General features: G+C 39.9%; 2 protein-coding genes and 1 pseudogene across 2 annotated transcripts; 1 reads left to right on the top strand and 2 right to left on the bottom strand.

Moving 5' to 3' along the window:
• Positions 1-6,178: 6,178 nt before the first annotated feature.
• On the bottom strand, positions 6,179-59,055 carry LOC127482645 (vomeronasal type-2 receptor 116-like). Its single transcript, XM_070067590.1, has 8 exons — positions 58,897-59,055; positions 17,343-17,506; positions 13,948-14,233; positions 12,775-13,581; positions 11,856-12,083; positions 11,387-11,510; positions 8,859-8,861; positions 6,179-7,113 (listed from the first exon to the last, which is right to left on the bottom strand). The coding sequence occupies exons 1-8, from the start codon at positions 59,053-59,055 to the stop codon at positions 6,179-6,181; spliced, it is 2,706 nt and encodes a 901-aa protein (XP_069923691.1).
• Positions 59,056-59,172: 117 nt separating this feature from the next.
• Positions 59,173-59,473, top strand: LOC138847762 (phosphatidylinositol N-acetylglucosaminyltransferase subunit Y-like; annotated as a pseudogene).
• Positions 59,474-81,322: 21,849 nt separating this feature from the next.
• LOC100339134 (vomeronasal type-2 receptor 116) lies at positions 81,323-91,554 on the bottom strand. The gene is made up of 6 exons (XM_070067500.1): positions 90,820-91,554; positions 89,078-89,363; positions 87,908-88,714; positions 86,994-87,221; positions 86,524-86,647; positions 81,323-82,904 (listed from the first exon to the last, which is right to left on the bottom strand). The coding sequence occupies exons 1-6, from the start codon at positions 91,017-91,019 to the stop codon at positions 81,970-81,972; spliced, it is 2,580 nt and encodes an 859-aa protein (XP_069923601.1). The 5' UTR covers positions 91,020-91,554; the 3' UTR covers positions 81,323-81,969.
• Positions 91,555-108,320: the final 16,766 nt, after the last annotated feature.

Below are 108,320 nucleotides of genomic sequence, written 5' to 3'. Positions count from 1 at the left end.
ATAGTTTAATAAAAGTGGAGATACGGCAGGTTCAAGGAAGAGTAGGGGAGGAAACAGTACAAGAAACTCTTCCGGAACGCGTGATTCGCAGTGGACCTGCGTGGAGAGCGTGGGAGCCCACAGTTCGGGACACCAGCGGCAGACTCAACACACCAGTGCTGGAACGCGCAGTGAGCCGAACCTCAATAGCCCGAGACACCGGCAGGCAAGCGGAGAGAGGAGACTAGAGGGAACGACCCCCGGGGGGAGAAGTTCACCAGGCTAACTGGAAGAGAGAGAGAGAGGAAAAAAAAAAAGTTGACTGGTACGGACACGGGTTTCTCTCTCTCCGCTCACCTCTCAAGGGCGAGCAAGACAAAGAGCAGGCACCATCTTGGACATACGTCATAAGCAGAGCAACCTCAGGTCTGCATCGGCCCTCAGTCTAGCAGAAAAACCTAACTCTGGGCGGGGCGAATTAACAGGAGATTAGGACCTAGTAAATTTCTGGTGCTACTGAACTGAGACTGTGACAAAAGAGACGGTGGGGGAGAGAACTCACGGAATTCACGTGAGTACTCTCCAGAGACGCTACAATTCTGTAACTTTGGCAACCCAGTGGGAGACTGAAGGAGAATCTGAGCCCACTCTGAGGGCAGAACAGATTCCCTGTGTGGTCCTTGGGAATGAGCTTCCAATCTCTGGCTCCTGTGGGTATATCATTTGCCTGCTAACTACCTCCAACTTCGTTCAGCTGTGCGGAATTACTTCCCTTTTGGATCAAAAAAAGAAAGAAAGAGAGAGAGAGAGATCTACCACCCCTAACCTGGGAGTGTCACCTTCGGCACACCAAACAGAGCTCTCAGGACACACCCATCTCAAGCCTCTAAGGCTCCATCAAAAACAGACAGTCCACTTAATATAGATTCATAGTATAACAAGAAAAAGCACCACAGTGAAGAAACCAAATATCTCCAATATGCCAAATAACAAACGCAAAAACAGAGGTAATAAAAACAAGGAAGTCACCATGACGCCCCCAAATGAAAAAGACACCCCAATTCAAGATTATGAAGATGATGACATAGAAGAAATGCAAGAAGCAGATCTCAAAAAAATTGATAAGAACATTAAGAAGTTCTCAAAAACAAATTCTTGAACTACAGAAATCCTTAATGGACAAGATAGAAAATCTCTCTCGTGAAAATGAAATATTAAGGAGGAATCAAAATGAAATGAAACAACTAGTACAACAGGAAACTGTGATAGTGATGAGAAATCATAATGAAGTGAAGAATTCAATAGATCAAATGAAAAACACAATAGAGAGCCTTACAAACAGAATGGGTGAAGCAGAAGAGAGAATATCAGACTTAGAAGACAGAGCACAGGAAAGGATACAGTCAGACCAAAGAAAAGAAGAGGAAATTAGAAATCTAAAAAATATTGTCGGGAATCTACAGGATACTATTAAAAAACCCAACATTCGGGTTCTAGGAGTTCCTGAAGGCATGGAGAGGGAGAAAGGATTAGAAGGCCTTTTCAGTGAGATATTAGCAGAAAATTTCCCAGGTTTGGAGAAGGACAGAGAAATCCTAGTACAGGAAGCTCACAGAACCCCTAATAAACACGACCCAAAGAGATCCTCACCACGACACGTTGTAATTAAACTCTCCACAGTGAAACATAAAGAAAAGATCCTAAAATGTGCAAGAGAGAAACGTCAGATTACTCTCAGAGGATCTCCAATCAGACTCACAGCTGACTTCTCATCAGAAACCCTACAAGCTAGGAGGGAATGGCGAGATATAGCCCAGGTACTAAGAGAGAAAAACTGCCAGCCCAGAATATTATATCCTGCTGAGCTCTCATTTGTGAATGCAGGTGAAATAAAGACTTTTAATAGCAAACAGAAATTGAAAGAATTTGTCACCACTCGTCCAGCCCTGCAAAAGATGCTTAAAGATGTGTTACACACAGAAACACAGAAACACGGTCATCAATAGGAAAGAAGGTAAAGGAAGGAAACCTCACAACAAAAGATCACAGGGAATTCAAAGCATATATTAGAACTTATCTTTGGCAAATGTCAGGGCAAAGTTACCACTTATCATTAGTCACATTGAACATTAATGGCCTGAACTGTCCAGTTAAAAGACACAGATTGGCTGATTGGGTTAAGGAACAAAACCCATCTATTTGCTGCTTACAAGAAACACATCTTTCCAACAAAGATGCATACAGACTGAAAGTGAAAGGCTGGAAAAAGATATACCTGACAACAGAAATGAAAAAAGAGCGGGCCTAGCCATCTTAATATCGGACAACATAAACTTTATCACAAAATCTGTTAAGAGAGAAAAAGAGGGGCACTATATAATGACTAAGGGATCAATTCAACAGGAAGATATAACGATTATCAATGTACATGCACCTAATTACAAGGCACCAGTTTATTTAACAGATTTGTTAAGGAAATTAAAGGGAGACTTAGACCTCAATACAATAGTACTGGGGGACTTCAATACTCCACTCTCAGAAATAGATAGATCAACAGGACAGAAGACCAACAAGGAGACAGTAGATTTAAATGACACTATAGTCCAAATGGATCTAACAGGTATCTACAGAACTTTTCATCCTACACAGAAAGCATTAACTGAAATGTGATCCCTGTTAAACATAAGAGTGGGAATAAGAGAGGGAAGAGATGTATAATTTGGGACATGCTCAAGCTGACTTGCCCCAATTGGTAGAGGTAGAAACATACCAGGGGATTCCAATTCAATCCCATCAAGGTGGCATGTACCAATGCCATCTCACTATCCCAAGTGATCAATTTCAGTTCACAATTGATCATAATGAAAGGACTAAGAGTCAAAGGGAACACATAAACAAGTCTAGTACCTGATACACTAACCGATAGAATAAAGGGGAGAGTGATCCAACATGGGAAGTGAGATACTCAGAGGACTAATAGAATGGCGGATGTCCTAAACAGCACTCTGGACTCAGAATCAGCCCTAAAGGCACTCGGATCTGGCTGAAAAGCCCATGAGAGTATTTCAGGCATGGAAAGCCAAGACACTCTGGCAAAAAGATCTCTGTGAGTGAGATCCCAGTGGAAAGAACAGGTCATCAAAGAAGGAGGTACCTTTCTCTGAAGGGAGTAGAGAACCTCCACTTTGACTATGACCTTGTCTAAATAAGATAAGAGTCGGAGAACTCAGAGGGCTTCCATAGCCTTGGAAACTCATGACTGGTACATAGGGAGATTACTGATGCCATAAACAGGAGTGTCAATTTGTAAAGTCAACAACAGGAGTCACGGTGCACTTACTCCTCATGTAGGATCTCTGTCCTTAATGTGCTGTACATTGAGGCTTAATGCTATAACGAGTACTCAAACAGTATATTTCACTTTGTGTTTCTATGGGGTGCAAACGGTTGAAATCTTTACTTAATGTATACTAAACTGATCTTCTGTAAAAAAAAAAAAAAAAGAAATTATCAATTCCCAACTTGACTCTCACTGGGATTAAACATGACAATAGGTTTGATCTGATTTCATCATCATTTAAAAAAAATCATCTACTATTTTTCACTTTATGTTTCTGTGTGGGAGCAAACTGTTGAAATCCTTACTTAATGTATACTAAGCTGATCTGTATATTAAGATAATCAAAAGTGAATCTTGATGTGAATGGAAGGGGAGAGGGAGTGGGAAAGGGAAGGGTTGTGGGTGGGAGGGACGGTATGGGGGGGAAGCCATTGTAATCCATAAGTCGTACTTTGGAAATTTATATTCATGAAATAAAAGATAAAAAAAATAAAAAATAAAAAAAGAAATCCTTACTTAATGTATACTAAGCTGATCTTCTGTATATTAAGATAATCGAAAATGAATCTTGATGTGAATGGAAGGGGAGAGGGAGTGGGAAAGGGGAGGGTTGTGGGTGGGAGGGACGGTATGGGGGGGAAGCCATTGTAATCCATAAGTCGTACTTTGGAAATTTATATTCATGAAATAAAAGTAAAAAAAAAAGAAACATACCAGGGGACTCCAATTCAATCCCATCAAGGTGGCATGTACCAATGCCACCTCACTATTCCCAGTGATCAATTTCAGTTCACAATTGATTATAATGAAAGGAACAAGAGTCAAAGGGAGCACATAAACAAGTCTACTACCTGCTAATACTAACTGATAGAATAAATAAAGGGGAGAGTGATCCAACATGGGAAGCGAGATACTCAGCAGACTCACAGAATGGCAGATGTCCTAAACAGCACTCTGGCCTCAGAATCAGCCCTAAAGGCATTCCGATCTGGCTGAAAAGCCCATGAGAGTATTTCAGGCATGGAAAGCCAAGACACTCTGGCAAAAAAAAAAAGCCTAAATGAAAGATCTCTGTGAGTGAGATCCCAATGGAAAGAACAGGTCTTCAAAGAAGGAGGTACCTTTCTCTGAAGGGAGGAGAGAACCTCCACTTTGACCATGACCTTGTCTAAACAAGATAAGAGTCGGAGTACTCAAGGGGCTTCCATAGCCTTGGAAAATCATGACTGGTGTATAGGGAGATTACTGATGCCATAAACCAGAGTGTCAATTTGTAAAGTCAACAACAGGAGTCACTGTGCAGTTACTCCTCATGTAGGATCTCTGTCCTTAGTATGCTGTACATTGAGACATAATGCTATAATGAGTACTCAAACAGTATATTTCACTTTGTGTTTCTATGTGGGTGCAAACTGTTGAAAACTTTACTTAATGTATACTAAACTGATCCTCTGTAAAAAAAAAAAAAAAAAAAAAAAAAAAAAAGAAATTATCGATTCCCAACTTGACTCTCACTGGGATTAAACATGACAATATGTCTGATCTGATTTCATCATCAGTTAAAAAATCATCTATTATTTTTCACTTTATGTTTCTGTGTGGGAGCAAACTGTTGAAATCTTTACTTAATGTATGATAAACTGCTCTTCTGTTTATAAAGAGAATCGAAAATGAATCCTCATGTGAATGGAAGGGGAGAGGGAGTGGGAAAGGGGAAGGTTGTGGGTGGGAGGGGCATTATGGGGGGGAAGCCATTGTAATCCATAAGCCGTACTTTGGAAATTTATATTCATTAAATAAAAGTTAAAAAAAAAACCTGAAAAAAATTATTGAACATGTCTAATATTTGCACTGAAATACTCCAGCAATATTATAAAGCCAACCTTAATATTAAATGAATAATGAATGAATAAATATACTAATGAATGAATAAAAACAGCAAGCAGGGGCAGATGCTGTGGCACAGCAGGTTAGCACCCTGGCCTGAAGCTCCGCCATTTCATATGGGGGCCGGTTTGAGACCCAGTGCTCCATTTCTCATCCAGCTCTCTGCTAGGCCAGGCAAAGCAGCAGAAAATGGACCAAGTCTCTAAGACCCTGCACCAGGAACCCCTGGCTCCTGGCTTCACATCAGTGCAGCTCTGTGGAATGTGGCCAATAGGGAAGTGAATGAACAGATGGAAGACCTCTCTCCCTCTGCCTCTCCTCTCTCTGTGTAAACTCTTTCAAATAGATGAATAAATCTTAGAAAACAGCAAATGTGTAACTCAATTTATTAAAATATGAATATTACAATGTCCACCAGGTGACAATGAAAACACAGAAATGAAAAGCAATGAAAAGTTTCAAGGAGAGCCTTTATCTGAGATCAGTTTGTGTTTGTGAACATGAAACACAGGCTAAGAAATTTATACACAGTATTATTTTTGAAGAGAGGAGGATTGGGACAAGTGTGAGTGTGTACTGGATATAACTACCACTTGTAACTATGACATCCCATGTGGGTGCCAGTTCATATCCTGGCTGTTCCACTTGCAATCCAGCTCCCTGTTAATGATCCAGAAAAAGCAGTAGAAGATGGCCTAAGATGCTGACACTCAAATGGACAACTGAAATGATCTTGCTTTGACATGAACCAGCACTGGGCCACAGCAGATATCTTCAGAGTCTATCACCACATGGAAGGTTTCTCTGATTATCCCTTCCTTTTCTGTAATTGGTGCTTCAGAACAAATACATTTTAAGAGAAGCATAAACTGTTTATTAGAAGGTTACATTCTGCAAGTTATTTTATAACATCACAATGCTAAATCGGTTTTATAAACCTTAGTCTCTAACAACTGAAAAACTGTGAGAGCATTAAGAGCTACACTTCAAAACATCTGTTTCCTTGGAAACTATTCTATCCCGGAATCCTTTCAAAGCATTCTTCTCAGGTCTGAAGAGAATAATGTAGCACTTGGGAACAAAGATGCAGCCCAGGAGCCCTGCACCAGAAGCCAAGATGGAGAAGACCTCCACAGCCACCATGACCTTCCCCTTGGTGCTGTGGTAGACAGGCAGGAAGGTCACCCAGACACTGCAGAACACCAGCATGCTGAACGTCAGGAACTTGGCTTCATTGAAGGTGTCAGGCAGATTCCTGGCCAGGAAAGCCACAGTGAAGCTGGCCAGGGCCAAGGAGCCCAGATAGCCCAGGACACAGTAGAAGGCAGTGACGGAGCCCTTGTTGCACACCAGGATGATGTGGCCATGCTCAGAGTGTGCATCTGTGTCAATAAAGGGAGGAGAAGTCCCAAGCCAGATGGCACAGACAGCCAGTTGGATTAGGGAGCAGATGGGAATAATGGAGTTAGATAACCCTGATATCAGCCAGTGTCTCATCCTTCTCCCTGGGGCAGTGACCTTGAAGGCCAGAACCACAGTGATACTTTTGGCCAGGACTGTGGAAATAGCCATGGTGAACACCACTCCAAACGTGGTTTGCTGGAGGACACAGGTGGTTGTGTTGGGATGACCAATGAACAGTAAGGAGCAGAGGAAGCAGAAGATGAGGGCGATGAGCAGGATGTAGCTGAGACAACGATTGTTGGCCTTGACTATGGGAGTGTCTCGGTGCTTCACAAAGACCCCAAGAACCAGAGCAGTGAGGACAGAAAAGCACACAGCTGTGCAGACCAGGGTCATTCCCAGGGGCTCTTCAAAAGACAGAAAGGTCAGTTTTTTGTAGAAGCACTTGTCTCGCTCTGTGTTGGCATACTGAAGATCTGGACACTTCACACACTGGTCCATATCTGGTGAGAAACGTAATTAACATCATCTCAAGTTCAGTTATTCCTGATTCACAAGTATCTTCTATAATACCCATCGTAGCTAGTTTAGGCAAATGGTCCTTATTTGATGTGAAAGACAGCATATAAAATGACATATAAAATTACTGGCAATTATATATGTCCATCTTCCTCATGTTAGCCAGTTAATACTTCATCTTCCTAAGTACCTTACATAATGATGAGTACATTCTCTTTTTCTCCTAACCAAGCCCTAAGGGCTACTCTCTGAACCTATTCATGGTGCTTTAAAAGCATACCTTAGCCTGTGTTATTTTAACACCACAAATTCCTTCTTCATTGTTTCTTTGGATTGGGAACTGATGATCAAGGTGCCAGAGGGTTCCATGTGTGGTGAGGGCTATTCTGCCCTTATACAGGGCATATTCTGCTGCATGCTCACTTGGAACAAGAGCAAGCAGAAGCCCTCAGTTTTTAAGTTTTTATTTAATGATTGCATTTTTCATACATTCACCTTTAGGAATATAGGGGTTCTTTTCCCTATACCCAGCCTCCCACTCCCACTCCCATCACATCTCCTTCTCCCTCTTCCTATACCATCTCCTTCTTCATTATGGTTCATTTTCAGTTTGATTTTAAATACAGAGGACCAACTCCATGTTAAGCATAGATTTCAACAGTTTGTATCCACACATACAGACCACATATAGAGCACAGTTTGGGAAAAAAATTGGCAGTTGATTCTCATAGTACAACTCATTAGGGACAGAGGTCCTACATGGGGACTAAGTACACAGTGACCTCTATTGTTACTTTAATGATTAACAATTTTATGTATGTATGACGTTAGTGATCCCACGAGGCTCTTGCCATGGTCTGCCAAGGCTATGGAAGCCTTTTGTGACCAGAGACTCCATCGGTATTTGGACAGGGCCATACGCAAAGTGGTTGCTCTCTCCTGTCTTCAGAGAAGAGTACATCCCTTTTTGATGACCTTTTCTTTCAACAGAGGTCTCACAGAGATCCTCCATGTAGTCTATTTTTTACTGCAGAGTCATGGCTTTCCATGCCTGAAATGAGCCCTTCTTTTAATGGTGTTATTTCCTCTGTACTCTCATGGCCTATTCAACCACCCAATGGTTGCAGTCTTTGTTTTGGAGAGTATTCATTTATTAATAATTTACATGAAAGTCAGAATTTCAGAAAGAGGAGAAGCACAATGGAGAGAGAGTGAGAAAGAAGGAGAGGAGGACAGGGAGAAAGAGGGAAAAAGAGGAGGGGAGCGATCTTCCACCCATTGATTCATACCCCAAAAGACATTAATAGCTGGAACTGGGTTGTTTTGAAGCCAGTAACTGGGAGCTTCTTCTGGGCTTCCTGTATTGGTGTGAGCTCCAAAACTTGGGCCATCTTCAGCTGCTTTCCCAAGCATCAGGAGAGAGCTGCATTGGAAGTGAAACAGCTGGAACTGAAACTGCTGACCAACTGGGATGCTAGCATCCCAGCCAGAGGCTTAGCCTACTATACCACAGCACCGGCCCTAGGTTCCCACTCTTAATATCATGGACTGGGAGATATACTTTGTGAATTTTGGTTGCACAGAAATCACCTAGTGATCTCACTAAAACATATCTCTTTAAGGTAGAATCTGGATTATATCATGATAGGGGAAAGCACTGATTGACAAACCACCATTAGAAGGCAAATGGTCAGGTTCTAGAGAAACAGAAGAGTTGTACACTTGATACCAGCTGGATTAGTTTCCACCCTTGAACGTTTTCATCAAGGAACACACTAGGATGCTGCCTGTAATCAAAGTCAGTCTGTAGATCAGCTTGAAACTTGCTGGCATATTTCCACTTTCCTGTCTTTTTATCCTTGAACATGAATTTTCTCTCCAGCTCTGTCTGTATCATCTTATGTTCAATATATTGCTCCATCGAAGACTGATGTCTCAACTTGCAGATTTCTTCCAATATTTAGTTAGTCATACCTTTGGATATTTCATACTTTTGAGACATTACAAGTGCCATCTTTCATAGGTTTGTTTTCCAGAATTGGTAAGGAAAAGTAACTGCTTTGTCCAATTTGGTATACCAGCACTACTTAATTCAATTACCAATTCACTGATTTCATTACACCATCCTGATATCACTTTAAATGATGCCACTTTTAAATCTTCCTTTTTAGTAAGCTTAATGTCATTCTTTTTTGACTATTTGCGTGGAGCTGAACTTCCTGTGTAATTTTCTGTAGAAGTTGCGTTCTTTCGTCAACTTTGTATCCAATCTTCAGTTGTAATTTCCATGTTTTGTAGCATTCTAAAATACTCTAGGATTGAAAGCTAATCCTTCTTTTTGTCATGTTTGAGTGGTTTTGTTCTTTGTTTACAATTCATAGATCACTTAGATTTTATTAACTATTTTTCTTCAGTTATGCTAATTATTATTACATTTTTCATGTACTATAAACTGAATTTGATTTTATGAAACTCTTTGGGCAAGATGTAGCCTATTTAAAAAATACTGTTGGATTTACATGTTTGAGATTTCAAATGTATGAATTTATTTCAACAACAGTGTCTTACAATTGCATTTTGCTGAAATATCTGGCAGTATTTATCCATCAACTTGAGATGTTCCCATAGAAGAAACAGAATTTTTTGATTTTCCTGTTCTCTATAGGAGTTGAGAAAGGAGTTCCTCTGAAAATTGTTCAACACAATTCAAGTATTGGGAATTATTTTAATAACTGTGAAGATATTTGGATTTTTCAAATATTGCTCAACATATTTCATAATATTTCTATCTGAGAATATCTGAATTTCTTCTATATTTTTCAATGTATCAGAATTAAATGATTAATAAGCTCTAATATTAGTATTTTTATATCTAAATAGACCTCTTCAGCTCTCTTTGTGTATACACACACACACACATACAGAGTAATCTTATTGTTCGCACTGTTCCATCTTGCTGAGGTTCATAAATCTTTCTTGTTTATCATCACCAACTTTAAATTCTTCCAATTTTTACTTACTTCAATTTCCTTATAATGTCCACATTTTACCTTCAAGGGCTTGTGCTGAATTTGCAGTCATTGACCTACCTTGGTATGCATAATTATTTTTTTTAAAAGACAGAGTTATAGAGGGCAGTAGAGACAGAATGAGGCCTTCCATCTGCTGGTTCACTCCCAAGATGGCTGAAGCAGCCAGAGCTGTGCTGATCTGAAGACAGGAGATTCTTCAGAGTCTCTCATGTGTGTGCAGGGACCCAAGGACATGGGCCATCTTCTACTACTATCCCAGGCCAGAGTAGAGAGCTGGATCAGAAGAGGAGCAGTTGGGACTAGAACCGGTGCCCATAAGGGATGCTGGTGCTTCAGGCCAGGGCTTAAACCCACTGTGCCACAGTGCCAGGTTCACTATGCATAGTTATTACCGTGTATGTCAGCTTGTGTTCTTTTGTTATAAATTTTATAAATGTGTGTACATATGTAAGAATAAGAAGGTTCTTGAAGATTTATATTTTAAGCAGCAATGACTTTCGTCAAAGGCTAAGATTAGCCCCATTTGTGATATTTGGTGAGTATTATCCTCAGGATGATATACTGTATGATTTCTAACATAGTTTTTCATAAAACACACAGTTTGTTTAGAGTTGCACTTTCTCACTCCAAGAATGGTGCACTTGAATTTGGTGAAAGCATTTTTACCTATATAAGCACAAGGAACTCAGACATGAGTTTTCCTACTGAATTAGCACATACACCACACTACTCCCATGGACCGTACTCTGTTGCCAGAACCTTTCATTATCAACAATAAGTTTCAAAAAATTAGAATGATACTAAATACATGGTGCAAATAACTACTCATGCAACACAAGCAAAAACTGGAAAATCTTTATGATACATGGGATAGCATAGCTCTGATTCATGGAATAAATCTTAGAAATGCCACATTGTTTTATGGGGTGAATATTCTCCAATCTTGGTTTCTATTCATTTTTACCATATGTATATCAGCCTGAACTCCAACATGGTCAGCATTCCAGAGACATTCAGTCTTTTATATGTTTTCATAAATAATACAGAGTATATTATGGAAAGTTTTATCCTTTTGTGGATTATTATTGATTATTGGGATTAATTTCTACCTGAAAGTGGGAAGAATTTTCTCAGCAGTCATATTCCACAGTTTTTTCTTTCCATGGATAGTTTGATAATTTAAGAAACAGGTGGTAACTTCTCCATGAGGCAGGGACTGACTTACCTTTCTGATTGGAAATCTCATTCCCAGGACAAGGTGTGCAATCAAAACAACAGGCAGGCTTTCCCTCCAGAGGGGTTTTTCTGAATCCAGGGCTGCAACTCACACTGCATACCGAGCGTGGAGTCTGAGAAAAATCAGATGAGTGTTGTTCATAGTTCAGACTATTACTTAAGTTCCATGTAGAGGGTTTTCAAGTCCTGCAAACCTGTTCACTTAAACTGTAAAAATCTGTTTCTGACACAATGACAACATTCAATTTGATTTTCTTAAATAGTTTCAAAAGATGTGGAGGAACAAGTGTGTGTACTGTCCATCCTCAGACACTAAAAACATAAGAAAGTATTTGGATTGGAAGTGGAGTGATTTAATGTCTCTAAGTGTCTTTTTAATAAGCCATACTGCACATACTCCCTTAGCAGTTGGGGGGGTAACAATGTGTCATGTGAATCTTATGATCAGTCCTACTTACCTCTGTAATTCCTGTGGCCCACTCTATCAAATTCTCAGAGAGAGACAACTGTTCACTCTGTGAAACATATGGGGAAAATCGTCCTACTTTAACCTTACGTCCAAAACCATATGGAAAATTCCAAAAGTTGAGAATGTCATATTCAGCTTCCAAATTCCTCTTGTGATTAAAATTCACTAGGTCACCAGCTGGATTGGTAAATTGAAGGTTCTTCAGAAATGGGTGCAACTGAAAAAATACATCATATTCTCATGAAGATTGACCAAGTTATAACACACCAAACCCAGGTTAGAGAAAGCCTCTCTTTGTCTGTAATCACAAATAAACAATAGAACCTGTTTAGGACCACCAAATGAATTGAAGTAAAAAAAAAATCCTGATGAGAACTACATCAAGGTAAGTATGATTTCACACATTTTTCTATAAAAACAAGGGGAATCAAAAATATCTAGCTGTGAGATTCAGACCACTTCCAACAGTGCATTCCAAGCTACCAACACTCTTTTCTTCAGTGTACCTAGCACAACTATCTGTAATAAAGTTACTAGAATAAAGAACTGTGCAAATTATATGAGATCCCTTATGTTCATTGTAGAAGAACTTCCTCAGTAACATTTGAACCTGAAAATAATTGCCATACCGCTGAAGTTGAAAATGGAATAACACAGTCTATGTATTTCACATGTCAAAATTAAATGGACAGAATTGGAGAATATTTTTAAGTCACAGCATTTATGCTTACCCAAATTACCTTCCCACTTTTCATTGGAGCCCTTTTGCTAATGACAAATTACAGGCAGAGGCTCATTTTTATCTTGTGTTTTGGAGAAAGGTTCCCAAGCTACTTGGATTGAACAGCTGCAGAAGCTCTTAAGGGGATCACTTCAGGAGTACATGTCAACAATGGAAACCAAGTCACCTGCCAGGGAGAAAATGCCACCTTTGCCCCCTTGTTCCCTGGCTGCATTTCCACATCTTGTAAAAGCATCTCATGTACACTGTGGGCCACAGCATACACAGCATTGTATATGTTGTAACTCCCATCACTCATGGTCATATCAAAATGATGCGGAGGCAAGGATTCCAAGGAAGCATTCAGTGGACAGTTCTGCAAAGTTTTACAGAATGCCCCAGAAACTGAGCAATTAAAAGCCAGTGACCAGAATTTGGAGAGGTAAGAGTCTTCTGGGTACTTGGAAGGGTTAGCTGTCCGAAGAAAGTTTTTGAAACCAGAGATCTCACTATGGTGGTCTGAAAAAATGAGAGTCCCATGGAATGAGTGGAACAGGAAAGGTTCCTCAGTACTGGCAAAATCCCATTGTGAAGTGGTGACCCAGACTTTCCACATCATTAACTTCCACCATGATTGAAAGCTGGTGCCTATGAGTGACTCAGTGACACAGAAAAGAATCACCACATTTGCTGATGATTTTAGGATCTGGATATGAACACTATTTTGGAATGAAGAAAGTGTCTCTTCAGTGGCTGGGATCAATTCCACAAAGTCTACACAGATGCCATTCTTCTGCAACTCTACTTTCAAATCAGACATAAACTGAATACCTTTTGGGAGGTCTGAGATGGCCAAACCCACCCAGGTCCACCCAAAGTGGAGCATCAAGGAAGCCATGCCACGGGCCAGGGAAGTGTCTTTGGGTGCCATCTGATAGAGGGAAGGAAACTGACCACTGTCACTCAGAAGAGGTTCAAAAGGCCCAAGAGTCAGCTAAGGGAAAAGGCAAGAAATCTGTGTAAGGGTATTGTCATAGTGGAAAATATTATTCCTGAAAAAATTAAGCAGATAATCGAAGTGTCAGATTTTAGAATATTTCATTTTTCTCATCTCCCACTACATGAGATCTTCCTAGTTCATGAATCATTAGACTCATAGGTTGAGAAAAACATTTCTCCTTTTCACTCACCCACACCTCTGCTTCAGAACAAATGTGGCTAATCCACAAAATCTCTGCACACATTCTCTTTAGATCACATACTGTGTCAAATGTATAAGGTCTCTTTCCCTTAAATTTTTGGATCTAAGTAAGGCACCTAAGGTGATGTACTTTATCCCACTTTTTCACTACACACTCACCTGTGGAATTTTGTAGAGTTCCAGCAGTGTCCCCATTTGGACAGCAATGCTGCTTTCTGATATTACAGCAACAGACTTGCTCTGTTTCTTACATGTATAATTAGGAACGTACTTTTCCAGTCCCACAAGCCAGATGAAGGGGTTCTCCATCACAGTTATATGACTGTGCATGACATTATAGATACCAAATCCCAAGGTCATGTTGGGTAATAGATGGGGGTTTTTGTTGATCTCCTCAATAGCAAAAACCAAGGCCAGAACATACTGGTAGTTTTTGGACTGAAACCTGCATGAAATGCACAAGGATCTTTAAGGGAAAAGCCTCCAATCCAGATTATCATCAATTCTGTGATTATTGTGAAAGATGGATTGGTCATGGCCAAAATTCATATGTTCTAATCTGTGTAGATTTGCTGAGTACAGAGTGTGAACTGTTGTATTTGCAGGACACGTCCTCACCAGAACCAAAGCTGCTACCAACTTTTACTGGTTTCCAAGCCTAAATGATTCTGAAAAATAAGATCTGCTTTCACATCATAATGTCTTGGGCATGTTATCCCATGGTTGTCCATGTAGCCAAAGAACATGATCTTATTTTTGGATGCAAACCTCATCAATTTTAATCATCTCTGGCAACAGCTACCTCTTCTAAGTGTGTGTATTTGATATCTAAAGTAAATGCTACAACAGGCTCTGGAATGTCCTCTCTAAAGTTCATGCACACCTAGGAGTACACTCCAGTTGTCAAAGAAAGCATGACAAGGAAAGTCACATCATCTTTAGCACTGCCTCTAAATGTTTCCTACATCCACAAACTACAATGATTCTTCATCTTACCACATCATTAAGTGCTTCTTGAAATAGCAGTCATACGATCATAAGGCTGCAGGTTGTAAAGGCAAAAGAGAATAACTCAATTGAAGGCCATGTGTTCAAAAAGAGGGATGATGTCACAGTACTGAGAATGGTAGATGGGAGTCTGTAATTGATCCTGAAAAATCTTTTCCCCATCATACTTACCCATCAACAAGCATCACAAGCCAAGAAAATAAAATTGAATTCAGAGCTTGAAAGAAGGGAAATAGTGAAAAGGGAGGAGCACTTTAGAGAAGGTGGAAACACTCCCTGGCTGAACATGAATCACTGGGCTATGAGGCACCTGATGCTTTACAATTAAGCCAGTCATGCATTTAGAACACTAAACATATGTTAAAGTAAATCATTATGAGTGATATCAGTATTTACTCCACACCGGCCTGCTTCACTCACATTTTCCTACAATACTGAATATAAATAGCCTTACATGTGAAGGAAATGATGCATTTCTACATTTCATTATGAGTGATATCAGTATTTACTCCAAACAGGCCTTCTTCACTCAAGTTTTCCTACAATATTGAATATAAATAGCCTTCCATGCATAGAAAATGATGCATTTCTACTTTTTAGGATCTGACATTTCACAAAAAATGCAAATGAGGAGCCCCTTGTATTTATTTCTGATGTTCTGTGTGTTGATTCCTCATGAATAGACTAGGTCACGTACACTGCTTCCTAAGGGTTACTGTGTGCTCCAGAGGAAGTGACAGTTTTTCAGTTCTTGGTCCTTGCTGTAACATAATATGGATATATGTATGCATATTATATATGTATTCTCTCTATATATCTATACATAGGTATACTATAACCATGCACACAGTAGCTATATATATAGTGTTTTATGTATATATAATTTGCATACATATTTGCTATCCAAATATGTCATTCATACTTTGTAGAATGAGGAAATTTGAAAATCATTGCTATGAATCAAATAAAATTCAGTTTTGTATTTCATATATCTGTTTCTCTCCTCATTACTATGACACTTCCATTATTCCACATCCTCTAATTTCTTTTTCCAGCTGCTGCCTTATACCAAAATGTCTATACAGCTCTTTGACACACTGGAATTTGTAAGAGTTTATCTCTTTTATGCTGTGTTCTTTATCTCTAAAAACAGTTTATCAGTAACTGTTGTATATTCTAAAGTTAGTGAATCTAACATTGGAGGGTATAGCACCTAAATCTATTGACAGTTCAGTATTTCTTGTTTTTCCAAGTATCATCAACACAGATATTTTCCCTGGGTTTGCTAAGATTTGATTATGATCTCCAGTTTGCATGGCATACATCTTGGAGGAACTTGGGCTCTATTCATAGCCTTTTTTCCTACTACTGGAAAGTCACTATTTCCTGGTCTCCATCATTAAGGGTACACTAAAATGATGTGCTGCATGCATAACCATGGGGAATACTACTAGTAGTAATAAATATATATTTCATGAATTGGACCCCATGTGCACATATTAAATTAGGTGAATTTATAAAAATCAATGTGAAGTAATATTGTTCTACCAAGCTAGTATCCATTAGATTTTTTCTGCAGAGATCTTTGGACAAATGCCTAAAATACTTCATCAGTTGCATCACCTTGGTGGCACCAACTATACTTCTCAAATCCATTGGCTTTAATGATACTGAAATGATCTATATCCTAATACCTACCTTCTACCAAAGTTCTATGCAGCTGCAACCTACTTCCTATAGCCTTACAGAAGAAACCAATGAGAAAATTGGCACTTTCATAAACAGGTTTGAAAAAAACAATTCTGCTGTCCTACAAGATACTATATTCTGCATGCATATAATTTATATATACTATATATGTATATGAAACATTTATATTTAGCTACAAATAAAGGATCTTCAAGAGGGGCAAAAAAAAAAAACCAGAATAATCCCCCTTAAGTAATCTATTTTTCCCAGAAAAGGCAGAATCAGGGAAACACTATAAATGTAGTAGATTATAACCATTGAAATTCTTATGGGTATATTCATCAGTAAAATATAATTACTATATTTGTGCAATGGTGTTGCCCTGAGATTACTTTTACATAGAAAAAACTTTTTGAATCTTTCCTCCTTTACAACTATAGAAAAAATGAAGTGTTCTCATGGCCACAAATCTAGTATGTAGCAGAAAAGAGTGTGAGCACATGTGGAAGAGCTCATGTAACTCAGTTCATTCATTTCAGTGCATGGGTTCTGTAAGAATCTGCTACTGAGGCACAATAGGCCCTGGAGCTGATGAAAGTGGACAGGGAAGGACAGGAGGATACCGACCAGACTCTGCTTCCTCCTCTGATGAGACAACATTTCCCTGAACTATCCACAGTGCCAGGCGGAAAGAAATGTCTTCTTCATGCCCCAAATCAATTACCAGTAGTTTTTAGGAGGGACAGAAGATGGACAGGGCAGGCATACAGAACATATTTGCCTATAGATTTGCAGACCGAAAAACAAGTAGCTAATATGTAAATAAATGGAAAATGATTATTGCAAGAAGAACTTACCATCTGAATCTGTGATATTTGATGAACCTCTTCATGATTATGGGAACCTCATATGTGTAAATGTGCAAAAAAGCAGCAATCTCAATATCTCCATCCTTGTAAAAACTCTGTTCCATCTGGGAATAGCAGTCAGGACCATCCTGACATGTCACAAGGAGATACAGCTGCAGAAAGAGCAACAGAAAGATCAAAGAAAACATCTGTGAAAAACCCTATGAGACAAGAGCACTGGAACATGCAGGGTCATGCAGGTGGATACATAGTGTGTGTGTGTGTGTGTGTGTGTGTGTGTGTGTGTGATTGCTTCAAACAAGCCACTTTAATACTGCTCCATCTGACTTCTTTCCACCAGCTGTCCACTCGTCCATGGGGGAATCTGATACTTTTCTGCCCTGAGGCTCTGCAGTTCAGGTCTTCTGTCCTGGTGGAAAACACAAGAAGAAAAACATGTTTGTGAATCATTCTCCTCACCACATGTGCCAGGATTTCCTCCAAGTCCATGGATACAAAGACTCAAGGGAGAAACTCCTGCTAGTTACATTTGGTCCAAGGGCTTTGTCAATAAACCATTCCATGAACTTTTGGCAATTATGTACCGGGATTGCATCAGAGGGCATGAAGGGGGGCATCAGGTGAGGCTTTCAGTGAGCTTTCAGACCAGAAATCTCCAGCATCACACACTATAATGACCCAAAGTGCAATAGGGCAGCCTCCCTCAGCCAGTATTCTGGGTAGCCACAAATCACTTTGATAGCACATGGACCCCAAACCAGTCCTGTTTACAGAGATGCCCACTAAGACATGTGGTTGTCAATCACTGTGCAACCAGTAATCAGCCTGAATTCAGATATTTCCATTCTGCATTTCTAATCACTTCATCTTTAGTTGTAAAACATAAAAAACTTCCACGTTGCTGTTAACCCTGGTAATCCCATAATGATCTGCTTTTGCACCTACAACCTTGGTTGATGCTCTCATGAGAACCTGGAACTATTTGAGTACTTATAGCTTTTTACTCTAAGCAGACAGTACCAGCTGGAAGTCACCTCTTTATTCCCACCACCACAAACACCAAGGGCAGAATGATGCCTCCAGACACCTATACTTCTTGAATGCAAGTGACTTTCAGGATGCTTATGTAGGACACCATCAGGGCAGCTAGGTAGCATTAAAACTTTGCCAAATCCACAGACTGCACAACACAACAGTGAACAAAATGGATACCATGTCCTATAGGCAATAATGAGGATCAACACTGACTAATCATTTGTGCTTGTATACTTGTGTGAGGTATTGCCAATAGAATAAATCTAATAAGGGGGGTAGAAAGGGCATATATGAGAACTCTATTTTTCCACTCAAAAGTTTTCTAAACTCAAATTACTGTATATGCGGTGCCTAATATTTTAAGTAAAACACATTCTTCATTGCTTAGCCACTGCTCAGATGCCATTAGGGAGATTTTTTTTTAACTTTTATTTAATGAATATAAATTTCCACAGTACAGCTTATGGATTACAATGGCTTCCCCCCCCCATAACTTCCCTCCCACCCGCAACCCTCCCCTTTCCTTCTCGCTCCCCCCTTCCATTCACATCAAGATTCATTTTCAATTCTCTTTATATACAGAAGATCAGTTTAGCATATATTAAGTAAAGATTTCAACAGTTTGAGATTTTGATTAGGGGTACATGCAAAGTGAGATGCAGTATACAAACAAAATACACAACAGAATTCAGTGACTTGCCTAAAATTGAAAATATAATTTCTTGATGAGTTAAACTTATTACTGGTACATTGATGAAGCTTGTTGTCTATTCAGTTAAACAAGAAAAATAAATCTAAATCAGAGAGCAAGCATCCACTGTTCTCTCTAATGTGTAGGAACTAAAAATAGAGACAACCTGAATGCACTCCACTGAAAAAAAGATTGGGAATGGAGAGGATGAACTGCATGCAATGAGGAGGCTTCAGAAAATTCATGGAAAATGTGTGTTATGAAACAGTTATGGATGAATTTTTAAAAATTAGCACCCAGATTTATTCAATATTGTTAGCTTCAGTGTTTCTTTCATATTTAACATTTTCATCTTCTATATCCTTAATGCTGCATTTGACATTTTTTATAGTTTGTGATGAATGCTTCAATTCTAGAACTTCAGACTTAATTCAGGGAAATATATATTCTAATTGCATAAACTTATATGGAATCTGAGATTATACATTTATGTCAAATTGAACTTTAGCAACAACATCATAAAAGTTGATAATATTTTTTCTATTTGAGACTTTTAATAATTTATATTGAAGTCCAATATCATGTAGGTTACTGTAAAGCAATTTCCAAAAATAAAAATATGTGGACATTTGAGCGGGTAGGTACAGAGTTCTCTGTGTGTACAGGGAACACACACATGAAATTACACTCATTCTACATCGAGAACACTGTCTCCAATGGACTATCCTGGACTATCTTCTCAGGCTCTATACCCTTCAAATCAAAAGTAAAAATCACTATAAGTACATTGTAACTTAATGTCATAGCAAGCAGTAAAGGAAACTAAGAAAATTCACAATGCAGAGGTGAGCTGGCATGTCAGCACTCACTGTATCAATTCTCAGTAACTCCAAATTAGCTATGCTGGTATGTAAAGTCTACAACACTGCATTTTTAACCATTCTGAATTATGTCCCAGACAAAAATCCCCACATCATCCATCTTCTAGCCATGCTTAATCTGATGCAGCTCCTCTGAATATAACAGAACATGACACTTTGCTAGTTTTGCCATTTCTGGTAATCTATCAGGATTCTGTTTCTACCATTATCCATCTAACCTAGGAATAATACTGCTGATTACTGAAGAGAGACCAAGATGGCTGAATGAGAAGGACATACTGTTATAATCTAGGAGGAGATATAAAAGTAAAAGTGGAAGAAATACATTCTCCTGGGATAGTTAGAGAGAAAACCACAGTGGGAATTCTATGGAAGGAAGAAGAATGCTGTGGATCAGTGTGGAAGGTGCAGACATGCAGTATGTTCAAGGACACAACAGAAAAACCCAGCAGCCAAGAGCCAGAGAAAGCAACAGTGTTGGAGAGGGAGGGGAGATCAGACTGCAGTGCCTGAGCCACTGGTTATGTAATTGGAAGGAGAGATTTCAAGAGTCAACCACTTGAGAGAAAATGGGAGAATATGGCTACATATCCTTCCAGATACATGTTTCCAACATACAAATTAAAAAACAGAACGGACAATACAAATATCATCCAAACTGCATAGAGGAATTGAACAGACATTCATGCACAAATAGATGAGCCAAAGGCCTTACCAAGGGTGCTAAACATTAGTACACTTGGAATACTATTCAAAATCACACTGAGATATCACCTCACGTCTGCTCGATTGGCTACAATAATTTTTGTTTTAAAGATTTTGTTTGGAAGATTGAGAGAGTGAATGTGAGTGATACAGTCAGAAAGAGAGAGAGAGAGTATCTTCCATCCCATGGTTCACTCTCAAATGATCACAACAGCTGGAGCTGAGCTGATCCAAAGACAGGAGCCAGGGGCTTCTTCAGGTCTTCCCAATAGCTGCAAAGGACCAAAGACTTGGGCCATCTTCCACTGCTTTCCCTGGCCACAAAAGGCACTTGGATCCTTAGGGATCCTTGGTAAATGTCTCCAACCATGATTATTATCAACTCCAAACTTAGAACTACTAGAGAATGAAGGTTTTGTGCAAATATGGGGAGGTTGAAATACTGCTCTGTAGCATGATCATAGTTGATGAGGTCTTTGGGAGGTAATAGCAATTTTTTATGGCTTACCTAGTTGCTTTCTCACAATTTTCAATATGAGACTGCAGAGAGAGTTTGTTACATCTCTCTAAAAGGTGAAGACTGTGAGAAGAGGAAAGGAAAATTATCTTTACTGGAGGCAGGAAACGTGTCCTGGACAAACACCAACCTCATGTATATTGATCCTGGTCTTACCAGCTGAGAGAAATTCTGAAAAATAAATTTCTGTTGTTAAGTCATAAAGTCATGGTATGTTATTACTAACACAAGTAAATTGGGATGAACACTAGTTACTCTCATTTGTGTCAACAGATGACTCTCCCAAGTCCTTGGATTTTGTATTTGTAGCAAATGCCAGAACAGGCTCTGGAATGTTCTGTCTAAATTACATGTTCCACAAGGAAGAGAAACAGATTTTCAAAGGAAAGCAAAATGAATTAAAAACAAATCAATCTTGCTGAATTTTGCACAGGCTCCATCATGGAACAAAAATGGTTATTTATATTAGCACATCATTAAATGACTCCTCAACTGCATCATCATGAACATGACTTTGTGCAAGGTCTTGGGAAAGAATAATTCATCTGAGGGCTATGTGGCTAGCAGAGGCAGGATATCTAAGTGTGGAGAATGGTGGAGTACAAGGCTTGGCATTTATAACTGTTAAGCCTCCTCCTTTTCAAAACTGGGCATCAGCTCCCACCCCAGATCAGGAAACTAATTCAAATTCAAAGCCTGAATGAAGGAGAATCTTAAATGCAGAACATTTAGAAGATGTCAGAATCACTGGGGGGACTTCAAGTACTGTAGATCAAAAGGTACTGCACCTAGTGAAGCTGAATGGCTTCCATCTAGTTTTCTATGGAAATCTGAAAAGTATGTTCATATAAATAATGACTATTGGTAGCAGTTCTAACTGCAAATAGGTCTTATTCTCTGAATCTTAACTCAAGACTTGCATGCAGATTGACTTGCAGGTCAAGAAACACATCGTGCATTTCTGCAGGCACTGACACAAAACTTCCCTAAGGTTAGAACACAGGTGCCCTTTGTGTTTGAAGTGTCCTGAGTATTCAGTCATGATGAACAGTCGATTTCATGTTGACAGCTTATACACCCTCGCATGTTCTGACCAGAAGAGGTATCTTTCAATTGTTGGGCACAGGATTTTATGTTTCCAACACGACAAATTGTAAACTTGCGTTTTCAAGTATCTCTTTACTATCTATGGTGCTTTCTGGGCGAGATAAGTGGAAAATTCCATTCTAAGCAAAAATATATTTTCTGATCTGTATTTAGTCTTCCTCTTCTCTTCTTTGTCATTCATCCAGTTTTCCTCTGATTGCTCTGTCCTCTTCATTTCCTCCTCCTCCTCTTCTCTAGAAAGCTGTATCTGATCTCTGCCAAACAGGCTTTTGCTGAGAGTTTTCAAGTGGATACGATATATCATTCCATCCTTTATCTCTTCGAATAGGTCATCAGTGGTAAGAAGAGATTCTGACACTGGGAAATCTAACAGTTGGGGATTTAGTGGCTCAAGCAGTTATTTTAAATTTAATATTCTTTTATTCTGCTGCCATCAACAAATGTCTATTTTTCCTTCATGTGTCTAATGAGATTGCTTTATAAGGTGCTTCTTGCATGAATTTTTACTTGTGAGTTACCTGTGTCCTTATCACAATCTTTTCCTCCACTTAAGAACCATGAGAGTTTCTCTTGGTCATGGAATAATCCCATGTTGAGTGATTTCATTTTCCTCTCATGTCTCAGAATTTATCTGGGATTCCCACATTAAGTTGCCCCAGATTCATAGTGAAATACACATAATTTTTTTCCATTTAGGGTGGCTATTAGCCTTTGTGTGTTGTTTTGTCTGCAAAAGCATTCAACTGTTTACAATCCATTTCTTTCTTCCTGGGGTTTTCTCATCTAGCAAATTTATGACTAACTAAATATTGGCAGACATCTGCAAGTTGAGATATTGGACAACAATGGGGTAATATATAGAAAAGAAGAGAATACTGACAGACCTGGAGAGAAAATTGATGTTCAAGGATAAAATGGCAAGAAAGTAGAAATATGCCAGTAGGGTTCAAGGTGAACTACAGACTGACTTTGATTACAGGCAGCATCCTAGTGTGTTCCTTGATGGAAACATGCTCAAGGGTGGCAACTAATCCAGCTGCTATCAAGTGTACAGCTCTTCTGTGTTTCTCTGGAACTTGAAAACCTGCCTTCTAATGGTGTTCTCTCAATCAGTGCTTGCACCTAGAATGACTTAATACAGATGTTATCTAAGAGAGATGTGCTTTAGTGAGATGGTTGTGTGCTTTCTGTGCACCCAAAATTCACAAAGTAAATCTCCCAGTCCATGTTACTAAGAGAAGGAATCTGGGGCTGGCACTGTGGCATAGTAGGTTAAGCCTCTGGCTGTGATGCCAGCATCCCAACTGGGCACCACTTCCAGTCCCAACTGCTTCAATTCCAGTCCAGCTCTCTGCTGATGCCTCGGAAAGCAGCATAAGATGGCCCAGGTTTCTGAGCCCACCCCCACATAGGAGACCTAGAAGAAGTTCCCAGTTTCTGGCTTCAAAGTGGCTCAGTTCCAGCTATTGTTGCCATCTGGGGTCTAAATCACCAGGTAGTAGATCTCTCCCTTTCTCTTTTTCCATCTCTTCCTTTCTCCCTCTCTATACCTGTCCTCCTGTCCTTCTCCCTCTCCCTCCCTCCTATTCTCCTCCTGTTTTGGAACTCAGTCTTTCAAGAAAATTTTAAATAAATAAATAAATAAATAAACAAACACTTATTGAAAACAGACTTGAGCCCTTGGGTGGTTGATGAGGCCATGAGAGTACAGAATGAATAGCACCATTAAAATAAGGGCTCATCACAGGCATGGAAATCCAAGACTCTGACAAAAAAAAATAGCCTACATTGAGGATCTCTATGAGTCCTTAATGGAAAGAAACAGTCATCTAAGAAAAATATTCCCTTCTCTGGAGGGCAGAGAGAGCATCCACTTTGCTTATGGCCATGTCAAAATGTTGACTTAGTCTATGTTCATAAAAGGCTTCCATAGCTTTTACAATGCATGGCAAGACCCTCAGATGATCAGTGATGTCATGCATAAAAGTGTTAATTGCTAAAGGAACAACAGAAGTCACTGTGCACTTACTCCCCATATAGGACCTCTGTCCCTAATGAGGTGTACTATGAGAACCAACTGCAAATTTTCCCCCAAACTGTATATGTTGTGTGTCTGCATTGATACAAATTGTTGAAATTTTTGCTTAATTTGGAGTTGGTCCTCTGTATATAAAATCAAACTAACAATGAACCATAATGACAAGGATTGGGAGAGGGAGAGGAAGGTGGGATGGGAGTTGGGGTGGGAGGGTGGGTTAGGGGAAAGAACCACTATGTTCCTAAAGTTCTTTCTATGAAAAAATGCATTTGTTAAATAAAAAATTAAAAATAAAAAAACAAGGGCTCTACTTGCTCTTGTTCAAAGTGAGGATGCAGCAAGAATGCACCATATATAAGGGCAGAGTAGCCCTCACCACCATGGAATCCTCTGGCACCTTGATCACCACTTCCTAATCTGAAGAAATAATGAAGAACAAATTTTTTGGTGCTAACAAGACACAAGTTAAGGTATGTTTTTAAATCACCATGAGTAGACTCAGGGAGTAGGCCTTAGGACTTTGTTAGGAGAAAAACAGCATGTACTCATCAGTATGGAAGGGACTTAGGGAGGTGAAGTAATAACTCTGGATAACATGAGGGAGATGGGCATGAATGATGGCCAATAATGTCCTAGATGTCATTTTTGTGTGCTGTCTTCAAAATCAAATAAGGACTATCTGCCTAAACTATACTAAATTGATCTTCTGTATATAAAGATAATTAAAAATGAATAAAGAAGAATATGATGGGAGAGGGAGTGGGAGATGTGATCGTTGTGGGTGGGAGGGAGATTATGGGGGAAAAGCCACTATAATCCAAAAGTTGTACTTTGGAAATTTATATTAAACAAAAGTCAAAAAAATAAAATAAAAATAAACAAGCTAGTTGTGTGTTCAAGAAGGACCTTGTAAATTAGAAATAGCTGAACTTTGGATAATGCTATTGTACATTTTTCACCAGATATGCACCAGTGTGTGAAGTGTCTGGATCATCAATATGCCAGCACAGAGCAAGATCACTGCCTGCACAAAGCTATGACCTTCCTGGCTTATGATGAACCATTAGGAATGACCCTGGACTGCACAGCTCTGTGCTTCTCTGTTCTCACCGCTGTTGTGCTTGGGGTCTTTGTGAAGCAGCAAGACACTCCCATAGTCAAGGCCAACAATCGTTGTCTCAGCTACATCCTGCTCATTGCCCTCATCTTCTGCTTCCTCTGTTCCTTAGTGTTCATTGGTCGTCCCAGTACAGCCACCTGTGTCCTCCAGCAGACCACATTTGGAATGGCATTCACTGTGGCTGTTTCCACTGTCCTGGCCAAAACTATCACTGTCCTTCTGGCTTGCAAGGTCACTGGCCCAGGGAGAAGGATGAGACACTGGCTGATATCAGGGGTACCTAACTCCATTATTCCCATCTGCTCCCTGATCCAACTGGCTGTCTGTGCCATCTGGCTTGAGACTTCTCCTCCCTTTATTGACACAGATGCACACTCTGAGCATGGCCACATCATCCTGGTGTGCAACAAGGGCTCAGTCACTGCCTTCTACTGTGTCCTGGGCTACCTGGGTTCCTTGGCCCTGCTGAGCTTCACTGTGGCTTTCCTGGCCGGGAATCTGCCTGACACGTTCAATGAAGCCAAGTTCCTGATGTTCAGCATGCTGGTGTTCTGCAGTGTCTGGGTGACCTTCCTGCCTGTCTACCACAGCACCAAGGGGAAGGTCATGGTGGCTGTGGAGGTCTTCTCTATCTTGGCCTCCAGTGTGGCGCTCATGGGCTGCATCTTTGTCCCCAAGTGCTACATTATTCTCCTAAGACCTAAGAAGAATGCTTTGAAAGGATTCAGGGATAGAATAGTTTCCAAGGGAACAGACGTTTTGAAGAGTAGCTCTTAAGGCTCTCACAGTTTTCTATGATTAGAAACCAAGGTTTATGAAACCAATCTTGCATTCTGATGTTATAAAATAACTTGTAGAGTATAATCTACTGATGAGCAATTTATACTTCTCTTCAAATGTTTTTGTTCTGAAGGACCAATTCACAGAAAAGAAAGAGAGAGTGGGAGAAACCTTCCATCTGGTGATAGACTCTAAAGGTATCTACAGTGGCCTATTGATAGTTCATGACAAAGCAAGGAGTTTAATTCAGGTGTCCATGTGAGTATCATGGATGGAAAGATGTAGGCCATCTTCCACTGATTTCTCATGATCATCAACAGGGAGCTGGATTGCAAGTGGAGCTGCCAGGACATGAACTGGCACCCACATAGGATGGCAGGGTTACAGGTGATGATTATATCCACTACACCCCCATGCTGGCCCCATTCCTCCTCTCTTCTTCAAAGTAACACTGTGTACAAATTTCTTAGCCTGGGTTTTATGTTCACAAACACAAACCTATCTCAGATAAAGGCTCTCCTTGAAAATTTCATTTCTTTATTTGCTTTGTCAGCTAGTCAACACTGTGATATTCTTATTTTAATAAAATGAGTTACATGTTTGTTTACTGTTTTCCTTCATTAGAGTCTATATTAAAGTGGGCTTTATAATATAGAATGCATATTTTCAGTGCAACCATTAGACATGTTAAATAATTTTAATTATATATCATTTCATATTGATTTAAAATGATGTGATAATCACACACCAACTTTTAATTATATGTTGGTAGAAGGATTCTGCAAACTTCTTTTCACCTGTTCATTTCTTTTTATTATTAATTTTGGCTTTAAATTTAATTTTGCCAATACCAAACATAAGAAAATGGTTATTAATCTTGAGGAGAAAATAATTCAACAAAGTAACAGTTTTAAACTAAACAAATTTCATTTAGACATTTCACTCTTTTGTGCCACAATCATCTATGTCATATTTTAAAATATTTTTGTCACTACAAATCAAATTCCTTATCCATTTATGGTTACCCTCAGTTCCTTCTCTTGCCAGTCACCCAACCACCAATCCATTTCTGTTTCCATAGATTTATGGTACTGTGGGTTTCTCATAAATTAAGTATTGAATTCTGTGGTTTAGGTGACCTTTCATTTTGCATGGCACTTTCAAGGGGAATCCACATTACTGCAGGTATCTACATTTTTCATGACAAACTGATAATTCCTTGTAGTAATTCATTGTGTTTTGTGTTTTCAATTAACCATATACTCACTTGCATGTTGTTTCCAACCTTGGCTGTGTGGAGACAAGCACTTATGTACAAAGATTTTTATGTATTTTATAATTTTTGAATGTACTATTAGGTGTGGAACATTTTGGTCATAAATGAATTTTATGTTGAATTTGCTAAGGAGGTGACAACTGTCTTCTGTACCATATGTGCTGTAAATTTCTCACTATCATGGTTTGAAGGTTCCAAATTCCCTATGGCTTCTCTATCACTTTGAAAATTTTGAAATTTATTTGAGCCATGGAGTAAATGTGAAGTGGTGGCTCCTTCTGGTGTGGAATAGTTTGTCCATGCTTATTGCTGATTAGCATTCTTTGTAATGCCCTATGGTCATATATTTATCTGTGCAGAAATGCCCCTCATCCTATCTGCATTGTTCATAAATTACTTATATTTTGTTGGTTCATTTGCATTTTAAAATACATTTTATTGTTTGCAAGTTACTCAATATGTTTATATTTCAAATTTTAGTTGAGGTGTACAAGTCTCATGAATTACATATATACAGATGTAGGAACATAGTGATGCCTCCCACATAACACTCCCTTGTGTCCACAATCTCTCGCTTCTTCCTCCCCCCTCTCTTTTCCCACTCTTAAGTTTTGCAAGGAACTATTTTCTTTTTTTTTGTTTGACAGGTAGAGTTATAGACAGTGAGAGAGAGAGAGAGAGAGAAAGATCTTCCTTCCATTGGCTCACTCCCCAAATAACTGCTATGGCTGGCACTGCATTGATCCACAGCCAGGGGCCAGGTGCTTCTTCCTGGTCTCCCATGCAGTTGCAGAGGCCCAAGCACTTGGGCCATCCTCCACTGCACTCCCGGGCCACAGCAGAGAGCTAGACTGGAAGAGGAGCAACTGGGACTAGAACCTGGCACCCATATGGGATGCCATTGCTGCAGGCAGAGGATTAACCAAGTGAGCCATGGTGCTGGCCCTGCAAGGAACTATTTTCTAGTTTACTTTATACTCATGAGATTAACCCTACCGTATGTAACATGTTCTACATATGGTGTGAAGAAACCAACACTATTCCACAAAAAATGGATACAAAGGCTATAAGTAAACATGGACTTGCAAATTACCAATTTCACTCCAATTCATTACACTTTGTTGCAAAAGACAGGATTTCTTTTTTTTTTTTTACTGCTGATTAATATTATTAGAGTATGTATAGCATGGTTTCTTTATGCAGTCATTAGTTGATATCTGGATTGACTCCATATCTTAGCCATTTTGAATTGAGCTGCAATAAACATGGGGATACAGATGACCCTTCTTCATGCTGATTTCATTTTGTTTGGGTAAATTCTAAGAAGTCAGTTTGCGGGACATATGGAAGATTTATGTTCAGTTCTCAAGGTTTCCATATTGTCTTCCACATTGACTACATCAGTTTACATTCCGACCACCTGTGGCTTAGGGTACTTTTTCCCCAAATCCTCTCCACAACAAGCTGTTAGTTGATTTCTATATGAGAGCCATTCTGACAGGTGAGGTGAAACCTGATTGTGGTTTTGGTTTCATTACCCTGAAGGCTAGTGATCTTGAACATTTTTCAAGTGCCGTTGGCCATTTCAATTTCTTTTTGAAAAATCGTGTTGAAGTCATTTCCCACTTCTTCACTGGATGTTTATTTTTTTGTTGTTGAGTTCTTTTTGGTCTTAGAGGGAACTGGATCAGATGTGGAGCAGCCAGGGCTCGGAGCCGTCAACATGTGGGATGCCAGCACTCAAGGTGGAAAGTTCACATACTACACCACATCCCTGCTCCAATTTCCATTATTCTTAAAAGGTAAGAAGAGAAGAACCAGATCATGCTGATTCTAACCACCTTTGGAGAGCCATTTCCCTAATTGAGCCATCTTAAATGTCCCCATCATCTCAAACACAGTAGTAAGTTCCTCATAGAATTACTTATTTCTCCCCAAACACTCCAACAGTGTCTTCAGCTTCTACAGTCTGAGAAGGGATTACATGGGAGATATCATAACTATATGTGGTTGTCTCAGAACATAGAAACACTTCCTGAGTCATACTCAAATGTGTGTTAATAGTCAATAGCATATGCATCTTCTAATATCCATGTCAATTGGTAACTGAGTCCTTGCATTTTAAAACAATTGTGTGTGTATGTGTGTGTGTAAAGGCAAGATCACTGGAACTGAAATTTTTATTTTTGCATGCAAAAACTAAGCCCTGACTTAATGTGCCAATGACATCTCTGATTATAATTTCTATCATTCATAGCTAGAACATATGTTTGTGTATTATCTGAATAGTATATTCTTTGCTTACTTGCCTTTCATGAGTTGTCTATTGCATGATAGGCTTGTTTACTTGATTAAAATGATACACATTGGCATGGCAGTCAATGTGAAACTGGGCTGTTCTCATTATTCAATAGTATCCTTAAGGCAAATAAATCTAAGTATTTATAAAGGAGAAAAGAAAACCAACTGCAATCCCATTGCTCAGAGGGAATTCCTATCTAAATAGTCTTTGGAACTTTTTTTCACTCACATTTTATTCCTGCAGAGCCATCTGGTGTTCCCACGGAGATCCCTTACATTATTCTTGGATGTTTCAGTTCACCAACTCTTGACTTGGAGCTCCTCTTAATGCCCAGGTCTCCCTTCCTTTCAGTCAGGGTCAATACCACCCTCAGGCACTTGAGGGTGCCCTTGGCAGAGGATGGATTTGTCCTTGCCTGCAAGACCGCAGTGAATGCACCTAAGGGGGCTGGGTGTGGTCCCAAGGACTCTTTCTTGTGGAACCTCTCAGGCCAGCTCCTCCAGAGTGAAACCTGAAGTTCACAGAGATCCACACATCAGCCATAATGAGTACTTTCACACTGAGCTGCAGCCAAAGTCAGGAGCCTCAGCACTGTGAGCACAGGTTTCTCATGAGAGGACAGAGGCAGGAACCATGTCCTGTACAGGAATATGGGTCATGAGGCATGGGGAATGAGAACAGGCCCCACCCCACTTCCTTCCTTGGTGCAGAATATGAGGATGTGGAGCTTTATGTGCATGACTCCCAGGGCCAAGCTGCAGAGGAGCAAAGTGTGTTCATGCCACTGCCCCTGTTGGCTCCTCACTGCTCTGCAGCTCCACAGGCCCTCCCAGACTCTGCCTCAAGTTGTGAGACCTGGGGAGGAGTGGGATGAGTGAGTGTGGGAGTTCCCCTGAGGTATCATGAGTAGGGAGAATCCTTCCAGTTTCTTCCCCACTGTTTTGGTGAAACCTAGTAATCCTGTAATGTAAAAAAATTCCAGTGCACCTTGTCTCCCTTGGGCTGGAAATTTACATCTTCAGTTGTAGAGTATATTGTGGAATTCATTTATTCTGGAACAGGAAGTCTTACCTCATGGAGACTCTAACATTTGAAGAGGAAGTTAATTTGTTTCCTTGTTTCTTCAACCCTCAGAATCACCTTGAGAACTTACTGAAACAGGGAGACTATTGGGACGCACTCTGTGATGTCTATATAGTAGACCTGGGGGTGGCCGTGCCTTTCAGATCCACCTGTGGTGAGTCAGAGCTTCTGCCCAATTCTGCTTCCTTGTGTTTTGGATTTCCCTTCTTCCTCTTTAAAAACATTTCCTTCTCTTTCTTCTCAAAGAAAACATGGGAGTAGCTACCATAAAACATCAGGTTCTTTCAAACAGTATAATTTGGGTTACTTTGCTGAATTTACTGGAGGAGAGAAAACCCTAGGAAGAAAGGAAGTGGATTGCAAACACTTGAACATTTTTGCATGAACCAACAACAGTCAAAGGCCAAGAGCCATCATAGTAGGAAAAGATTTGTGTGGAGCTCTCCATCAAAATGGAGCAAATTACTGTGAGAACTGCAGATAAAGCCTGAGTATGGAGAAAAACATGACATCACTCAACATGTGATCATCCCATGACCAGGAGAAACCATCACAATTCTTAAGTGCAGAAAATGATAGTGATAAGTATCCACTTACTTCACAGGTGAAAAATCATGCAAGAAGGACTGTATAAAGCAGCCTCATTAGACACATGAAAGACAAATAGACCATTGTTGATGACAGCAGAATCAAACAACATTAAATCTAAAATAACTGCTTTAGACCTTAAACCCCCACCTGTTACATTTCCCAGTGTCAGCATATCTTATTACTGACTCCCTGTTCGAAGATATAAAGGATGGAATTATATATCATTTCCACTTGCAAACTGTCAGCAGAAGCCTGTTTGGCAGAGATCATATACAGCTTTATAGAGCATAGGAAGAGGAGGAGATGAAAAGGACAGAGGAATCAGAGGAAAATGGAAGAATGACAAAGAAGAGAAGAGGAAGAATATAGATCAGAAAATACATTTTTGCTTAGAAGGAGAATTTTCAGCATACCTCACTAGAAGGTAACATAGATAATAAAAAGATACTTGAGGGTCAGTGCTGTGGAGCAGCAAGTTAAAGCCCTGGCCCTAAGTGCCAGCATCCCATATGGTCACTTGTTCAAGTCTGGGTAGCTCCTCTTCCAATCCAGCTCTTTGCTATGGCCTGGGAATGCAGTAGAAGATGGCCCAAGTCCTTAGGCTCCTGCACCCATGTGGGAGACCTGAAAGAAATTCCTGGTTCGTGGTTTCAGATCAGTGCAACTTGGGCCATTGTGGCCACCTGGAGAGTGAACCAGTGGATGGAAGACCTCTTTCTCTGTCTCTACCTCTCTGTGTAAATCTGTCTTTCAAAGTAATAAAATAAATCTTCAAAAACAGATACTTGAAAAGTCAATTTTACAATGTGATTTTCTGGAAACACATAAAATTTTGTGCCCAACAATTGAAAGATGCCTCTTCCTTTTAGAAACACAGTGAGTATGAACTAGCCATCAACTAGAAATAGACTGTTCATCACAGCACACAGAACACTTGAAATACAAGGGGCACTTGTGTTCTCTCCTTGAGGAAGTTTTGTGTCCGTGTCTGCAAGTCTATCTGCATGCAGATATGGAGGAAAGATTCAGAGAATAAGACCTATTTGGTTTTAAAACTGCTAATAATAGTAATTATTTATATTAACATACTTTTCAAATTTCCATAGAAAATTAGATGGCAATCATTCAGCTGCACTAGGTGCAGTGCCTTTTGAATTCCCCCCAGTAAGTGATTCTGATGTCTTCTAAATTTTCTGCATTCATGATTCTCCTTTTGAGGCTCTGAATTGGTGTTAGTTTCCTGATGTGGGATGGGCGCTGATGCCCAGGTTTGATAAGGAAGAGACGTAACAGTTATAAATGCCAAGCCTTGTGCTCCACCATTGTCCACACTTAGATATCCTGCCTCTGCTGACCACATAGACCTCAGCTGAGTTATTTTCAATCCAATTACCTTGTGCAAAGTCATGTTCATGTTGACATTGTTTAGGGAATCATATAATGATGTGCTAATTTAAAGAACCATTTTGGCCCATGTGCAAAAACTCACCAAGAGTGACTTGTATAATAAATACTAGTTTCCTTTGAAAATCAATTTCTCTTCATCATGGCCCATGCAATTTAGAACATTCCATAGCATGTTCTGCCATTTGCTACAAATACAAAATCCAAGGACTTGGGAGAGCCAGCTGTTGGCACAAATGAAATTAACTAGTGTTCATCCTAATAATCCCCCATGGTTTTGTAGCTTTGTAGATCACAACTCTTCTAACACAGACCTTCAGGAAACTTCCCTTTCTCCTTTTCCATTTCCTCCTCTCTAAGAACACTGAAAGTATGGCTACTCCAATCTCTGAGTACTTCCTCTTCAAATTATAACTTTGGATAAAGAAAATCTCCATTTTTCACCTCTTTATTCACCTGAGAAGGTCACCCAAATGAATGTGTATTTTCTCTCTCCCCTACTTTTTTTATTTTTATTTTTTAGTTTGACAGATAGAGTTAGACAGTGAGAGACAGAGCAAAAGGTCTCCTTCCATTGGTTTATCCCCTAAATGGCCACTACAGCCAGAGCTTCACTGATCCGAATCCATGAGCCAGGTGCTTCCTCATGGTCTCCCATGCAGGGTCAGGGGCCCAAGCATTTGGGCTTTCCTCCCCTGCACTACAGGGCAAAGCAGAGAATTGGAGTGGAAGAGGAGCAACCAGGACTAGAACTTGTCACCCATATGGGATGCTGGCACTGCAGGCAGAGGATTAACCAAGAGAGCCACAGTTCTGGCCCCTCTCTCTTCCCTTCTTACACAATCTCATCTGCTGAAATTTGTAGAGTTCCAGGAGTATCCCAATATGAGCTGAAATTCTTGTCCCTGAGAGTACTACTACAGTAGAGGTCTCACTCTCCTTCAGTGATAGTGTGCGATGTCTTTGTCTAGCCCAGAAACCAGATGAGGACACTCTCCTTTGTCCTTAGGTCACTGTGCATGACATGACAGAGATCAAATCTCAGAGTCATGTTGGGCAAAAGAGAGGGTTTCCAGCTTCTGTCCTCAATGGTAAATACCAGAGCCAGAAGATACTGGTAGTTCTTGGATGGAAACCTGTTCAAAGGGCACGAGGACCCTAAGGGGAAAGATTCCAACCATGATTATTATCAACCCCAATCCTATAGAATGAATTTTTGTGCAAATATGCAGAGGTTGAAATACTGCTCTGTAGCATGATCAAATTTGATGAGTTCTTTGGGGGGGATAATACAATTTTTTATGACTTACCTACCCACTTTCTTAGATGTTTTCAATTTGAGAATATGCAGAGTGCTTGTTAAATCTCTCCAACTGGTGAAGACAGTGAGAAAAGGAAAGGAAAAATGTCTCTTCTTGAGGCAGGAAATGTGTCTTTGACAGAGGCCAAACTCATGTACATGAACCCGATCTTCCTAGCCTCAGCAATTCAAAAAATAAATTCCTATTGTTAAGTAAAAATATCATGGTATTTTGTTACATGGAAACTCCAGGTTACTAAGGGAGATAATTAGGAACATGGAATATTCTAGTCTTCCACCACTTTAAAGCACGATTAATAACTTTTGGTGTTGAGATTGTACATTATGGTTGTCATTTTATGTTGAATGTTTTTTTTTTCTCCCCTTGTAGCTGACCTTTTGGCATTTTGAGCCTGTTCATTCAGTTTTCATTCTCTCAGATGACATTGAAAAACACACCTCTGACCCATGCATGGTCTCTTAGATGCTTCATTTCAGCCCAGCCTCTGTGGGACTGGCCATCTCTTCACCTGAAAAGTATTCAATTTCTATCAGACTTGAAAGTTAGAAATAGGCAAGAATGGCATATGTGTAGCCTTTGGGAGATTTATCCCAGTGACCAAGAAGACGTGTTATGCAACAGCCTTGCCATCATCAGCAAATGTGGTTATTCTTTGCTTAGACACCAAAGTCTAAAATCTGCATCCCCATCTCTCAGTGGGATTTTGACAACAGTGAGACACATTTCCTGTTCCACTCATTCCATTTCCTGCTCATTCCATTCCATTTACTTTATCCACTCATTTGCTAGTTTTCAAAATTTATAGACAGCTAACCCTTCCAAAAATCCAGAAGACATTTACATCACCAGATTCTGGTTGAGGTTTTTTATTGCTCAGTTTCCGAAGGCATCCTGCGAGACCTTCTAATTCTGTCCACTGAATGCCTCCTTGGAATGAAAGCTTTGGCATGAATTTGAAATGACCATGGGTGATGGGGGTTACAGGATAGACAATGCTATATATGCTGTGGCCCACAGCATTCATGAGATGCTTCCACAAGAGTCAGAAATGCAGCCATGAGCAATGGGTCAAAGGTATCATTTTCTGCCTGGCAGGTAACCATTTCCATTGCATGACATGCACCTTTGAAGTTTAAAAACTTTAACTTTTATATTTTGTCTTTTTTCTGTTATTTATTTGTTTAAGGTATACAAACTTCATGTAAAAACTATTATTGGGGCTGGTGTGGTGGTATAACAGGTAAAGCCTCTGCCTCTAGTTCAGGCATCCCATATGGGCATTGATTCCAGTCCTGGCTGCTCCATTTTCAATCATTTTGAACTTGGAGAGAAGAAGAAGATGGCCTAAGTGCTTGGTCCCCTGCACCTGCTTTGGAGATCTGGAAGAAGCTTCTGGCTCCCACTTAGATCTGCTCAGCTCTGCCCCATTGTGGCCATTTAGAGAGTGATACAGGGGATGGAAGACATTCTCTCTCTCTCTCTCTCTCTCTCTACCTCTCTCAATCTCTCATTCTATCACTTCTCATTCTATCTCCCACTCTCTCACTCTGCTTTTCAAATGAAATCTTTAAAAACAGTAATATTGTAGCCAATGGAGAAGATGTGAGGTGGTATATCAGACTGGCTTTGAATAGTATTCCAAGTTTACTGAGGATTAACACCCTCGGTGAGGCCTTTTGCTCATCTACTTGTGGAGGAATGTCTGTTCAATTCCTCTACACATTTTTGATGATATTTTTATTGTTCCTTCTGCTTTTTAAAATGTAAGTTTTAAAATGTATCTGGAAGAATATGTAGCCATATTCTCCCATTTTCTATCAGGTGTTTGACTTGAAACAATCCCTCCAGTTATGTAACCAGTGACCCATGCACTGTAGTCTGATCTTCCCTCCCTCTCTAAGCTGTTGCTTTCTCCAGATCTTGGCTGCTGGGATTGTGTGTTGTGTCCTTGATCATACTGCATGTCTGCACCTTCCACACTGATCCACAGCATTCTTCTTCCTTCCATAGAATTCCAACTGCGGTTTTCTATCAACTGAGAACTTATTTCCTCCACTTTTACTTTTACTGTCTACACCTAGCCTAGAACAGTAAGCCCTTATCTATTCAGCCATCTTGGACTCTTCCCAGTAATCAGCAGTATTAGTCCTAGGTTAGATGGATATTGCTAGAAACAGATTCTGTTACATTCAGAGGAGCTACATAAGATTCAGTATGTCAGATGGATGATGTGTGGCTTTTGGGTGGGACATAATACAAAAATGCACTTGTGTAGACTTTACATACCAGCATAGCTAATTTGGAGCTAATGAGAATTGATACAGTGAGTGCTGACATGATAGATCACCTCCGCATTGTGGGTTTTATTGGTTTCCTTTTCTGCTTACTATGACATTAATCTTACAACTTGCTTACAGTAATTTCTACTTTTGATTTGAAGTGTGTTGAGCCTGAGAAGTATTCCAGGATAGAGTCCATTGGAGACAGTGTTCTCAATGCAGACTGAGTGTAAGTTCCTGTGTGTGCTCCCTGTACACACAGAGATCTCTTTACCTACCAACTCAAGTGTTCATGTTTTTATTTTTGTAAATTGCTTTACAATAACCTAGATGTTATTGGACTTCAAAAGAAATTATAATAAGTCTCAATGAAAAATTTGAACTTTTAAGACAGTGTTGCTAAAATTCAATTTATACAGAAATGTGTATCAGATTTTTATACATTTATTCAATTGGAATATATATTTCCCTATAAAAATACTGAAGTTCTACATTTGAGGCCTTCATTTCAAGCTATAAAAAACATCAAATTCAGCATGAAGAATGTAGAAGATAAAAAGTGATAAATATGAGGGAAACACTTAAACAAAGTGATGAATATATCTGGCTGCTAAATTTTTGAAATTATTTCATAACACACATTTTCCATGAGTTTTCTGAAGCGTCCTCATTGCATGGAGTTATTTCTCTCCATTCCCAACCTTTGTTCAGTGAACCATGTATATTCAGAGTGATTCTACTTTTATTTTCTACACATTACAGAGAGCAAGAGATAATCGCTCTCTGACTTAGATTTACTGAATAGACAACAAGTTTCATCATTTTACAGGTAATAAGTCTAACTCATCAAGACATTATAATTTCATTTTTATACAAGTCACTGAATTCTGTTCTATATTTTGGGCCTTTACTGTGTCTTCATTTGCATGAGCCACTATTCAAAATCTCACTAATTGCATCAGAACAGTGACTATGCAATGGAAAATGTGTTTTGCTTAAACTCTTAGGCATCTCAATGATAGCAGTTTCAGTCTAGAAAACTTTTGAGTGGAATAATAGAGCTCTCTTATATGCTCTCTTGTCCCATCCTTATTAGATTTACTCAATTAGCAATACATCACACTGGTAAGGAAGCACAAATGATTAGCCAATCTTGATCATCATTATTGCCTACAGGACATGCTATCCATTGTGTATTGTGAGTCTGTAAATTTGGCAAAGGTTTAATGGTAAATAGGTCTCCTGATGGTGTCCATAATAATCTTGAGAGTCACTTGCATTCAAGAAGTACAGGTATCTGCAGGCTTCATCCTGCCCTTGGTGTTTCTGGTGGTGGGAATAAAAAGATGACTTCTGGTGAGTATTTTCTGCTTTAGAGTAAAAAGTGAAAAGTACTGAAATCATCCGTAGCACCTATGAGAGCATCAACCAATGTTGTAGGTGCAAAAACATATCATGGGATTACTGTGGTTAACAGCAATGTAGAAGCGTTTCATGATTTACAACTAAAATTGAAGTGATTTGACATCCTGAATGGGAACTTCTGAATTCCGGGTGATTATTGGATCCACAGTGATTGAAAAACTGCATATCCTAGTGGGTATCTCTGTAAATAGGATTGGTTTGGGGTCTGTGTGGCATGAAGACAATGGATGCCTGCCCAGAACAATGGCATGGGAGGCTGCCCTATTGCTCTGACTCTTTGAAGTGTGTGACACTGGAGTTTTCTGGTATGAAACTTTACTGAGAACCTTGCCTGATGCATCACTTTGTGCCCTCTCATGCAATCCAGGTACATAATTGCAAAAAATTCATGGCATGGTTTATTGACAAGCCCATGGACCAAATGTAACAAATAGGAATTTCTCCCTGAGTCTTTGTATCCATGAACCTGGAGGAAATTCTTCACCTGGGGTGAAGAGAATGATTCACAAACATGTTTTCCTTCTTGTGTTTTCACCAGGACAGAAGACCTGAGGTGTAGAGCTTTGGGTCAGAAAGGGTTTCAGATTCCCCCATGGATGGGTGGACAGCTGGTAGAAAGAAGTCAGACGGAACAGTATTAAAGTGCCTTGATTCAAGCAATCACACACACACACACCTACATACGTGCATGCTATATGTATGCACCTGCATGACACTGCATGTTCCACTGCAGTTGTGACCTAGGGTTTTTCACAGACTTCAAAGAGGTTTCCTTTGATTTTCCTGTTGCTCCTTATGCAGCTGAATCTCCTTGTGTTGTCATGATGATCTCAACTACTTTTTTCCAGATTGAACGGAATTATTACAAAGATGGAGATATTAGGCCGGCACCATGGCTCAATAGGCTAATCCTTTGCCTGTGGTGCCAGCAAACTAGGTTCTAGTCCCAGTCGGGGTACCGGATTCTGTTCCAGTTGCTCCTCTTCCAGTCCAGCTCTCTGCTGTGGCCCAGGAGTGCAGTGGAGGATGGCCCAAGTCCTTGCACCCTGCACCCACATGGGAGACCAGGAGAAGCATCTGGCTCCTGGATTCAGAAGAGCGTGGTGCACCAGCCACAGTGTCCTGGCCACAGAAGCCATTGGGGGTGAACCAATGGAATAAAATACTTTTCTCTCTGTCTCTCTCACTGTCCACTCTGCCGGTCCAAAATAAAATTAAAAAAAGGATGGAGATATTGAGGTCAATGTTGTGCCCACCATCAGCCAAGCAGAAAAAAACTGACTCTGGTGGGGAGAAATAACAGGAGGTTAGAACCTAGTGAATGTGTGAAGCTAATTAACTGAGACTGTGAAAAAATAAAACAACTGAGGGTGTGTGAGAGAACTCATGGAGTACCCAAGAGGTGAGTACTCTCCAGAGACGCCACAAACTCGGTTACCTTGGCACCTGGTGGGAGACTGCAGGGGAATTTGAGCTTACACTGAAGACTACACAGATCCTTTGTGTGGTCCTTGGGACAGAGCAGATGAATATTATATCCACAGGGGCTAGAGCTCAGACACTGTGCCTTCAATTCCACTCAGCTGTGTGGAAATACTTCCCTTCTGAAAAAAAGAGAGAGAAACAGATAGAGAGAGAGCGAGAGAGGATTTACCAAGCCTAAACTGGGTGTGTCACCTTTGGCACACACTTAACCCTGAAGAACTGAACAGAGCTCTCTGGCCACACCCATCACAATCCTCTAAGGATCCATCAAAAGCAGCAGATCACTTAATTTAGAGTCATAGTATAACGAGAAAAAACAGCACATCGAGGAAAATAAAAGAAGAAACCAATGAATATCTCTACAATGCCAAGCAACAAATGCAGAAACCAAGGAAACTAGAGCAAGGAAGACACTATGATGCCCTGAAATGAACAAAGCACCCAATTCAAGATTATGAAGGTGATGAGATAGAAAATGCAAGATACAGATTTCAAAAACTTTATGATAAGAACATCTAGAAGTTCTCAAAAACAAATTCTTGAACTACAGAAATCCTTACTGGACAGGAAAGAAAATCTCTCTCATGAAAGTGAAATCTTAAGGAGGAATCAAAAGGAAATGAAGAAACTAGTAGAACATGAGCTTATGATAGTGAAGGGACACAAAAATGAAATGAAGAACTCAATAGATCCAATGACAAACACCTTGGAGAGCCTTAAAAACAGAATCAGTGAAGCAAAAGAGAGAGCACATTGACAGTCCGGGAAAAGACAGTTTATTAAAGTGGAGATACTGAAGTTTCAAGGAAGAATTAGGGAAGAAACAGCAGAGGAAACTCTTTTGGAACTGCAGGTTCACGGTGGACCTACATGGAGGGCATGGCCACCCACAGCTAGGGACCCCAGCCGCAGAATCTATGCACCAATGCTGGAAAGGGAGGTGAGCCGGAACATTGGCCGAGATACCGGTGGGAAAGCTGAAGGAGGAGCTTAGAGGGAATGAGGCTTGAGGCCGCATGGGGGAAAGTTCACCAGGCTAACTAGAGGAGAGAGGGGAAAAAAAAGGGACTGGTATGGACACGAGTCTCTCCACTCAACTTTCAAGGGTGAGCAAGACAAAGAGCAGGTGCCATTTTGGACAACGTAGGGGTTGCACTCACCATTAGCCAAGCAGAAAAACCTGATTCTGGTGGTGTGAAATGACAGAGGGTTGGGACCTGGTCAATGTGTGGAGCTAATGAATTGAGACTGTGAAGGACTGAAGGTGTGGGAGAGAACTCATGGAGATCTGAGTGATCTTCGGAGAGTACACAACCTCAGTAACTTTAGCAACCCAGTGGGAGACAGCAGAGAAATTTGAGTTTACACTGAGGACTGCATAAATCCTTTGTGTGGTCCTAGGGACAGAGGAGAAGAATATTATACCCACAGGAGTCAGAGATCAGAAATTGATTGCCTTCAATTCACTCAGCTGTGCAGAATTATTTCCCTTCTGAATCAAAAAAAAAAAAAAGGAGAGAGAGATTTACCATGCCTAATCTGGGTGTGTCAGCTTTGGTGCAAGCTTAAGCCTGAAGAATCAAACAGAGCTCTCTGGCCACACCCATCAGAAGCCTCTAAGGATCCATCAAAAGCAGACAGTCCACTTAATACAGTCATAGCATAACGAGAAAAAACAGCACAGCGAGAGAAGAAACAACCAAAGAATACCTCCACAATGCCAAGCAACAAATGCAGAACCAGAGGAAACAAGAACAAGGAAGACACTATGATGCTCTGAAATGAACAAAACACCCCAATCTAAGACTATGAAGATGATGAGATAGAAGAAATGCAATATATGAATTTAAAAAACTTTATGATAAGAACATCTAGAAATTCTCAAAAACAAATTCTTGAACTACAGAAATCCTTACTGGACAGGATATAAAATCTCTCTCATGAAAGTAAAGTCTTAAGGATGAATCAAACTGATACGCAGAAACTAGTAAAACATGAAATTTTGATAGTGAAGGGACATAAAAATGAAATGAAGAACTCAATAGATCAAATGACAAACACCTTAGAGAGCCTTAAAAACAGAACCAGTGAAGCAGAAGAGAGAATATCAGACTTAGAAGACAGAGCACAGGATAGTATACACTGAAACCAAAGAAAAGAAGAGGAAATTAGAAATCTAAAACATGTTGTTTGGAATCTACAGGATACTATTAAAAAAACCAACAGTCGGGTTCTAGGAGTTCCTGAAGGCATGGAAAGGGAGAAAGGATTAGAAGGCCTTTTTAGTGAGATACTAGCAGAAAACTCTCTGGGTTGCAAGAAGGACAGAGACATCCTAGTACAGGAAGCTCATAGAACCCCTAATAAACATGACTAAAAGAGATCCTCACCATGACATGTTGTAATTAAACTCACCACAGTGAAACATTAAGAAAAGATTCTAAAATGTGCAAGAGAGAAATGCCAGATTACTTTCAGAGGATCTCCAATTAGACTCACAGCAGACTTATCATCAGAAACCCTACAGGCTAGGAGGAAATGGTGAGATATAGCCCAGGTACTAAGAGAAAAACTGCCAGCCCAGAATATTATATCCTCCAAAGCTCTCATTTTTGAATTAAGGTGAAATAAAGACTGTGCCAGCCTGCGGCACGATGAACTGGGTTTTCCTGAAACAGAGAGTGGGAATGTGGGGACAAGGACGCAAAGAATGGAGCCAAGACAAGTCCTGATCAAGGCTCCTTTATTGAATAAATCCAGTAGTATTTAAACATGACCAGTTGTTTACAAGAAGGAGCACAAAAGATTTACATATCAAAAAGGCTCTTAAGGTTACAAAGAGTTCCCAATAAGGTTCTTAATTATTGATTACAAGGGTACAATAAAACACTTAGGTGATAAATGCAGGTTATAGGTGTGACTGATTATCTGTATCATTTCTTGTGAAAGGTTTAGGTTCTTCCTGCCTCTTCCCGGAATCTCCCTAGCCCAATTGTCTGTGCCGGGGAAGTCTCCATATGTTTAAGTGTAAACAAAGGGAGTGACTACCTGTGGCTGCCCACAAAAGACCTTTCATAGCAAACAGAAATTGAAAGACTTTGTCACCACTCGTCCAGCCCTGCAAAAGATGCTTAAAGATGTGCTACACACAGAAACACGGAAACAGGGCCATCTATATGAAAGAAGGTAAAGGAAGAAAACCTCCCAGTAAAAGATCCCAGGAAGCTCAAAGCATATACTAGAAATGTGCCAGGGGATTCCAGTACAATCCCATCAAAGTTGCATGTACCAATGCCAACTTACTAGTCCAAGTGATCAATTTCAGTTCACAATTGATCACACTTATTTTCACTAAGTGTCAAAGGGATCACACAAGCAAGACTAGTGTGTGCTAATACTAACTTATATAATAAAAGAATGAGAGAACGATCCAACATGGGAAGCAGGATACACAGTAGACTCATAGAATAGCAGATGTCCTAAACAGCAGTCTGGCCTCAGGATCAGCCCTTAAGGCATTTGGATCTGCCTGAAGAGCCCATGAGAGTATTTTAGGCATGGAAAGCCAAAACACTCTGGCAAAAAAGAGGACCTAAATGAAAGATCTTTGCGAGTGAGATCCAAGTAGAAAGAACAGGGCCTTCAAAGAAGGAGGATGGCCAGCGCCGTGGCTCACTAGGCTAATCCTCCACCTTGCAGTGCCGGCACACCAGGTTCTAGTCCTGGTCGGGGCACGAGATTCTGTCCTGGTTGCCCCTTTTCCAGGCCATCTCTCTGCTGTGGCCAGTGAGTGCAGTGGAGGATGGCCCAGGTACTTGGGCTCTGCACCCCATGGGAGACCAGGATAAGTATCTGTCTCCTGCCATTGGATCCACGCGGTGCGCCATTGGAGGGTGAACCAATGGCAAAGGAAGACCTTTCTCCCTCTTTCTATCTCACTGCCCACTCTGCCTGTTAAAAAAAAAAAGAAGAAGGAGGAGGAAACCAGCCATCCAACTCCTTGGAATTTACCCAAAGGAAATTAAATAGGCAAACAAAAAAGCTCTCTGCACCTCAATGTTTTTCTTCTACTTAATACTATTGGTTGAACTCTGTAATTAACCCACAATTATTCTTAGGTGTTTAAATTTAACTGAAAAGTGATCTCTGTTAAATATATGAGTGGTAATAAGACAGGGAGGAGATTAAGAATCTTAGAGAAATGGTTAGATAATTAGAAACACACAACTGACCAAAATTGAGTCATGAAAATATAGAAATCCTAAATAGACCAATAACCAAAGCAGAAACTTAATCAGTTAAAAACACCCTCCCAGCAAAGAAAACCCCAGGACCAGATGGCTTCACTGCTGAATTCTAACAGACATTTTGTTAAAGATTTATTTATTTATTTGAAATCAGAGTTACATAGAGAGAGTAGGAGAAGTAGAAAAAGAGAAGTCTTCCATCTGCTGGTTCACTCCCCAACTGACAGAGAGGCCCGAACTGCGCTGATCTGAAGCCAAGAGCCAGGAGTTTCTTCCAGGTTCCAGTGTGAGTGCAGGGGCCCAAGGACCTGGGCCATCTTCCACTGCTTTCCCAGGCCATGGCAGAGAGCCAGACCAAAGTGGAGCATCTGAGACTCGAACCAGCACCCATATGGGATGCTAGAACCACAGGCAGATGCCTAGCCCATTATGCCAGAGCATTGGCCCCTCTACAAGACATTTAAAGGACTAACTCCAATTCTTCACAAGTTATTCAAAACAATTGAAATGGAGGGAATTATCTCAAACTCCTATGAAGCCAGCATCACCTTAATTCCTAACATGAAAAAGCTGCAACAGAGAAAGAGAACTATAGACCAATATGCCTGATGAACATAGATGCAAAAATCCTCAACAAATTCCTAGCTAATCAAATCCAACAACATGTCAGAAACATCATTCACCCAAAGTGGGCTTTATCCTTGGGATGCAGGGATGCATTCAATATTCACAAATCAATCAATGTGATATATGACAGTAACAAACTCAAGACAAACCATATAATTATCTTAATAGAAGCAGAGAAAGCATTTGATAAAACACAACACCCTTTCATGGTGAAAACCTTAAGCAAATTGGGTGTAGGAGGAACATTCCTTTGCTTAAGGTAATGTATGACAAACAGAGGGCCAGCATCCTGTTAAATGGGAGAAAGCTGGAAGCATTCCACCTAATATCTGGAACTAGACAAGGATGCCCACTCTCACCATTGCTATTTAATATAGTCCTGGAAGTTTTAGCCAGAGTCATGAGCTAAGAAAAAAAAAACACAAATTGAAAAGTAGGAAATCAAACAATCTCCATTTGCAGATGACATGATGCTATAGCTAGGGAATCCAAAAGACTCCACCAAGAGACTATTATAAAAGCCTAGAACTGGCACAAAAGCAGATGGACAGACCAATGGAACAGAACTGAAACACCAGAAATCAACCTAAACAACCATGTCTAAATACATCTGACAAAGGAGCTAAATTCAATCCGTGGAGCAAGGACAGTCTCTTTAACAAATGTTGCTGGGAAAACCAGAGTTCCACATGCAGAAGTATGAAACTAGGCACCTACCTTACACCTTACATAAAATTCCACTAAAAATGGGTCAAAGTCCTAAATCTATGACCCAATACCACTACATCATTATAGAACATGGGGGAAACACCACAAGACATTGGCACAGGCAAAGACTTCTTGTAAAGGACCCCAAAATTTTGGAAATCAAAGCCAAAATTGACAAATGGGATTACATCCAGCTGAGAAGTTTCTACACTGCATAAGAAACACTCAGCAAAGTGAAGAAACAACCAATAGAATGGGAGAAAATATTTGCAAGCTACACAACTTATAAAAGGTTAACATCCAGAATCTATTAAGAGAGCACAAGGGGCCGGCACAGTGTCACAGCGGGTTAAAGCCCTGGCCGGCATCCCATATGGCTGCTGTTTCTAGTCCAGGCTACTCCTCTTCTGTTCCAGCTCTTTCTCTACAATGGTCTGGGAGATCAGTAGAAGATGGCCCAAGTCCTTGGGCCCCTCCACCCACATGGGAGACCAGGAAGAGACTCCTGTCTCATGGCTCCTGGCTTTGGATTGGTGCAGCTCCGGCCATTGCAGCCATCTGGAGAGTGAACCAGCAGATAAAAGACCTCTCTCTGTCTCTACCTCTCTCTGTAACTCTGTCTGTTGAATAATAAAATAAATCTTTTTTGAAAAGAAGAGCACCTGATATTCAACAACTAAACAAACAATCCAGTGAATAAATGGGCAAAAGACTTAGACATTTTTCAAGATTGTAAATTAAAACAGCCAGCAGGCACTTGCAAAAATGCTCAGGATCACTAACCTCAGGGTAATGCAAATCAAAATCACAGTGAGGTTTTCCCTCACTCCAGATCATTTTTATAATGATCTATTTTTAGTATACTTAATGATCATATAGTTAACCCTACTCTAAAGGAGTTCAACAAACAGTATGAAGAGAAGGCAAGCAAAACGAAACACGGTTCCTCAATGGAAGAGACAAGGGCTATAAACAATCATTTATTCTCAAAATGTCTATTCCACTCTAGTACATTACATTTCAGATAAACTATTAGTTACATCAGATCAAGGAAAACATGATTTCTGTCTTTTGGGGACTGGCTTGTTTCTTTAAGTGTACTGGTTTTCAGTTGTGACAGTCATATTGCAAAAGACAGGCTTTTTTTCTCTTTTCTGACAGCTGAGTAATAATCCATAGTGTATATATACCATAATTTCTTTATCTAGTCAACCGTTGATGGACATCAGGGTTGAGTCCATATCTTTTTTATTGTAGATTGTGCTGTGATGAACATGGGGGGAAAGATAACTTTCATAAACCAATTTCATTTCCTTTGGATAAATTCACAGGAGTGTATGGCTAGATCATATGGCATGTCTATATTCAGATTTCTGATATATCTGCATATTGTCTTCCAATGGCTTACCAGTTTACATTCCCACCAACAAAAGATTAAAGTACCCTTCTCCCCACATCCTTACCAGCATTTGCTGTTTGTTGATTTCTGTATGAGGGGCATTCTAACGAGGATGAGGTGAAACCCTGTTGTGGTTTTCATTTGCATTTCCCTGATGGCTAGTGATCCTGAACATTTCTTCATGTGTATATTGGCCATTTGAATTTCCTCTCTTGAAAAATGTCTGTTCAGGTTCTTTGTCCATTTCTTGAGTGGTTGTTTTGTGGTTGTTTAGTTTCTTGAGCTGTTCATAGATTCTGGAAGTTAATCCTTTGTGTTTCATAGTTTGCAAATATTTTCTCCCATTCTGTCAGTTGCCTCTTCACTTTGCTGAGTGTTTCTTTTGCAGTGCAGATGCTTCTTACTTCAGTGTAAACCCAGTTGTTAAATTTGGCTTTCATTGCCTGTGCTTCTGGGGTCTTTTCCAAGAAGTCTTTCCCTATGTCAATGTCTTCTAGGGTTTCCACAATGTTCTCTAGTAATTTGATGGTATCGTGATGTAGCTAAATATCTTTGATCCACTTTGAGTTGAATTTTGTTTAAAGTGTAAGGTTGGAGTCTTGTTTCATGCTTCTGTGTGTAGAGAAATCCAGCTTTCCCAGCACCATTTGTTGAAGAGACTCTCTTGGCTCCAGGGGTTGTTTTTTGCTCCTTTGCCAAAGATAAGTTAGTTGTAGGTGTGTGGATTAATATCTGGAGTTTCTATTCTTTTCCAATTGTGGTTTCTCTGATCTGCAGTAATTAATAGAGTACCTAAAATGTAATCTATAGGAGCAAAACTGACACTTTGAGATGCACTGATTTTGAACAGCCCCTGCCTTGACACTTGAGGAACAATATTTTTTTGTTTGTCTGTTTTGTTTTGTTTTTTTTTTTTCTTCATAGTAATTGGTGAACTCTCTAGTTAGTGTAGAGTTAATTTTATGAGTATAAAAATTAACTGAAAAATTGATCTCTGTAAAAAACAATAATGAGAAAGGAAGAGGGAGGAGGAAGAAAGGAGAGAGTATGGGTTGGGGGGCAGATGGGGGAGAAGAATCATCATGTTCCTCACTTGGTGAGGAATGTGAATCTAGTTCATTCATTCTGTATACAGATATCCAGTTTACCAAATCCTATTTAATAAATAAATTTCTGGCACCTTTGTGGAAGACCACTTTGCTACAGATGCGTGAATGCCAATGGTATATTGATAGAGATTACAATGAATTTGTAAACAGCTTTGGAAGCACAAACATTTTAATATACATGGAGTATTCAAGAACTTCATGGAAAATGCACATTATTCTCTAATTTGATTTCACCATGGACATGTTGACATTCCATCACATTCAGTCTTCTAATCCATGAACATTGGAACTCTTCCTTTTTTATCCATCAGAATTTCTTACATCACTCCTTTTTTTTTTTGCAATTTTCATTGTAGAAATGATCATCTGCCTTCATTAAATCTTCTCCTAGGTGGTTTTTCCCTAGCTTTTATGAATGAGATTGTCTTATTGATTTCTTTGTGAGAAAATTATTTTTGGTATATAATGCTAATGATTTTGTCTGTTTATTTTGTACCCTGCAACCTTCTGAATTTGCTTGAGCTCTAACAAAGTTTTTTGGATAAGTCTTCAGATTTTTCTGTGTATGGAATCATATTATTTGCCAACAGAAATAATTTGATTTCTCTGTTTCCTGTCAGTATGCCTTTTGCTTCCTTCTCTTGAAAAACTGCTATGGCTAACACTAGTAGAATCAATTTTAATAAAAATAAAATGGAAATCTTTCTTTTGCTTCAGATTTAGAGAAGATGCTTTCAAGCTTCACTTCATTCAGGACAATGTTGGAATGGGTGTGTCATGGATAATCTCCAGTATATTGTGATATACATTTGTATCTAATTTATTAATTTTATCACAATGCAATAAATTTCTTTGAATACTTATTTATAAGTATAGAGATGTTCATAGGATTTCTATCCTTCATTCTGTCTATATAATATATTAAGTTTCTTGAATTACATAGATTGAAACATCTTTGCATAATTAGGATAAGTCCCACTTAAGTATGATACATAACTTTTTGATCTGTTTTTTCATTCAGCTTCCTAGTATTTTCATAAGATTTTTTTGGATGTTTGCCCATCAAGGATATTGGTCTGTAATTTTCTTTTTATGACTTTGCTATCAGGATCACAGAATGAGTCTCAAAATAATTTGAGAAAATGAGTGTGAGTTCTTCTTCACAAGGCCTCAGTGAGTTGATACACTCAGGAGACTTCTCAGCATTCTGGTAATCTTAGCCACTCAGAATGGGCTGCTGATTGCTAACCAAGGCTACTGAGGGTTCAGTGGGGCATCCTGTCTGTTTGGCAGAGATTTAGAAGGGTTGGAAGGGCAGTTGGTGGTTTTCTGTAGGCACAGATGGGTACACAATATGGCCATGCCACTTTCTGAAGACATGGCATGGTGGTTTCAGCCACTGAGGCTGGAATAGTGCTTTACAGAGCTGCTAAAGGGTCAGTGGGTAGCCTGGCAATGGGGGAGGGTTAGTGATGCTGCTCACTCCATGGGGCTGCATGTAAGTGGATGGGGTGGTCAAGCCTCTGGAGGCAACTGTTAGTTGTTTCCAAGATTGTGGCAGGCAAGGTTTCAAGATGGCACTGTGTCACAGAAACCTGGGCATGGATGGAAGGGCACAGTAAAAACTTTGAAAGGCAGAGTTTCAGAGAGAGAAGGAAAGACAGAGAGTGATCTTCCATCCACTGGATCACTCCCCAGATGGCTGCACTGAACGGGGCTAGGCCAGGCTGAAGGTAGTTGTCAAGAGCTTCTCCCAGGTCTCCCATGTGAGTGCAGAGCCCCATGGACTCGGGCATCCTCCACTGCTTTTCCAGGTGCATTAGCAGGGAGCTGGATTGGAAATAGTGAAGCTGGGACTCATACCAGTACCCATAAGTATTGTGGCACTGCAGGCCACCGCTTAACTTGCTGTGCCACAGTGGGGCCCTGATTCTGATTTCTGAGGAATCTACATATTGTATTATATAATGATTGTGCTAGTTTAACTCCCACCAGCAATGTACTAGGGTATCTTTTTCTCTACATTCTCACCAGTATTTACTATTTTTTTTTAGATAGCCATTCAAACTGGGGTGGGTGAAACTTCATTGTGGTTTTGATTTGCATTTCCCTGATGGCTAGTGATCTGAGCATCTCTTCATATGTCTGTTGGCAAGTTTTATTTTCTCTTTAAATTTTGAAAAAACATAATTTCAGTCCACTCTATAATCACAGGCTAACTGTACCAATAACCACTCGACAAATAAAAGGTAGAAAGAACACAGTTCCACAGGGCTATACATGAAAGCAGAAGGAATACACTCCAAAGTAATGATAAAATTTATGTTATAGCATGCACACAAACCAGTAGCAAAATTGTTTATCATAATTAATTATTATGTAGAATACTGAATTGTATGTGCTACTTATATGACTGGTAATGCAGTACATTTGTTTATACCACATTACCTTAAACACACAGGAATTCATTAATGCATTGTGCCTGGATATTAAAAAGGCTGCAGGATCACCAGGTAATAGGAATTTTCCAGCTGCATCATAATCTTATGGGGCCACTGTTGTAATGTGATCAAAACACTGTAATGTGGCACGTGGCTGCACATCTCTCATGGCAGAGGTTGTGTTTTCATTTTGTTGGTTGTTTGCTTTGCAGAAGCTCTTTAGTTTGATGGACTGCTATTTATCTGTTTTTTACATTTGTTGCGCTGGCTTTGAGGTCATTTCCAAAAGTCATCATTCATATTTAGTAGCTTTATAGTTTCATGTCTATGTCCAAGTTCTTAATCTTTTTAAAGATTTATTTATTTATTTGAAAGTCCGAGTTAGGGAGAGAAAGAGAGAAAGAGAGAGAGAGAGGGAGAAAATCTTACATCTTGATTCTCTTCCTAGGATGGCAGCAACAGCTGAAGCTGGGCTGATCCGAAGCCAGAAGCCTGGAGCTTCCCCCAGGTCTCTCATGCAGGTGCATGGGCCAAGGACTTGAGCTGTCTTTCACTGCGTTCCCAGACAATACCCAAGAGCTTGCTCAAAAGTGGAACAGCAGGGACTTGAATTGGTGCCCATAGGGGATGCCAGCACTGCAGGCAGCAGCTTTACTGTTTCATCACAGCACCAGCCAACTTAACCCATTTTGAGTTAGTGTTTGCATGTGGTTTGAGGTAAGGATGTGATCTCATTGGCTACATTTTGATATCCATGTTTCTCAGCACCATTTTTTAAAACAGAATATCATATCCTCATTGTACATTATTGAAATCTTTGGTGAAAATCAACTTAGCTGTAGTTGAAGTGACACTAGCAAGATGGATGCAACTGGAAACCATTATACTTTGTGAAATAAGCCAGTCCCCAAAAGACAAATTTCATATATTTTTCCCTAGTATGTGATAGTTAATATAGAATACAAAAAAACCTACAGGAATCAAATAGATATCCTATCTATTTAGACCTTATTTCTGTGAACTGTGAACTTCCTACATTTTACTTGTTAAGTATCATGGTTAGTAGTGAATTAAGCCTGTGATTGTAGAGGGGATTGAAAGCATCTCTTTGAAAAAATAAGCAAAAAAGGGAGGGAGGGAAATATGGGTATCAAATATTATCGGTCTCCGAGTGTAGTAGACACTTCACTGTCAGATTTGTGTAAAAACATGTCATGTTGTTTGCACAGCAATTGAAATTACTCAATGATGCATTTTTCAGAACATATTCCCATCATTAAAGAATGTTAAGATTATGGTTGAAAATATTACATACTGTAATCTGTTAATAACTAAACTATATAAGCAGTTCAAATAATTCAATAGTAAGAAGGCAAATAGGATTACTTAAGCGTGGCAAAGGGCCTGAATATGTATTTCTAAAAAGTAGATATATACATGACCAACAGTTACATTTAAAAAACTCAATATCACTAATCAATAGAAAAAATATAAATATTATAATGAGATTGTGCCTGGGCTATCATCAAAATCATAAGATAAAATAAATTAGTTCTGATAAGAAAATAAGGAAATGCTTGTACACTGCTAGAGGGAATGTGAATTAGTACACCTATATGAAAACAGCATGAAGATTCCTCAAGAAATTCAAAATAGAATGACCAGGGCCAGCGCCGTGGCATAGTGATTAATCCTCTGCCTGCGGCACCAACATCCCCTATAGGTGCTGGTTCTAGTCCAGGTTTCTCCACATTCAATCCAGCTCTCTGCTATGGCCTGGGAAAGCAGTAGAAGTTGGCCCAAGTGCTTGGGCCCCTGCACTCACATGGGAGACCAGGAGGAAGCTCCTGGCTTTGGACTGGCACAGCTATGGCCATTGCAGCCATCTGGGGAGTGAACCAGCAGAAGGAAGGCCTTTCTCTCTGTCTCTCCCTCTCACTGTGTGTAACTCAACTTCTCAAATAAATGAATAACCTTAAAAAATAGAATGACCATATATTCCATCAATAGATATGTACATATGGTCTATGTGTATGTACATGTGTATGTGTGTGCATGTATGTATATTGCAAGGCATATATCCAAATGATAAGACATCAGTATACCTAAGCAATTTCTGCACTTTCATTTTCACTGCTGGATGATTCACAATAGCCAAGATATGGAATGAACCTAAATGTCTACAAAGAGATGGATGTGTGAAGAAAGGGTGGTCTGGAGAGACAACAGGATATTATTCAAGCCTTTGAAAAGGAAGGAAATCTTGCCATTTTTGGCAGCATGGATGAATATGGAAGACATTACATTTGCTGAGAAAGCCAAGTACAGAAAGACAAATACTGTCTGATGTCATACCCATGCAGATTATTAAAAAGGCAAACTCACCAAAACCAAGAGTAAAATATTGCTTACCAGGGGCTGGATGGTAGGGAAATGGGGAGATGTTGGTAAAGCAATGCAAAAGTTCAGTTAAACAGAAGAAATAACTTCAAGATAACTGGTGGACAACATTATCAGTACACTTAGTTACAATGTGTGTATGAGATGAACCACATGCTGTACTCTTCGCACCACAAGGAGGAAGTCCTTGGTCTCAGACACCTTCTCAAAACAGTAAACCCCTCCCAATACCCATAAGACTTTTACTTCAGTTAATTGTGGATTCATATTTTTGGCTGCTCACTTGATGGGTTGCTATGTGGAAAAACTGGAGTCCCACCAAATGCTTCCCTAGAGATTTTTCCAGGAAACATTAACTTGCTGACCTTATCAGACTCCATCTATTTCATCTACAATGTCATGTATGCAGTGGCTCATGCTCTCCATGAAACACTTTGGGAGAGAAGTAGAAATGGGATCTCCATGAAATGTAGACTAGATTGTGCTTCTTCCCTGGCAGGTAAATCTCCTCTAGAAGCAGGATATGAATTAAGCACCTGGTAGCATCTACAGGTATTTTTATTGAGGTACAACACCATGACCCGGTTTTCATCTCAAGATAAGCAGGATCAGGCAAAATGAAAGATGGGTTCTTCCCCATCTTTCTGCACTTTTGTTTTCACTGCCAAATGATGCACAATAGCAAAGATATGGAATCAACCTAAATGTCTACAAAGAATGGATATGTGAAGGATGGTCTAGACAGACAACAGGATACTATTCAAGCCTTTGAAAAGGAAGGAAAGATGGGTTCTTCCCATATTTAAAGATATGTCTTTAAACACTATCAGTATTGGGAGAAGTTTGCCACTGAAGCACCCATTTTTAACTATTTAATTACAAACTGTATAGCAGGACATTCATCAAGTAGGACAAAATTGTGTAAAAATGTCCAAAACAATTCAGGGCAAATAATGGTAATTACAAGTTGGTCAAATCTGTATTTTCCCTTGAAATATTTTTAATGTCAGCAAATATGGACATAATGACTGTATCTTACAGCAAAATTTCCTCCATAATAATGCCTATGTTATGGCCTACATCCTGAAGACTTCTGGTAAAACAGAAATAGATTCCAAGTAATGTCCTAAAATGGCTATGGGAAATGCAGTGTTTAAAGACATGAGTATTGGGCTGGCACTCTGGCAAAGTAGGTTAATCCTCGCCTGCAGTGCCAGCATCCCATATGGATGCCAGCTCTAGTCCTGGCTGCTCCTCCTTTGATCCAGCTCTCTCCTATGGCCTGGGAAAGCAGTGGAAGATGGCCCAAGTGCTTGGGCCCTTGCACCTACATGGGAGAGCTGGAAGCAGCTCCAGGCTTCTGGCTTCAGATCAGCCCAGCTCCAGTCATTGTGGCTATTTGGGTAGTGAACCTGTGCATGGAAGATCTTTCTCTCTGTCTCTCACTCTCTCTGTCTGTAACTCTACATCTCAAATAAATTAAATCTGAAAGACATCAGTATTCACCCAAAACCAGAAAACATAATTGGAGCATGGACCACATCACACCTTTATAAATGAGACCACTGTCGATGTATATAAGCTCATACACCCTCCGTGGGTTTTGTGAATATATATAAATTTATCTGAATGTTAATTGAGTTTTCAGAATATATAAGCCATTCACAGAATATATTTATGAACTCCTGTTCTCATTCAAGGAGCACATTAACGAAATTTGTTGAATAAATCATTAACATTTAATCATAAAAAAGGCTACATGTGTTAATGCTACAAAGTATAATTCACCATCTAATTTTATTTTTTCTCACAACAATGACACTCACTACCCTATTTAATAATTGCTTAGAGTTGACATTTACCAAGTAGGTGATTTTCCCAGGATGGTTTCAATGATGTGATGATATCTTATTTAGAATGCTTTCATTATTACAGATAGCTATATTCTAAGCTAACACTTCTTAGAGAATAACAGATTGATTATTTCCCACAACTGACTGTCATGGCCCCAGAAGGTCAAGGGTGAGAAAACTCTACTTAAAATCTCTTTAGAATCAATGGTCTTGAATTTTTAAGTTTGAGCACAGATTGCTCCCTACATTATCTCCGAAAGAATCACACTGTTACCTGAAGAAAAGTCTGGGGTGGGGAGTTCTCACCCTTTTTAAATTTATTAAGGCATGCCTGATATATCAAAAATTACACACTTTTGATGAGTCTAGACATATCCATACACTCATGATATCATCACCAAAATCAAGAAATTAAGCAGGGTCTGGCACTCTGGCATATGGGGTAAAGCCATTGCCTGCAGTGCCAGCATCCCATATGGGCACCAGTTCTAGTCTTAGCTGCTTCTATTCCAACCCAGCTCTCTGATGTGGCCTGAGAAATCAGTAGAAGATGGCCCAAGTTCTTGGGCTCCTGCACCAATGTGGGAAGACATGGAGGAGGCTCCTGGCTTTGGACTGGTGCAGCTCTGGCTATTGTGGCCAAATGGGGGGGTGAACCTACCAATAGAAGACCTCTGTCTCTCTTTTTGACTCTCCTTCTCACTCTGTGTATCTCTGACTTTCAAATAAAAATATTTAAAAAAAGAAATTAAACATATGATCTATGTTAACTCTCTTTAGAAGTACACATGTAAGGTTCCAAGAAGACCCAAAGAGACCCAACTAGCCAGGATTGCAGCACAGCCCAAGCCTCAGCCACCTTCTCTACAATAACCCAGAATATTTCTGGTTAGATTCAAGTATTCCTGCAGAGTTTTCATGAGAAGAGATCTTATTTGAGGCCATGAGATGATGACCATCCAAAGTAAAGTAAGTCTCTGGCAAAAAGAAAACCTCGGAGTCAGGAGGAAAAAAATAAGATTATTACATATGAATTTTCAATCAGTTATTTGAATGTATTCCTCATTTCTGAATTATGCCTGCCTTCTAGCTCCATCCATTCATAAGGAAACTCCAATTTACAAACAGCACTGGGGACCACATCTCCTTAGATGAACAAGAAAACACATGTCAAAATATGATATCCAGAATGTTTTAAATTCCCCAGTTGGTCTTGATTTTAAGGTTAAAGTTGGAGAGAATTCCCCTAAGAGTTCGTATAAGCAAGCTTACTCATCAAAGAAGGCATGATAGAATGGCCTATTGCATTCAAAGAGGTATACTTCCACTTCAATACTGGATATCAACAGAGAGATCTGAATACACTCCTCAAATCAGATATAGTGTGAACCCTTCAATTTAGTAGTAAACCCACTTTTCACATGCTGTCTGTGTACTCTGTGGTATTTCTTATATATATATATTCTGATTAACTGCCTGTTAAAAGATCAAGTTTGATTGGGGAAACTCTGAAAGACACTGGCACAGGCAAAAAAAATATCTTGGAAAAGACCCCAGAAGCAAGGCAATCAAAGCCAAAATTGACAAACAGGATTACATACATCAAGCTGAGAAGCCTCTGCTCTGCAAAAGAAACACTTGGCAAAGTGAAAAGGCAACTGACAGAACTATAAAATTGATAAAAGATTAATATCCAGGATCTATAAAGAGCTCAAGAAACTCCACAACAACAAAGCAAACAATTCAGTTAAGAAATAAGCAAAGGATTTCAACACGCATTTTTCCAAAGAGAAAATTCAAATGGACAACAGATGCATGAAAAAATGCTCAGGATCACTAGCCATCAGGGAAATGCAAATCAAAACCACAATGAGGTTTCACCTCACCCCACTTAGAATGGCTTTCATACAGAAATCAACAAACAATAAATGCTGGCAAGGATGTGGAGGAAAATATACCATAATCTACCATTGGTGGGAATGTAAACTGCTGGTATATCCATTGTGAAAGACAGTATGGAAATACCTCAGAAAGCTGAAAACAGATATAGCACACAACCCAGTATCCCACTCCTGGGAATTTACCCAAGGGAAATGGAATCAGCCTATGAAAGAATTATCTGTGCCCTATGTTCACTGCAGCTCAATTCAGCTAAGGTAGGTTATCGATCCAGATGTCCATCAACTGATGACTGGATAAAGAAATTATGGGACATATACACTGCAGAACACTACCCAGCCATAAAAAGGATGAAGCCCTGTCTTTTGTCAACAAAATAGATACACCGGGAAACCATTATACTTAGTAAAATAAGCCCATTTCAAAAAGACAAATACCATGTTTTCCCTGATTTGTGGTTAACTAATAGAGCTCCAAAAATGTAATGTATAGGAGTGACATTGTCATTTTGAGATTTAATGTTTGTTTAGAACACTTGTCACTACTGTTGAGGAACAGTGTTGTTTTTCTTCTTACTATTTGTTGAACTCTTTTCTGAGTGTAGGGTTAATCTTATGAGTATAAAGTAAATGAAATTAGATCACTGTAAAAATTAAGAAGGAATAAGAGAGGAAGGAGGATGAAGGGTGGGGGCCTGGGCAGGAGGGAGTGTGGGAGAGGAAGTATCACTATGTTCCTAAGTCTGTATACATGAAATACATGTAATTTGTGTATCTTAAATAAGAATTTTTAAAAAAGATCCAGTTTCAATAAGCCATTGTTTTTTTTTTTTTTTTTTTTTTTTTTTTTTTTTTTTTTTTTTTTGACAGGCAGAGTGGACAGTGAGAGAGAGAGACAGAGAGAAAGGTCTTCCTTTGCCGTTGGTTCACCCTCCAATGGCCGCCGCGGCCGGCGCGCTGCGGCCGGCGCACCGCGCTGATCCGATGGCAGGAGCCAGGAGCCAGGTGCTTTTCCTGGTCTCCCATGGGGTGCAGGGCCCAAGCACCTGGGCCATCCTCCACTGCACTCCCTGGCCACAGCAGAGGGCTGGCCTGGAAGAGGGGCAACCGGGACAGAATCCGGCGCCCCGACCGGGACTAGAACCCGGTGTGCCGGCGCCGCTAGGCGGAGGATTAGCCTAGTGAGCTGCGGCGCCGGCCTAAGCCATTGTTTTTAAATCTGGTCTATTTAGTCTTGCAGCACTTGAGTGAATAAAATGAACAAAGGTAATGAATACATAGAGTTCAAAACACAGACATACAAATACCAAACATATCTCTCCATGTGTCTTGAAACTCTTAGCCATGCATGCTAAGAATCCTTCTTATGTACTGACACACTATAAACACAAGTAGATTATGAACTGACACACCACACACTTCTTTGTAGACACTACTTCCATTGTCCTGGAAGTTGTACGCACCATTCAGTCCTCAATCTTTGTTCAACTAAGCATCTCTAAGCAATGATTTATGCCATCCTAGGCATAACTTGGACTATCCTAGGTAATTCTGTAGGCCATTTATATAACAAGTGTACTTGCAGCCCTAATGTGTTAATTTATGGAATAAAGTGCTCTACATGGCCTCCGAAGCCCAGAAATGGATTAAACACAATCCACAGTTCATAAAACACATTTCATTTCAGTATTGGCCTACATATTTTGTGCAGTCACATTTGGTGGTATGAAGACTTATCACAACCTTAGGTTCTTTTACCTACTCTTAAATAAGTCTTCTACCCAAGCAAGGTTGAGGACATGGTAAAAAGATGAAGACAATTCAAAAAGTTAGCAGCAGTTTTAATGGCATAATAGAGAGGCACCTTACTCCTCTAGTCTAGAGGAAGATAGTTTTAAAAAGAGGGAGAGAGCAATCCCAGAGAACCCTTAGTTTTTTAGGATGGATTAGATGCTTATTAACATCACTTACAAAAGTGTCTTGAACTTAATGGAGCTTATGTTGAGAGAGCATATTTATATATTTTTTTTTGACAGGCAGAGTGGACAGTGAGAGAGAGAGACAGAGAGAGAAAGGTCTTCCTTTGCCGTTGGTTCACCCTCCAATGGCCGCCACTGCAGCGGGCGCACCGCGCTGATCCGATGGCAGGAGCCAGGATCCAGGTGCTTTTCCTGGTCTCCCATGGGGTGCAGGGCCCAAGCACTTGGGCCATCCTCCACTGCACTCCCTGGCCACAGCAGAGAGCTGGCCTGGAAGGGGGCAACCGGGACAGAATCCGGCGCCCCGACCGGGACTAGAACCCAGTGTGCCGGCGCCACAAGGTGGAGGATTAGCCTATTGAGCCACGGCGCCGGCTCATATTTATATTTTTTAATTTTTCTCTTATAGTTCCATTTGCCATGAACATTGTGATGTCTCCAACTCTTGTAGAATTTGCTGATTTTTCACCTTCAATTATGTCTACATTTGCTTATTTCTAGGCAAGGTGGTTTACTGAGAATATTTCCATAGTTGTTCCTTCTGATAAACTGATACATTCATCAACATAAAATAACCTTTCTGGTTTCTTACAACCATTTCTGACTTAAAGTCTGTTATATCTGAAATTAGAACAGCTGCCTCAACTGTTCCAAGAACATTCAGGATAGTTTCCAGTTGTTTTATCAGTTCTTACCAGACACATAATGTAAGACGCAACTTAACACAAGACTCTAGTGTGATTTGATACTACATAAACTCCAAAAGCAGCAGCAGGGAGGGTGCACCAAGGGGTGGTCGCCAGTGGCCAGGCCATGCTGAGTGGCAGATGGCATGCTTACCTCAGTGCTGTGGGTGTCTGGGGTGCCTGCAGGAGACAAGGTCACGGCCCCCAGTGGATCAGAGCGAAAGGGCAGGGCAGATGCCCAGCATTTTTCCACACAACCCTGCTGGAGTTTCTGATTGCCCCCTCTCCAAGAAGCCACTCGGATATGAAGCATTAATCGATGACATGAGTAATGAAATGCTGAGAAAAGCCTATCCCACTACTGACAGGATTCCTAACATCATGCCACAGGCAGCAAGGACAACCGAAAAAATAAAATAAATAAAAAAAAACAGAGCAGCAATAGATTATACTTTTTAAAAAACACACCTACATTTTCTCAATACCATATTCCTTTTGAAACAAGGTGACAGGTAATAAGTTCAAGAGAATGTTTCTGTCTCTTCTTATGCTGATAGTCCTTATTCCCCTGACTTCTCCAGCTGGACTTAGGGGGAAGAAAATGTCCCACAGGGTATCCCAGTACCACCAGCCTCTGCTTCTACAGTTTGTTCCTGCCATGTCCCATAACAGGCTATGTGTTCTTGCACCTTTAGACTTGGATGGGCATTAAACTCTTCAGGCCTAGCTAAGGCAACCAGAGTCAAGGTGGTATACAAATTCATGACATGTTGGGCATTCATCTCTGAAAGTTCTACTTGGTAGAAATACTTGAGATCACTAATTGAGAAAACCAATTATCATGTTCATCTTGATGCAATGAGAAGAACACAATGCAATTTCTCTGACACTGTGGTTAAAAAATAAAAAAAAAGTATAACCTGAATCCAATCTTCTATCTATCAAAGCAATCTGAAGAACATTTTACAAAATTCTATGAAATAATGACTTCACTTTCAAAGCAGTCATGGTCATGAAAAACAAAGGTTGAGAAACCATTCTGTTCAGTACTTAAAGAAACATGTTTTCTAGGAAAGCAAACAAAAGCAACTAAGTATACGCAATGTCTGGGAGTAAACAGAACCCATAATATTTCATGATAATTAAAATTTTAATAGCCTGAAGAAAGAACCACCCCATGGAGAGCTATGCCACTTTCAAAGAGGAAGAATTAACTTGAAAAACATGCCAATTTTCCCAAAATTGACTTCGGGAATCAGCGTAGTTTAAGTCAGCAGCCACGTACCTTCCTGGACCTCCATTCTTGACACGTGTGCAAGGGAAGGTGTCAAAGGAAGACGACAAGCAGGAGCTGGCCACTGGTCAAGGAGCAGCCATTCACACCTGGAGCTGCTGTGCTTCCCAGAGCTCCACCCTAGACCGAGAAAAGCCCCACCTGTGGAATGGGCCTCCCTCTCCAGTCTTGCCCTCTGAGCCCCAGAGCTCAACCCCAGGCCCTGACCCCCACCACACAGACGTGGTCAGCCACACCCCCGGGCCAGGTGTTGCTCACACGCAGGCTCCCGCTCAGTGCCCAGGGAGTGAAATGGGTCTGGCATCACGGCCCAGGCCTAGCATTCTCAGCTCACCACAGTATTGCCTGGAAGCCCCCCCCCCACCTCCCAGTCCTCCTCTGAAGCAGGCCAAGCCCATTCCTCTACTCAGGAACAAACCAGAAGACCTCTGCTGGGGGCTGTAGGAACTTGTAGAGACCACCTCAGGCCAGAACTCTGCCACAGAGACTGCCATCTGGGACCTCCCACACCAGACCGGAAACAGAAGCTCTGTGTGCCTACTCACTTTAGCCAGAAGCGGAAATGCAGGGCAGCCCTCCCAGGGCCGGAAATGCAACCGCCATGCATGCATTTCACCTGCCACCAGGGGTCCAGTGGGTGAGCAGCAGATGGGAGGCAGGGCCACTGCTTGCTTGTGACTGACCCTCGTGGGGCCCTTTCTTCCCCCACACCCACAACGCAGACATGTTTTGATTGTTACCAGCTGTGGGAAGCTGCGCAGGACAGCTCCTGGCTTCCACAAAGAAGAATTATCAATAGCTCCGTGGTTGGGAAAGACTGCAGAGGGGCCGGTAAGTCTCCGACATTCTGAATAAAGTGGAAATCATTCAGAAGTCAACAGAAACAAGACGTGTTTATGGGGTCTAGGGTCACCGTGAAGTGAAATGCGCACAGTGTTAAGTCACTTTTTCCTATTTTAGGGAGTAGATGACTGGACAAGAAACAGGTGAATCCAGTCACAGCCAATGAGCAGATTCCTACTACCCTTTAATAAATCCTCTTTAATAGGGCATGGTGTGAGGGACCGGCACTGGGACATAGTAGACTGAGCCTCCGCATGCAGTGCCGGCATCCCATATGGGTGCTGGTTTGAGTCCAGGCTGCTCTTCTGATCTAGCTCCCCGCTATGGCCTGGGAAAGCAGTGGAAGATGGCCCAAGTCCTTGGGCCCCAGCAACCACGTGAGAGACCTGGAAGAAGATCCTGGCTCCTGGCTTCGGATCAGGCCAGCTCTGGCCAATGTTCCTCTGGGGAGTGTAACAGTGGATGGAAGACTCTCTTTCGCAAGCACTCTCTCTCTCTCTTTCTCTGCCTCTCTGTAACTCTACCTTTCAAATAAATAAATCTTTTTTAAAAAATTTTCATGGAATAATTGAATTATACGTTTAGGGGCAGATGTTGTGATGCAACTGGTTGCACTACTGATTACAACTGCATCCCATATGGAGAGTGCCAGTTCTAGTCCCACAAGCTTCACTCCCAATGCAGCCTTCTGCTAATGTATCTGGTGAGGCAGCAAATGATGGCCCTAGTGCTTGGCCCCTGCCGCCCACATGGGAGAACTGGAGGGAGTTCCTTGCTCCCAGTTTGCCTCACCCAGTTCTGGTTGTTGCAGGCATTTGGAGAGTAAATCAGAAGGTGGGAGTTATTCTCTCTCTCTCTCTCTCTCTCTCTCTCTCTGTGTGTGTGTGTGTGTGTGTGTGTTGCTCTCAGTCTCTTTCTCCTTCAAGTAGAGGAAAATAAACCTTGCTAGAAAAGAGAAAAAAGAAAATAAACATTCTTTAAAATAAAGTAATTTTAGGCTGGCACTGCTGCTCACTTGGCTGATTCTCCACCTGCGGCACCGGCACCCCGGGTTCTAGTCCCAGTTGGGGTGCCGGATTCTGTCCCGATAGCTCCTCTTCCAGTCCAGCTCTCTGCTGTGGCCTGGGAAGGCAGTGGAGGATGGCCCAAGTGCTTGGGCCCTGCACCCACATGGGAGACCAGGAGGAAGCACCTGGCTCCTGGCTTTGGATCGCCGCAGCACGCCGGCCGTGGTGGCCATTTGGTGGATGAACCAATGGAAAGGAAGACCTTTCTCTCATCATACTCTCTCTCACTTTCTAGCTCTGCCTGTCAAAAAATATAGTAATTTTAGATTTTTTATTTAAGTAATACTCCTGGATTCCTGCCTCTGCCGACTACCACCATTTACCATCTTCTTCCAACTACCATCCTCTGTCACTGAGATCATCCCAAATATCCCAAGAGCCTCCAAACTTCCCCCTTTGCCTCTCTTCAGACTGTTCTCAGCACAGCACACCAAGGGGTTCTTTTAAAGCATGTAAATTACATTTCGTTCTATGTCAAAGCCATGTTAGGCTTGCCAGTGACACCTTCCATTTCCCAGTCTGGGATTCGCACTCCCCACTGGTCTATGGCTTCTCACACTTCTCCCCATCTCTTTACCTCTCCTTGAACAAACCAAGAGACACACACATCCAGACATCTGTTTGTACTTGAAATTCCTGTTGGGAATGCTCTTCTATCAAAAATATTTATGGAGGGCCAGTGCTGTGGTATAGTAGGTAAAGCCACGGCCTGTGACTCCAGCATCCCTTATGGGTACCAGTTCAAGTCCCAGCTGCTCTACTTCCAATCCAGCTCCCTTCTAATGGCCTGGGGAAGCAGGAGAAAATGATCCAAATGCTTGGGTCCCACCACCCACCTGGGAGACCTGGAAGAATCTCCTGGCTTCTCACTTCAGCCTGGCTCAGCCCTGGCCATTGTGGCCATTTGGGAAGTGACCCAGCAGATGGAAGATCAATATCTCTATCTCTTCCTCTCTCTGTGTAACTTTGCCTTTCAAATAAATAAATCTTTTACAAGGAAAGAAGAAACAAACAAACGTCCATGGGCTCACCTCAACCCCTTCTTCCCACTGTTAGTGTTTCTGTGATTGAGCTCCCTCCACATTCCCTGTGGTGAATGCCGTGTGCCCCTCTAATTCACATCTGGAAGTCCTAACCTCCAGGGTGCCTCTACGAGGGCACCCCAGGGCACGTGGAACATGTATGCCACCTTTTCATCCCAGTATTCCTGTGGATTTTTTGCATTTGGAGATCCTCCCTGGGTGGATGTACTTAAAGTTAAACAAGATTGTGAAGACGTGATGTATTAGGAAGAGAATCTTCATGAGGAATGGAATCAGCCAGCACCTGGTGCTTGCATTTCTGTCCTCCAGGGCTGCAAGAAAATGGATTTCTGCTGTTCAAACCACCCCATCAGTGGCAAATACCTGAGCTGACAAATACCTTCCTTATCTACTTGCTCCTTACTTTTCTCTACAGCACACATCTCCTTCTAACATGCTATCTGTCTTATTTATTTTCCATAGTCATACAGGAGTAGACCAGAATTGAAAAGAAAAAGATTGGGGCTGGTGCTATGGCACAGTGGGTTAAAGTCCTGGCCTGAAGTGCCAGCATCCCATAAGGCACTGGTCCTTGTCCCGGCTCCTCCTCTTCTGATCCAGCTTTCTGCTATGGCCTGGAAAAACAGTGGAAGATGGCCCAAGTCCTTGGGCCTCTGTATCCATGTGGGAGACCTGCAATAAGCTCCTGGCTCCTGGCTTCAGATCGGCACAGCTCTGGCTGGGCTGTTACAGCCATCTGGGGAGTGAACCAGCAGATGGAAGACCTCTCTCTGTGTCTCTACCTCTCTCTGTAACTCTTTCAAATAAATAATATCAATCTTCAAAAAGAAAATAAAAAGGTTAAAAACAAACAATAACCAGCCTCAAAAAGTACAAACAGAAAACACACTACACCCGACTCCACTAGACTAGAGAATATAGCCAAGAGCACAAAATGACGAAATTTATAACAAAGGCAGAGCAGCTAAAGCTGCCGCTGCAACACCTACATTCTGTGGCAGGATGCTGCTCCAGTTCTGGCTATTCTGGTTCTGGTCCAGCTCACTGATAATGCACCTGAGAAGGTGAAAGAGGATGGCCCAAGCACTTGAGCCCCTGCCACCCATGTGGGAGATGGAGTTCCTGGCTTCTGGCTTTAGCTTAGCTCATCTGGGGCTGTTGCAGCCACCTGGAGGAGTGAACCTGTGGATGCAAGATACCTCTCTCTGTGTGTCTATCTCTCTCTGTCTCCATCTCTCCTGTCTCTGTGCCACTCTGCCTTTCAAATAAGTAAGTAAACCCCTTTTTTAAAACCAAAGATAAAAAAAAAATCAACAAAGATGAAAGTTAGTTCTGAAAAACTTCTAGGATAGTGATTAGGGAAGAAAAACATGACCAAAAGCAAAAAATGAACATTTGAATGTAACTTCAAAGGCTAAAAAAGATGAAGAGAAATTATTTTGAACTCCAGGATCCGAACTTGGAAAAATAAAATTTCTTAGAAAAACATAATTTACTGAAACCACGAGGTGGCGCTACAACATCAGCTTCCAGATGCGTCATGTCTCTCCAGGAATTTTTTTTGTCTTCATCTGGAAGAGCTCAGGTATGCATAAGGAGCATCCTGCACCTCTGGGTCACTCTTCAGGGAGAGGAAGAATACAGGTGGAGGTGCCTTTGACTAAGACAGCAGGGACAATGTCGATGTTATTGATGAACAGGAAAGATACAAGAGATAACTCCTCACACCACAGTGCCACACATCAGGCCACTATGCTGTTTTCTATTGTTGATGCACGCAATTGATGGCTTAAAACAATGCACACACTTAATTATCTTGCCGTTTCTGAGAACTGGAAACCTGGGCACAACTTAGCTGGGTCTTGGGCTCTCAGAAGCCTGGAACCAATAAGGACTGTGGTTTCATCTTAAGTCTCAACTGCTGAAGAACCCTCCCCCAAGCTTGATCAAGTTGTCACCAGAATTCTTTTCCTTGTTGTGATAAGAATGAGGAAAATAGCCTCTCACCAGCTTTTGGCAGGGGTGGAGGTGGGAGTGGGTGGGGGTGGAGGGTGGGGTGGGGATGGGGATAGGCTGCCTCTGGCCTTGGGGACTGTTGTAGTGCCCTGGTGATTGCCTTTTCCATAGACAATCCACAGGATTGATTTGAAAGGCCACTGGGATAATCTTTCACTCCCATCTGCCAAGACCAGGTGTTATGTGAGGGTACTTCAAAAAGTTTGTTGAAAATAAAATTAGATTAGGTGAACATTTGGCTCAGCAGTTAAGATACTGCTTAGAATGGCCATATGCCATGTCAGAGTGCCTGGTTCAAACCCTGGCTCCACCATTTCCTATGCAGCTTCCTGCTAATGCACTCTAGGAGGCAGCAGGTAATGGCCCCATGTGGGAGAACATCTGGGCTCCTGGCTTCAGCTTGCTGTTGTGGCATTTGATGAGTGAACTAGCAGATGGAAGCTCTCTTTGTCTCTCTCCCCAACCCCATCACTCTTTCAAAGAAATCAGTCTTTAAAGAATGATGATGGTTATGTCAGTGACAGTGATGACATGATGATGATAATGATAATGATAATGATAATGGTGATGGTGATGACAATGATGATGAAGGTGATGCTGCTACTGACAATGATCATGATGGCAATGGTAATGGTGAAAATAATACCAATGATGGTGATGATGATAATGCTGGTGCTGGTGGCAAATTAAATTCATTGAGTACTTACCATTTGCCTGGCATAGCTTTCTTTCACTTGAAACTCTTTTAACTGAAGTATAAGGTATATATAACAAAAGTCATGAATTTCAAGTACACAGGCATGCGGATGGAAGACCTTTCCCTCCCTCTCTCTCTCTCTTTGCCTCTCCTACTCTAACTTTTTCAAGTAAATAAATGAATTTGAAAAAAAAAGTGTACCAAGTTCCTTTGGCCTTCATTTCCCATCTCTGATGTCAGCAAGGCACCAGGAGGACCCCTGCCAGGGGGTTCCATTTCCTGCTCTCAGGAAGAAGAGTGCCAACACCTGCTATTTTTAAAAGTATCTTTAACTCAAAGTAAGCCATATGCCAAAATGGCATATTATGGAGTGACCAATGTCAACCCCCTTTACAGACAGAGACCAAATGGAAGCAGCCTTAAACTCCTATGTCCTGAACCAGTTGCAGTCACTGAGATCAAGGTAGATCATTAAAATGCAGGTTCCCACACTTCTTTTGTCTTATTACAGTTTCACATTGACTATATTTTATTGTACCTACTACATGAAGGTACCTCAATAGGTTCAGGAGAAAATGGAATTTAAAATTGTTTATTTTGATGCAAAATATTTTTTTTAAATCTGCACATACATTTTTGTTCTCCATAATCCATGCCCCTTGGTTTGGACATTGTTTATCCCCCACAAGAGCTTGTGTCTTGGGACTTGGGTCCCCAGTGTGGTGCTGGGGCCTTAAAGAGGCTGTAGTCATGTCAATGGTGGCATCACTCACAGAAGAAACTGACACTCCTCTTGTGGACTGCATTGGTTCCTGCAAGAATGAGTTGCTACAGAGACCAAGACAGCCCCTTCCCCAGCTCAGTCTCTGGCTTCCTGTATGGTCTTATGATCCTTCTCACACACTCCCACCATGATGTCATCCACTAGGATGTGGTGCAGCCAAGGGGCCCTCACCAGAGGCAGAACCCACGGGGCCTCCCAGTCTTGCACTTTCAGCCTCCAAAACCATGAGCTAAATCACCCTCTTTCCTTTTCTGTCTAAACTACCCAGGTATTTTGTTATAGCAACAGAAAATGGACTAATGCAAGTGCCTTCTGAGAGGGATAGACATTCCTACTGTGAGTGCTCTCAGCTGCACTGAGACTCAAGGCCCAGGAGGCAGATCCAGGAATTCAATGGCAGGCACCCCACCCTCCAGGCTGGGGCCCCAGGGACTCCGCTAAACTACAGTGTGGCCACTTGGAAGGTGCTTTGAGGAGCCCCAAGAGGTCCCTCTGGGAAAAAAGGCCACATCCCCACCTACTCACCCTGACATTGAAGCATGCCTTGAGACTCCTTCCTCTGAGAAAACACTTCATTTCCCAAGAGGTTCCTATTAAAAGCCATGAAATCAGGAGGCACCACTCCAGCGGCCACTCCTGCCAGTTAGCAGTGGCATCCATTTCCCCAAGAACTGGCGAGCTTACAGGGATGGAGAGTGTGGGGAAAGCCATCTGGTAGAAGCATGGGGGACAGGGATTACCTCAGTGGATACTTGGAGTTTTGGCAGCTTTGAGAACCAGCATGAAAGTTGACCTGAGGCAAACAGGGCTGTTGCCCTACTTGCCAAACCTTGCTGCTCTCACTGTCTTTTTTAAAGGCTCTGCTGGTGAAGACTTACCTTTCTCCACCTGCTCTGGAGAGAGATGGAACATGGGGCCCACCCTGTGCAAAGGGGAGCTCACCAATTCATTAACACTGCTGCAATGTAAGAGAGAGCAGCTGTCAGGTTGGGTCACCAACAGCACTGATCCTTATCCACAGATGCTTTCCCAGTAGTCAATGGAACCTTGTTGCTGCTGAAATACAAGTAAGGGGGCACATTTATATTCTAGACACTGAAACAACTGCATGATTTCTGGTGTTTTGAGAAAACATCCCAAGCTACTTGGAACGACCACCTGAAGAAGCTCTTAAGGGGATCAGTCAGGACTACATGCCATGCAATGGAAACCAAGTTCTCTGCCAGGGAGAAAATGTCACTTTTGCCTCATTGTTCATTGACTGCATTTCTAACTCTTGTAGAAGTATCTTATGTACACTGTGGGCTACAGCAAACACAGCATTGTATATGTGATAAATCCCATCACTCATGGTCATGTCAAAATCATGTGAAAGCAATGATTCCAAGGAGGTATTCAGTGGACAATACAGCAAGGTTTTGCAGGATGCCCCAGAAACTAGGCATCCAAAAGCCAGTGACTAGAATCTAGAGAGGTAAATGTCTTCTGGGTATTTGGAAGGGTTAGCTGTCCAAAGAAAGTTTTTGAAACCAGAGATCTCACTCCAGTGCTGTCAAAAAATAAGAGACCCATGGATGAATGGAGCAGGAAGTTTCTCACTGGTGGTGAAATCCCATTCTGAGGTGGTGACCCAGACTTTCCGTGTCATTAAATGTTTCCATGTTTTAAAACTGATGACTATGAGGGATCAGTGTCACAGAAAAGAATCACCACATTTGCTGATGATTTTAGGATCTTGATATGAAACCTATTCTGGAGTGAAATACATGACTCCTCAGTGACTGGAATCAATTCCACAAAGTCCACAAAGATGCCATTCTTCCGCATCTCAACTTTTAAATCAAAATTAAACTGAATACCTTTTGGGCAGTCTGTTATGGCCAAAGACACCCAGATCCACCTGAAATGAAGCATCAAGGAGACCATGCCAAGGGCCAGAGAAGTGTCTTTGGGGGCCATCTGATAGAGGGAAGGAAACTGACCACTGTCACTCAGAAGAGGTTCAAAAGACCCAAGAGTCAGCTAAGGGAAAATGCGAGAAATCTCTGTAAGGTTATTGCTATATTGAACAAAATTATTCCTGAGGAAATTAAGCGAATGATGGGAGTGTCAGAAGATTTTAGAATATTTCATTTTTCTCATCTCCCACTGTATATAAACTTCCTATTTCATGAGTCATTAGACTCACACGTTCAGGAAACCATTTCTCACTTTCACTCACCCACACTACTTAAGGACAAATCTCTGCACACCTTCTCTTTAGATCACACACTGTGGCAAATGTATAAGGTCACTGTAATGTAAATTTTTGTGTCTAATTAAGGCAGCTAAAGGTGATGTGCTTTTCTCCCTTTCCCTTGCACACTCACCTGTGGAACTTCGTAGAGTTCCCGGAGTGTTCCCATGTGGATAGTAATGCTTGTTCCTGATATTACAGCTATATACTTTCTCTGTTTCTGACACGTGTTATTGGGAACGGGCTTTTCCAGTCCAGCAAGCCAGATGAGGAGAATCTCCATCACCACAACATCACTCTGCATGACATTATAGAGGTCGAATCCTAAGGTCACATTGGGTAAAAGATGGGGGTTTTTTGTGATCTCCTCAATAGTGAAAACCAAGGCCAGAACATAACTTTTTTTTGGGGACTGGAACCTGCATGAAAGGCACAAGGATCTTAAGGAAAAAGCCTCCAATCCAGATTATCCTCAATTTTACTGCAATAACTGTTACAAATGGATTGGTTGTGGCCAAAAATTCATATGATCTAATCCTTTTCTGTACATTAGCAGAGGACAGAGTGTGAAAACTGCTGTGTTCGCAGGACAGAATCCTCAAAAGAACAAAAGCTGATATGACCTTGATCCTGACCCCCCAGCCTATATAATTCTGAAAAACAAGATCTGCTTTTGCACCACATGGTTGTCCATTCAGCCAAAGAACATGATCTCATTTATGATGCACACCTCATCAATTTAAATAATCTCTGGCATTTAAATCATCTTCTAAGTTTTTATATTTGCCCTCTCGAATGTTCGTGAACACCTAGGAAGAACATTCCAGTTTTCCAAGAAAGCATGACAAGGAAAGTCACATCATCTTTAGCATGCCTCCACACATGTTTCCTCAATTCACAAACTACAATGATTCTTCTGATCACATCAGCAAATGCTTCTTGAAATAGGAGTCATATGATCATAAGGCTGCAGGTTGTAATTGGAAGAAAGAACAATTCAACTGAAGGCTATGTGATCAGAAAGAGGGATGATGTTACAGCACTGAGAATGGTAGAGTGAAAGCCTGCCATTTACTCAGAAAAATCTCTTCCTCATCAAACTTACCCATCAACCAGCATCACAAGCCAGCATAATGAAATCAGATGCAGAGTTACAAGGAGGGAAACAGTGAAAAGGGGGGGCTCTTTAGAGAAGCCTAAACAATCACTGGGTGGACTTGAAACCTTGTGCTGTGAGACCTGTGATGCTTTACAATTAAGACAGTCATCCATTTTTAGAACACTAAGCATATCTTAAAGTAAATCATTAACAGTGGTATCAGTGTATTCCAAACAGGCCTTCTTCACTCAATTTTCCCTACAGAATTGATCATAAATAGTCTTCCATGCAAAGAACATGATGCAATTCTACTTTCTGGGTTGTGGCATTTCACAAAAATGTAAATGAGGAGTCCTTTGTATTTATTTCTGATGTCCGGTGTGTTGAGTCTTGATGAATGGACTAGATCATGCACAGTTTGTTAAGGGTTATTGTGTGCTCCAGAGAAAGTGACAGTTTTTCAGGTCTTGGTTCATGCTGCAACATAATATGTATGTATATATGTATATATGTGTGTATGTATATTATATACATATTCTCTCTATATACTTATATATAGGTATTCTATAACCATGTAAACGGTTGCTTTATATTGTTTTATATATAGTTTCTATAAATATTTGTTATCCAAATATGTCATTAATACTTTCTCTGCAGAATGAGGAAATTTGAGAAAATTCTTGCTAAATGAATCAAATAATATTCAGTTTTGTGTTTCATGTATCTCTGTTCCTCTCCTCATTCTTCTACACTTCTGTCAATTCCTCATCCTCTCATTTCTTTCTCCAATTCCTGTCCAGTACGAAAATGTCTAGAAGGCTCTTTAACACACTAGGTATTTGTGAGCTTCGCCATTTCAAACTGTTTTATGCTGCCTTTATTATCTCTAAGAACAGTTTATCAGGAATTACTGTTTATTTGAGTTTTGGTGAATCCAGCATTAGACGGTATAGTGTCTAAATCTATTGATATTCAATATGGCTTGTTTTTCCAAGTATCATCAACACAGGTATTTTCTTTTGGGTTTGCTAAGATTAGATTATGATCTCCAATTTGCATGGCATACATCTTGGAGGAATCTTGCTTCTATTCATAGAATCTACTCTTGATGCTGGAAATTCACTATCTCCTTATCTGTGCCATTTAGGGTACACTTAAATGATGTGCTGCATGAATAACCATGGGGAATACTACTACTAAAATAAATAAATATTTCATAAGTTGGATGCCTTGTGCACATATCAAATTAGGCAAATTTTTAAAAATCAATGTGAGTAAAATCATAACACCAAGCCAATTTCCATTAGATATTTTCTGGAGAGATCTCTGGACAAATGCCTAAAATACTCAATCAGTTGCATCACCTTGGTGGCACCAAATATGCTTCTCAAATCCATTGGCGCTAATGATAGTGCAATAATCTATGTCCTAATATCTACCTTCTATCAAAGATCTATGCAGTGTCAACCTACTTCTGGGAGCATTATAGTAAAAACCACTTAGAAAATTAGCACCTTCATAAACAGGTGAGAAGAAAATTATGCTGTCCTACAAGATACTATAATTTGTAAGCATAAAATTTATAAATATATGTATATACATATGAAGCATTTATATTTAGCTACAAAAAGAAAGTATCCTAAAGAGGGGAAGAAGCAGAATAAACCCCCTTCTGAAATGTATTTTTACAGAATAAGATAGAATCAGGGACACATTGTGAATGTTGTAGATTTCATTGAAGTTCTTATGGTATATTCATCATTAAAATATAATTATTATTGTAGTTGTGCAAAGCTGTTGCCCTGAGATTACTTTAACCTAGTTAAAAACTTACTTTCTTGAATATCATTCTCCTTTAAAACTGTAGAAGAAATGAAATGTTGTCATAGCCCCAAATCAAGCACATAAAAGAAAAGTTTGAGAGCACATGTGGAAGAGCTCATGTAATTCAGGTTTTTTCATTTCAGTGTATGGGTTCTGTAAGAATCTGCTGCTGAGGCGCAATAGGCCCCTGAGCTGATGAACGGGGCCAGGGAAGGACAAGAAAATACCAACCAGACTCTGCTTCCTCCTATGATGAGATAACATTTCCTGAACCATTCAAGGTGCTAGGCAAGAAGAAATGTCTTCTTCATGTCCAGAGTTAATTGTCAGTTTTTACAAGAGACAGATGATGGACAAGAAGAGAAAAAGAACACATTTCTTCATTCATTTGCACACCCCCAAAAATTAGCTCTTATGTAAATTAATGGAAAATTATTTTAGCAAGAACTTACCATCTGTGTGTGAGAATATTCTGGAAATTATACATGGTTCTTGGAAAGAAGTATGTGCAAAGGGGGGAAAAGCAGCAATCTCAATACATCCATCCTTGTAAAAACTCCATTCCATCTGGAAAAATGTTGTTGCAATCATCATAACAAGAAACAAAGAGATACAGCTGCAGAAAGAGCAACAGAATAATCAAAGTGAAGATCCTCAAAATCTGTGAAAAACCCTAGGACAGGACAGCATTTCAACATGCAGTGTCATGCAGATGCATACATATAGTGTGTGTGTGTGTGTGTGAGAGAGAGAGAGAGAGAGAGAGAGAGAGAGAGAGAGAGATTGCCTGAATCAAGCTACTTTAATACTGCTCCATCTGATGTCTTTCCACCAGCTGTCCACTCATCCATGGGGGAATCTGGAACCCTTTCTGCTCTGAGGATCTGTAGCTCAGGTCTTCTGTCCTGGTGAAAAACACAAGAAACAAAGCATGTTTGTGAAGATCCTCTTCACCACAGGTGTCAGGATTTTCCCCAAGTCCATGGATGCAGACTCAAGGGAGAAACCCCTGTTAGTTACATTTGGTCCAAGGGCTTTGTCAAAAACCTTTCCATGAACTTTTTACAATTATGTACCTGGACTGCATCAGAGGACACGAACGGAGGCATCAGGTGTGGATCTCATTAAGGTTTCAGACCAGAAATCTCCAGTGTCACACACTTCAAAGACCCAGAGAGCAATGGGGCAACCTCCCGCACCCAGTGTTCTGGGCAGGCCCACATTACCTAGATGCAACACAGACCCCAAACCAATCCTGTTTAAGTTCCCATTCGGTATGTCAAATCACCACATCTTCAGTTGTAAAACATGAAACTCTTCCATGTTGCTGTTAACCGTGGTAATCTCGTGTTGATCTGTTTTTGCACCTTCAACCTTGGTTGATGCTCTCATGCGAACTAGGGACTCTTTGACTACTTACCACTTTTTACTACAAAGCAGACAATACCAGCCAGAAGTCACCTCTTTATTCCCACCACAACAAACACCAAAGGCAGAGTAATGCCTGCAGACTCTTGCATTGCTTGGATACAAGCAACTTTCAGGATGCTTATGTAGGTCACCATCAGGGCAGCTACATACCTTTAAACTCTGTTAAAACCCACAGACTGCACAACACAAGAATGAACACAATGGATAGCATGTGCTGCAGGCAATAATGATGATCAACACTGACTAATAATTTGTGCTTGCATGCCAGTGTGATGTATTGCTAATAAAATAAATCTAAAAGGATGGGGTAAAGAGGGCATATAGGAAAATGCTATTATTCCACTCTGAAGTTTTCTGAACTCAAACTGCTATCAATGAGATGCCTAATATTTTCAGCAAAACACATTTTCCATTGCCTAGCCACTGCTCTGATGCCATAAGGGAGATTTTGAATAGAGGCTCGTGCAAATTGAAAATGAGTATAGCCACAATGCACACAAAATTCACTGACTTGCATAAAAATGAGAACATAATGACTTGATGAGTTAGATTTATTACCAGTACAGTGATGAAACTTTCACCTATTCATTTAAACAAGAAAAGTCAATCTAAATCAGAGAAAATATCTCTTATTTTGTCTCATGTGTAGAAACTAAAAGTAGAGTCATTCTGAATGCACACAGTTCACTGAACAAAGGTTGAGAACAGAGAGGACGAAGTCCACGCAATGAGAAGGCTTAGAAATTGCATGGAAAATGTGTGTTATGAATATGTGTGTTTGTAATAAAATATGAAAATGTGTGTTTGCAATAAAACTGACGAATGAGAAGAGATTTCACATAGTGTTACATGCCTTACACCTTGGAATTGCACAGCAAGGAAGAAGCAGGATTGGGCAGAGGCACCATATCACTGCCAGGGGCATGTGCTCATCCTCTGACCTCCACAAAGTCCTATGGGATATAAAGGCAGAGAGTGCATGTACAAGTGGTCCTACTGTTTCAATACACCTGCCTTGCTAATTCTGATGCCGGATAAGATTTGAAAGCTCTGAGGGCTCCTGTGCAAGGTGAAACTCTTGCTGAGGGCTGCTGTTGCCTGAGGAATCTCACCTGAGTCTTTGGTGCACAAACACCTATTTGGATGAAGTCTCAATCTAGGGGCAAGTGGTGGTCTACACGAGGGCCTCCGTAAACTCCCAGAGTTGCATGATAAAGATCTCTGGAGGTGGTACTGTGGTGCAACAGCATAAGTCTGCACTTCTGGCACCGGCATCCTACATGAGTACTGATTCATGTCCAGCTGCTCCTCTTCTGATTCAGCTCCCTGCTCTATCACCTGGGGAAACAGTGCAGGATGGCCAAGTTCTTGGGCCCCTCCACTCAAGTGGGATACAGAAAAAGCCCCTGGCTTCTGGCTTCGGATCAGCCCAGCTCCAGTCTTATTGGCCATTTAGGTAGTGAACCAGTGGATGCAAGATCTCTTTCTCTCTCCCTCTGCTTTGCAAATAAGTAAATAAATATAAGCTAATAAAACATTAATGAAGAGACCCAATGGTCTCTCTAGGTGGCATTTAGCACAGTCCTGTGGAAAAATTCCAATCCATCATCAGCCATGGGTGTGCTCACAGGGTCTGAGGGTTACCTTGATCCCCTGAAGGAATCCAGACTTGTGCAGAAGAGCAAGAACAGACTCCCTAACACCCACCATTGTTGGACTGCAAAGACAACCTGAATGTTGTTCTGCAGCACCAATGTTCATCTGATTTCAATGTAAGGGGATCCATAAGACCCCAGAAGAACCAAGAAAAAACATATCTGTATACAACATTCTCTGAATAATATGATAATTATTGTTTCTGAGGAATATGGTTGTGCATGGTTTATCTATTTTTCTTTATATTTAATTTTGGATTTAATTTCCCATGTCTACATCTTGTATAATAAAAAGATAAATGATGCTTCCACATTGAAAATAAATGCCCATGCATTTATACCTAAACTATGAGCACTCCTATTTTAAACAAAAAAAGGAAACAAGCCAAGTCAGAATAGAATAGATTCTTCATATAATGAATACACATATGTGTGACTCAATTATTTCTAATAAATCCAAGTATCAATGAGACACTATTTGCACATACCAACTCAGGCCACCTGTTAAGATAACCAGTGTGAAGGGAATAATAGTGTTATAACTGTCTAGAATGCATCATTTTAATTCTTGAGGATTTCGGACATATGCCTGAAATACTGCATCACATGAATTGCTTGGTTAAACCAATTATATGGTCCATTATAGTGGATTCTCAGAATCCATTGGCTTAAACCATAATGCAGGGGCCAGTGCCATGGCTCACTTGGATAATCTTCTGCCTGTGGTGCCGGCACACCATATATGTGCCAGGTTCTATTCTTGGTTGCTCCTTTTCCAGTCCAGCTCTCTGCTGTGGCCTGGCAAGGCAGTGGAGGGTGGCCTAAGTGCTTGGGCCCCTGCACACACATGGGAGACCAGGGAAAAGCACCTGGCTCCTGGCTTCAGATCGGTTCAATGCCGACTGTAGCAGCCATTTGGGGAGTGAACCAATGGAAGGAAGACCTTTCTCTCTCTCTCTCTCTCTCTCTCTCTCTCTCTCTCTCTTACTGTCTGTAATTCTACCTGTCAAACAATAAAAAATCATAATGCAAAGAACGATGCCCTAATATCTATCTTCTATCAAAGATCTATGTACTGCCTTCTTACTAACTGGATTATTAAAGTAGAAGTCAGTTTGAAAGTCAGAAACCTTCAGAAATTGGTATGATAATAAAATTATGCTAGACCTCAAAGATATATTTAGGTCTAAATTAAATATAAAGGTAGTTACATGGAAGAAAAATATCATATTTTACTACGAATGCAAACCTAAGAGAGGAGGAGGCAGAATAACCACAAATTTCAAATATCTATATATTTTTGCAGTTGTCTAAACACAAAATTATTACTTATGAACTGAAACATTTTCTTTCTTGGCCTATCTTTTATTTTCAATGGGGATTTTTTAAAATGCATTCTTATGGTCCCCAAATCAAGTGCCAGGTAGAAAAGTTGATCAGCACATGTAGAAGAACTCAAGTAAACACAAGGATGTTCATTTCAGTGCCTGGGCCGGGAGACAGTGTTTTTTCAAACTGATCAAATTGGAGAATGGAGGACAGGAAGTATAACAAATACCCTCTCTTTTCTTCTATGAGGAGATGCAGTGTCACACCAACATTCTAAGATTAGTAAAAAGAAATGTCTTGATGAGGCCACAAGCATCTAGAGATTCACAAAAGAAGACAGTTCACTTAATCTAGAGTCATAGTATCGCAAGAAAAGCCACCAGAGCAAAAAACAAAAAAAAAAGAAGAAAAATGCAAAGAATATCTCCACAATGCCAACAAGAAACAAGGAAAACATCATGATGCTCCCAAATGAACATGACACTCCAGTACATGATTATGATATGATGAAAGAGAAGATTGCAAAATATGGAATTGAAAAATTTATGATAAGAACATTTAGAAATTATCATAAGCAAATGCATGAACTACAGAAACCCAAGCAGGACATGACAGAAAATCTCTCTTATGAAAATGAAATATTAAGGAGGAATCAAAATGAAACGAGGAATTCAGTAGAACGTGAAATTGAAATACTGAAGAGAAATCAAAATGAAATGAAGAATTCAATAGAACAAACAAACACATTTGAGAGCCTTAAAAATAAAATCAGTGAGGCAGAATAGAGAATATCTGACTTAGAAGACAGAGCACAGGAAAGTATATAGTCAAACCAAAGGAAAGAAGAGGAAATAAGAAATCTCAAAAATATTGATACATGATACTATTAAAAACCCAACATTTGGGTCCAGGGAGTTCCTGAAGGTGTGGAGAGAGAAAGGATTAGAAGGCCTTTTTAATGTGATACTAGCAGAAAATTCCCCAGGTTTGCAGAAGGAAAGAGAAATCCAAGTACAGGAAGCACATAGACATCCCAATAAACAGACCAAAAGAGAGCTTCATCATAACACGTTGTTATCAAGTTCACCACAGTGAAACATAAAGAAAAGTTTCTAAAATGGGCAAGAGAGAAACATCAGATTACTCTTAGAAGATCTCGAATTAGACTAACAGCAGACTTCTCAGCAGACCCTACAGGCTAGGAGGGAATGCCATGATATAGCCCAAGTACTAAGAGAAAAAAATGCCACTACACAGTATTATATCCTGCAAAGCTCTCATTTGTTAATGAAGGTGAAATAAAGACCTTTCATAGCAAAAAAAAAAAATTGAAAGAATTTGTCACCATTCATCCAGCCCTGCAAAAGATGCCTAAAGATTTGTTACACACAGAAACATAGATACATGGCCAGTGATACAAAAAAGGTAAAGGAAGAAAATCGATCAGTAAAAGATCACAGGAAGCTCAAAGAATTTATTAGAAATATCTTTGGAAAAAATGACAGGGCAAAGTCACTACTTATCAATAGTCACATTGAATGTAAATGGCCTCAACTCTCCAATTAAAAGACATAGACTGGCTGGCTGGATTAAAAAACAAAACCCATGAATTTTCTGCTTGCAAAAAGCACATCTTTCCAACAAAGGAGCATACAGACTAAAAGTGAAAGGTTGGAAAAAGTGTTTCTATGCCAACAGAAACCAAAAAAAGAGCTGGCATAGCCATCTTAATATCACACAAAATAAACTTTAACAAAAAATCTGTTAAGAGAGACAAAGAGGGGCAGTATATAATGCTTAAGTGTTCAATTCAACACTAATTGGAAGATGTAACTATTATAAAAGTACATGTACCTAATCACAGGACACTAGGTTATTTAACAGATATGTTTAGGAACTTAAAAAGAAGACTTACACTCCAATACAGTAGTATAGGGGGACTTCAATACTCCATTCTCAGAAATAGACAGATCGATCAGATAGAAGATCAACAAGGAAACAGCAGATTTAATAAAAACTATAGACCAACTGAATCCAACATATATCTACATAACTTTTCATCCTATACTTAAAGAATACACATTCTTCTCAGCTGTACAAGGAACCTACTCTAGGATTGACCACATACTAGGCCATAAAGCAAGTCTCAGAAAATTAAAAAGAATCGAAATCAAACCATGTATCTTTTCAGACCACAAAGGAATGAAGCTGGAAATTAGCAACTCAGGAATCCCTAGATCACATGCAAACACATGGAGACTGAACAACATGCTCTGAAATGAACAGTGAGTCATAGAAGAAGCAAAACAGAAATCAACAACTTTATGGAAGTTAATGAGGATAACAACACAACATATAAAAATTACAGGATAAAGCAAAATGAGTGTTAAGAAGAAAGTTTATAGCAATAGGTGCCTACATCAAGAAATTGGAAAGGGACCAAATAATGAGAGCCAATGCATCTCAAGGATCTAGAAAAACTAGAGAAACCAGATGCAAAACTATTAGGAGAAGAGAAATAATTAAAATTAGAAAAGAAATCAACAGAATTGAATCAAAAAAATACAAAAGATCAGCAAAATGAATGGATGGATTTTTGAATAAAAACTCAATTGCCACACAATTGGACCAACTAACTAAAAAAAGAAGAGAAAGGACCCAAATCAATAAAATCAGAGATGAAAAAGGAAATGTAACAACAGACACCACAGAAATAAAGAGTCATCAGAAATTATTAGAAAGAGTTGTATACCAGTAAACAGGGAAATCTATCAGAAATGGATAGATTCCTGGACACATACCACCTGCATAAATTGAACCATGAAGACATAGAAAATCTAAACAGACCCATAACTGAGACAGAAATTGAATAAGCAATAAAGTCCCTCCAAACAAAGAAAAGCCCAGGGCCAGATGGATTCACTGCTAAATTCTACCAGACATTTAAAGAACTAACACCAATTCTTCTCAAACTATTCAGAACAATCAAAAAAGAGGAATCCTCCCAAATCCTTCCTATGAAGCCAGCATCACCTTAATTCCTAAACTTGAAAAAGATGCAGCAGAGAAAGAGAATTACAGACCAATATCTCTGATGAACATAGACATAAAAATCCTCAATAAAATCTGGCCAATAGAATGCAACAACACATCAGAAAGATCATCCACCCAGACCAAGTAGGATTTATCTCTGGTATGCAGGGATGATGGTTCAATGTTTGCAGATAAATCAATGTGATACACCACAGTAGCAAACTGCAAAAACAACATATGATTATCTCAACAGATGCAGAGAAAGCATTCGATAAAATACAACACCCTTTCATGAAGAAAACTGTAAGCAAATTGGGTATAGAAGGAACATTCCTCAGTACAATCAAATCAATTTATGAAAACTCACGGCCAGCATCCTATTGAATGGGGAAAAGTTGGAAGCATTTCCACTGAGATCTGGTACCAGATAGGGATGCCCACTTTCACCACTGCATTTCAATATAGTTCTGGAAGTTTTAGCCAGAATAATTAGGCAAGAAAAAGAAAATTTTTAACTTTTATTTAATGAATATAAATTTCCAGAGTACAGCTTATGGATTACAATGGCTTCCCCCCCATAACTTCCCTCCCACCCGCAACCCTCCCCTTTGACTCTCCCCCCCTTCCATTCACATCAAGATTCATTTTCAATTCTCTTTATATACAGAAGATCAGTTTAGCATATATGAAGTGAAGATTTCAACAGTTTGCACCCACATAGAAACACAAAGTGAAAAAGACTGTTTGAGTACTAGTTACAGCATTAAATCACAATCTACAGCACATTAAGGACAGAGATCCTGCATGAGGAGTAAGTGCACAGTGACTCCTGTTGTTGACTTAACAAATTGACATTCTTTTTTGTGGCATCAGTAATCACCCTAGGCTCTTGTCATGAGTCACCAAGGCTATTGAAGCCTTTTGAGTTCACCAACTCTGATCATATTTAGACAAGGTCATAGTCAAAGTGGACGTTCTCTCCTCCCTTCAGAGAAAGGTACCTTCAAGAAAAAGAAATTAAAGGGATACAAATTGGGAAGAAAGAAGTCAAACTATCCCTCTTTGCAGACGATACGATTCTTTACTTAGAGGATCCAAAGAACTCTACTAAGAGACTGTTGGAACTCATAGAAGAGTTTGGCAAAGTAGCAGGATATAAAATCAATGCCCAAAAATCAACAGCCTTTGTATACACAGGCAATGACATGGCTGAGAAAGAACTGTTAATATCAATCCCATTCACAATAGCCACAAAAACAATCAAACACCTTGGAATAAACTTAACCAAGGATGTTAAAGAACTCTATGATGAGAATTCCAAAATCTTAAAGAAAGAAATAGAAGATGATACCAAAAAATGGAGAAATCTTTCATGCTCATGGATTGGAAAAATCAGTATCATCAACATGTCCATTCTCCCAACAGCAATTTACAGATTCAATGCCATACCAATCGAAATACCAAAGACATTCTTCACAGATCTGTAAAAAATGATGCTGAAATTCATATGGAGACACAGGATATCTCAAATAGCTAAAGCAATCTTGTACAACAAAACACAGCCATAGGCTTCACAATACCACATTTCAAGACATACTACAGGGCTGTTATATTCAAAACAGCATGGTACTGGTACAGAAACAGATGGGTAGACCAATGGAACAGAATAGAAACACCAGAAATCAATCTAAACATCATCAGCCAACCTGTATTTGATCAAGGATCTAAAACCAATGCCTGGAGCAAGGATAGTCTATTCAACAAATGGTGCTGGGAAAACTGGATTTCCACGTGCAGAAGCATGAAGCAAGACCCCTATCTTACACCTTACACGAAGATCCACTCAACATGTATTAAAGATCTAAATCTATGACCCAACACCATCAAATAATTGGAGAACATTGGAGAAACCCTGTAAGATATAGGCACAGGCAAAGAATTCTTGGAAAAGAGCCCAGAGTCACAGGCATTCAAAGCGAAAATTAACAATTGGGATTACATCAAATAGAAACTTCTTATGTCTGGCACTGGCAAAAGAAAATCAAAGCAAAATTTATAATAAACAAAATGAACAGATGGAAAAGTTTGCAGAATCACTTCTACATATAATGAAATCTTGGTGTGTATCACATCATTTGAAATTCATATGAAATGATATATAATTAAGGAGTTTCTGACAATGAATTATACATATTATAATGACAACATGTCTAATGATTGCACTGAAATATTCCAACTATATTACTAAGCTGATTTTAGTATAGACTCCAATGAATGATTAAAAGTAGCAACCAAATGTGTAATTCATTTTATCAAAATAGGAAGATAACAAGGTCAATGAGTTGACAATGAAAATACAGGATTGAAAAGAAATGAGATGGGTTTGTGCTTATGAACATAAAACCCAGGCTAAGAAATTAGTACACAGTATTATTTTGAAGGAGGAGGATTAGGACCACCATGAGGGTGTAGTGGATATAACCACCACCTGTAAACCTAACATCCCATGTTGGTGCGAGTTCATGGCCTGTCTGCTCCACTTGCAACTCAGCTCCTTGTTAAGATCTAGAAAAGTCTCTGGAAGATGGCCTAAGCCTTTCCGTCCCTGGTACTCACATGGACACCTGAATTAACCTCCTTGCTTTGGCATGAACCAGCACTGGCCCACTACAGATATCTTCACATTCCATCACAAGATGGAAGGTTTATCCCACTCTCTCTTCATTTTCTGTGGATTGGTCCTTCAGAACAAAAATGTTTTAAGAAAAGTATAAATTGTTCATAAGGAGGTCACATGCTGCAAGTTATTTTATAACATCACAATGCAAAATCAGTTTTATAAATTTTAGTTTCTAACCATTGAAAACTGAGAGAGCCTAAGAGCTATTCCTGAGAACATCTGTTTCCTTGGAAATTATTCTATCCCTGAATCCTTTCAAAACATTCTTCTCAGGTCTGAAGAGAATAATGTAGCACTTGGGAACAAAGATGCAGCCCAGGAGCCCTGCACTGGAGCACAAGATGGAGAAGACCTCCACAGCCACCATGACCTTCCCCTTGGTGCTGTGGTAGACAGGCAGGAAGGTCACCCAGACACTGCAAAACACCAGCATGCTGAATGTCAGGAACTTGGCTTCATTGAAGGTGTCAGGCAGATTCCTGGCTAGGAAAGCCACAGTAAAGCTGGCCAGGGCCAAGGAACCCAGGTAGCCCAGGACACAGTAGAAGGCAGTGACCGAGCCCTTGTTGCACACCAGAATGATGTGGCCATGCTCAGAGTGTGCATCTGTGTCAATAAAGGAAGGAGAAGTCCCAAGCCAGAAGCCACAGAGAGCCAGTTGGATCAGGCAGCAGATGGGAATAATGGAGTTAGGTAACCCTGATATCAGCCAGTGTCTCATTCTTCTCCCTGGGCCAGTGACCCTGAAGGCCAGAAGCACAGTGATAGTTTTGGCCAGGACAGTGGAAATAGCCACAGTGAATACCACTCCAAATGTGGTCTGCTGGAGGACACAGGTGGTTTTGTTGGGACGACCAATGAACACTAAGGAGCAGAGGAAGCAGAAGATGAGGGTGATGAGCAGGATGTAGCTGAGACAACGATTGTTGGCCTTGACTATGGGAGTGTCTCGGTGCTTCACAAAGACCCCAAGGACAACAACGGTGAGGACAGAGAAGCACAGAGCTGTGCAGACCAGGGTCATCCCCAGGGCATCTTCAAACGACAGAAAGGTCACTCTTTTGTGGAAGCACTGGTTTCGCTCTGTGTTGGCATACTGAAGATCTGGACACTTCACACACTGGTCCATATCTAGTGAGAAACATACAATAACATCATCCCAATTTCCTGATTCACAAGGACCCGACTTAGCCAGTTTAAGCAAGTAGTCCTTATTTGGTGTTGAAATAGCATATAAGATGACATCTACAAATTATTGGCCATTATTCATGCCCATCTTCCTCATGTTAGCCAGAGTTATTACTCCATCTCCCTAAGTACCTTACATACTCATGAGTACATGCTCTTTTTGTCCTAACAAAGTACTAAGGGCTACTCTCTGAACCTACTCATGGTACTTTAAAAACCTACATTTTTGACCTGTTTCATTTTAACACCTCAAATTCATTCTTCACGGTTTCTTCAGATTGGGAAGTGATGATCAAGATGCCAGGGGTTTCTATGTGTGGTAAAGACTACTCTGACCTTTATACATTGCACATGCTTGCTGCATCCTCACTTTGAACAAGAGCAAGCAGCAGTCCTTGTTTTCTTAATGAATACATTCTTTCATAATTCAACTTTTTTTAACTAATGCTTTTTTCATAGATAGAACTTTGGGAATATAGGGGTTCCTTCCCCTAAAACCACCTTCCCATCCCAACTCTCATCCCACCTCCCTCCCCCTCTCCCATCTCCTTCTTTATTATGGTTCATTGTTAGTTTGATTTTAAATATAGAAGACCAACTCCATATTAAGCATAGATTTGAACAGTTTGCATCCATGAAGACAAACTACATATAGAATAGAGTTTGGGGAAAAATTGCAGTCAATTCTCAAAGCACAACTCATTATGGATGGAGTTCCTACATGGGGAATAAATGCACGGTGACTCTGTTATTCCTTTAACAATTAACACTCTTATGTATGACATCAGTGATCAGCCGAGGCTCTTGACATGGGCTGCCATCAGTATTTGGACATTGCCATAAGCAGTTGGATGTTCTCTCCTCCCTTCTGAGAAGAGTATATTCTTCTTTGATGACCATTTCTTTCCATTTAGGTCTCACGGAGATCCTCCATGGAGGCTATTTTTTGCCAGAGTCTTGGCTTTTTATGCCTGCAGTAAGCCCTTGTTTTAATGGTGTTATTCCCTCTGGATTCTCATGGCCCTCTTAATGACCAAAGGATCCCAGTTTTATTTCTAAGGAGTGTTTATTTATTTATTTATTTATTTATTTATTTATAATTTAATGAAAGGCAGAGTTTTGGAAGGAGGAGGAAAAGTAGGAGAGAGGGAGAGTGAGAGGGAGAGAGAGAAGGACAGGAGGACAGGGAAAAAGAGAAGGGGAAAGAGAAAGAGGGAAAAAGAGAAAGGAAGAAATCTTCCACCAGTGATTCACACCCCAAATGATGGTAATAGCTGGAACTAGGCTGTCTTAAGGCAATAAATGGGAGCTTCTTCTGGGTCTCCTACATGGTGTGGACTCAGAAACTTGGGCTGTCTTCTGCTGCTTTCCTAAGCATCAGCAGAGAGCTGCATTGGAAGTGAAGCAGCTGAGACTGGAACTGCAGCCCAACTGGGATGCTGGCATTCCAGCCAGAGGCTTCAACTCCTAGTCACAGTACTGGCCCAGGTTCCCACTCTTAATTTCATGCACTGGGATATTTACTGTGTGAATTTGGGGTGCACAGAAAGTACCCTGTTATCTCACTAAACCACATCTCTCTAAGGTAGGATCTGGATAGCCATTCTATGGGCAAGTACTGATTGAGAGATCACCATTAGAAAGCAGATGGTCAAGTTCTAGAGAAACGCAGAAGAGTTGTACACTTGATACCTTCTGGATAAGATGCCACCCTTGAGCAGATTTCCATCAAGGAACACACTGGGATGCTGCCTGTAATCAAAGTCAGTCTGGAGATCACCTTGAACCCTACTGGCATAGTTCCACTTTGCTACCTTTTTATCCTTGAACATGAATTTTCTTTCTCTGTCAGTATCCCCTTCTATACATTGCTCCATCGATGTCAGATATTGCAACTTGAAGATGTCTTCCAAAATTTAGGTGGTCTTATCTTTGGATAGTTCCTACTTTTGAGATATTACATGTGCTCATTTTCAGAGCTTTGTTTTCCAGAATTGGTAAGCAAAAATAACTGGTTTTTTGCAATTAATCTAGTATTCCAGCACTACTTAACTCAGTTACTGATTTTTGATTGTATTACACCATCCCAAGATTAGTTGAAAATGATTCCACTTTTATATCTTCCTTTATAATAAGTTGCATGGCTTTCATTTCTATTATATGCACAAAGCAGACCATCCTGGTAATTTCCTGCATAAGTTGCACTCTTTCTTCAACTTTGTATCCAATCTTCAGCCATAACTTCCATGATTTTAGCATTCTAAAGCACACTTTAGGATTGAAAACTGATCCTTCTTTTTGGCATTTTTGAGTTGTCTTGTTCTTCTTGTATAATTCTCAGATCACTTAGATTTGTTAAATGTTTTTCTTCAGTCATGCTATTCTTCTTCTTATTATTGTATGCAAGCCATTGGGCATGATGTAAACTATTTAAAAATACTGTTGGATTTATGTTGTTTAAAATTTCAAATGTGTGAATTTATTTCAACAACAGTGTCTTACAATTTCATTTTACTGAAATATCTGGCAGTATTTGACCAAACAAGTTAAGATGTTTCTGTAGAAGAAACAGAATTTTTCCATTTTTCCTATTCTGTACAGGAGTTGAGAAAGAGTTCCTTTCCTATGTGAAAGTGTTTATCACAATAAAAGTATTAAGCATTATTTTAATAATCTTCAAGATACTTGAATTTTTTAAAAATTTCTCAATGTATTTCATCATTTTTATATCTGGAAATTTCTGAATTTCTTCTCTATTCAAACTATCACCATTAAATGATTAAAAAGTTCTAGTATTACTATTTTTATATCTGTGCAGAGATCTCTTCAGCTCTCTTTGTGTAACACACACAGACATTGTAATCTTGTTTTTAGTACTGTTCCAACTTTCTGAGGTTCATAAATTTTGCTTGTTTTATGAGCACCACCTATAAGCTCTTCCAATTTTTATTTACCTCAGTTTCCTTATAATGTCCACATCCTATCTTCAAGGGTTTGTGTTGAATTTGATGTCATTAACCTACCTTGCTATGCATTCTTTTTACCATGCATGTCAGCATGTATTATTTTGAAATAAATTTTACTCATGAGTGTATGTGTGTATGCATAGGAATGTTCCTGAAGATATATATTTTCATAAGCAATGATTTTTCTCAAAGGCTAAGCTTAGCTCATTTATGATATCTGATGAGTGTTATCCTTAGCATGATATACTATATAATTTCTAATACAGCTTTTCATCTTACACACAGTTTGATGAGAGTTGTGCTTTCTCACTGCAAGCATGCTATATTTGAATTTGGTGAAAGCATTTTATCTAAACACACACAAGGAATGCAGACATGAATTTACCTAAATGATTTTGCAAATACTACATGTGGTAAAGTATAGTGTGCAAAATTTTATCCTTTTAGGGATTATTACTGAATATAAGGTTTAACTTCCACCAGAAGATGAAAAGAATCTTCTCAGCAGTCATAATCCACATCCTTTTCTTTTCATGGAGAAGAGGAAATTCTAAGAAACAGGTGTTAATTTCTCCATGAAGCTGGCACTGACATACCTGTCTGATTGGAAATCTCATTCTCAGAACAAGGTGTGCAATCAAAACAACAGGTAGGCTTCCCCTCCAGAGGGGCTTTCCTGAATCCAGGGCTGCAACTCTCACTGCATACTGAACGTGGAGTCTGAGAAAAATCAAATGAATATTGGTCATATTGGGAATGTTACTTCTGTTCCAAGTAGAGGGTTTTCAAGTCCTGCACAACCTATTCACTGAAACTGTAAACACCTATTTCTGACACAATCATGACATGCAAGTTTATTTCCTAAATAAAAAGATTCAAAACATGTGGAGGAACAAGTGTGTGTACTGTCCATCCTCAGACACTAAAAACATAACAAAGTATTTAGATTGGGAGGGGTGTGGTTTAATGTCTCTAAGTATGTTATAATAAGCCAAGTTGCACAAATCCCCATATTAATTGGAGGGTAACAATGTATAGTGTGAATCTTATGATCAGACCAACTTACCTCTGTAATTCCTGTGGCCCACTCTATCAAATTCTCAGAGAGAGACAACTGTTGGCTCTGTGGAACATACGGGGAAAACTGTCCTACTTTAACCTTATGTCCAACACCATATGGAAAATTCAGAAAGTTGAGAATGTCATATTCAGCTTCCAAATTCCTCATGTGATTCAAATTCACTAGGTCACCCGCAGGATTGGTAAGTTGGAGGTTCTTGAGAAATGGGTGCAACTGAAAAAATGCATCATATTCTCATGAAGACTGCCCAAGCAATAACACATCAAACCCAGGTTAGAGAAAGCCTTTTGTCTGTAATCACAAATAAACAAAGGGAACTTTTTATAGCCACCCAATGAATTAAAACTAAAAACCTGATGAGGACTACATCAAAATAAGTGTGATTTCACTCACGTTCATCCAAAAACAAGGGCAATCAAAAATATCTAACTGTGAAATTATGACAGTTTCAAAATGTGGTCCACGTTACCAACACTCACTTATTTTCCCAGTGTCCCTAGGACAACCATCTGTAATGCAGTTACCAGAATAAAATACTATGCAATTTAATGAGATGTCTTATGTACATTGTGGATGAGCATACTCAGCAACATTTGACACTAAAAAGTAATAATTTTTTACTTCTGAGACTGAAAATGGAATGACACAGTCTAGGTATTCACAAGTCATAATTAAATTGTCAGGATGGGAGAGTAATTTTTAAGACACAGCACTGATGCTTATCCAAGTTACCTTCCCACTTGAAAATGGAACCCTGTTTCTCATCACAAATTACAAAAAAAGGCTCATTTATATCTTGTGATTGAAGGAAGGATCCCAAGTTATTGGTTTGAAAACCCGCAGAAGCTTTTAAGGGGATCATTCCAATAAAACAAGTCATGCAAAGGAAACCAAATTACCTGCCAAGGAGAAAATTCCACCTTTGACCCACTGCTCACTGGCTGCATTTCTAACTCTTGTAGAAGCATCTCATGTACACTGTGGGCCACAGCATACACAGCATTGTATATGTTGTAACTCCCATCACTCATGCTCATATCAAAATGATGAAAAGGCAAGGATTCCAAGGAGGCATTCAGTGGACAGTTTCTCAAGGTTTTGCAGGATGGCCCAGTAACTGAGCAATCAAAATATAGTGACCAGAATGTAGAGAGGTAAAAGTCTTCTGGGTATTTGGAAGGGTTAACTGTCTGAAGAAAGTTTTTGAAACCAGAGATCTCACCATGGTGGTGTGAAAAAATGAGAGTCCCATGGAATGAGTGGAGCAGGATATGATGCTCATCGCTGGCAAAATCCCATTGTGAGGTGGTGACCCAGACTTTCCATGTCATTACACGTTCCCATGTTGGAAAGCTGACGCCTATGAGTGAATCAGTGTCACAGAAAAGAATCACCACATTTGCTGATGATTTTAGGATCTGGATATGATACAGCCTCTGGAATGAATTATGTGACTCCTCAGTGACTGGGATGAATTCCACAAAGTCTACACAGATGCCATTCTTCTGCATCTCGACTTTCAAATCAGACATAAACTGAATACCTTTTGGGAGGTCTGAGATGGCCAAACCCACCCAGGTCCAGCTGAAATGAAGCATCAAGGAGACCATGCCATGGGCCAGAGAAGTGTCTTTGGGGGGCATCTGATAGAGGGAAGGAAACTGAGCACTGTCACTCAGAAGAGGTTCAAAAGATCCAAGAGTCAGCTAAGGGAAAAGGCAAGAAATCTGTGTAAGGTTATTGCTATAGTGAATAATCTTATTTCTGAAGAAATTAAACAAATGATGGATGGATCAGAAGATTTTAGAATATTTCATTTTTCTCATCTCCCATTACATATAAACTTCCTAGTTCATGAGTCATTAGACTCACAGGTTGAGGAAAACATTTCTCATTATCACTCACCCACATCACTTTAGAACAAATGTGGCTACTTCACCAAATCTCTGCACACCTTCTCCTTAGAATATGCACTGTGTGAAATATATAAGGTCTCTGTCACTTAAACTTTTGGGTCTAAGTAAGGCGCCTAAGGTGATGTGCTTTTTCCCTCTCCCTTACACACTCACCTGTGGAATTTTGTAGAGTTCCAGGAGTGTCCCCATTTGGGCAGCAATGCTTGTTCCTGATATTACGGCTACAGACTTGCTCTGTTTCCTACACGTGTAATTGGGAACATACTTTTCCATTCCCGCAAGCCAGATGAAGGGATTCTCCATCACCATCATGTCACTGTGCATGACATTATAGAGATCAAATCCCAATGTCATGTTGGGTAAAAGATGGGTGTTCTTGTTGATCTCCTCAATAGCAAAAACCAAGGCCAGAACATATTGGTAGTTTTTGGATTGAAACCTGCATGAAAGGCACAAGGATCTTTAAGGGAAAAGCCTCCAATCCAGATTATCATCAATTCTACTGTAATTACTCTGACAGATGGATTGGTCATGGTCAAAAATTCAAGTGTTCTAATCTTTATATGTGCATTTGCTTAGGACAGAGTGTCAAGAGCATCATATTTGCAGGACAGTTGTCCTCACCAGAACCAAAGCTGCTAGTATCTTTATCCGGGTCACCCAGCCTAAAAGATTCTATAAAATAAGATCTGCTTTTACACCATAATGTCACATCACAAATACTTCTTGAAATAAGAGTCATATGATCACAACGCTGCAGGATGCAATGGGAAAAGAGAATAACTCAGCTGAAGGCTATGTGATCAGAAATTTGGATGACATCAAAGCATGGAGAATGGTAGATGGAATCTTGGAGTTTATCGAGAAAAATCTCTTCCCCATCAAATGTACCGATCAAGGACCATCCCAAGCCAGAAAAATGAAATCAGATTCAGAGCTTGAAAGAAGGGAAACAGTGAAAAGGGAGGAGCACTTTGGAGAAGCTGGAAACACTCCCTGGGTGGACTGGAGTCGCTTTATATATATATATATTATATATAAATATAAATAAATAAATATATTTATTTATATAAAATATATTTTATTTATATAAAATATATTTATTTATATAAAATAAATATAAATAAATAATTATATATATTTATATATCAATATATATTATTGATATATAAATATTATTTATATATGAATATAAATGTTTTATATATGTATATTATGTATATATATATAAAACATTTATATTTAGCTCTAAAAATGTATCTTAAAGAGGGGTGGAAGCAGAATAATCCCCCTTCTGAAATGTATTTTTCCCAGAAAAGGAAAGAATCAGGGACACATCATGAGGGTTGTAGATTAAAAACATTAAATTTCTTATGTTCATCATTAAAATATAATTATTATATTTGTGCAAAGGTGTTGAGCCAAGATTGCTTTTAACTAGTGAAAACTTACTCTCTTGAATATCTTTTCTTCTTTACAATGTAGAAGACATGAAGTGTTCTCATGGCCCCAAATCTAGTACATAGTAGAAAAGATTGTGTGCACATGTGGAAGAGCTCATGTAACTCAGTTCATTCATTACAGTGCATGGGTTCCGTAAGAATCTAATACTGAGGCACAACAGGCACCTGAGTAGGTGAACATGGACAGGGAAGCACAGGAAGATCCCAACCTGACTCTCCTCCTTCCTACGATTAGAAAACCTTTCCCTGAACCATGCATGAACACAAGAAAGAAAATGTCACCTCATGCTCCAAATTAATTATCAGCACTTTTTAGGAGAGACAGAGAATGCAAAGAGTAGGAAACCACATATGTCTATTGGGTCTGCAGACCCAATAACAAGTAGCTATTATGTAAATCAAGGGAAAATGATTATGGCAAAGGGAACTTACCGGATGAATGTGAGATCTCTTTGGAAAATATTCATGATTCTGTTAACGAGGTGTATGTAAATGGGGAAAAAGGAAGCAATCTCAATGTCTCCATCCTTGTAAAAACTCCGTTCAATCTTGGAATAGCACTTGGGACCATCCTGACAAATCACAAGGAGATATCGCTGCAGAAAAAGCAACAGAAAAATCCAAGGAAACATTTTCAGAGTCTGGGAAAAACCCTAGGACACAACCACAGTGGAACGTGCAGGGTTATGCAGGTGCATACATATAGCGTGTGTGTGTGTGTGTGTGTGTGTGTGTGTGTGATTCCTTGAATCAAGCCACTTTAATACTGCTCCATCTGACTTTTTCCACCAGCTGTCCATTTGTCTATGGGGGAATCGTAAACCCTTTCTGCCCTCAGGCTTTGCAGCTCAGGTCTTCTGCCAGGTGCAAAATACAGGAAAGAAAACATGTTTGTGATTCATCCTCTTCACCCCAGGTGCCAGGATTTCCTCCAAGTTCATGGATAAAAAGACTCAAGGGAGAAACTCCTCTCAGTTACATTTGGTCAATGGGCTTTGTCAATAAACCTCACCATGAACTTTTGGCAATTATGTACCTGGATTACATCAGATGGCATGAAGGGCAGCATCAGGCAAGGTTCTCATAAAGGTTTCAGACCAGAAAACTCCTGTGTCACACACTTTAAAGATAAAGAGCCACAGGGCAGCCTCCCACACTGCATTTTTGGGCAGGCACATATGGTCTTGATGCCACATAGACCCCAAACAAATCATGTGTAGAGAGATACCCACTAGGACATGTGGTTTTCAATCACTGTGGAACCAGTAATCAGCCTGAATTCAGAAGTTCCTATTCTGTATGTCAAATCACCACATCTTCAGGTGTAAAACAAGAAACCCTTCCACTAGTGTTAACCACGGTCATCTCATGTGGATCTGTTTTTGCACCTTCAACCTTGGTTGATGCTCTCATGAGAACTAGTAACTATTTGAGTACTCTTTGCTTTTTACCATAAGACAGACAACAGCAGCCAGAAGTCACCTCTTTATTCCCACCACCACAAACACCAAGGGCAGGGTGATGGCTGTAGACAACTGTACTGCTTGAATGCAAGTGGCTTTCAGAACTATTATGATGGACAGGGCAGCTACATACCTTTAATCTTTTGCAAAACCCACATACTACACAACACGAGAGTGAACACAATGGATAGTATGTCCTGTAGGTAATAGTGATGATCAACACTGACTAATCATTTGTGCTTGCATATCAGTGTGATGTATTGCTAATGAAGTAAATCTAATAAGGATGGGACAAGAGGGCAATAAGAGAACTCTAGTATTCCACTCAGAAGTTTTCTAAACTCATACTGCTATAAATGAGATGCCTAGTATTTTAAGCAAAACACATTTTCCATTGGGTACTCACTGCTCTGATGCTACTAGTGAGGTTTTTAATAGAGGCTCATACAAATTGAGATGAAGTATAGCCACAACACACACAGAATTCACTGACTTACATAAAAATGAAAGTTCATTGTCTTGATGAGTTTGATTTATTACCAGTACAATGATGAAACTTGTAGTCTGTTCAGTTAACAAGAAAAGTAAATCTAAATCAGAGAGCAAATATCTCCTGTTCTCTCTAATGTGTAGAAACTAAAAGTAGAGTCAATCTGAATGCAAATGATTCACTATAAAAGATTAGGAATGGAAAGGATGCACTCCATGCAATGAGAAGTCTTCAAAAATTCATGGAAAATGTATGTTATGAAACAATTGTGCATTTTTTTAACTTTTATTTAATGAATACAAATTTCCAAAGTATAGCTTATGGATTACAATGGCTCCCCCCCATCACTTCCCTCCCACCCACAACCCTCCCCTTTGCCTCTCCCTCCCCCCTTCCATTCACATCAAGATTCATTTTCAATTCTCTTTATATACAGAAGATCAGTTTAGCATATATGAAGTAAAGATTTCAACAGTTTGCACCCATATAGAAACACAAGGTGAAAAATACTGTTTGAGTACTAGTTACAGCATTAAATCACAATGTACAGCACATTAAGTACAGAGATCCTGCATGAGGAGTAAGTGCACAGTGACTCCTGTTGTTGACTTAACAAATTGACACTCTTGTTTATGGCATCAGTAATCACCCTAGGCTCTTGTCATGAGTCGGCAAGGCTATGGAAGCCTTTTGAGTTCACTGACTCTTATCTTATTTAGACAAGGTTGTAGTCAAAGTAGAAGTTCTCTCCTCCCTTCAGAGAAAGGTACCTCCTTCATTGATGACCCGTTCTGTTCACTGTGATCTCACTCATGGAGATCTTTCATTTAGGTCCCTATTTTTTTTTGCCAGAGTGTTTTGGCTTTCCAAGCCTGTAATACTCTCATGGGCTTTTCATCCAGATCTGTGTGCCTTAAGGGCTGATTCTGAGGCCAGAGTGCTGTTAGGACATCTGCCATTCTATGGGTCTGCTGTGTATCTCACTTCCCATGTTGGATCATTCTTTCCTTTTTTATTCGATCAGCTAGTATTTGCAGACACCAGTGTTCTTTGTGTGCTCCCTTTGGCTCTTAGTCCTATCATTCTGATCAATTGTGAACAGAAATTGATCAGAGGGACTAGTGAGATGTCATTGGTACATGCCACCTTGATGGGATTGAATTGGAATCGCCTGGTATGTTTCTAACTCTACCGTTTCAGGTAAGTCAGCTTGAGCAAGTCCCGAATTGCACATCTCTTCCCTCTCTTATTCCCACTCATATTTAACAGCGATCACTTTTCAGTTAAGTTTAAACACTTAAGAATAACTGTGTATTGATTACATTATTCAACAAAAAGTATTAAGTAGAACAAACAAAAAATACTAAGAGGGATAACGTATTAATTTGTTCATCAACAGTCAGGGCAAGGGCTGATCAAGCCATCATTTTTCATTGTGTTCATTTCACTTTAACAGGTTTCCTTTTTGGTGCTCAGTTAGTTGTCTCGGATCAGGGAGAACCTATGGTATTTGTCCCTTTGGGACTTGCTTATTTCACTCAGCATAATGCTTTCCAGATTCCTAACAGGGATCACTTTTCACTTAAAATTTAAACACCTAAGAATAATTGTGTGTTAATTACAGAGTTCAACCAATAGTACTAGAACAAAAAAAAATACTAAAATGGATAAAGTATTACATTCTTCCTCCCATAACCACCCACCCTCCCACAAACCATCCCATCTCTTACTCCCTCTCTCATCCTATTCATCATTAAGATTCATTTGTAATTATGTTTCTATACAGAAGATCAACTCTATACTAAGTAAAATTTCAACAGTTTGCACCCACACAGACACACAAACTATAAAGTAAAGTGTTTTTTTTTTGTAAAGTAAATTTTGAAGATTCGTTTTAGCGATAATTCTCAAAGTATAACACATTAAAGACAGAGGTCCTACAAGGGGTGCAAGTTCACAGTGACTCCTGTTGTGGATTTAGCAATTGACACAATTATTTATGACATCAGTAATCATCTGAGGCTCTTGTCATGAGCTTCCATGGCTATGGAAGCCTCTTGAGTTCACAAACTCTCACCTAACCTATTTAGACAAGGTCATAATCGAAGTGGAAGTTCTCTCCTCCCTTCATAAAAAGGTACTTCCTTCTTTGTTGGCTGCTTCTTTCAATGGATCTCACTCACAGAGATCCTTCATTTAGGCCTTTTTTTACCACAGTATCTTGGATTTCCATGCCTCTGTTGCAATCATGGAATTTTCAGCCAAATCCAAATGCCTTAAGGGCTGATTCTGAGGCCAAAGTACTGTTAAGGGCATATGAGTCTGCTGTGTATCCTGTTCCCATGTTGGGATCGTTCTCTCCTTTTTAATTCTATCAGTTATTATTACCAGACACTGGACTTGTTTATGTGATTCCTTTGACACTTAATCCTACCTTTATGATCAGTTATGAACTTAAACTGATCAATTTACCTAGTAAGATGGCATTGGTATCTGCCAACTTAATGGATTTGGAGCCCCATGGCACCTTTTTAGATTTACCATTAGGGGTAAATCCAAGGGTGCATATGGCAATATGTACATCTCCTATCTCTCTTACTCCACCCCTATTTTTAACAGGGATATCACTACAGTTGGATTTATACCCCTAAGAAAATTTCTGTGTTAATTAAAGAGTTCAAAGAATGCATTGAATAGAAAAAAAATACTAAGAGGAATAAAATAGTAAGCTGTTCCTTGAAAGTCAGAACAAGTGTAGATCAAGTCATTGCTTATCATAGTGTCAGTTTCACTTCTACAGGTTTCCATTTAGGTGATCAGTTAGTTGTCACAGATCAGGGAGAGCATATGATATTTGTCCCTTTGGGACTGGTTTATTTTACTCAGCATGATTTTTCCAGATTCCTCTGTTTTGTTGCAAATGACTGCATTTCATTTTTTTTACTATTGTGTACAATTCTATAGAATACATATCCATAGTTTCTTTATCCAGTCTTCCATCGATTGGCATTTAGGCACATTCCATGTCTTAGCTATTGTGAATTGAGCTGCAATAAACATTGAGGTCCAGATAGCTCTTTTATTTGCCAATTTAATTTCACTTGTATTAATGTTGAGGAGTGTGATGGCTGGGTCATGTGGTATGGCTATATTCTGGTTTCTGAGAAGACTCCAAACTGTCTTCTATAGTGACTCTACCAATTTGAATTCACAGCAAGAGTGGATTAGTGTGCCTTTTCCCACAAATCCTCACCAGCATCTGTTGTTAGTTGATTTCTGTATGTAAGCCATTCTAACAGGGTGAGGTAAATCCTCATTGTGGTTTGGATTTGCATTTCCGTGATGGCTAATGATCTTGAACATTTTTCATGCTGGCCGTGAGTTCTTCATAAATTGCTTTGATTGTGTTGAGGAATGTTCCTTCTATACACAATTTGTTTAGAATTTTCATCATAAAAGAGTGTTGTATTTTATCAAATGCTTTCTCTGCATCTATTGGGATAATAATATGGTTTTCCTCTGCAGTTTGTTAATGTGGATATCACATTGATTGATTTTTGAACATTGAACCATCCCTGCATACCAAGAATAAATCCCACTGGGTATGGGTGGATAATCTTTCTGATATGTTGTTGAATTCTACTGGCCAGAGTTTAATGAGGATTTTTGTATCTATGCTCTTGAGGGAAATTGGTTTGTAATTCTCTTTCTCTGTTGAATCTTTTTCAGGTTTAGAAAATAATGTGTACTGGCTTCAAAGACAGAATATGGGAGGATTCCCTCTTTTGATTGTTTTAAATAGCTTGAGAAGAATTGTAGATAGTTCTTCTTTAAATGTCTGGTAGAATTCAATAGTGATTCCATCCGGTCCTGGGCTGTTCTTTGTTGGGAGGGCTTTTATTACTGATTCAATTTCTGTGTTGGTTATGGGTCTGTTTAGGTTTCCTATGTCTTCATAGTTCAATTTAGGTAGGGTGTATGTGTCGAGGAATCTATCAATTTCTGTTAGATTTCCCAGTCTGTTGGCATACAACTCTTTGTAGTAATTTCTGATGACTTTTCTTTCTATTTCTGAGGTTTCTGTGTTAAACTCTTTTTCTTCTCTAATTTTATTGGTTTGGGTCTTCTCTCACCTTTTCATGGTTAGTTGGGCCAAGGGTGTGTCAATTTTGATTATTTTTTCAAAAAAAGCTTTTAATTTTTCTGCTCTTTTGTTTATTATTTGGATTCAATTTTGTTGATTTCTTCTCTAATTTTAATTATTTCTCTTCTCCTACTAGTTTTGTGTTTGCATTGCTGTGTTTTATACAAGATCCTAGAGATGCATTGATAGCTCATTTATTTGGTGCCTTTCCAATTTCTTAATGTAGGCACCTATTGCTATAAGCATTCCTCTTAACACTGCTTTTTCTGTATCCCATAAGTTTTGATATGTTGTGTTGTTTATTTGCTTCCAGAAAGTTTTCAATTTCTCTTTTGATTTTTTCTATGAGTCTGTTCATTTTGGAGCATGTTGTTCAGTCTCCATGTGTTTGCATATGTGCTAGGGATTCCTGAGTTGCTAATTTCCAGCTTAATTCCATTGTAATCTGACAAGATGCATTGTAAGATTTTGATTCTTTTGAATTTGCTGAGACTTGCTTAATGGCCTAGCATATGGTCATTCTTGGAGAAAGTTCCATGCACTGCTGAGAAGAATGTGTATTCTGCAACCGAAAGATGAAAAGTTTCAGAGGTATTCATTAGATCCATTTGTCTGTAGTGTCAATTAAATCTGCTGTTTCCTTGTTGATTTTCTGTCTGGTTGATCTGTCCATTGCTGAAAGTGGATTATTCGAGTCCCCCAATACTACTGTATTGTAGTCTAAATCTCCCTTTAAATCACTTAACATATCTTTTAAATAGTCCAGTGCCCTGTAATTATGTGCATAAATGTTTATAATGGTTACCTCTTCCTGTTGAATTGATCCCTTACTCATTATATAGTGCCCCTCTTTCTCTCTTTTAACACTTTTCATGTTAAAGTCTATTTTGTCTGATATTAAGATGGCTACACCAGCTCTTTTTTGGTTTCTGTTGGCATGGAATAACTTTTTCTAACCTTTCACTTTGAGTCTGCATCCTCCTTTGTTGGAAAGATGTCTTTCTGGTAAGTAGCAAATAGATGTGTTTTGTTTTTTAATTCATTCAGACAGTCTCTGGCATTTAACTGGAGAGTTGAGGCCATTTGTATACAATGTAACTATTCGTAAGTAATGACTTTGCCCTGTCCTTTTTCCAAAGAGATTTATAATATATAATTTGAACTTCCCATGATTATTTACTGAGAGATTTTCTTCTTTGACCTTCTTTTGTATTGAGGACTGTGTTTCGGTGTGTTACATATCTGTAAGCATCTTTTGCAGAGCTGGAAGCCTGGTGACAAATTCTTTCAATTTCTGTTTGCAATGGAAGGTCTTTATTTCACCTTAATTTACAAATGAGAGCTTTTCAGGTTATAATATTCTGGGATGACAGTTTTCTCTTTAGTACTTGGGCTATATCTTGGCATTACCTCCTAGCCTGTAGGATTTCTGATGAAAAGTCTGCTGTGAGTGTAATTGGAGATCCTCTGAAAGTAATCTGGTGTTTCTCCCCTGCACATTTTAGAATCTTTTCTTTATGTTTCACTGTGGTGAGTTTGATTATAATGTATTGTGGCTAGGATCTTTTCTGGTCATGTCTACTGGGAGTTCTGTATGCTTCCTATACTTGGACGTTTCTTTCTTTCTCCAAACCCGGGAAGTTTTCTGCTAGTATCTCACTAAAAAGGCCTTCTAATACTTTCTCTCTCACCATGCCCTCATGAACTCCTAAAACCTGAATGTTGAGTTTCATAATAAATACTGTCGATTCCCAACATTTTTTATATTTCTAATTTCCTCTTCTTGTCATTGGTTTGACTGTATACTTTCTTGTGCTCTGTCTTCTAAGACCAATATTCTCTCTTCTGCCTCACTGATTCTGTTTTTAATGCCCTCAATGGCATTTTTTCCTCGTTCTCTTGAATTCTTCATTTCATTTTGATTTCTCTTCAGTATCTCAATTTCATGTTCTACTAAATTCCTCATTTCATTTTGATTCCTCCTTAGGATTTCATTTTCATGAGATAGATTTTCTTTCATTTCCTGCGTGGATTTCAGCAGTTTGTGTATTTGCTTTTGATTCCTCCTATGTAATCTTATCATCAGTATTTTAAGTTCCATTGCTTGCATTTCTTCTACCTAATCTTGTATTGAAGTGTCATTTTATTTTGGGAGTGTCATATTTTCATCCTTCTTCTTATTTCCTGGATTGTTGCATTTGTTGTTTTGCATTTTATGAAATAGTGGTTGGTTTCTTCTTTTTTGTCCACTGTGTCAGCTTTTATCATTGTACTATGACTCTGTAGATAAGTGGACTGTCTGTTTTCAGTGAATCTCTAGAGGCTTGTGGTGGGTGTGGCCAGAGAGCTCTGTTTAGTTCTCCAGGATCAAGAGTGTGCGTAAAGTGAAAAACCCAGGTTGCGTGTGGTCAATCTCCTCTCTTTTTAATCAGAAGGAAAGTAATACCACTCAGCTGAGCTATTCTCCTCGATGGAGACCAATGCAAGAGCACGAGCCCCAGTGGGTATAATATTTATCTACTCTGTCCCAAGGACCACACAAAGGATCTGTGCAGTCCTCAGTGTATTTCCCCAGAAATGTCTCTCACAGAGTTACGAGGACCACCCATGCTCGTGGCATCTCCCACTGAGACTGCTTAAAGTCTCAGCCACACATTGAGTTCTCCCACACAACCTTTTTTTTTTCACAGTCCCAGTACAGAAGCCTCACACAATCACAAGTTCTTATTCGCCTGTTATTTCTCCCAACCAGAATCAGGAGTCTCCACTCAGCTGATTGCTTGGTGCAGACACAAGCAAGTGCAGCTGCTACTTATGTCCAAAATGGCAACTGCTCTATTGGCTTGTATGTCTTTGTAGGGTGATCAGTGAGAGCGAAATTTGTCTGCACCATCGTCTTTTTTCTCTCTTTTCTAGTTAGGCTGGTGAAATTTCACCCATGGGGCTTCAAGCCTCATTACCTCTAGGTTCTTCCTGCCACTTTTTCACCAGTGTCTTGGGCTATTGTGGTCTCATCTCACCTCACTTTCCAGCACACATGTGTAGCTCTCAGCTATTGGAGTCCCAAGCTGTGGGCATTCACATCCTCCCCATGGGTCCACTGTCTCTCTCTAATTTTGGAAGAGATTCCTCTGCCTTTTTTTCTCAACTCTTCCCTGAGAATACACTATCTCCACTTTTTTACAACTATTTTATCCTGAGATGGATCAGTAAGCTCCCTCACTATTCCACCATCTTGTAACTCCATCTTCTACATTCTTAATGCTGAACATTATGGTTTTTATAGCCCAGGCCACTGCAGTCTGATCTCCTCTCCTTACCCAAGATGTTATTTTCCGTGGTTCTTTGCCCCTAAAGTTCAATTTAGACAGAAATGTATGATCAGATTCTATACTTTTTTACAATTAGAATGTATATTTTCCTTAAATAAGTTTGAAGTGCTACATTTGAAGCATTCATTACAAGCTATAAAATCCATAACTTTCAGCAGAGAGCTGGAACACAAGAAAAGTGCCAGAACTGGAAACAGTGCCAATATGAGATGCCAGCACTGCAGGGAGTGGATGTACCTACTATGACAATTTGCCAGCACCAGTTTGAGAGCATTATAGATCACAACTCTTATAAAACATGTCCAGGAAAGTCCTTTTCTCCTTTACCATTTTCTTCTCTCTATGTAAAATAGAGAAAATATCACTACTCCTATCTCTGAGTGCTTCCTCTTTATATTCTACCTTTGGACAAAGAAAATTTTCATTTTACATCTTTTTGTACACTTGAGAAGGTCACCCAGATGAATGTGGGTTTTCTGTCTCCCCTTCTTACCAATCTGTGGGAATTTGTAGAGTTCCAGGAGTGGCCCAATCTGAGTATAAATTCTTGTCCTGGAGAGTACTGCTACAGTAGAGGTCTCACTCTTCTTTAGCTGCAATGTGGGAAGTCTTTGTCCAGCCCTGAAGCCAGATGAGGAGACTCTCCCTTGTCCTTAGGTCACTGTGCATGACACAATACAGATCAAATCCCAGAGTCATGTTGGGCAAAAGAGAGGGGTTCCAGCTGATGTCCTCATTGGTAAATACCAGAGCCAGAACATACGGTAGTTCTAGGACACAAACCAGCACGGAGGACACAGAGATGCTTAGGGAAAAGATTCCAACCATGATTATTACCAACTACAATCCTATCACTGCTATAGAATGAATGTGTTGTGCAAATATACAGAGGCTGAAATACTGCTCTGTTGTGTGATCATAGCTGATGAGGTCTTTGGGAGGTAATTACAATTTTTTATGACTTACCTACCCACTTTCTTGGATGTTTTCAATATGAGAATGTGGAGAGAGATTGTACATCTCCACCTGGTGAAGACAGTGTGAAGAGGAAAGAAAAAAAATGTCTTTCTTTGAGGCAGGAAATGTGTCTTTAACAATCACCAACCTCATGTATCTTGACCCTTGTCTTCCCTCTGTAATTCTAAAAATAAATTTCTGTAGTTAATTCACAACGTCATGGTATGTTGTTATACTGAAAATCTAGGTGACCAACACAACAATCAAGTTTGGATGAACATTAGTTGATTTCTTTTGTGTCAATGGCTGGCTCTCCCATCTCCTTGGATTTGTAGCAAATGCCAGAACAGACTCTGGAATGTTCTGTCTACATTCCATACACCGCGACGAGGATAAACTAATTTTCAAAGGAAAGGATAATGAATTAAATGCAAATCACTCTTGGTGAATTACTGCACATGTTCCATTCATGGGCCAAAATGGTTAAGTTAGCACAGCATTATATGCTTCCCTGAACAGTTTCAACATGAACACAACTTTTTGCAAGGTCATAGGATTGAAGAATAACTCACCTGAAGGCTATGTGGTCAGCAGAGGCAGGATATCAAAGTGTGGAGAATAGTGAGTACAAGGCTTGGCATTTACAATGGTTAATCTTTGCCTTATAAAACCTAGGCATCAGCTCCCATTCCAAATCAGAAAATGAACTCAAATTCAAAGCCTGAAAGAAGGAGGATCATAAAAATACAGAAATTTAGAAGATGTCAGAATCACTGTGTGGGTTCAAGTACTGTAGATCAAAATGCACTGCACCTAGTGAATTTGAAGGCCTGCCGTCTATTTTATATGGAAATCTGAAAAGTATTTTCATATAAAAATTACTATTGGTAGCAGTTCTAACTACAAAAAGGTCTTATTCTCTGAAGTTTTTTTCCAGACTTGCCTGTAGATAGAATTGCATGCCAAAACAAACAAACAAACAAAAAAACACCACACATTTCTACAGACACTGACACAAAACTTCCTCAAGGAGAAAACACAGGTGCCCCTTGTATTTCAAATGCCCTGTGTATTCAGTTGTGATGAACTGTCTACTTCATGTTGAAGACTTGTTCATGCTTGCTGTGCTCCTGACAGAAGAGCCATCTTTCAAATGTTGGGCACAGAATTTTATATGTTTCCAACAAATGAAATTGTAAACTTGACTTTTTTTTTTGACAGGCAGAGTGGACAGTGTGAGAGAGAGACAGAGAGAGAAAGGTCTTCCTTTTTGCCGTTGGTTCACCCTCCAATGGCCGCCACTGCAGCCGGTGCACCGCGCTGATCCGATGGCAGGAGCCAGGATCCAGGTGCTTTTCCTGGTCTCCCATTGGTGCAGGGCCCAAGCACCTGGGCCATCCTCCACTGCACTCCCTGGCCATAGCAGAGAGCTGGCCTGGAAGAGGGGCAACCGGGACAGAATCCGGCGACCCAACCGGGACTAGAACCCGGTGTGCCGGCGCCACAAGGTGGAGGATTAGCCTATTGAGCCACGGCGCCAGCCCAAACTTGACTTTTTTTAAAAACTTTTATTTAATGAATATAAATTTCCAAAGTACAGCTTATGGATTACAATGGCTTCCCCCCCATAACGTCCCTCCCACCCGCAACCCTCCCCTTTCACACTCCCTCTCCCTTTCAATTCACATCAAGATTCATGTTCGATTCTCTTTATATATGAAGATCAGTTTAGCATATATGAAGTAAAGATTTCAACAGTTTGCTCCCACACAGAAACATAAAGTGAAAAATACTGTTTGAGTAGTAGTTATAGCATTAAATCTCAATGCACAGCACACTAAGGACAGAGATCCTACATGAGGAGTAAGTGCACAGTGACTCCAGTTGTTGACTTAACAAATTGACACTCTTGTTTGTGCCATCAGTAATCATGAGCTGCCAAGGCTATGGAAGCCCCCTGAGTTCACTGACTTATCTTATTTAGACAAGGTTGTAGTCAAAGTGGAAGTTCTCTCCTCCCTTCAGAGAAAGGTACCTCCTTCATTGATGACCCGTTCTTTCCACTGGGATCTCACTCATGGAGATCTTTCATTTAGGTTTTTTTTTTTTTTTTTAGAGTGTCTTGGCTTTCCATGCCTGAAATACTCTCATGGGCTTTTCAGCCAGATCTGCATGCCTTAAGGGCTGATTCTGAGGCCAGAGTGCTGTTCAGGACATCTGCCATTCTATGGGTCTGCTGTGTATCTCACTTCCCATGTTGGATCATTCTCTCCCTTTTTTATTCTATCAGCTAGTATTTGCAGACACTAGTCTTGTTTATGTGATCCCTTTGGTTCTTATTCTTATCTTTATGATGAATTGTGAACAGAAATTGATCACTGGGACTAGTGAGATGGCATTGGTACATGCCACCTTGATGGGATTGAATTGGAATCCCCTGGTATGTTTCTACCTCTACCGTTTGAGGTAAGTCAGCTTGAGCATGTCCCAAATTGCACATCACTTCCCTCTCTTATTCCCACTCTTACATTTAACAGCGATCACTTTTCAGTTAAGTTTCAGCACTTAAGAAGAATTGTGTATTGATTACAGTAAACTTGACTTTTGAGGTTTCTTTTTTATTGTCTTTGTTGCTTTCTCGCTATGTTAAGTTGAAAATTCTCCTTCTACATGAAAATATATTTGCTCTTATATATTGTTTTTTTCTCTTCCTTGTCATTCTTGCAGTTTTCCTCTAATTCCTCTGTCCTCTTCATCTCCTCCCCCTCCTCCTCTTTTCTACTCACAATTCACAAGGAGAACCCCAGGGGAACCCCCTTACACACACATCTCCTCTCTTCCCCAGGTCTCACCACTTGGGATAGAGTCTGGGAGGGCCCATTGAGCTGCAGAGCAGTGAGGAGCTTACAGGGGGCAGTGGCGGGAAAACACTTTGCTCCTCTGCAGCTTGCCCTTTGGTGACCACACACATAAAGCCCCATATCCTCAGATTTTGCACCAAAGAAGCAAGGCAAGGTGGGGCATCTTCTCATTCTCCATGCCTCATGACCCATATTCCTGTACAGGACATGGTTCCTACCTCTGTCCTCACAGAATGTACTATTTAGTTAATACAGAAACATATGATCTAGTTATAAATGATAGAAATTATAATCAGAAATATCATTCGCACATTAACTCAGGACTTAGTTTTTTCATGCAAAGAATATGGAATTTCAGTTCCAGTGATCTTGCCTTTATAATGAATGAATAATGAGAAGAGAATCCATATGGTGCTACATGCCTTACACCTTGGAACTACAGAGCAAGGAAGAAGGATTGGGTTGCGTTTTCACAGAGTTCCTCCATGTAGTCTATTTTTACTAGAAAGTCTTGACTTTCCATGCCTGCAATGAGAACTTGTTTTAATGGTGCTATTCACTCTGTATTTTCATGGTGTATTCAACCACCCAAGGGTTGCAGTCTTTGTTTTAATGAGCATTTATTTATTTATTTATACTTTACATGAGAGTCAGATTCAGAAAGAGGAGGAGAAGCAGGAAGGAGGAAGAGGGAGAGAAAGGAGGACAGGAGGACAGGGAAAAAGGGATGGGGAAAAATGGAGAGAGGAAAAAGAGAAAAGGAGAGAATTTTTGACCCAGTGATTCACATGCCAAATGATGCTAATAGCTGGAACTGGGCCATTTTGAAGCCAGTAACTAGGAGCTTCTTCTGGGTCTTCTACATGGTGTGGGCTCAGAAACTTGGGCCATCTTCTGCTGCTTTCTCAAGCATCAGCAGAGAGCTGCATTGGAAGTGAAGCAGCTGGGACTGAACTGCTGCCCAACTGGGATGCTACCATCCCAGCCAGAGGCTTAACCTACTATGTTACAGCCCTGCCCCCTGTTCCCACTTTAAGTATCATGGACTGGGAGGTTTACTTTGTGAATTTTGAATGCACAGGAAGCACCCAGTGATCTCACTAAGGCACATCGCTCTAAGGTAGAATCTGGATCATGTCATTCTAGGGGTAAGCACTGCTGGACAGACCACCATTAGAAGGCAAATGGTCAAGTTCTAGAAAAATGCAGAAGAGCTGTCTACTTGATACCAAGTGGAGTAGTTGCCACCCTTGAGCAGGCTTCCATAAAGGAACACACTAGGATGCTGCCTGTAATCCAAGTCAGTATGTAGAACATGTTGTACCCTGCTGAAATCTTTCCACTTTTCTGTCTTTTTATCGTGAACATGAATTTTCTTTCTGCATCCTCTTTTTTTCTATACATTGCTCCATCATTGTCCAATGTCTGAACATGCAGATGTCTTCAAACCTGTATTCTTACTTTGGGATATTTCCTACGTTTGAGACATTACATGTACCATTTTTCACAGCTTATTTCCCAGAATTGGTAAGCAAAAATAACTGTTTTGTGTGTTTAATTTTGTATTCCAGCACTACTTAACTCAGTTACTGAATCCCTGATTTCATTACACCATCCCAGTAGCAGTTGTAAATGATGCCACTTGTATATCTTTCTTTTTAGTAAGTTGTATGTCATTTTTTGACAATATGCATGGAGCCAAGCCTCGGATAATTACCTGCAGAAGTTGCATTTTTTCTTCAACTTTGTGTCCAATCTTCAGCCATAACTTCTATGTTATTGAATTCTGCAAATACTCTTTAAGAATGAAAAATGATTCTTCTTTTTGTTATGTTTGAGTTGTTTTGTTCTTTTTAACAATTCTTAGATCAGTTAGATTACATGAAGTGTTTTTCTTCCATTATTCTAACTAGTATTACATTTTTTCAGGGACTATAAACTGAATTAGATTGTATACATCACTTTGGCATTATGTAACCTATTTAAAAATCCTGTTGGATTTACATTGTTTCAGATTTCAAATGTGAGAATTTATTTCAACAACAGTGTCTTACAATTTCATTTTTCTGAATTGTCTGGCAGTATTTGATCAATCAATTTAAGATGTTCCTATAGAAGAAACATAATTTTTCCATTTTTCCTGTTCTCTACAGGAGTTGAGAAAAGAGTTCCTTTCCTATGTGAAAGTTTGGTAAATGTCATCTTAAAATTGTGGAACACATATAAGTATTGGGAATTATTTTAATAACTGTGAGGATATTTGGATTTTTCAAATATTTCTCAATGTATTGGACAAGATTTCTATCAGGAAATTTCTGAATTTCTTCTGTATTCTTCAATGTATCACCATTAAATGATTAATATGTTCTAATATTACTATTTTTAATATCGACAGAGACCTCTTCAGCTGTCTTTGTGTATACACACACACACACACATACACCCACACACATAGTGTGATCTTATTTTCATAGTGTTCCATCTTGCCTGAGGTTCATAAATTTTGCTTGTTTTCTGATCACCAACTTGAAATTCTTCCAATTTTTATTTACTTCAGTTTCCTTATAATGTCCACATTTTACCTTCAAGAGCTTGTGTTGAATTTGCTGTCACTGACCTACCTTGCTATGCATACTTTCTTTTTTTAAAGACAGAATTACAGAGAGAGGTAGAGACAGAGAGAGAGGACTTCTGTCTACTGGTTCAGTCCCCAGATGGCTTCAGTGGCTGGTGATATGCTGATCTGAAGCCAGGAGCCAGGAGCTTCTTCCAAGTCTCTCATGTGTGTGCATTGGCTCAAGGACTTGGACCATCTTCTACTGTTTCACAGGACATAGCAGAAAGCAGGATCAGTAGAGGAGCAACTAGACTAGAACCGGGGCCCATATGGAAAGCTGGCACTTCAGGCCAGGGCATTAACCCACTGTGCCATGGTTCAAGCCCTGCTATGCATACTTACTACCATGTATGTGAGCCTGTGTTCTTTTGATATAATTTTTATACATGTGTGTACATGTGTAAGCATATGAGTATTCCTGAAGATTTATGTTTAGAGCAACAGTGACTTTCTCAAAGCTTAAGGTTAGCACTCTTCATGATATTTGATGAGTATTATCCTCAGGATGATATACTCTATGATTTCTAAGACAGTTTTTCACATAACACACAGTTTGTTTAGGGTTGCCCTTTCTCACTCCAAGCATGCTACACTTGAATTTGGTGAAAACATTTTTATTTATACATGCACAAAGAACAAGACATGATTTTCCTATACTGAATTAGTACATACACTACACTAATCCCACGAGTTATACTCTGCTGCCATAACCTTTCACTATCAACAATAAAACCTTTCACTATCAGCAATAAATATTAGAATAATACTAAATATGTGGTGCAAATAACTACTCATACAACACAAGAAAAACTGTAAAATCTTTATGATACATGTGATGATAGCAAAGTACTGCTTCATGGAACAAATCTCAGAATCCCACACTGTTTAATGTGGTGGATATTCTCCAATTTCTGATTCTATTCATTTTTTACCATATATTTCACCATGAACTCCAACATGGTCAGCCTTCCTGTGACAATCATTCTTTCACATGCCTTCATAAATACATAGAGTAGAGTGTCATGTAAAGTTTTACCTTTTGAGAATTATTACTGATTATAAGGATTAATTTCTAAGTGAAGGTGGAAGAATTTTCTCAGCAGTCATATTCCACAGCTTCTTCTTTCCATGGAGAAGTTGAAAATTATTGGAAACAGGTGTCAACTTTCCATGACGCAGGCACTGACTGACTTACCTGTTAGATTGGAAATCTCAGTATCAAGACAAGGTATGCAATCAAATCAAAAGGTAGGCTTTCCTTCCAGAGGGGTTTTCCTGAATCCAGGGCTGCAACTCTCAGTACATACCTGTAGGTAGCCTATGGACAAGACAAGGCCGATCTTGGCTTGTGGAATTCCTGGGATAAGAAAGTCACATACTCCCATCCTGAAGGAGAATGTTGATCAAGAACACTCTGTTAAAATTATCTGTGTTACAGGAGGCCCGATAAGTTGTTTGCATATATTGTTATCTTTAGTGCCTCTTTGAGCTTCAGCTGGTTATGTATAAATATCGCTGAGACACTGGAATAAATGAGCCTTGATCAGCTCTTTGTCTTGCCTCCATTCTCTGCGCCCTTGTCCCTCTTTTCATTCCTACTCCTTCCTTCAGGTTCTGTTCGGCTGATGTGGCAGGCCCGCACAGGTGGCGCCTGAACAAGGACCTGAATATGGAGGAACTATGTGAGGAATGCCAAAAAAAAGAAGGACGCTGCAAGCTTGGTAATGCGGAGGAGTAGGTAAGTACCCACTACTTATAATCCTCAGTAAGCAACAGCACAATATGGGACAAGCACAAGGAAAAAGAGAGATAATTAAAGCCATTAAAGGTTTACTTCAGATGCAGGGAATGGGGTTAAAGAGCAAACTGTAGAGCAATTTTTCAGTGCTCTGGAAAGGATTAGTCCTTGGTTCACTGAGGAGGGAGTTGTAGATGAGGAACATTGGGATTTATTAGAAAAAGAGTTGAATACCCATTTGCAGACTTTCAGTCAAGATGATCTTCCTGTTATGATATTTTCTTTATGGTCTCTGATAAAAGAAGCATTATCAGCACAAAAAGGAAAGGCT

The sequence above is a fragment of the Oryctolagus cuniculus genome (genome assembly GCF_964237555.1).
Source record: "Oryctolagus cuniculus chromosome 16 unlocalized genomic scaffold, mOryCun1.1 SUPER_16_unloc_1, whole genome shotgun sequence".
Classification (NCBI taxonomy): domain Eukaryota; kingdom Metazoa; phylum Chordata; class Mammalia; order Lagomorpha; family Leporidae; genus Oryctolagus; species Oryctolagus cuniculus.
This window is presented reverse-complemented; position numbering and strand designations above follow the sequence as displayed.

Coding starts and splice junctions, on each gene's coding strand:
- LOC100339134 (XM_070067500.1), bottom strand. CDS start 91,019: ATGTTTCCTTGGATTTTTCTGTTGCTTTTTCTGCAGCGATATCTCCTT. Junction 87,222..87,907: donor TGGAATTTTCTCCTTGGCAG/GTAATTTGGTTT, acceptor GCATTTTTTCAG/TTGCACCCATTTCTCAAGAA. Junction 86,648..86,993: donor GGGCCACAGGAATTACAGAG/GTAAGTTGGTCT, acceptor GATTTTTCTCAG/ACTCCACGTTCAGTATGCAG.
- LOC127482645 (XM_070067590.1), bottom strand. CDS start 59,055: ATGCTTCATATCCGAGTGGCTTCTTGGAGAGGGGGCAATCAGAAACTC. Junction 14,234..17,342: donor AAATATCACAGATTCAGATG/GTAAGTTCTTCT, acceptor CATTTCATGCAG/GTTTCAGTCCAAAAACTACC. Junction 12,084..12,774: donor TGGCATTTTCTCCCTGGCAG/GTGACTTGGTTT, acceptor GTATTTTTTCAG/TTGCACCCATTTCTGAAGAA.